The 134,923-nt window shown below is 34.3% G+C and overlaps 26 protein-coding genes, 5 non-coding genes and 2 pseudogenes across 51 annotated transcripts in view; 23 read left to right on the top strand and 10 right to left on the bottom strand.

Annotated features, from left to right (window-relative positions):
- SNX1 (sorting nexin 1) overlaps nt 1-1,317 on the top strand; it is a 5,147-nt gene extending 3,830 nt beyond the window's left edge. For both annotated transcript variants that reach the window (XM_088209525.1, XM_088209524.1), the window contains exons 9-11: nt 1-45; nt 609-669; nt 752-1,317. The exon at nt 1-45 is cut by the window's left edge and continues 35 nt beyond it. In XM_088209525.1, the coding sequence (XP_088065651.1) occupies nt 1-45; nt 609-669; nt 752-961 (316 nt within the window). In that variant the 3' untranslated portion in view covers nt 962-1,317. The remainder of the gene's footprint in view (nt 46-608; nt 670-751) is intronic.
- Nucleotides 1,318-1,545: 228 nt separating this feature from the next.
- Nucleotides 1,546-3,025, top strand: LOC110810592 (uncharacterized). Of its 2 annotated transcripts, XM_022036804.2 has the most exons (3): nt 1,549-1,956; nt 2,564-2,617; nt 2,709-3,025. In XM_022036804.2, exons 1-3 carry the CDS (start codon nt 1,654-1,656, stop codon nt 2,940-2,942), a joined length of 591 nt encoding a protein of 196 aa, XP_021892496.1. In that variant the 5' UTR covers nt 1,549-1,653; the 3' UTR covers nt 2,943-3,025. The 2 variants fall into 2 exon arrangements, with proteins under 2 accessions (XP_088065652.1, XP_021892496.1); XM_088209526.1 differs by lacking the exon at nt 2,564-2,617 and having other exon boundaries at nt 1,546-1,956.
- On the top strand, nt 1,993-2,066 carry TRNAN-GUU (transfer RNA asparagine (anticodon GUU)). Its single transcript has one exon. It is a non-coding gene; the product is annotated as a tRNA-Asn (tRNA).
- On the top strand, nt 2,270-2,343 carry TRNAN-GUU (transfer RNA asparagine (anticodon GUU)). Its single transcript has one exon. It is a non-coding gene; the product is annotated as a tRNA-Asn (tRNA).
- Nucleotides 3,026-4,098: 1,073 nt separating the features above from the next.
- Nucleotides 4,099-7,361, top strand: LOC110810531 (chaperone protein dnaJ-like protein). Its single transcript, XM_022036713.2, has 8 exons — nt 4,099-4,424; nt 4,781-4,898; nt 5,069-5,215; nt 5,418-5,504; nt 6,092-6,168; nt 6,284-6,411; nt 6,648-6,784; nt 7,017-7,361. Exons 1-8 carry the CDS (start codon nt 4,231-4,233, stop codon nt 7,092-7,094), a joined length of 966 nt encoding a protein of 321 aa, XP_021892405.1. The 5' UTR covers nt 4,099-4,230; the 3' UTR covers nt 7,095-7,361.
- Nucleotides 7,362-7,533: 172 nt separating this feature from the next.
- Nucleotides 7,534-7,613, top strand: TRNAL-UAG (transfer RNA leucine (anticodon UAG)). Its single transcript has one exon. It is a non-coding gene; the product is annotated as a tRNA-Leu (tRNA).
- A 76-nt stretch (nt 7,614-7,689) lies between these two features.
- LOC110810634 (alpha/beta-Hydrolases superfamily protein) lies at nt 7,690-11,076 on the top strand. Of its 2 annotated transcripts, none has more exons than XM_022036856.2 (5): nt 7,690-8,052; nt 8,179-8,417; nt 9,208-9,320; nt 10,161-10,301; nt 10,461-11,076. In XM_022036856.2, exons 1-5 carry the CDS (start codon nt 7,800-7,802, stop codon nt 10,708-10,710), a joined length of 996 nt encoding a protein of 331 aa, XP_021892548.1. In that variant the 5' UTR covers nt 7,690-7,799; the 3' UTR covers nt 10,711-11,076. The 2 variants fall into 2 exon arrangements, with proteins under 2 accessions (XP_021892548.1, XP_088065621.1); XM_088209495.1 differs by having other exon boundaries at nt 7,920-8,060.
- An 873-nt stretch (nt 11,077-11,949) lies between these two features.
- LOC110810529 (small ribosomal subunit protein uS11x) lies at nt 11,950-14,233 on the top strand. Of its 2 annotated transcripts, XM_022036711.2 has the most exons (6): nt 11,950-12,069; nt 13,042-13,161; nt 13,275-13,320; nt 13,437-13,522; nt 13,694-13,823; nt 13,947-14,233. In XM_022036711.2, exons 1-6 carry the CDS (start codon nt 12,067-12,069, stop codon nt 14,012-14,014), a joined length of 453 nt encoding a protein of 150 aa, XP_021892403.1. In that variant the 5' UTR covers nt 11,950-12,066; the 3' UTR covers nt 14,015-14,233. The 2 variants fall into 2 exon arrangements, with proteins under 2 accessions (XP_021892403.1, XP_088065012.1); XM_088208886.1 differs by lacking the exon at nt 11,950-12,069 and having other exon boundaries at nt 13,036-13,161.
- Nucleotides 14,234-14,751: 518 nt separating this feature from the next.
- On the top strand, nt 14,752-16,334 carry LOC110810573 (ubiquitin-ribosomal protein eL40 fusion protein). Its single transcript, XM_022036770.2, has 5 exons — nt 14,752-14,911; nt 15,003-15,089; nt 15,176-15,278; nt 15,899-15,965; nt 16,053-16,334. Exons 1-5 carry the CDS (start codon nt 14,809-14,811, stop codon nt 16,077-16,079), a joined length of 387 nt encoding a protein of 128 aa, XP_021892462.1. The 5' UTR covers nt 14,752-14,808; the 3' UTR covers nt 16,080-16,334.
- An 851-nt stretch (nt 16,335-17,185) lies between these two features.
- On the top strand, nt 17,186-17,282 carry LOC148252809 (small nucleolar RNA Z266). The gene has a single exon (XR_015815649.1). It is a non-coding gene; the product is annotated as a small nucleolar RNA Z266 (small nucleolar RNA).
- A 301-nt stretch (nt 17,283-17,583) lies between these two features.
- Nucleotides 17,584-19,111, bottom strand: LOC110810572 (1-aminocyclopropane-1-carboxylate oxidase homolog 4-like). Its single transcript, XM_022036769.2, has 2 exons — nt 18,241-19,111; nt 17,584-18,023 (listed from the first exon to the last, which is right to left on the bottom strand). Exons 1-2 carry the CDS (start codon nt 19,048-19,050, stop codon nt 17,766-17,768), a joined length of 1,068 nt encoding a protein of 355 aa, XP_021892461.1. The 5' UTR covers nt 19,051-19,111; the 3' UTR covers nt 17,584-17,765.
- A 2,417-nt stretch (nt 19,112-21,528) lies between these two features.
- Nucleotides 21,529-22,121, bottom strand: LOC148252808 (1-aminocyclopropane-1-carboxylate oxidase homolog 12 pseudogene; annotated as a pseudogene).
- Nucleotides 22,122-22,943: 822 nt separating this feature from the next.
- Nucleotides 22,944-28,203, top strand: LOC110810565 (inositol-pentakisphosphate 2-kinase-like). Of its 6 annotated transcripts, none has more exons than XM_088208949.1 (10): nt 22,944-23,289; nt 23,374-23,484; nt 23,567-23,735; nt 24,603-24,719; nt 24,876-25,079; nt 25,525-25,672; nt 25,928-25,968; nt 26,112-26,222; nt 26,733-27,332; nt 27,568-28,203. In XM_088208949.1, exons 4-10 carry the CDS (start codon nt 24,618-24,620, stop codon nt 27,754-27,756), a joined length of 1,395 nt encoding a protein of 464 aa, XP_088065075.1. In that variant the 5' UTR covers nt 22,944-23,289; nt 23,374-23,484; nt 23,567-23,735; nt 24,603-24,617; the 3' UTR covers nt 27,757-28,203. The 6 variants fall into 6 exon arrangements, with proteins under 6 accessions (XP_088065075.1, XP_088065076.1, XP_088065074.1 ...); XM_088208950.1 differs by having other exon boundaries at nt 22,944-23,304; nt 23,414-23,484; XM_088208948.1 differs by having other exon boundaries at nt 22,944-23,304.
- Nucleotides 28,204-28,943: 740 nt separating this feature from the next.
- LOC110810577 (beta-fructofuranosidase, insoluble isoenzyme 1) lies at nt 28,944-33,230 on the bottom strand. 2 transcript variants are annotated; one of them, XM_088208947.1, is made up of 6 exons: nt 32,925-33,230; nt 30,163-31,019; nt 29,917-30,075; nt 29,579-29,817; nt 29,375-29,468; nt 28,944-29,265 (listed from the first exon to the last, which is right to left on the bottom strand). In XM_088208947.1, exons 1-6 carry the CDS (start codon nt 33,127-33,129, stop codon nt 29,080-29,082), a joined length of 1,740 nt encoding a protein of 579 aa, XP_088065073.1. In that variant the 5' UTR covers nt 33,130-33,230; the 3' UTR covers nt 28,944-29,079. The 2 variants fall into 2 exon arrangements, with proteins under 2 accessions (XP_088065073.1, XP_088065072.1); XM_088208946.1 differs by lacking the exon at nt 32,925-33,230 and adding an exon at nt 31,108-31,259.
- A 4,181-nt stretch (nt 33,231-37,411) lies between these two features.
- Nucleotides 37,412-39,641, bottom strand: LOC148252807 (pentatricopeptide repeat-containing protein At3g26782, mitochondrial pseudogene; annotated as a pseudogene).
- Nucleotides 39,642-40,356: 715 nt separating this feature from the next.
- LOC110810629 (P-loop containing nucleoside triphosphate hydrolases superfamily protein) lies at nt 40,357-48,158 on the bottom strand. The gene is made up of 23 exons (XM_022036851.2): nt 47,932-48,158; nt 47,650-47,779; nt 46,730-46,888; nt 46,257-46,606; nt 46,043-46,181; nt 45,827-45,924; nt 45,584-45,740; nt 44,945-45,014; nt 44,745-44,821; nt 44,505-44,558; nt 44,333-44,413; nt 44,147-44,258; nt 43,986-44,072; nt 43,727-43,902; nt 43,447-43,608; nt 43,208-43,315; nt 42,863-43,021; nt 42,700-42,783; nt 42,420-42,625; nt 42,227-42,328; nt 41,854-41,963; nt 41,437-41,588; nt 40,357-40,847 (listed from the first exon to the last, which is right to left on the bottom strand). Exons 1-23 carry the CDS (start codon nt 47,988-47,990, stop codon nt 40,650-40,652), a joined length of 3,030 nt encoding a protein of 1,009 aa, XP_021892543.1. The 5' UTR covers nt 47,991-48,158; the 3' UTR covers nt 40,357-40,649.
- An 8,383-nt stretch (nt 48,159-56,541) lies between these two features.
- On the top strand, nt 56,542-58,797 carry LOC110810598 (uncharacterized). Its single transcript, XM_022036812.2, has 3 exons — nt 56,542-57,481; nt 57,827-58,007; nt 58,268-58,797. The coding sequence occupies exons 1-3, from the start codon at nt 56,684-56,686 to the stop codon at nt 58,720-58,722; spliced, it is 1,434 nt and encodes a 477-aa protein (XP_021892504.2). The 5' UTR covers nt 56,542-56,683; the 3' UTR covers nt 58,723-58,797.
- Nucleotides 58,798-59,760: 963 nt separating this feature from the next.
- LOC110810604 (uncharacterized) lies at nt 59,761-63,188 on the top strand. Its single transcript, XM_022036825.2, has 3 exons — nt 59,761-60,638; nt 62,196-62,364; nt 62,588-63,188. Exons 1-3 carry the CDS (start codon nt 59,844-59,846, stop codon nt 63,067-63,069), a joined length of 1,446 nt encoding a protein of 481 aa, XP_021892517.2. The 5' UTR covers nt 59,761-59,843; the 3' UTR covers nt 63,070-63,188.
- A 2-nt stretch (nt 63,189-63,190) lies between these two features.
- On the bottom strand, nt 63,191-64,150 carry LOC110810605 (SAUR-like auxin-responsive protein family). The gene has a single exon (XM_022036826.2). The coding sequence runs from the start codon at nt 63,735-63,737 to the stop codon at nt 63,354-63,356; it is 384 nt and encodes a 127-aa protein (XP_021892518.2). The 5' UTR covers nt 63,738-64,150; the 3' UTR covers nt 63,191-63,353.
- Nucleotides 64,151-76,664: 12,514 nt separating this feature from the next.
- Nucleotides 76,665-76,736, top strand: TRNAP-CGG (transfer RNA proline (anticodon CGG)). The gene has a single exon. It is a non-coding gene; the product is annotated as a tRNA-Pro (tRNA).
- Nucleotides 76,737-76,860: 124 nt separating this feature from the next.
- On the top strand, nt 76,861-79,125 carry LOC110822576 (putative small nuclear ribonucleoprotein G). The gene is made up of 4 exons (XM_022052706.2): nt 76,861-77,014; nt 77,142-77,164; nt 78,611-78,732; nt 78,925-79,125. Exons 1-4 carry the CDS (start codon nt 76,980-76,982, stop codon nt 78,985-78,987), a joined length of 243 nt encoding a protein of 80 aa, XP_021908398.1. The 5' UTR covers nt 76,861-76,979; the 3' UTR covers nt 78,988-79,125.
- A 3,091-nt stretch (nt 79,126-82,216) lies between these two features.
- On the top strand, nt 82,217-86,345 carry LOC110822852 (rac GTPase activating protein). Of its 2 annotated transcripts, XM_088210087.1 has the most exons (6): nt 82,217-83,011; nt 84,016-84,136; nt 84,406-84,525; nt 84,914-85,144; nt 85,429-85,642; nt 85,766-86,345. In XM_088210087.1, exons 1-6 carry the CDS (start codon nt 82,602-82,604, stop codon nt 86,050-86,052), a joined length of 1,383 nt encoding a protein of 460 aa, XP_088066213.1. In that variant the 5' UTR covers nt 82,217-82,601; the 3' UTR covers nt 86,053-86,345. The 2 variants fall into 2 exon arrangements, with proteins under 2 accessions (XP_088066213.1, XP_021908772.1); XM_022053080.2 differs by having other exon boundaries at nt 82,218-83,011; nt 85,429-86,345.
- A 315-nt stretch (nt 86,346-86,660) lies between these two features.
- Nucleotides 86,661-90,297, top strand: LOC110822767 (4'-phosphopantetheinyl transferase superfamily). Of its 7 annotated transcripts, none has more exons than XM_088210088.1 (10): nt 86,661-86,746; nt 86,950-87,149; nt 87,250-87,337; nt 87,525-87,700; nt 88,498-88,565; nt 88,707-88,808; nt 88,954-89,109; nt 89,220-89,339; nt 89,824-89,953; nt 90,031-90,297. In XM_088210088.1, the coding sequence occupies exons 2-10, from the start codon at nt 87,122-87,124 to the stop codon at nt 90,147-90,149; spliced, it is 987 nt and encodes a 328-aa protein (XP_088066214.1). In that variant the 5' UTR covers nt 86,661-86,746; nt 86,950-87,121; the 3' UTR covers nt 90,150-90,297. The 7 variants fall into 7 exon arrangements, 6 of the variants coding, with proteins under 6 accessions (XP_088066214.1, XP_088066215.1, XP_088066216.1 ...); XM_088210089.1 differs by having other exon boundaries at nt 86,729-86,746; nt 87,093-87,149; XR_015814161.1 differs by lacking the exon at nt 86,661-86,746 and adding an exon at nt 89,604-89,722 and having other exon boundaries at nt 86,755-87,149.
- A 43-nt stretch (nt 90,298-90,340) lies between these two features.
- LOC110822769 (Pentatricopeptide repeat (PPR) superfamily protein) lies at nt 90,341-92,897 on the bottom strand. 2 transcript variants are annotated; one of them, XM_088210085.1, is made up of 2 exons: nt 92,409-92,897; nt 90,341-92,323 (listed from the first exon to the last, which is right to left on the bottom strand). In XM_088210085.1, the coding sequence occupies exons 1-2, from the start codon at nt 92,678-92,680 to the stop codon at nt 90,742-90,744; spliced, it is 1,854 nt and encodes a 617-aa protein (XP_088066211.1). In that variant the 5' UTR covers nt 92,681-92,897; the 3' UTR covers nt 90,341-90,741. The 2 variants fall into 2 exon arrangements, with proteins under 2 accessions (XP_088066211.1, XP_088066210.1); XM_088210084.1 differs by having other exon boundaries at nt 90,341-92,870.
- An 84-nt stretch (nt 92,898-92,981) lies between these two features.
- On the top strand, nt 92,982-99,770 carry CPSRP54 (chloroplast signal recognition particle 54 kDa subunit). Its single transcript, XM_088210086.1, has 15 exons — nt 92,982-93,228; nt 93,347-93,479; nt 93,872-93,939; nt 94,013-94,114; nt 94,411-94,563; nt 94,649-94,726; nt 95,445-95,570; nt 95,681-95,783; nt 96,156-96,256; nt 97,411-97,548; nt 97,628-97,771; nt 98,077-98,152; nt 98,650-98,735; nt 98,813-98,938; nt 99,428-99,770. The coding sequence occupies exons 1-15, from the start codon at nt 93,043-93,045 to the stop codon at nt 99,533-99,535; spliced, it is 1,728 nt and encodes a 575-aa protein (XP_088066212.1). The 5' UTR covers nt 92,982-93,042; the 3' UTR covers nt 99,536-99,770.
- Nucleotides 99,771-100,239: 469 nt separating this feature from the next.
- LOC110822721 (uncharacterized) lies at nt 100,240-101,573 on the top strand. The gene is made up of 2 exons (XM_022052894.2): nt 100,240-100,606; nt 101,190-101,573. Exons 1-2 carry the CDS (start codon nt 100,484-100,486, stop codon nt 101,334-101,336), a joined length of 270 nt encoding a protein of 89 aa, XP_021908586.1. The 5' UTR covers nt 100,240-100,483; the 3' UTR covers nt 101,337-101,573.
- Nucleotides 101,574-103,574: 2,001 nt separating this feature from the next.
- On the top strand, nt 103,575-109,190 carry ABCB29 (ABC2 homolog 12). The gene is made up of 10 exons (XM_022052895.2): nt 103,575-104,210; nt 104,421-104,507; nt 104,650-104,757; nt 105,107-105,373; nt 105,488-105,571; nt 106,460-106,676; nt 106,768-106,853; nt 107,371-107,558; nt 107,672-107,801; nt 108,733-109,190. The coding sequence occupies exons 1-10, from the start codon at nt 103,620-103,622 to the stop codon at nt 108,877-108,879; spliced, it is 1,905 nt and encodes a 634-aa protein (XP_021908587.2). The 5' UTR covers nt 103,575-103,619; the 3' UTR covers nt 108,880-109,190.
- Nucleotides 109,191-109,817: 627 nt separating this feature from the next.
- Nucleotides 109,818-112,078, top strand: LOC110822723 (Nucleic acid-binding, OB-fold-like protein). The gene is made up of 3 exons (XM_022052896.2): nt 109,818-110,008; nt 110,653-110,911; nt 111,677-112,078. Exons 2-3 carry the CDS (start codon nt 110,656-110,658, stop codon nt 111,739-111,741), a joined length of 321 nt encoding a protein of 106 aa, XP_021908588.1. The 5' UTR covers nt 109,818-110,008; nt 110,653-110,655; the 3' UTR covers nt 111,742-112,078.
- Nucleotides 112,079-112,796: 718 nt separating this feature from the next.
- On the top strand, nt 112,797-117,595 carry LOC110822724 (RNA-binding (RRM/RBD/RNP motifs) family protein). Of its 3 annotated transcripts, none has more exons than XM_088209532.1 (9): nt 112,797-112,975; nt 114,050-114,512; nt 114,591-114,707; nt 114,926-115,066; nt 115,253-115,426; nt 115,940-116,147; nt 116,240-116,415; nt 116,810-116,895; nt 117,267-117,595. In XM_088209532.1, the coding sequence occupies exons 2-9, from the start codon at nt 114,084-114,086 to the stop codon at nt 117,403-117,405; spliced, it is 1,470 nt and encodes a 489-aa protein (XP_088065658.1). In that variant the 5' UTR covers nt 112,797-112,975; nt 114,050-114,083; the 3' UTR covers nt 117,406-117,595. The 3 variants fall into 3 exon arrangements, with proteins under 3 accessions (XP_088065658.1, XP_021908589.2, XP_088065657.1); XM_022052897.2 differs by having other exon boundaries at nt 114,030-114,512; XM_088209531.1 differs by having other exon boundaries at nt 113,714-114,512.
- A 1,004-nt stretch (nt 117,596-118,599) lies between these two features.
- On the bottom strand, nt 118,600-121,120 carry LOC110822725 (F-box family protein). Its single transcript, XM_022052899.2, has 2 exons — nt 120,979-121,120; nt 118,600-120,036 (listed from the first exon to the last, which is right to left on the bottom strand). The coding sequence occupies exons 1-2, from the start codon at nt 121,008-121,010 to the stop codon at nt 118,938-118,940; spliced, it is 1,131 nt and encodes a 376-aa protein (XP_021908591.2). The 5' UTR covers nt 121,011-121,120; the 3' UTR covers nt 118,600-118,937.
- Nucleotides 121,121-122,244: 1,124 nt separating this feature from the next.
- LOC110822795 (Glutaredoxin family protein) lies at nt 122,245-123,902 on the bottom strand. The gene is made up of 2 exons (XM_022053009.2): nt 122,540-123,902; nt 122,245-122,451 (listed from the first exon to the last, which is right to left on the bottom strand). The coding sequence occupies exon 1, from the start codon at nt 123,763-123,765 to the stop codon at nt 122,554-122,556; it is 1,212 nt and encodes a 403-aa protein (XP_021908701.1). The 5' UTR covers nt 123,766-123,902; the 3' UTR covers nt 122,245-122,451; nt 122,540-122,553.
- Nucleotides 123,903-126,539: 2,637 nt separating this feature from the next.
- LOC110822905 (uncharacterized) lies at nt 126,540-127,932 on the top strand. Its single transcript, XM_022053139.2, has one exon. The coding sequence runs from the start codon at nt 126,630-126,632 to the stop codon at nt 127,539-127,541; it is 912 nt and encodes a 303-aa protein (XP_021908831.1). The 5' UTR covers nt 126,540-126,629; the 3' UTR covers nt 127,542-127,932.
- Nucleotides 127,933-131,255: 3,323 nt separating this feature from the next.
- Nucleotides 131,256-134,333, bottom strand: LOC110822799 (alpha carbonic anhydrase 1). Its single transcript, XM_022053014.2, has 6 exons — nt 133,975-134,333; nt 133,276-133,487; nt 132,659-132,765; nt 132,010-132,112; nt 131,688-131,873; nt 131,256-131,585 (listed from the first exon to the last, which is right to left on the bottom strand). Exons 1-6 carry the CDS (start codon nt 134,066-134,068, stop codon nt 131,436-131,438), a joined length of 852 nt encoding a protein of 283 aa, XP_021908706.2. The 5' UTR covers nt 134,069-134,333; the 3' UTR covers nt 131,256-131,435.
- Between the last annotated feature and the right edge of the window lie 590 nt (nt 134,334-134,923).

Genomic DNA, 134,923 nt, shown 5'->3' with positions numbered 1-134,923 from the left:
ACAGTGTGAATTAGCTGAAACAATCAAGTTAAAGGAGATAAACCTGTATGGTTCTCTCTTCAACCATATTATCACATGCTATTGCTTATTTAGTATTTATAGCAACCACTTACATGGCTTGACTGCTGATGCATAAATTGACATATATATATTTTCTTTCATGCATTACTGCAGAAGGCCTAATTTCATATGTTGATCTCCTAGTTTCAAATTTGAATTGTTTGCTAAAATTCTAATTATTGAAAATCTGCTGCTCAAATTTAAACGATTTGTTCAATTCTGTATGTCATGTTTTCCTTTTCGTGAATTAAATTGGACGGTAGATACAACATGAAGAGGCCACAGATTCCATTTGTTGGGGTGTAAAATTCTATTGATCACTTCAAGTCTGAAACCGTCTTTAGGGAGAAAGAGGAAAATCTGATTAGTAAATTCCATATGTATGCATGAGACGTGGATGATCTTAGATTATCCATTTTTTGCTTTCAATTAATTGGTCAATCAAGATAGTTAAGGAGATGTTATCTTTTTAAGGTCACTAGCACATGAATTTAATTTTGACCAAGCTAATGGGTCTCCAAATGCATATATATGCATTTTGTTTCCAGTGACAAACTGATGCTAACACGATCTGATAAGGTTGGGGAAGCAGAAATTGAGTATAAGGAGGCAAGTCAACTTCTGAGCATTTTCTATTTTGTGTGCTCTTGGAAACATGGTTGTGTGACTTAAAATTGGCTTTTTGATTCAGTTGAAGGCAGAGACTGAAGAGGCTACAAGAAGGTTCGAGACAATCGTGAGACTGATGAATGACGAGATTGTGCGTTTCCAGGAGCAGAAAACACAAGACATGGGGGTTGCTTTTCACGAATTTGCAAGAGGGCAGGCACGCTTGGCAACTAACATTGCAGACGCCTGGCGAAGTCTTCTCCCTAAGCTTGAGGCTTGTTCCCCAGCATAATGAATTTATCTGAAGGCATTCATTCACATGGCATCTACCACTTGGGAATAGCAGAGGGTGCTCCTGTTCTGTAGAAACTTTTATCAAGAGCCAGTCCTGCTGTTCCGCCGTTATATGGATTATTCCATTTCTTCGTTCTTACTTACAAACTTGATGCTTGAGTAGGACGTAAAGCATAGACAGTAATTTAGTCTTGTATGGAGAATAGTTGAAACTTTGTCGTGGAGCTTGAATACGTACTCGTTCTTTTTTTCTTTGGAGTGAAAAATACCTACTCATTCTACTGTATTTTAACTTTGCACTCGGCATGAAATTCTAGTCATATTGCACTTCTACACTGAAGTTGATCATTCTAATTCGTGTTATCGGGTGCCATAATATCAGTATTAATGCATCGAATTTTATTAAAATTATGCAGTTAAATCGTATTTAATTAGAAATTTATAGTGTACGGTGTGAATTTTTATTTGTTATTTTAAAAAATAAAGATTTTTTTTTTTGTTTTTTTTTTTTTAATCTTAAAAAGATTATTACTGGCTTGTAAAAAGCAGTAAAAAGATTATAAAATTAATTGAAACCATCCGGGAAACTCACCCTTTACTTCCCACCTCAACAGACGCACCCAACCCCAAGAAATATCTAATCCTATCTAAACACAACATCGCAGCTTTACTTCTTCAACGAGGTCGAAAATGGCCTCTGCTACGAGACTGCTCCTCCAGCCCACGCGTGTCGCCTCCCACGCGCAACTCTTTAGCAACTCATTCTCGGTTTCCTTCCCCACCGCCACCATCAGTGGTGCCAACACGATGCGGTTCCGTGGATTGAGTCAAGGACACGGTCAACGAGTTTTGCTATCAGTTTGCAAGTTATCGGCGGGAAGTGACGGCACCGTGCCGGCTGGAGAAGACGACAATGAAGACGGAATCTCGCTCGGAACCATGAAGCTGCCTCTGGATACCGATCTTGACAGATTCGAGTCCCTACTCTTTCAGGTACTTTGTCTCTTCGTTGTTAAGTTTGGCAGCATTGCTGGAATAGCTCAGTTGGCTAGAGCGTGTGGCTGTTAACCACAAGGTCGGAGGTTCAAGCCCTCCTTCTAGCGAGCATATCTTTTATTTTTATTTTTTCCTTTCACCAATTTCTCCTTCATCGTGGTTTTCTTACCGTCCTTAATGACGATTTCTCTTTTCTCCACCAGTTCTGTGCTTTTCTTCTTCTTCTGTTTCTCCTCCACCATATTCTTCATTCTTTCATCCTTAACAGGTTGGATTTCCCCTAGAGGAAAAAAAATTTGTCATACCAACAGCTGGAATAGCTCAGTTGGTTAGAGCGTGTGGCTGTTAACCACAAGGTCGGAGGTTCAAGCCCTCCTTCTAGCGGTTTACTTTTTTGCTTGCTCACCCACAAATTCTCCTTCATCTTATTTTTCTTCCTTTTCCTGATAACATTTTTTTCTTTTTTGTCAACCAATTTCCATGCTGTTACCCTTTTCTATTCTCATTTCCTCTCCACCATTTTTTTTTACTGAAAATTCCCTATAATTATGATATTTTTTCTGAAAATTACTTTAACTTTTCTTTTACTTTGGCTTTGTTCCAGTGGGGAAACAGTTTGTGCCAAGGAGCTAATCTTCCTCTTCCTGTTCCTTTAAGGGTATTCTATCTGATTCGAAACAAATGCTTTGATTTCTTAAATTTATTATTTAAAATGAAATTTAACATTTATAAAGGTTTTGTCTGAACAGGTGGATAAAATTGCAGGAGGAGCAAGATTGGGTTTCATAACAATTGGAGAAGGGAAGACCGAGGTGTCGGTGTATATAGATTGTCTGGTTTTTCCGGCGGCTGGTGGGTCTCCGCCACTTTTCAGAGCCATAAGAAATGGACCACTCAGAGACATGGCTCCCCCTGGTGAGCCAAGAATCATGAGGAGTCTCTTGCAGGCTCTCCAGAAGTCGGTTGAAATTGCTAGGCTTTGAATATGTTTTATAAACTATAGATTTAATCTTTTCTTTCATGTATAAACAACAGATATGCAATGGATTTTGTTTATTGGACGTTACATATGTATATATATGTATATATACATATATGCATATGATCTATGGGATTTGGTGAACTATTGCTGATGGGTAGTAATTGGGTCTAAAGACAAATTTTGTGCTGGTTAACATAATTTCGAGAATAAAGTTATAAGCAAAGTAAATACTTTTAGGGGTGAGATTGAGTTTGACTCAAATTTTTAAATATAATTTTTTTTAATAAAATGTAAAAATGATAAATTTGAATAAACTAATTTTCTTAAAAAGTTAATTTTATATCTAACCAAATTAAATATTTTTATAATTTTTTTTTGAAATAAGTAAAAAGTTTATATTCTTCAAAGCCACAGAATAAAAATCATTTTAAAAGTTTTTAACAAAACGTACATATTATTCAAATTTTATTCTATTTTATTATATTTTATTCTAAAATTATTAAATTTAAATATAATTAAATATAAAAATTTATTATTATATTATAAATTAATAGTTATTAACACTTAATGTTTAATTTAATAAAATTATAATTTAATTTATTAATATATTAATAGAATTAAAAGACTAAATTAAACTTAATTTAATTAGTCATGATGTTTACAAACAAAAAAAATAAAAATAAATTAATCCGCATGTTATTCAATTTTTGTTATATTATTAAATATTCTAATCAATAACTATAAATAAAGTAGTGTAATAATTAAGATTACTGTGCTTTATTTGAAAATTACAAATTTAAATTTTATTAAATATCTAAAATTTATAATTTAATAAGTATATTATGAATTAATAATAAATAATTTATAATAATAAATTACGTAAAAATAAAAATTAAATTTATTAGTGTATTTATGAAATTATATTTACGAAATTAAATTAAATATAATGGATGTAAAAAAAAAAACATTCCCATCAATGCTAAATTATTTTTTCCTTTTTTTTAAAAAAAAAAAAGCAACACGCTCGAGTGGCATGATGTAGAAAAAGATAAGACACTAACCGGCGGGAGAATAACCGGTAACGACCCTGAAAGAGACGATCATGAACAGTGACACGTGGCAACAGCCCATTATATCTCTTTTATTATTATTAGTATTAAAAAATTACAACGTTGTCGAGCAAGACCTAAGATGCTCTCTCGAGATTCCCACTTGTTACAGTCTTGAAGATACACCAATTTTTCTGTCTCTCAGATTTTGGGTTTGTATGAGGAGATAATGTTGTAAAAATGGTTTCTCTATCCATCGTCTCTTGTCATCTTCTTCTTCCACCGACTCCCAAAATCTCAACCTTTGTCTCCTTTTTCAATGGCGAACCTACCCGTCTCTCTTTATCTAAATACTCGTCTCCTCCTCGAACTCTCTGCAACTGTTCCGTCAACAGCTCCCCCGGTCCTCTTCCTTCCGGCGATAACGCTTCGAGGTAAGTTCCTTGTCTAATTTCCTTTTTCCTCTTTGTTTTTTTAATTTTTTTTTGTATACTTTGTTTTCAGTTGCAGTCTTAATCAAGTTCTGGTTTTAATTGAATTTTCTGTAATTAGCTTATACATCTTGTGTAAGTTATAATTGAAGAGAGAGGTTATGTGTTGGTGTTCAATTTGATAATTGAGTGGAACTGTTGCACGAGAACTTTGTGTGTGTGTGGATTCTTCTGTTCTTGCTTGTTAAAGTAATTGGAGTTAAGTGACTGATTAAAGTAATTGGTGCTAATTTCTAAATAGCAAATTTAAGGGTTGATATTGTTAATGGAAATTTTATGTGTATGCTTTGATTTGGCAGTAACTTTTGCATCATTGAAGGACCAGAGACTGTTCAGGATTTTGTCCAGATGCAGCTCCAAGAAATTCAAGATAACATTAGGAGTAGACGCAATAAGATCTTTCTCCTCATGGAAGAGGTCAATTTTCTTAAAAAGACACTGTGAAATCTGATATGGGATTTTGATAGTCAAAAACCTATTTTTGTTGGAATTGTTAATTATAAGGGTTTAAAATTTGTTGGGTAGGAATTATTTTGTTATTTTAGGTGCTTCAATGCTCTGAATTTCTCTTGCGTATCTTTTGTTAGGTAAGGAGATTACGGGTACAGCAACGAATCAAGAGTGTGGAAGTTATTCAGCAACGAATGAAGAGTGCAGAAGTTATCAGTGAGAGTGGCGAGGAGGCAAATGAGATGCCTGACATGCCATCATCTATTCCTTTTTTTCCCCGTGTGGTGAGTTTCAAAATCATTTCGTATGGTTGCTGGATTTGGTCTAATGAAGATATTGATGGTTAGAAACTTGGTGAAGCGTGAGTGCTGCTGACATGTTTAACCAATAGGGGATAGTCCTCTTCCTGTTCCTCCATTTCAAACCTTCTCCTGAGACCTTTGGCTTCTGATTGAATAGCTCATGGAGCACAATTCTATTTTGTAGACACCAAAGACTCTGAAGCAGCTCTACTTGACAAGCTTATCACTCATATCTGGGATAATTATGTTTGGTGGACTTATTGCACCTACAGTAAGTTTGTAGAAAATTCATGTTTTTAGTTTTTCCGTGTCATTTCTTTATAATTGCTAAATATATTTTTACTTAGTAGAATTGAAGGAGTCTTAAGTACTTGAGTCTAAACCATTCATACATCTCTTGGAGGAAACAAAGAAAAGAAAAAAATGGAAAAGATGCTGGCCAAAATAACCTATTCATGACCTCGTTAGACATTCTTCGATCCATTTGTTGCTCGTTAGTTACTTTTAAATATTTTAAACATGAAACAGAGTTCATATTGGATGGCAGTCCTTGAAAGTGATTCTCTAAAAGCAATACTTTTCAGGATTTTTTTTTTCAATGGATGGCAATGTTTTTAATTTTGTACATCTCTTGTGGTTACATGATGACGATAGATCTGAATGCGGAGAGATTTAAAATATTGCCGTTTTTACTGATTCTACATCCCCTTGGTAACCTAATCGAATAAACAATTACGTCGATGTCAGTTAGATGCATTATCAATTCCTCCTTATGATGGATTCTTTACACTACTGCTTATTGTCTTTGAAAGCTCGGTCATGATCTTGTTAATGATTTAATTTTTTCTTCTTTGGCAGCTGGAATTAAAATTAGGCATAGGAGGCACCTCATACAAAGATTTCATAGTCAACATGCATTTACCACTGCAATTGAGGTAGTTATTGCCCTTTTAGAGCTTAAATCATTTGAAACTTAGTTGTTTTACGATTGTAGATTCATTTAATTGAAACTATGGATGATAATAGCAACCTCTGTATCTCTTAATTCAGCCAGGTCGATCCCATTGTAGCCTCCTTCTCAGGTGGTGCAGTTGGTGTCATTTCAGCTTTGATGTTGATTGAGGTTAACAACGTTGAACAACAAGAGAAGAAACGGTGCAGATACTGTCATGGGAGTGGTATATGTGATTTTCTTGTGGGGATGTAATCTTGTGTAAAACAAATGAGTTGGATAATCAATTATCTTCTAATAATTTCTGCATGTTTCAATTTCTACATTTTTTTTTCATTTTCAACTACTGTACTTGTTCTAAGTATAAACTATATACATCTAGGTATTGGAAATGAAGACTAGAAAATCTTCACCATTCTTCTCATCTGAAGTTATTAATATATTTTTTTGATCCTGTGGTAGGATACTTGTCGTGTGCCCGGTGTTCTGCAAGTGGCATGTGCTTGAGCATTGATCCCATCTCATTATCCAGTGTTTCTGAGAGCCCTTTACGAGTTCCCACAACTCGAAGGTGCCCAAACTGCTCAGGTGCAGGAAAGGTATGGAATTTTAGTTTGTAGAAGATATGGGAGTTTTCATGCTGTAATGCTGCTTAAAATCAAATTTATTTTTGGGGGATCGCGGCAATAATTTATGGCTTAACTTTAGCAGCTGACTTGGAATGTCTAGCACCAGGATTGCACAACTACAGCTAATTAGTATAAATTCAACCAGTTGACTCTTTATTTGGCTGATTTTTCTAGTTGGTAACTGTTTTCATTGCCAAATCAGGTAATGTGCCCGACATGCCTCTGTACGGGGATGGTGATGGCTAGCGAACATGACCCACGAATTGAGCCATTTGATTGATGAAGATCGATATCTTTCACCATATATATTGGGATGCTCTTGACTTTAAAGTTTGAGAAACAGTATGGGGAACCAATACTTACTTTGCCATTTGCACGGTTCTAATCAATCCAGTGGTTCTTGTCTGAGTTATCTATTTTTCGAGATTTTTATAGGGTAATTATAATAGGTCAAGATAGTAAATTATGGAAGATGAGGATGTTTGCAACATTTGTGAAAGTGAATAATTTTATGGGAAATACCCAGGACCTCCTGGTTTTGTCTTGATGTTTTTATTGTTGTTTCTCATACCTGAAAGCTATTTCCCTTACCTTTTGATCTAACTATTTACTGTTTGTTTATAAATTCTGGCTTTACACATTTTATGTTTCAGTGGTGGCGTGTATGTTTCATGCCGATAAACAAAACAAAAATAATTAGCTTTGCTGTACAACAACATGACAGTTTGGCCGAGTGGTCTAAGGCGCCAGATTTAGGCTCTGGTCCGAAAGGGCGTGGGTTCAAATCCCACAGCTGTCATAATATTTTGTTTTTTCCCCTCTCTTGTCACACCTACCCATTTATCTTTTAAAATACGGCGTCGTGCCTTCTTTTACCTCTCCTCTTTGCAATACGACATCGTTGCGCTATGAGGGAACTCGAAGTTCATGTTAGCTTCGCTTCGTCTCCGTGGATGGACCAAGACCTCCAGAAACAACGGCATCCATGGCGCGAACGCTGAGAAACAACAAAGCGGGGTTTCACTTCGCAACTCGTTTCCTCAACTCACCTAGTCGCTCTTCTTTTCCAAGCACAAGATCACTGCAGACTCTAGCCTATGAAGAGATCCAATCTTCCCCCGATCGACATTCAAATTCCACAGCTTTTGTCCTCCATGGCCTCCTGGGGTCCAGTCGCAATTGGCGATCTTTCTCTCGAAGCCTCGCTTCCTCCCTGTCTGAATCCTCTTCTCCTTCCGGTACCTTTGTATGCTAGATTCTCTGGAGATTCCCAATTTTCCTTCATTTTCCTCCACTTTCTCGGCGAGCAGATGGACTTATCCATATTTTATATTTTTACTTTTTTTTTTGTTCGTGCGGTGTAGAGTGGAAACTGACGCTGGTGGATCTGAGGAACCACGGGAAGTCGACCAATAGAGAGGGACTGAACCCGCCTCATGACATGGCGAGTGCTGCTAAGGATTTGGCCGATTTGGTGAAGTGTAAAAGCTGGAAGTGGCCTGATGTTGTGATTGGGCACTCCATGGGTGGCAAGGTTGCGTTGCAATATGCTCAGAGTTGTGCTCTCGGTCATTACGGTGAACATGCTGATCCTCCCAAACAGGTATCCTTTTAGGCAATAGCTCCATTGCCACTGTTTTTTCTTCTTATGATGAATCTTTTCAGAGTTGGCTAGATTGCATTGCAAAATGTCCAGTTCTCTTTGTTTGTTTGTATCCCATGATGATGGCACTGGGCAAATTTAGACCATTAAACAATGCTTTCTTTCTTAATTTATAATACATTTTTTAAACTTGCAGGATAGTAAGTCAGTTCTTTAGAATTTCTATATATAGTTTTAGCATTCTTTTTCTACCTATAATCAGTAGAGCAAGGTTATATTACTAAGCTATCACGTATGGTCAAAATTATGAACCTAATAAGTGGTTAAAACTTCAAACAAAATGGGGTAACAACCAAGCTAACTCCCTTAAACCCAAATTTAGTATCTTCCATATCTTGTGCTTGCACTCCATGCTGGGGTGCAGATTTCTGTTGCTCAAGTTGCTGTAACCTAGATATGAAGGGCAGAGTTCTTTGACATAGCAAAGCAAATGTGGAAAGCTCTTCTCATTTGGGAAGTGCAGTTACTATTTTTCCGCTTCTTAAATATAATATACTTTGCCCATTTATTTTATTTTGTTTTTGTTATTTCTTTTGAGAGTTATGATGATATAATCAGTAAGTGGTGTATATACTGCTTTTTCTACTGTTGCCACTTGTTCGACGGGTATTTTTCTTGATAGTTCTCTGGCACTTGAAAATTCGCATGGACCTGAAAGGATTGGCAATTGCCATTTTATTCTCAAATGAGAACAATGCTGTGCCTTACCGTGTTATTTGATGCAGAGCAGCTGTGGGTGCTGGATTCTGTTCCGGGAGAAGTGAGCCCAGAAAACAGTGATGGTGAGGTAGAGAAAGTCTTGCACACATTGCAAAGTTTACCTTCATCAGTCCCCTCACGCAAGTAAAGCATCTCTCTCTCCAACAAAGGTTATTATTCATGTGCAGAGTTTATTTTCAGTTAACTTTATTTCACTAGATTAGTAAATCCTGTTATTGGTGTCTGCCGTGGTTGTCTTTGCTTCATTATAACCTTTCTGTCATTAACTTATATTGGCATATGCACATTCTCAATCAACTGCATAGAATTCTTTACCTGAAACTTTTTTTAGGAGGAAGATCTGTATCTGAAACTTTGACTTATGCTATATACCATGACCTTTTTTATATAACACGAGGTGGCTGTTCAGCTACTAATTCTCACTTGGGTTTTTGTAGTCTTTTTTTATTTGAATACGAAATTTCAACTGTCATGTATAGGCTGTCTATTGTTTTGATTGTGAAGCATGATTGTCCGTGTAAAGCATCATCCAGCAAAATCTAAAAATAAGTGAATAATATGCAGCAAACAAACAGTAAGCTTGATTTCAACAAAAGTAAAGTGTTTTTGTCTTAACAATTTGGCAACTAATCACATAAGTCCAGGTCTCTTGTGCATTTGATGCGCTCATATATCCATTGTTTCATGGATCATTGATCTTGGCTCCAGTTGGAAACTTTACCCAGCTAGGTAACAAAAATAACCCGTACTTGTGCAGGTAAATGTATTCTTCATCTTGGCCCTAGCAGTAGCAATGTAATAATTTAGGTGTTACTCTTTATTTTATGATGTTACAAAGCAATTATAGTCGAAGATATTGGCCTATTTGGTCAGACTCTGTAGGGATCTATGTCATACTTTGCATATCGTTATAAGAAATGTCTAAGTACCATTCATAAGAGGAGTTTCTGGTCTGGGCTTTAGGTGGCTGGTGAACCACATGACTGAACTAGGGTTTTCAAGGTCCTTGTCAGAATGGATTGGCAGCAATCTTGAAAGCTCTGGAGAGCAGCAGACGTGGTCTTTCAATCTTGAAGGTGCCATTCAGATGTTCAATTCTTACAGGTAGTAGGTACTTTCCAGTAAAAGCTAGTTTGAAATGACTGACTTCACAAATATTTCATCGTATAGCCACCCTCTGATAACCACTTCTCCCACTGATGAGGTTCTGGATTGTTTTTCCTAATGACTTGGTCATAAACTGATGGATATAAAATAATCTAGGGAAACATCCTACTGGCCTTTGCTTGAACGCCCACCAAAAGGGATGGAGATAGCAATTGTTCGTGCAGAGAGGAGTGACCGGTGGGATCCCGATGTAATAGAGCGGCTCGAGAGGCTTGCCAATCAGAGAGCAGATTTGTCCCAAGGGAAAGTTTCGGTTCATATTCTTCCAAACTCTGGCCACTGGGTTCACGTGGATAATCCAAAGGGACTTCTTGATATCGTTACTTCCAATTTTATCACCTCGTGACCTGGTGGAACGAGCTGCAGATTGTCGAATTGATGATAATTTGATCTTCATATTATTTTTGTAAGTTGCTTTCATGTTGATGCATTCTACCTTGTTTGGGTTATTAGGGAGCTGTCCTCTCTATAAAAATAATCAGTTGTCTGTGCAGACACAAACAGAGAGTTGTATTAGTTGCATATGACTCTTATATATGAAGATCAATCCTTGCTTCTAATGTTTGATTAGCAATGGCTCAAAATTGAACATTCTACACCAAAGAAGTATTACAATGATAATGCCTGTAAAATTATTATGCTAGAAGTCCTTGGCTCCAATTTTTTCCTGTAAAAAAAATCTCATACTAATACAATAAAACCTATTTGTGAATCTCAGCCCTTCTGGTTAACTTGTTTGAATCAACCATGTAGATCATTTTATTATAAGTTGAAATTGTAGAGATGTCAGATGTTCTTATATCTATCTTCGATTTTCTAGCGATAAAACTCAGTAACGATATTTTTCTACAATACCACTGAATAGTTTGACACTTATTATAATTTATTAAATTGTATAATGAGACGGTTGTTGTGCTATAGTTTTTGAAATTTGTCTCTCAAACTTGACATTTGTTACGATTTGTCTTCTTCAAAATTTATTTTAAAGTTTGTCACTTATTATAATTTGATATTTAATGTTTCTTATTTATTTAAAATATAATTTAATTATTTTATTAAAAAATAATAAAAAATTAAATATTTAAAAGTAACAGAAAATATTATAAACCAATTTATAATAAAAAAAATTAAAAATTAAATTGTAACAAATATTAAAATTTTAAAATAATTTAATAATTTTATATCTATATGTAAATTTTAAGAAGACAAACAACATAACAACAAATTACAAAATTATAAAAGTGGTAAATCGTAATTATTTACAAATTTCACCATATTCTACTTTTAATGAACACAAACAACACAAAAATAAGTATAAATTTGTTTTAAATAATTATGTAAATATGCATAATTGATATTTAATTTCTAAGTTACTTCTTCATTATCATAATAATAAATCTAAATTTCATGCATATTTATTTAATTATCGAAAATTTATTTCAGCAAATTTATTTAAATATATTACATAGATTATTAAATTAATGGGCCATTCGGCCCATACATCGAAGATTCCGGCCATCTTACCGTACCATCAACAATTAGAGGGGTATATACGTCATTTCAATCTACAGAAACCCTACCTATAAAACTTATATCCCCCTCGCGTATGTCTGTCTCCTTATTACCAAGGCTGTTCAGGGTTTAGCGTCGACACAGAGCTTTCGAAACCCTAAGTCGCCGCTCCTCTCATCTGTTCAAAGCCATGGTAAGCTTCTATATGTCTTTCTTCACGGTGCACTCTCTTAGTTTGATTTCGAGTAAGGAGTGGGGATTTGATTTGTTGGAAGTAAGGGAATTGTAGGACGAAGGAAATTGTAAATCTTGTTTAGTGCAACTTGAGTCTATCTTAAAAGTAGGGATTTTTTCAACTCTCTGATGCAACTATGATTGTGCGTGTAGCGTAGACTTGTATGAGGATGTCAGCTTTGCACTGTGAATAATCCAGAATAAGATTCAATCCTTACATTGCTATTTTCAGATTTTATTAGGTCTACGCAGAATTAGATTTGCACAGAGAATATAATGTTTACTGGATGAAAGTGAACTTTGGCTACTGTGCTTAGGTTCGATTAGTTTGTATGAGGATGCGTAGACGATGTGGAGAAACAGTTGATATGTTTTCCGCCATTTTTATGTGAAATAGTTAAGTTTATAAGGTGATTTTATTGTAAGGTGATTTTATTAGTGTCTCTATATGTTTCGGAATGATATTACAGCAACATAGGGGCCTTTTGATATCCTCTGTTCTGTTTTCGTTTCTTTATAATTGTTAAATATCCGCATGAAGTGCCATAAAGTTGTTAATTTGTGCATGCGGGTTCATCTTTTTTATGCTGTTGCTACATTTGATGCCATTTCTGTGTTTGAATATACGTCGGTCTCAGTTTAAACATTATGTACCTTTTTGCTTCTAAGCCTTCATAGGCACTCTTTTAGGAAGAAGTTTATTGAAATTGAAACTCAAGTTAGTGAGGAACTGTAGCCCTTGCAATAAAAACATGGTGTGTTTTTCTGAGCCCATTTTAAGCCTGTAGATTAACAGGGGACATCAACTCTAGTGTAATGGGTTTCTGTTAATATGGATCTTTGGGTATATGACTTCCTTATTTGTCATCTTATATTCCATTGTTTTAATTATTTTCTGGTGTTGTATTCTTTTTGGTGACCTTTAATGTAGTCGAAGCGAAAAACCAGGGAGCCCAAGGAGGAGAATGTCACCCTCGGACCTGCTGTGCGTGAGGGCGAGCATGTTTTTGGGGTTGTTCACATCTATGCATCATTCAATGACACATTCATTGTGAGTAATCTTGTGATCATCTTTTCAAAAAGAAAAACAAAAGAAATTCCGTGTTCTGGCTTAATACTAGTGTATCCTAAATCAGGGAATTTAATGTGTTTTTTCAATTGCAGCATGTAACCGACTTGTCTGGAAGGGAAACACTTGTTCGCATTACTGGTATGCCCTTGGCCTTTCCTGTACTATTTATCTTAATTGCTTTTTCTTGTAAACAATTGTGAATAATATCCTGTGTTTTTAGCCTTGAGAAAATTTCTAATACCATTGAATTGCAGGTGGTATGAAGGTCAAAGCGGATAGAGATGAATCTTCACCTTATGCTGCTATGCTTGCGGCACAAGATGTTGCTCAAAGATGCAAGGTCTGCCTCTTTTGCTTCTTGTGAATGTGGATCCATATATTGCTAGGAATTTGTTTGAGATAATATGATCTGGTTTATTTCTTGCACAAGTGGTTAGAATTCACTTGCCTCTTGATACATAAGCTATCATGCTGCACAAGCTTATTGGCTTTTAGTCCTTTTGAACTGCAGGAACTCGGTATTACTGCTCTTCATGTTAAGCTCCGGGCCACTGGAGGTAACAAGACTAAGACACCTGGTCCAGGTGCCCAGTCAGCACTTCGAGCTCTTGCTCGTTCAGGCATGAGAATTGGTCGCATAGGTACTTTTTGATTCAATATTTCAATCTCAATTTGGGTTTAGCTTTAAGAGTTGATCTCTCTGGACTAAACGAGCGATTGCCATCTTTAATTTACTAATATTTATCTGATTTCTATTCTTACAGAGGATGTTACACCGATTCCGACTGACAGTACACGTAGGAAGGGTGGAAGACGGGGTAGAAGGTTGTAAGCTCATTATACATCACAAATGCCATTCCAGCCAGCTACCGCACCATTACCAGAACCTTATTTTGTTTGTTTTTGTCTTTCGATCGAGCCTGAGTAATTTCGTTTTCCAAAACTTGATTATCAGAACGTTATAGTTTTGAATTTTCTAGTTCAATGTCGGTATCACTGAGTTTAAAACATAAACGAATGACATTATTGGAATCCTCTTGATCTTTTGCAATGCTCTTTTTGTAATATTTTATCACAGCACCTGCAAAAACCTTCAAATATTTTTATCTAATTCGTCTACCAATAGATTTTGGAAATAAGTCTTGCAGTTAGTATATAACAATTTGCAATTATCACGAGACGAGTATATGTGTTCATATAATTGTGTAGGCACCAACCTGTTCAGCACGGGGGAAGAAGGAAAAATATCCTAAATCATAAAAAACGGGAAAGGAAAACGGTGCCGTTCTCTGTAAGTTATTTGGTGTTTTGACGATGTCCACAAAATCTTCAATTTAAGTTACCCACCAACAATAAAAAAATTTCTCATTTTACATAAAAATAAAAATATATACGTAATATAAGAAAAATAAAACACGTGGCGCACAGAACTTTCTAGAAACCCGTGGCTCTAGTGGGCTGCCGTGAATAGCTCATCCGACCCACTTTTTAAGACTATACGAGCCCGGCCCATTACTGCAAATGTCACCTTAAAGACGCCGCCACTCTCGGAAACCCTAGAAATGTACTATAAATACCTCATTATGCGAATCGATAACCTAAGTTAGAGTAAGGAGGAAGGCGAAGATGCAGATTTTCGTGAAAACCCTAACCGGGAAGACCATCACTCTCGAGGTCGAGAGTAGCGACACCATCGACAATGTCAAGGCTAAGATTCAGGACAAAGAAGGTAATCACATCAACCTTTGGGTTTTCATCTTCTTTGCTTGTTCAGTTTTAGCCACAAAATTAACTTGAATGATCTTCGACTTCGTTTGCAGGAATCCCTCCCGATCAGCAGCGGTTGATTTTTGCCGGGAAGCAGCTCGAAGATGGCCGTACCTTGGCTGATTATAATATCCAGAAAGGTCTTTATCTTCTATCTCTTCTACCTCGGTTTCTTTAATTTCTTTTTTCTCGTTTTAGGTAGTTAAATGTTTTGTTTTTGTTTCAGAATCTACGCTTCATCTGGTGTTGAGGCTTAGGGGAGGAATCATTGAGCCTTCTCTCATGGCTTTGGCTCGCAAGTACAACCAAGACAAGATGATTTGCCGAAAGTAAGCTGGCTGTTATAACAACATTTGCTATTTTATGTACTACATTTATGTGTACAGTCCTTTATGTTGTCAAATTTAATGAGGTTTTTTTTAGGGGGGTTTCTTCTGTATTTCCTTTCGTACGGTTGATTTGTTGGTTTGATCTTTTTATTTGAGATATTTGTGTATGGGGCTTCACTTAGCTTCTCATGCTACTGTAGTGCGAGAGAGGTCATACAGGCTCCCTAGATTGATTTTCCATTCTTAGAATTTTCAGCTGGGATCAGTTTCTTGCCGCTGAACTGGGATTGGTTGAACATTCGCAGATTTTGATTTGTTAACTTATATCAAATTCTTATGTTGGGACTATATGTTGAACCCACTTTTGCTGCAAAAATATGTAACAGCGGGCATCATAGTCCCTATATTGATTGCCATTCTTTACTTTGTCAGCTGTTATCTTCTACTTGCAGTTGATTTTCGTGGGTGGTACATTTTGTATAATGATTAAATATTGAGATTGTTGTGTGCATAGCAATATCCTAAAACTGTTATCTCGTATTAAATATTTAGATTTTAGTGTGCCTAGCAAGAAAGAAATCTGTTTTTCATCATTCTTACAAATTTTATTTGTTTGCCAGATGTTATGCCCGATTGCATCCAAGGGCCGTAAACTGTCGGAAGAAGAAGTGTGGTCACAGCAATCAGGTACTTTTACATGCATCTGGTTTTCTATTTTTGATTGTCTTTCTTTGTTTGAATATTTGCTTGTTCTAATAATTTTTCTCCCTGCAGTTGAGGCCTAAGAAGAAGATTAAGTGAGCTCTTATGAAGATCGTTTTCTATGCTGCAAGAGCTTGATCCATGGTTTCTGACTCATACATTTGCTTTTTTTTGTTGGAGTTATTAGTATTCTTCTATGTCCATTCTAGAACAGTGGTTGATCTACTTAAATGGGAACCAAATTTGTTGAAGGAATTGAAGATGAATTCCATAACTGGAAAACTAGAGGTGCAATCTTATGTTTTCATTCTTCAGTTATTTTATCTATGGATTCTCATATCATGCTTATAACTATCACTTTTCTTGAAAATGTTTGCTTCGACAAACCCGGTCTGTTGCCTGATGTTTTTGTTTCAAGCTTCATTTGTTTATTTGCTATTTAGATAAGTTAAATATTGTTCTTAAGGCGTTGCTCTTGTGATTTTTTTCATATTTGGTCCCTAGTCACTTCTGTACAACTGTGCTTATGAAGTGGAAACCGTGAGAAGATGGTCAATTCGATGTTCGTTCCTGAGCTCAACTTTTGAGGCTTATTGATATTCTCATTATTAGGGTTCTCAAGTATTCTTCTCTTTTTTCATTTAATTTTCCTTTGGGCTGGGTTTTTTAGTATTAGGGTTCTCAATTGTTCTGTTTTTTTTTTCCATCCATTTTGTGTAAAGCTTTTCTCTAATTCTTTCATTGCATGGCAACAATCAATCCCCCGTTGCAAAAGCGCAGCCCTTAAGATCGCCTTCCTTTGCAAAACATGGAAGCGTTTTGAGTCATAGCTGCGCGACATCAATGCTTTTCTACGGGGTTCCCCTCTAGGGTTTTCCTATTGGGTTCCTCTTGCATCTCACCTAATTTCTTGTGCTAGAAGCATCTCTGCATTCTTTATATTGGATTTGAATCATCCCATTTCCGAGCTCATTGGGTAATTAGTATCGTACTATTTACACGCCATTGAACTCAGATCATGGACATTTCAGAACCAGTAGGCACCGTAGATGTTTCTTTTGCAAGTGAGAGACATTTAAATTGATATTCGAAATCTTGTCTTGCCTTAATAGTTTTTTCAAGTTCCAAATATATTTTTAGTTGAAGTTGTTGGTCGTGGTTGGATTTCCATTTTGCTGATAAAAATTGATTTCTCTTTTTTTTTGTAATAGCGAGAATGATGAGTCGATTAGATGTGCGAATGGAAAAATTCCATTATGAGCTCAAACTCTCGAGGCTTATTGATATTCTGACTCGCAAATCTCGTCTTATAAATGCCAAAAGATTTTATGAATTTAAATCTATGTACTTGAAGAAAGATTACTTTTGAATTATGGGTTATAAATACTATGCTAATGGTTTTAATAATTGACTGTCCTCGTCCAATGGCAGCTGTGAAAAACGATGACTTAATTAGATGTACTGGTTAGAGATATTACTACAAGTTATTTTTAAAATTAATATATTTCTTACGTTTGATTTAATATTTAAGAAATGGCAATGATTAATAATATTAATACTAAAATTCATCCAAATCGACTCCGTTCCCAAAGAAGCATGAAGGTGGTGAAACGAGGATGAATCGAGAAATTACGTACAGATACATATACACACACACATATATATATCTATATATATATATATATCTATATATGTGGTTCTGTGTATGTTCGCATACACAGAGAGTGCAGGTAGTAAGAAGAAATAATATTCAAATACAAGTAGACTGATTAAACAATTTAATAATTATAAAATCCTTGTCTTATCAGGGAGAGTTTCCCCATCGAGTGCCTTCCCGTAAAAGGAGGTCATAAATTCTTGCTTGGTGAAGTCTCGGTACCTGGCTGGTTTCTCCGGCGACAGTAGCTCCGGTAAAGGTCCAAGATAACCCGAATCATTCCATTTGTTAGCATTGAAAAACATCACAGCTGAGATTCTTGCTTCCTCCGATGAGTTTGCCAACACTCGGTGCTTGACACTTTTGTATTCATCATTTGATACGATCTGCAAAATCTTATCTATATTCAATCACCTCCTATATATATATATATTATTGATATAGGATTAATTTTGTATTGAATAGTTTGACTTAGACACTATAGTGAACCAACCAAAATCTTAAAACCTTGTGATTTTTCATCTTTTTCTCTTGACTGAGAGATTATATTTTCATAAGATATATATATATGTATATAGTATACGTATATGTTGGATGGATTACCTGAAGAAAGTCACCGACGTTTACAGTCAACGCTCCATGAACAGGCTTCACGTCAACCCACTCATCTTCAAACTTAACCTGCAACCCTGGAACCCCGTTCTCAATCAAAATTGTTAAAACACACGGATCCGAATGTGGCTTCAATCCAAAAGTCAGCTCCGGCTGTGGACATGGCGGATAGTAAACGCCCACCAGAACTCTCTCCTCATAAAAAGTCAACTCCTTGAACTTCCCCTGCTCCAAACCCAACCCTTCACACAACATCTCCATCACCTTCTCACAGACTCCCGTCACCCACCCATCCCACTCACCCAACTCTCTCCGACACACCTCCGGCACCTCCTCCGGCCTCGCCCGCTCCTCCTCCGGCGACATCTTCACCTGAACATAATCATGCCAAGTCGCCGCACTCGACCGGTACAAGTCAATGTTGGTCGAGTACTGGACCGGGTTCCCCACCTGGCGCCCGTACAACTGGGCCTTGGCTTCGTTTGGCTGCTCGTGAAAAGCTTTGACAGAGTTGATCGTCTGGTCGATAACTGAAACGGGTATGCCGTGGTTGATGATTTGGAAGAAACCGTAGGTTCGTGCGGCGTCTGTGAGTTTCTGGACGGCGGTGGAGCGGCGGCCGGCGAGGTTGATGAGAGGAATGGTGATGGGTTTTGGAGAAGAAGGTGGGCGGAGTGTGGAGAGAATTTCAGGGGGTTGTATGAACATGGTGGGGAGGGAGGTCAGGGATGAATCGCAGAGGCCTTTTACTCCAGCCTTCGATTCATCAAATTCTTTTACTTGTTCCAAATGATTAACCATTTTCTTCCTCTCCTTTTTTCTAATTTTTTTCTTCTGATTTTCAAAGATCTCGTGGGTAATGCTGCTTATATAGCCTCATAATTTATATTATAATTAACATATTATACTACATAATTACGAAAAATATGTAATTTATTAAGAAAAATGTTGGGATTAATCTTTGATTACTACGTGTATGGTGGGAAAGTTTCGTATTGGCGAAAATTATTTGAAGAAAATGTGTCACATTTTTTTTGCCGTATCTGTTTAGGAGAAAAAGATTCTCCATCTTTGCAGTTAACCCAAAAGAGGCAAAGAGTCCCAAAATTGATATATGTACATGTATAGCTTCTTTAAGTAGTCTATGTACATGTATAGTTTATATATACATATATAGTTGCCGTCATGTTTACGGCTTTGATTAATTGATTTGAAAAAATATGCATAGATGGTAGATTAAGTTTGTAAACTTCTACATCTTAACCAATTTCGCTTAACTTAAACACAAAGATATCTACTTACCGGGTTAATTTAGTAGAATCAAATTGAAGTAAACTCTAAATTTATTACGTTTATAGATAAAAAAAAAAAAACCCATCAAGTAATAATAATCAATTGTATGTAATTTAAACGATATAACATTTTTTTTTACGAGTTTAAATTTTATTTTGCTCTATTTTTAAAAAAAAGTTTTAAAATCATAACCTAATTATATTACTGTGGCTAATGGTCTTCTAATTTTATTTTTTTTATATTCTATAACGTAGTTCTTGAAAAATTTTACAAGTAAATAACAAAATTGTCTTAAAGAAAAACTCAAATGCAATGGTTTTAAGCATTTAGAGATCCAAAATCATAATATAAATATTTTTATTAACAATTTTTGTAAACAATAATATAGCCAACAAATATGTTGATGATCTCTCGTATACGGAGAACGAGCCTACTATTTTATAATAAATATAATTTTTTATCTATAAATTTTATTAAAATAGTAGTAATTATATTTTGAACAAAACTTAGACTTTAAAATATTTTTTTAATTTAACTTAAAATACTTGTATTAACTTAAATTCAAAATTTAAATTAAATCACGAAATAATTTTTTTTAAAAAAATAATAAAAATTTGTAGATTCATCAAGAAACAATTTTAAAATACAATACATTATTCCTATGGGTAATTTGATTTGGTCGCGACACAAAAAATTTGATCATTATAACTTTGACTCTTTGAAATTTATGTAAAAGAGTATAATGGTTGCTAATATAACTATGTTAGCTAATTGTGAAGGTGTATGCAGTGCGTGTTAACTTTACAAGTTGTATAGGACTAGTTGTAAGGAAACATGAATTCATACATACCAATAAGTATGGTCCTATGAAAGTTAAATCTTTGAGTAAAAATAGTTATTTCATGTTATTTATTTACGATTATACACGTATGATAGATATATTTTTTGTCAAATAAAGCTCAAGTGTTATGCGTATTTAAAAAAAAAAAAATCAAAGTTTTAGTTTAAAAGTAAAGTGGAGTTGCGATTGTTTACTTAAGATAAGATGATGGAAGAAGATATGCCTACAGAATTGAAGAGAATAATATTTATAATCAATTTACTGTTAAGTACTCAATAAAACAGTGATGAAGATGGTGAGATGTATACTTCCCGGGAGGTTCTTTTACAAATATTTATGGGCTAAACTGTAATTTAGTTGATTAACAAACTTCTCACCAAATATATTAAAGATATGACTCTAATTAATATTGACATTGAACTTATTATTGATATTGACATTGAATTTCACTTAAGAATTTCACATTATATATATTTTCAAAGGTCATTATTTTATAATTATTATCGTCTTAAGAATGAAGATTAAATAAGTTCTCCATGAGAGATGTTACTCTCGTTGTTATGTTGAAGCGATAGTTTACTAGCTTGTCAATAAGGTGATACTTGAAAAATGTTGAACATAATGGTGTGACGAGAACTTTCTAATCTTTATTTATTTGGATTTGGCAAATTAGGATTCTCGTACTTACAGAATTTCTTGAATATGTTGAAAAAGAATACAATTTTCCATCGCTTTGCTCGGCAGAGTTGATTTTGTGCTTCTCTTAAATAATCATTCACTTTTCCTAATGGTAATCACCTTATATAATTGTATATTATTGTAAAATAATTATACTTTATATATTTCAAATAATTATGTGATACAATACATGTAAATAATATTGATTTATAATGATGATATAATCCAACATAAATATACATACTTTCATATAACATGACATTAACTATTCTGCTAACAATTGGTGAAAGCAATTATATAAATTTAAGGCATATAAAAAAACAAAATCTATACAGAAGCGAGAAGGTAGCGTAACGAGGATGAATCGATTTATTATGTACGTACACACAATTACATGTATATATGTGTGTGTGTGTGTATATATATGCACACACAAATATAAGTCAAGCGATTAAATAATTTTGTAATTATGAAATCCTGGTGTTATCAGGCAGAGTTTCCTCGTCGAGTGCCCTGCCGCAAAACGAGGCCGTAAATTCTTCTTTTGAGAATTCACGGTGCCCGGCTGGTTTCTCCGGCGACAGTGGCTCGGGCGAAGGTCCAAAATAACCAGAATCATTCCATTTGTTAACATTGAAGAACATTACAACTGAGATTCTTGCCTCCTCCCACGAGTTTGCCAACACGCGGTGCTTAACACTTTTGTATTCACCATTTGATATTATCTGCAGAATTTAGAAGAAAAACTAACACTTTTGTGTGTGTGTGTGTGTGTGTGTGTGTGTATATATATTCGATCACCGCTTGTGTATATATATGTAGAGAGAGAGAGAGAGAGTGTGTATGCGTCTGTTGGATAGATTTCCCGAAGAAAGTCACCGAGGTTTACAGTCAATGCTCCATGAACAGGCTTCACGTCAACCCACTCATCTTCAACCTTAACCTGCAAACCAGGAACTCCATTCTGAATCAAAATTGTTAAAACATACGGATCCGAACGTGGCTTCAATCCAAAAGTCAGCTCCGGCTGTGGACACGGCGGATAGTAAACTCCCACCATAATTCTCTCCTCACAAAAAGTCAGCCCAACGCTTCACACAACATCTCCATCACCTTCTCACACACCCCCGTCGCACACTCATCCCAGTCACCCAAATAATAATAGTATATATACACTTCACACACACAAAATCATTTAATTTAGTACACACACACACATATATATATACACACATGTTGACGTGCTACGTAATCCGAGTCACGTCGTCCATTATTTCTCTACTCATAAAGCTCGGATAACTGAGCCATGCATTTCATAAGCCTTTTACCGTATATAATTATATGTTATTTTATACCATTGCATAAAAATAACTCTTAAAAGATTACATATCTCTTTTAAAAATTCAAGATAAATAAATATCTGAATTAGATTATCACTTTATAAAAAATTCAAATATTATAATATTTCGTAACCTTATAAGTAATTTTTTTAAAATTTTTAGTGTAATATTTGAAAAATGATCGCGCAACATTTGTGATTTAAACGATATAATATACATTAATATACAAATGATCTTCTAATTTTTTTCCTCTTAATTTTAATATTTTTTTAAAAAAAATTTATCATATAAACAACAAATATGGTAATGATATATTTATTACCTATGATTTATATATTTTAAGTTTTTATTTAATATAATTAATGCATACATAAATTGTATTAAACTAATAATTATTATATTTTAATATCCTTTGAACAAAACACGTAGTTTAAAATATTTCTTTAATTTAACTTAAATTTCAAATTTAAATAAAATCATGAAGTAATTTATTTTTTAAACTTATAACTTTCCAATGTAAGCATTTAAGCATGCATGCACGTGCGGATTTAACAGAAGTCGAAGAATTGATTACGGCAGATCGATCGTTTCTTCTGGGAGGTGAACAAATCCTAGGAGATCCTGTCAATGGCAGATCTGCATTTTATTGTATTTTCATTTACGGACCTTCTGGAGTGTAAATAGGGTTTTTATTAGCTTCATTTCCTCTCTTCTTAAGCTCTGAGTTCGCGCATTACGCAAATTAACTGTTCGATGAATCGCCAGGCGTATTGAAGTATGAATATCGGTTGTTTGACGAATTGCAACCATATCCATCACCAGTTTTCATTAATATATCACAATAAATCTTAAGCCGGCAACATTAACTTTACCTCTTGGAATTTCCATGTGGGTTTCTTCTCGGTAAGAATACATACATTGTTCTGCTGAGATGAAAGTAGATTTAGATAACGTTTTTGGTTGATTTCGCAGAGGAAGAAGAAGGCTAATAGCTGCTTTTGAGCTTGTGCAGAGGCTACGCAATTAATATGATCTGTACCGTGCTACGAAAACTTTGTTGTAGAACTGGTTTTGCGCTAATTGGTATGTACAGTTGCCTTTCCTTTTTATTAGCAGAGTAGTCATTAGTGTAGATTATTGTGTCTTATTGCTGCTCATTCTGCAGCTTTTCATGATTGAGATTACCACTGCAAATTTCTTGTAAGTGACCATCGGAATGCTTATCAAACTTACATAGTATCAGCTTTATTGGGCTATACATATAACCGCTGTACTGGGAGATGAAGATGAAGTCAGAGCATAGATAATCGGCCACAATCTGTATAGTATTTCTTGTAAGTGACCATCGGAATGCTTATCAAACTTACATAGTATCAGCTTTATTGGGCTATACATATAACCGCTGTACTGGAAGATGAAGATGAAGTCAGAGCATAGATAATCGGCCACAATCTGTATAGTATTTAACAGAAGTATCACAATCTATATACTTCTTAAAGTCTTCACATCAAACCTAAGTGCCACTGTTTCATGTGATATTTAGCTTGTACTGGTTTGATTTCTCGCACTCAAGCCCCTTGATGTGATATTAATTATATTCTTGCGTTTCCTTTTTAAGTCTCCCCAGAAGAGTGATATATGGTTTCTGCAAATCTTTTATGCGTTATCCATCTTCTACTCGCTTGATAAGCTTTTGTGCTCTACCTATGTTTAGGGTTTAAAATCAATATGCTCACAGATGCATTCATTCAGTGATAATCTTTGACTAATTCCTAGATCCACTTGCTTGAGGAATGTCAGATATAACTGCAATAATTTTTGGTCATAAGATTTGGGATGTCATGCACTTGGATTGATTAAAATAAAACAGTTGCTGCTTTTTTCAAGACTGTTTGCCTGTTTGGATTTAGCTCCAGTAAATGCACAGGACAAGTTCCATTTCATTCTCTTTTCCAGTTGAAGAATTAAGAACTTTGATTGAGTAACTTTAGATGGAGTCACTCGATTGATCTCTTCTCTTATGCTCTTTTCCAAGACTATTGATTTTTAACGCAAAGTGTTCTTTTACCTTTTCTCACGTCTTAGATTCTCTCACTTTGATTTGACTTTTAATTGGTTGCAAATCTTAGGTTTTGTTCTTTTAGAATTCATCAAATTTATCTTTCTTGTTTCTTATTTGTGTATGTGTAATCTCAATGCAGGCACAAATTTACTAGATGGAGATGATTTTGAGGCAAAATGATGCAGCTGATTGGGTTTACAAAGGGGAAGGAGCAGCTAATCTTGTTCTCGCTTACATTGGGTCCTCTCCCACCTTTGTAAGTCCTTCCATGTTCTTTCTTTTCTTTTATAAAATGCTTAAAATATGGCAATTAATTTTCTGATTCAAAATGTATTATATCTTCTAAATTTCTTTTAGAGATCGTTTATATATTTTTAGCTAATCACCTTATCAACGGGTATTGTAAGTTAAGGCCGGAAAAGTGATCCGGATACAGAAGGCAGCGAACAATTGTGATTGGTGCTTGAATGGTAAATCCTTTTTAACAACTCATGAAATGCTTCTGTGGAGAGACGACAAAGAGCTCATATCATCCCCAAAGAAGGAATATTTGGAGCAGTTATATATCACACAAGTCATGAGCCCTTTGTTAGGTCCCAAACATGTTGATGCCGGGGTGTGTTTCTTTTCCTTTTTCTTTCTTTTTGATAATCAAAATTGTCTTGCTTTTCCTTCCCTTATTATGTTTTATTGTGTTTTATTTGGGAAATTACTGGATGGTGATAATTTAGTTGAAGCAGTTTCTTGTTAAGATATATGGACCAAATTATTTATTGAGTAGCCTTGATTGCTTCACCAGGAGGTATAAGTTGAGCTTATTGCTGATATTGACATTGGACTTCACTTGAGGATCTGATCTTATATGTACTTGTAAAGTGATCATATTATAAATGCTGTCGTCTAGAGAATTAAGATTCAATAGCTTCTCCATGACAGATGTTACTACCATTGATATGTTAAACCAATCGTTTATTATCTCCTCGGTAAGGTAATACTTGAAAATTTGTGAAAATAATGGTGTTATCAGAACTTCCTAATCTTTATTTCCTTGGATTTGGCAGATTCGTGTTCTCGTATCCAGGGAATTTCTTGAATGTGTTGAAAAGAATTTGATTTGCCAACGCCCTGCTTGGCGAGTTGATGCAGCCAAGGTTGATACTAGTCATGAATCTGTGCTTCTCCTAAATGATCATTCACTTTTTCCTGATGGTAAGCACCATATCTAAAATTTATTTAAAAGAGTGGGCGTGAGTTCATTTTCCTTTTTCAAATGGGGGAGACAATTCTCAGATGCAGGGAGGTCTTCCCTTTTCTTTTTTCCCACCCTGAGCCATTACCATGTGTGATGTCTTTAAGAAGCTACCACTTGGATCTTCAATTCAAGTGCTTTGACAGGTTCCATTTTATATAGTAGCATAATGTCGTCTAACATAATCGTGCTTTATTCTACGTCCTTCATCTCAGGAATTGGTAAAGGCAACGCATGCATATCTGTCGAAATAAAGGTGCTCTAGTTTATTGATCCCTTCGTTTCCTTCTGCTTCTTTATCATGTTTAACTTTAGTTCAATTCATTGGTATATTTTCTTCTAATTTCTGAAAATGTTGTTTTTTTTATGCTCATTTCCCTGTTTGTTTCCATAAAGTAGCCAAAGTGTGGATTCATCCCAACTTCAAGGTTCATAACAGAGAGGAATGCAATTAAAAGAAGAATAAGTCGTTTTAGAATGCATCAAGTCCTGAAGTTACGTCAAAAAGAGGTATATTCTTTTTCTGCCATTCGTAAGGACTAGCTATTGTATCAGTTTTCCTATATGATCCCACTATTATTGTCAGCCTGGAACTTTTCACCTTTATTCTGGCTTGTCCAAGCTGTTGAAGATTGAGTTTTCTATGGAATAGGGAGTTAATTTTTTTTTGTCATTTTAGCTCTGGCCTTTATATTTACTGTTTTCTTCTGATATTGATAGCTTTTGATAATAACTGTCAAATAGGAATGGAGCTCCATGTTTTTGTTCAGTTCTATATTTTTCTGCTTAAATTATTATATGTATTAGAATTGTTAGGATTAGTTGAAGTCTGTAAATTTTTTCTTCCATTTGGTATATATATGTGTATGAAATTAATGGAAAATGTAAGTCACAAAAATATTTTCCCTGCAGCAGAAGACTCCTATTTTTTTCTGCAATTTTTTCTCTTCACTTTCTTCCATATTCTTCCCTTTTCCAGAAATTTAACTAACTAATATCTTAAGACAAACAATATTGCAGATTTCAGAATTCAGTGAATATGATCCCCTTGATCTGTTCTCTGAATCAAAGGACAAAATTTGTAAAGCTATCAAAGCTCTCTATGCCACTCCTCAAAACAATTTACGTGTATTCTTGAACGGTTCCCTTGTATTCGGGGGCTTGGGAGGTGGCACTGACAGTACCAGCATCGCAACTGGACAAGCATTTGAAGAGGCACTCAAGGGTGTCATTCAGGCAGAGGATGGCCTGCGTACATCAAGTTTTATAAAGCTTGTTGCTGAGGCAATCTATAATTCACGAGTTCTAGATCGGGTTCTTGATGTTCAGAAGCTTGATAATCTTGATATTGAAGGAGCAATTCATGCATACTATAACATAATCTCTCAGTCTTGCACGGTCTGTAAAGAACTGGACAAAGAAAGAGTGTCACTTAGACGCACGTCATTGCATTCAATTTCTTTGGAGGAAAGTTTGAACATTGTCAAAGACTATTTGATAGCTGCAACAGCAAAGGACTGTAGTTTGATGATCAGTTTTATACCGAAGGAAGAAATAGATCTTGGATCTTCATATAATTATATAAGCCTAGAATCCACCAATCAAAGTTTTTATTACAAGGTAGAGAGCAATTTACATATCTTATTTGAGTTTAAATATTGCATTTGATGTCAGATTGCTGTGAGGTGTTGGTCTTAATGTAAGAGTTTCATCCAGTCATTAGATTTTCCACTGATATACTAACGCTGGAATCTTATGAAACCTCCCTTGTTGAAAACACAGATTCTTTAGAACCTTTAGCAAAGTCAATTTCCTCTATTGGCAATACATCTCGTGACAGTTGCAAATTTTGCAGGCCTATTTCCTTGACCTGGATTTGAAACCTTTGAAGAAAATGGAAGAGTATTATGAATTAGACAAGAAGATAGTAACCAGTTACTTGCAAGCCGTGAAAACGGAGCATGAAGAAGATAAATGTCTGGGCTGCCAATACTTATGCAAGCACATTCTGAAATACATCACCGTCCTTCGAAGATACTTCTAATTCTGAAGACTTCTAAGGTGGTAAGTTCTGATGTGTTGTTGACTCTAGTAGCAGGAGCATAGATCATGCCCGATACTCGTATGCATAATCAATCATCTGTCCATTTCAACTGGCAGTTGATCTCATCATTAGCTTTCAATACCACATAAGTTACCCTTTTGATTTTGCTACTGATCATAGGAAAACAAAGTGCCTACTCGACCAAAATTATCATATGAACAATTTGTTCTGCAAAATGACTTCTGGACATTTGATTGTTCTGAATGGGGCTGAGAGCTGAAAATCAAGGCCTGAACTCGCATTCTATTTGTTGATTCAATGTGGATACAGTGTTTCATGAAGGCTAAAATGTAATATATTTTTGAAAGTATCGTGTTACTACGAGTTGGAGCTTATATTATTAACTGTAAACACCATTTTAACCATTAGATTATGAATTTTGGAACCTGTTGATGTTTAAACATTAACATCTAATTGTTGAAAAGTTAAAGTATCATAACTGATATTATGAACTTAAAGCTCATTGAAAATTTTGATATTGTTAAAACAATTGAGATAGAGAATTGCGCCTGCTGCATCTCTCTATTATAACAATATATATTGCTCTATGCATTACCAGTCTCTCTATTACAAGAGTATATGTTGCTCTATACATTCCTGTGATCTATGTTTCATGGAATATATATATATCTTCACCTGCTATCTCGTTATTCATATAAACACACAATTTACCTGTTATGAATTCTAAGAAGTTACGAAGAAATATCTGCAATTTTTTTTACCAGTATGATAAATAACACTAATTGAACTTCAACATAATTTTAGCATGCATGAAACCACAATGAAGAAGAGAGGAATGAAGAGAATAAATTTATGGTTGTAACTCATGCTGTGTACATATATATGTATATGTATGTATGTATATATATATATATATATATATTTGAGGAAAGTATATTAAAATAGATTATTACATTAAATAGATAGATAACAGTTATTTATATATTATTATATTAATTTCTTTTAATATATTTAATAAATAGTTAATTAATTATTACAAATATTATGATATTAGATATAAAATAATTTTAAATTTCAGTTTTACTTTGATATATATATATATATGTACGTGTGTGTGTGTGTGTGTGTAGGGAGTGATTGATATTTAATTATAAATAGAAATTAAATTAAGTGAAATCTAAAGGAGCATTTAATTCATTAAAAACTACAGAAACTACAACGACAAACAAGATGATCAAACTACTGACGTACGAAGTACTAAAAATCTTAATTTCCTCCTCTTGATATTTCTCTTAATTATCTTCAGTTGTTCATCCTCAGTGGTCTGTTCATGCTCCAGGCACTGAGCTTCTCCACGTGGACAGCCTCAGTCCCATTGTTGAACACGAACAAGTGAGCTTCCCCATCCACTGCTTTTGTAGGGTAAACCCTAGAAGTTATGCAAGTTTTCCCTCCAGCTCCAAAGCTTTCAACGACTGAATGATCAATCTGCAATTTGTTTTTGTTCATAAGTTATTTAACTTAGAAATTTTTTAAAAAAATACTAATTAGAAAAATTTCATGTATGAGATAATTAGGGAAAGGCATGCATCCATACCAAACTCCTAAGAGAGATCCTTTTCTCTGCTTCTATATCTACATTTACAAACCCAGCAAATGATGGCTTGTAAAGACCTTCCTTCAAAGAGGAACTGTTGAAGAATAACATATGGGCAAAAAAAAAGTTAATTGAATATTAAATAAAACTATAAATTCAAATATAGTGTGTGTGTGTGTGTGCATATATATGTATAAAACAGACCTTGAAGCATCAGAGCACATGAGGACTACGTATTTGGTATCAGCTTTGAAGACTCTGAAGAAGACAGGAGTTGCTTCCTCCAAGTCTTCAGAGGCTAATGTCAAGAGCCCAAATGGTCCAACCCCACCCTGTTTCTTTGCACCCATTGGAGCACATAGGTCTTGTGCATTGACCCACTCTGGATCAAACGGCTCTGCTTTCTCCAAGCTTGGAATTGTGAAACTTACCTCCACATCACACTGTTTACATCATGCCCATATAAATTAAAACTACATAACAATTATTATACACACACACACACATATATATATACAAATCGCGGAGAAAGAAAAAGTCACCTGGGCAGCAGTTACTCCGGTGACCTCAACATGCTGACCCAGTTCAACAGCCGTGTTCTCCATCAAAACAGGATCCTTTCTCAGCTTCTCTACTTCTTCAACAGGCCACAGCCTGAGCTGCTTCCCACTTGGGTCAAGCCACACTTTCCTTGGAATTGTCTAATTAGTTTAAAAAGATAATTAGTTTAATTAAACATGAATTGGTTTTATAATAAACACTAATTAGTTACTAATTAATATAATAACCTGAATTCCAGCCCAACCCTTGTCGACATCATCTTGTCTTGAATCCGACTCATTGGCCCAACCCCAGAGTATCCTCCTATTCGTCTTGGGATCAAAAAACGACTTGGAAGCATAAAAATTTCCATAATCGGGTCGGAGCCCCGCCCACCCATCAACTAATGTATCATAAGGAATGTACCTATCAATCTCCGGATAATATCTACCGATGGTGTAGTACTCATATCTTGTTAAATCCAAGCTCACCTTCAACACATGTCGAACATCTCGACCCGTAATTCCCACATCCAATCCGTTTTCACCCGATTTCGGAACCGGGAAAAAATCTGGGCATTCCCACATACCCGTATCGGGTCTGGAATGGATCGGGTGTTTAGCCTTGACCCAGTTCATGAAATCCTTGCTCTTGTATAAATGCGCAATGCCCCTACGTTTATTTTTACTACCCACCAGCATTCTCCACCACCCGTCTGAGCCTAACCAGGCGGTTGTCGGGTCACGGAATGCGGTTCGGTTGACGGTATGGTCGGGTGCGACCAAGGGATTGTTGGCGGGTTTTATCCAATTTTCGAGATGCGGATCGGAAATGTTAGCCGGAACGGCGTAGTTTTGTAGTTGGGTTTCGTTGGAGTCGAGACCAGTGTAGAGGATGATGGGGATGTTGTTGGGTAGGACTGTAGCCGATCCGGACCAGCAGCCTTTGATATCGAACGGCTCAGATGGAACGATCGCTGGCTTGAGAGGTATCCAGTTGATCAAGTCCGTTGAAACTGAGTGGGCCCACACGATGTTGCCCCACACGGCACCCTTTGGGTTGTATTGGTAGAAGAGATGGTACACGCCATTGTAGTACATTGGAGCTGTTTAATTATATTTATCATTAATTAATATTCAATTTAATATTACTAAAAAAATTAGAGAGGGAAAGTTTGCAGGAGACTGACTTACCATTTGGGTCTGGAATTTGATTTAGAGAACGGAATGGCAGCCAACAAAAAAGAACAAAGAGAGAAAAAAGAGTTTAAGAATATTGATGATCAAAAAATTAACCAAATGAAACTAGTAATTAACCAAGCAAGAGTATAAAAATGAAAAGCATGTGTTTAAATTAGTTACTGGGTATGCATATATATCTATTTATATGTATATATATTTATATATTCGATCTACATTAGATATATCTTATTAGTCCATACTCTATAGGATGCCACATACATTTACTTTACTACAAGGAGATTAAAAAAAAAAAAGAGAATCAGAAAAAGCAGGATCTAAAAGAGATATTCGTGGGTCTCTAAAGTCAGAACTCGAAAACCAAAAGAGAGTCACATGAAGTAAATGTGGGTGCACGGAATAATCGTACACCCAACCCACACCAAAAGTTAAAAACACTCATTAACTATCACCCATCACCATAAAAGAGGTATATATAAATATCTATATATGTAAATATATATATATATATGTATATATGTAATTTAAAAATAGATGTGAGATTTATGAGGGACCAAAGTTTTAGATCACGACCAAAGAATTCATAGAGCTTGCTCTGAATCATAAATATAAACAAATTTTGTATTTATTAAGATAATAAAATTTAAATGTTTAATATTATAACAAAGATAATAAAAGGGATTAGACATTAACACCTTTCTACCAATCTCTCATTTCAGATTGGACACCAACACAAATCTAGTAGGGGTCATTTTTCTAACCCAATTTCAGTTTTTAGAGGGTATGTCTCTGTGTGTGTGTATGTATATGTCTATCTAAATATATATAGATCGATACACGTGTGTGTGTGTGTGTGTGTATCTATCCTTGACTTCTTGACTGTGACCGCCACTTCAACTTTATTCAACCCATGCGTAATCCCACAACGATTAGAACTCTAGGAAAGAAGAGAAAAAAACGAAATAAAAATATCCACTATTATCATCTAATTCATAAATATATATATATAAATAGTATATCAAATATTAAAAAAAAAAAACCTAAAAAAAAAGAATAGAAAAAAGGGATCTCATAAATTAAGATAAAGCTTATATGGAAAGTACTATTTAAAAATTATAGTAATTAATTGTGATTATTATTAATCAATTACTAAAATTTTGAAATCTTATCTTCACAGTTAAATTTCAGTCTGCACGTACCATAAACTTTGCCTTAAAGTATGGCCCTGATATTCTCTTACCAGATCAATTAGATTTACTAAAACTTCAAGACCCCTTCCAGCGTTCGCTGGATTATGAATTATGGAAAAACCTTATATTTTCGATATATGTTCTTCATATATATATATATATATGTATGTATATGTTTTGTGTGTAGTTTCTCATGAGACAAAGGGAGATGAAAACATGATGAACAAAGAATGTAATTGAATTCATCAGTAAATAATTTGATATTACTTCCAAAAAAGAAGTGAGAAAATCAAAGGTTTCATTTGCTGGATAATATCTGGGTAACATATATATGTACATATATATGTATATATATATTCACACTATGTGCAGAGTTTCAAAACCCCAGAATGTAAAAAGAAAATTAAGGGAAAAATAAAAGAAATTATCGAAAACCTGATGATTCAAGTACTGATGCATGCAACTTTCTTTTGGAGAAAAAAAAATAGACATTAAAACCCAAACAAATTGCAGAAGGTGTTTTTTTCACAAAAGGGTTTATATATCTATCTGACTTTAGTATACATACATATATATATATATATAAGCAAGCAATTTATATACGAAGAAATAAAAGCATACCGTTAATCCAGTGTTTAGGAGGCTGAAAATGGTAAGCAGTTCTGTGGATTTGGTCGACGATGTCGACAGACAGAGACTGAAACTGCGGATAAATCCTGTGAGAAGCTTCGACGCCATTAATGGCGGTTCCGATGAATGTTATCACAGCAAGATAACAAAACAACGTCGACGTCAAAACTGAATAAAACTTCGACGCAGTACTCATCTTTTTCCTTACCAAACAAAGCACTTAAAAGGAAAAGCACTTAAAAGATAAGCATTTATAAGAAATATACAGAGTTTAGTGGTTGAGAGAAAACGGAGAAACTAAAGGGGTATTTATAAGGACCAAAAGAAGAAGAAGAAGAAGAAGAAGACAACTCAAAGATCGTTTCTTTCTCAAACTTTTTGAATATCGATAATTAGGTTTTATTTTAATTAATTAATAAAAATTACCGTCGGTTTTTACTTTTACCTATGTTTGTTTTGTTTTTTACAGTTTTTTTTTTTTTTAATGCAAATCTCTTATTATCTACTAATTAAATGGTAATTAACACGGATAAAATTTCGATTTTCGCAAGATTAACTCAGTCTAAATAAATTACCCAGTTCAAATTAGGTGTATTTTTTCAGTCTTTAATTTCTTAAAAACCTCATTAAAATTAATTAATTAATAAATATCTAAGATAATTTAGTGCTAATTTTTAGGAAATTAGTTGATAACTATCAGCTAATTAGCGAGTCGTGACTTGACGTGGCATATACGGATACGATCAGTGTCGGAAAATTTATAAATTTTTTATTTTAAAAAAATTTTAAAATAGAGAAAATAATAATTTACCAAATTGGTAATTTTAAGATTTTGTTATTAACTAAAGAATAATAATTTACCAGTCTAAGTTAATTAACAATTACCCATAAGGTAAGTTTATTGGTAACTATTAATTTCTACCGTGGATTCTTACCGTGGATGGTTTATCTCAAATCAGATTATGAAAAATCTTAATCTTAATACATAAAAATTTGAATTTAAAATATTTTTAATCGTCAAATTAAGGAATGATTAATACGTTATTAATTAATAAAATAAATTAAACTTTAAGATTTCAATTAAATTAGTACATTATTCTCAATAATTATTAATTTAAAATTTTATCATCCCCGATTTCACTATACATACATACATACATACATATATATATATATATATTGCATGCGAGGAAGGTTTGGCGAGAGTTGATTTGGTTATGAAGATGATGATATGACATGTATCTTATCCTCCATAATCTATGAATTAACAAAGTCCATATCCAATCAGATGCCTTCCCTCCCTAATCTTTTCCATTTTTGTATATAATAAACAAATATAAAATTTACTTTTCTAATTGTATAAATAAAATATATTTGGATGATATATGAGATAGGTATAAAACGAGAAAATTACTTCGATAAATAACTAAAATTCTAATAATATAGTAAATATTTTTTAATATGTTTGCATGTGTATTTATTAAAAAAAAAAAATTATAATACTATTGATTACCTAAATCGTTATAATTTATGTAGAGATTGAATTGACAAGATTAAGTGTGAAAGAGATAATCATTCGATAAATTATTAAACTTGGAGTAATATACTTTTATACATTCCTATGTGGGTTCGAGTAGAATATATATGTTTTATCGTGTGTTCGTTCTTTTTTTTTTTTAAATATAATATTATCCGTTACGTTATTATTAACATATATTAAAAAAATACATATTAATTTTATCTTAAGAAAACAAATAAAGTGAAAATGACATATCACTGTTAAGTGGTAAGACAGAATGATGAAACTCAATTTATTTTCTGAGTTAAACTAACATATTCAAGTGGTGGCAGAGGGAGGCATGAATGTGGGGTTTATTCTCTTTTGCCGAGTGGCCAATATATTTTATGCATATGGAAACAATTAAAGGGGTAGGTGGCACTAAACTATTTCTAATTTAACCTAAGTTTTTAGCTTTTTTTTTTTTTTTTTTTCAAAATCAATATATATATATATATAGATGTGTTATATAACCTTATCGTATATTCTTTGTTACCCATCACACTATTGTCTATGTACATACATATATACATATATATATATATATAAGACATCACACTATTGTTGGCTTTTTTAACTTTTGTGTGTCTTCTTAAATAATTTGCTATATATAATCTTTTGGGTAAGTGGGTGATTTGCCATTCAACTTACTTCACGTTAAAGGGCTTGTTTGCTCACCCTCATAAAGAAAATAAAGGGCTTCTATGGTATAATGTTGTAGATCATGTTAAAAAATATATATATTGCTTTTGTGAGGGGTTAGGTTTTCTTTTTTTTTTTTCTGTTAATTGTTAAAAGAGTGTTTTTTGGTCCATGTGATCCCACCAATCACCTAGTGTCACTACTCATCGTCTACTATAAGAACATTATATATATATATATATACATAGATACAAATGTATATATATATATATAAGAGGATGATCTAGAATTCTAAACTGTATAAAAAATGCAACATGTTCTTCTTTAAGTCAGAAAGAATTCTCTTATTTAAAACGTGAGTTCACCTGCAACAAAAATTCAGATCAAACAATCTTTCTCCATCTTCACAAAAAATGAAGGTTGGAGATTTGATTAGTTGCTAATACAAAATTGAAGTGTAAAAATTCTATTTCATATGATATAAAGACAACTTTTTTATAACCAAAACAACTATTTATATCTTCTCAATTTCTTGACTACACAAACATACAAGTTTATGAACTAATAATCTGTGAAGATTAAGTTGGAGCCATGTTGAATTAACAATGTGACCCAATATTTTCTTCATAAATAAATATATATATATATATATATATGAACAGACAGCTAAAATTTTACTTTCAAGTACAGATCATGTTAGTTCATTAAATATATTTTAATATTTTCTGTTGTCTGAAAAAGAAAAAAGAAAAGAATTCAAGAGCAAAGCATCAACTCCATATATATTAATATCTATAACAGAGCAAGAAGCTACCTCATCAACAAAATTTATCATCACTAGTAAACATATCATCATATATATTAGTAAGTTACAATATCTCCAATCAAGTATAATTATTCTATAATTAAAATAAAGTGAAAAAATCGTTATTATTTAACATCTATGTCATTTTTTTAATCCTATCCTGATCAAGATTTTAAGACAAATCAAAATTCTTTTTATGACAAATTAACACAGTCTGGAAACCAGGGATTTTTGTTTTATTGTGTGAAGAGAATAATTAGTTTAGGCAATGGTCTACTTTTGGTCAGAATGAATATAAAATAAAATGTGTAAGACATGGTATAAATTAAGTAAAAGAGGATAATCATTGAAAAAACGAAAGAGATAAGTAAAACTGCTTTCTCATTTTCAGCCAAACAAAGGAATGAATGAATGATTAAGAATATATGCAATATAATACATGTATTATTGCTATACGGTAAGACAATCCACAGACAGGACATTATCAAGGAGAATAAGTATATAATTTTATATTAGGATACCATATTTCATACTATTGGATACCTAAAGTTAAAGCTATATATATAACCTATTATACAGGGTAAAAGAATGATGAATGGAGTAATCCATAAACAGTGAGAATATTGAAGCATCTAAAAAGATGCATGTCTCTTTAAGATGAAAGTGAATGACAACTAGAGAACAGTTCACAGGGCTACAAAGCTTCTACTCACCAAAATCCCAATTCCATCCCCATACATCCACAGGCCTGAACCCTACAATATATTTATACGGATGGTGACTTCAAATTTATAAGAAAGAAAAGAGTTGCTATGAATCAATTATTCATTTATTTACAGTGATTCTGATTTTTTTTCACCTAATTCAAAGACATGGAATTGTGAAGCTACCATGATCCAAAGCACCATAGTATTCCCCAGTAGATAAGGGCTAAAAATGTATCAATTTCGTTGAAATTCATATATTTCAATAATTAGATGACACTTCCATATTAATTACAATACAGTTATTTTTTTTAAGAAAAATATACACAGAACACACAATTTAACTCGAATTTACAATTTAAAGAAAAGAGTAAAAGTACTAATCATTCAACTAAAGAATGATTGGTAGAACTAGAATTTGAAAAAAAAAAAAAGAAAATCACTGTCAACATATAGTAAACTCCAAGTCCTTCCAGCATCAATAGAGAATTCAAATAGAGACATGTCCTACACTGGAATCTCTTAACTCTGACACATATAGGTACTCTGTTTTTGCTCAGAAAGTTGATTAGTGAAAGTGGCTCTAAACTTTCAAGTTGCATTTTCCTTGATCTATTCTTCAGGACTTTTTTTTATTTTTTATGAGGAATTAAAGAAGAAAAGCATGAACAACCAGCGTAGTTACTCCTTATGATCAAATTATTGAGATAAAGAATATTAAGTTTGAACTATAGTTCTTGTTCATAAGGCGCTTATACGAAACGCTATGTATAAAGCATAGTTGCTCTTTTGAATTGTGAGTAATCCAATCAACTTGTTAAACAAATTCTATTTAGAGTGGCAAAGCGTTACCTAAAATCTTAAACAAAAGTCTATGTATTACTCTCTCAGTTGTCAATCATAGAACCTACTTGAATTAGTGACACCACTCTATGCAAGTTTAAAATACTCTCTGCTATGCCACTAAAATGTGGAGGCAGTAACCCTAGAAATTCACGATTAACGGAACTTTATCGACCGTGCAATAGAATACTAACCTTATCAAAGCTGCATATATACAATCGGATCACCAATAGTCCCCACATGAACAAACTCCTTCATTGAAGTGATGAAAACGATTTGCATCGCGAACAACGATCAATCTCTCCGTGACTGCGGATGTAAACTTGCAAAATGTATGACAGTCACTACATACCCTGAGATTTTTTGTAATCCTGATAGTAGCTCCCTCAGGTGTGGCAATCAAACCAAATGCAATTGCCAACTTTTCACTATGTGTTGACAACATTCCAAGCTTAACCTCCTCATCAACATCATGTAACACACAATTTATATCAGGGACATAACCAGCCAACTCCAATTTCTTAATCAAATTGTTCAGCATCCCATGAATCTCCTTTGACCAAGGATGACTCATGTCACCAACACTAAACTGATGAATTTTGTTCTCCACTTCAATCCAAGTATACCCAGGAAGTTTCTTTAACTTTCTTTGAGTCATCAAATCTCTGATTTCTGCCATATCCTTCCACCTACCTGCATTTGCATAAATATTTGAAAGCAAGACATAGTGCCCAGGATTCTCCGACTGCAGTTCAAGAAGGGACTTTGCTGCCTTCTCTGCAAGCTCCATGTTTTTATGAATTCTACATGCTCCAAGCAATGCACCCCAAAGCCCGGCGTCTTTGTCAATTCTCATATCTTCAATCAACTTCTCAGCCTCAACTAGTCTGCCAGCTCGGCCCAAGAGATCAACCATACAAGTATAATGTTTCACATCAGGTTTTATAGCATAATCACTCCGCATTGAATTGAAAAGCTCGAGACCTTCTTCAACCAAACCAGTATGACTACAAGCATATAACAAAGACACAAAGGTGATCTTGTTAGGCAATATGCCACTACTCAACATCATAGGGAACAGATCAAGAGCCTTTCTTCCTTGCCCGTGATAGCCATAGGCAGCAATCATTGCACTCCAAGAAATCACATTTTTCTCTTGCATCCTATCAAAGATCTCTCTTGCTGATTTAAGATTCCCACACTTGGAGTACATATCAATTATCGCAGTCCCCAAGATCACGTCAAGAGAAAAGTTCATCATACTTATATAATCATGAACAATGGCAGCCTTGTGCGTAGCTCCCAGTTTTGCACAGGCATAAACAACAGTAACCATAGCAATCTTGTCCGGGATAATCCCTTCCCTCCTCATCTGATCAAACAAGTCCAAAGATGCACTAGCATTCCCACACTCAGCATAGGCACCTATCATCACAGTCCAAGTCACAAGATCCTTCTTAGGCATTTCATCGAACAGTACATGAGCAGCCTCAGTGGCCTTACATTTTGCATACATATCCACAAGAGATGCACATATATAATGATCGAAGATCAACCCAAACTTCAAAACAACGCCATGAATCAAGCTACCCACCACCATATCCATCCTATCTCTACAAGCCCTTATCACTATAGGCAAAGTATAGTTATCAGGAGTCAACCCCCGACAAATGAGCTCCCTAAAAGTTCCAAAGCAATTCATAAAATCACCAATTTTAGCAAACCCACCAACCATTACACTCCAAGAAACCGAGTCTCTCACAGTCATTCCATCAAACAACTCGTAGGCATCATTTATGGCCTTATAATGCACATACATATACATAACCTTGTTTGCAACAATTAAATTACTGAGCGCACCATTAACAACCGCTCGCGCATGAACTTGTCGTACTTGAAAGATGTTTCTGCACCGGAGTAGTGCAGAAATATAAGATTTGGGGTGTAAAGAGAGAGAAGATTGAGAATCTGAAGTTTTTTGCATCTGGGAAATAGGAATTAAGGTGGTTTGCTCATTGAACTGGGGTTGAGATAAAGAATCTGCAGCGACAGCAGTAGCTGTTGAAGTTGATAGGAAGCGTAATGTTCCATTGTAGGTGACAAGGGAAGCTTGGTGTTCGAGGTTCTTGAACATTGAAACATTAATATAATGTTTTGAGGCTGCTTTATAACGCAAAAAAAAAAAAAAAAAAGTTTGAATTGTTGTTAATTTTTATTAATACAATTTTTTTATTTCTGAAATATTATAAAAGTAAACTAAAAAAATAATAATAATCTCTTTTTGTATTTTTTTTATTTTCTTTTCTTGACAAAGTATAAATCTGAATAAATATTAAAAAAAAAATAGAATTACTTTAAATGATGCCAGAAACTTAAATATTATATAAATTATGTGGTATAAAATCAATAATATTTTTAAATGAGTGAGTTAATTTGATTTACTAGGTTCATATTTTAAAATAAAATACAATAATAACTTCATATTTATTTTAAACAAATTAAATAATTTTATTTTAAAAATTAAACAATAAAAAATTAATATTAATATTTATATTGACAATATAAAGTAAATTAAAATATAACAAACTCAAATAAATTTAATTATTAGAATAATTTTGCAAGAAAAATATGTAATATTATTTTACTCACAATAACAATTATTTATTTGTTGTCATACAAAACTTTATTATTTCAAATACTTGTGGCTAATTCTATAACATAATTAATTAAAAAATATATCACATATCATATTTTATACTAATATTACTCTTTACAATAAGTTTGTCAAATATTATTATGTCTTACATTTTTAAAACTATTTTTTACTGAAATTCATATTCATAACAGCTTACAAAATCAGTACCAGGCAAGTTCAAGAAAATCTAAATCATTGGTATAGGTCTCAATACAGAGTATGTTTCAAATAATGATTGTGAACGTTTGCCCCAATTTACATTCTTCAGTTTAAAGCTACACATTTCAAAATCCCAAGAAGGGATTATTCATATTACTGAGAAGAAAACACCACCCCCTCCCTGACAACATTCTTCATCTTCTCCTATCCCTGTGACCATTTTGAACTGCAAATAATAACAGTATTACACTAATTATACAGATACAATACCTCAATTGTTCAGTGGATTAAACAAGACAAGGCTGGTAGTTTAATTGATTTGGGCGAGTGGTGAGCGTGGTGTTAGAGAAGGTTTTAGCTCCTTTGAATCAAATGATTCGTATGAATTGTTTTCGCGAAATTCTTCGAGAAGATCTTCCATTGGCATGGCTCGGAGTGACTCGATAGTACTCTTACTCGGTACCTCAGGTTCACTTCTTATGGGTGTTGTGCCACTTGGTTCATAGTCCTGCAAAGCAGATTAAGTTAAAAGATGAAATATATTAGCAAATAAATAAATGACGCACCAAATGATGGTAGCTTTTGTTTTCCTGGGAACCAAGATTCCTGCGGTGACCTAGTTGACATGGGTTGTTGTAATTTCATTTGAAATTTCTTAATAAACTCATTTATTATCATTTTTCAATAAATTTTTAAATAAATACTATAAAAATTCTGAATTTATTTCCAACATAGATTAGTAGATTTCTGAAGAATGGAGACTCCACGAAATGCAAACATGACTGAGATATGAGAATTAAAGCTCTCCACATATGTAAATTGCCTAACTCAACCTTACGGGCGTACACATGGAATTCTAATGCCTATCAATTTCCTATGCCCAACCATCACAATACTACCAACCCCGCCAACTAACCATGTATAAACAATAGACTATAACACGTTCCATACTGTCAAGAATCTTCAATAAGCGATCTTGATTTGACATGCAAACCACAGTTTCTCCTAAATTAGAATGGCAGTAACCCAGAAATATGATTTACTTGTACTAAAATTATAATAGTTTTGATTAGTAATAACAAGATAAATTAGCATACCATAAATCTCTGTTGGAATGTTTCCTGTGCCTTCTCCTTAATGGATGCAGCTTGGCATGAATGGTCCTCTTGGAAAGCCTCCATTGTTTTGCCGTGAGCTTTAACCGTATCAATGACTTCATGTATAGATCCTCTTTCCTGTTCGGACATGCCTACAGTAGGTTCCCGAAAGAATAAAATAAAATGCACATTTAAACCTTATAAACCTCAATAGTAATAAAACAATTGAAAGCCAACTTAAAAAAGCACATATTTCTGAATAATTGGTGTTGCAGTTGCCTTAAAATTTATCTATATTACCCTGCAGCTCAAGGTACTTTGATTTGTCTACTAGAAGCATATAAAGACTTGTGAATCAGGAAAAAAAAGACCCTTAACAATACAAGGAATTGCAAGCTAGATTTACATAGAACTCACCATCTATGCGATGAATAATATTTTCGCTATTCTTTGTTACATCATGCTCCACTGCAAGTCTTGCAGCATCAATTTCAGCATTGTGCTGTTGATTAGCATCGGAAGCATTTCTACAAGCAAGGTTAAAGAAAAGATTTACTGACTAAGTTAAAATCCAAAATAAATCATGATTATAACGTTCTCATCTTTTCTTGTATCTTTAATTCCGTCTTTTTAGAGATGTCTACGAACACACGTACTAGGACACTAAAATGCCAGACAGACAGGACAGTCCAACACTGAATTTCAAGCACTCATCGTTCAAAATTAACCATTTGGCAAAAGCACTTTCCGTCCACAAGAGGAAGACAACAAAACCATTCAAACCACTCACCTGATAGCTGATGTCACGGCCAAGACGTGCTTATTACCCATCTCAGTCACAGACTCGTTCGTTTTTTCACAGTGCTTGAGTGCCGATTCTGAAGTGCTCACACTGAAGCAAACACAATAAGGGAAGGGCTACTTATCGGAGGGGATAGAAGAAAAGAATTCATGCATACAAAGTGATAAAACTTAGGACTTACCACTTCTGCAGCAGTATCTCCATACGACAATGTTTGGCAGCAGAATAATCAGCACCATCTTTAGCATTATTCTCGACTTGCATAGAGAATGCCTCCCATTTCCTTTTTGCGTCTGTAGCAATACCGTTCATCATTGAAACATGCCCATCTAAAAATTTCTTGTTTACAACAGCCCTTTCTCTTAGATCAATAAGCCTTGCATCCACCTGTCAATAAAAATGTAGCGTCATCCTAAAATAGAACAGAAGTAGAAAGAAAAGATGACAGAGAGCAGACAAACCAGCTCATTTTGCCGACGAATATGATGGGAGACCAGATTAGTTACATCAGCAATAAGTTTCTCTGCGTCGGATTTTGATTGAGCCTGAAAAGGAAATGCATGAAAAAAATTGCCGACAAAACACCTGCACCATGCACACCTGAGCTTAGACAAGGACGCCAACCTCGTAAGACTTCTGAAAATCAGCAAGGCTCTGCATTTGAATTTCATTGGCTTGAGCTGCATGATTCTCCAGCTTCTTCGACTCCTCCAAAAGCTTGTGGAGATACCCGTTAGTATACTCAGACATGCACCTCGTTTGCTCAATGCTTGCGTGGAACCTCTGTTGCAAGAGCACGAAATAGAAATCATTAAGAAAATAAAAACCAAATGATAGAAAGCATTGATTTATATCTGAAAATAAAAGGTTGCTATTTGGTAAATAAGCTTTGAATATATTAATTATAAGCACGATAAGATGATACGTAAGACATCACAGCACGAACAAACAGAACATTGAAGCACACACCTGGCGCAGTTCCCTTGCAAAAAGAGACATTTCAACCTGATGAGATGAAAGAGAACCGTGAAGCTCATCAAATATTGATGCTGCCGCAGCATTCTCCGATGCCAGAAACTAAAATACATAAACTCATTCACGTCAGATTTTAAACGACAAACAATAAATGATTGTACTACAGCTAAAAGACATTATGTAGAGATTCAAGCTTCTGTCAAAAGTGAACCTAAATTAGAGCCGATACCTACTTCTTCAATAGATTGTGCATTTGAAGATGCCAAGGTTGAAATCTCCTCTAGACAAGCATCTGAGCTTGCCTTATGCAAGCGCACAACATTTTGCACTGCCTCAATGTGGGAAATATACAAAGCCCTTGAAGCTGTCACCTTTTTTTTTATATCCATAACCGCCTAGGGGAAAGATTCACAAAAGAAACCAAAACAAGGAGTTTGTCAAATATACTTATGATTTCATGCAAAACCATAAAGTGAGACATCAATATATCGGAGGCTGGAATTAATTGAAAACCTTATCATGGATACTTAAAAAGGAGGCACAGAGTTTTTCAACACATTGAAGGTGTTCTTCTTGCCGAGCAATAGATGAAGAAACAATGTTGCACAGATTACCAATTTGTTCAGTGAGCTCTACTTGGTAACTGTTAACAACCGATCTATTGTCAGCATTTAGTTTATCTTCTCTTCCTGCATGATACCGTCTCAAAAACTCAGAAATCAAGGAACTGTATGAAGAAGTAGCCACCCTTCGAAAAAGCTTAACTACATACCAATTTTTAGGAACAACGAAGCATTATCCTTAAGAGCTTTCTCAAGGTCAGACCGCAGAACACATGCTTGATTTGCCAGAGCATTTTCTATTATGAAGATTCAGAAACAGTGTTAAACCACAATAGCATCAAGATACCAAAAGAAAACGGAAGAAACATACCTGCTTTCCTCTGCTCAGATACGATAAAATCCCTCTCCTTGAGAGCATACTGACACTTCTTCAATTCTTCTTCAGTGTTGGCAAGCAATTTACCGGTTTGGTTTAAATTTTTCTGGTAGTTTCACTATATAACTTAAGAAACTATACACGGACCTAAAATAGAAATCACCAGTAAAGATGACTAACCTCAGTGGCGTCAAGTTTGCTGCTCAAGTCAGAGCATTCTCGAACTTGGGCAACATACTTATCTTGCAAATCCTCAAGTTGCTGTGTTTTTACATTACATGTAGAATAAGTAAGTTCATATTTCCATGAAAGATTAACAAATAATCTGTGAATAACTACTTCATTAACCAACCTTTTGATAGCTTTCTATCTGAACCCCCATTTGTTCAATCTGATCAGTCATGGCCTAAACACAAGGAAATTAATGCCATGAGCAAAATAGGTCCAAGAGCTACCATAACCACCACTCACTGAACGAAAATGCATAAGACAGTGGAGGCAGAGTTCATTCTACTTTGAAGCATCATTGGGATAAAGATATGACATACCAATTGTGAAAAGCTCATAGAGGAACAAAGCACAAAAACAATACCTTCCTTTCACTCTCCTCTTGATAGTATCGCTCCTTGGGGATATAGACACCATTTTTCTCACGTGCGGCATAAACCTCTGGAGAAGAAAAAAAAAAGAGATTGCTAAATAACTGTTAACTCAGGAACCTGAGATTGAATATAAATTGGAATCTCTTCGTAGAATTTTCTCAGCAGCCACAGCAATGTCTACATATCTCACCTGCCTTAAGTCGTTCAATCTCGCCATAAAGATCCTTTATGAGAGTTGATTTCATCATTTTTTGGTTAACCTGCAAGTAATTCACAACATAAGATGGACTCTCTAAAAAACGCATCTAAAAGCATTATCTATCGCCATCCAAGGGAAGCAACAAATGGCAAATGTAGATGAGAGTTGAAAAAGGCGATTCATGGAGCAAGAGATTACAAATCCAAATGGAAAATTTGAATCGGAAGGACATTTCAAAAAATAATACCAGAAAAAAAAACAATATACTTTCTTATAACAGCATTGTTAAAGGCAATTCTATGCTAATATTTACCAAGATGAATTTACTAAGGCAATAATACTTCTTCCACTGTTTTGTTTTAAAAAAGGTGAGAGCACAAAACCATGCAAGCAGTACTTCAGTTAACAAAGGTCACACTCCAGTTCAAATTTCAAAGATGCAATAAATAGGTTGGGTGAATTATACACAGTTTTATAAGCTGAAACTCTCGTAGTTTTCCAAACCAAACCTGGGATTTCACTGACTCTTACAACAACTAGGTCGACAAAAAATTATTCCAGCAGCTACTACTAATGGAGAGAACTTTAAATTAAACTACCTCAAATAACTTGTCCAGAATAATAACAAACCTCTGGCTTATTTTTAATGTGTTTAGCCCTGTGTGCATAATCAAGAGTACTCAAAGTCTCCTCCAAACAATGGACAGCTGGTGAAACTGTGGCTATAATACAAGTCTTGGTTCTTCCACCAAGGGAATCACGAAGCAACCTAGTAAGCTTGCTATCCCTAGATTCCAGTTTCATACAAAATTAGCTCTCCACAGCAAACAAAATATTGTTATCAGATAAGTAACCAAAAACGGCAGTTCAAACCTGTAGGGAATATGTCCAAGGTGCTCTACAAGTGCATTAATAACTCTTCCCAGAGTAAGTAAACTTTTGTTGATTTCACCGGCTTCTCTTGCACGACCCTATTTAAGTAACAACGTTTGTTCTGTAATTACTACCTAAAATTTTACTGAGCACTTTTTGTGAAGGAACAAATTAAAAATAAGAAGTTGAAGGAGGGAAGGAGAGATAGAGAGCAACCTCTCTAGCACCAGAACGAGATATATTCTCTGACCCTGCCAAATCAACCAAGTTCAGCTTTCCACATTTGATTAGCTCTTCACCTTCTGGTGTTGCCTCCTTGATATGTATAGTGATGGAGAAGAGAGAATGTGACCGACTGAAATGCAGCACAACTATTCAAGAAACAAACTAATTTAGCTTAAAAACAAAAACAAAACTGAATACCAGTTACCTTGATTGCTTATTCAATAAGGTTTCCGCTGTTCGGCGTTTTGCAGATCCTCTTTCAAGTAGAGTAAAAATCTCATTTGCACTGGTCACAATTTCCTCCTCCAGACCCCTTACAAGAACTCCACCTTTCCCATCCTCCATAAGAGGTAATTGCTTCTTTTGCTTCTCATCCAATGCAACTTTCGAAATTTCCTCTGGTGCAAGCAGATCAGTTATCTCTTCGTTATACAATTCCAAGAAAGTAACTTTGACACTGTACTCAGCATTTTGACTTTCAAGTGTATCAAAAATCTGCTTGACAGCTCTAGGTATTACACCCGCTTCCTGTGGCAATTCTCCATTGGGTCCACTCTGTTCAATTCCAACAGTACATAAAGGAACTATCAGCTAAAGATGAACAGAAAACGCATACAAGATCTGAAAAGAAAAGTGGAAAACACGAACGGGATCAACGATCAGATGCATACGCCATACCTTTGATCTTTTACATTCACCTTCCATTGTGTAGGTCTTTCCAGTACCAGTTTGACCATAAGCGAAAATAGTACAGTTAAAGCCTTCTAAAACCTCATTCACAATTGGAACCACCGCTTGTTCGTAGAGATCCTTTTGCTGGGCTGACGGGCCAAAAACCTATGTGCATCATGAACAAAAGGCTAAGATCTAACACAAGATAAAATATCAGAATCAAACATAAAATCCTTCATCACTTCAAGAAACTCGCTGCGTCTTAGCCCAGGATAGCAAATGCAGGGTTTCCTTTGAAAATAAAAACCACAGCTTCTAGACTATAGCCTGAGACATCCGGGATGGGAACACGTTAAAGGCAAACATTTAACATACAGTCTTACATAGCTAATTAATGAGCAAACTATTAAGTCTGACGCTTATAACACAAAAATTGGGAAAAGAATAAAAAACAAATCCCTTAATGAGCATAATGAAAAGAAAATGCTACTTCTGTTTTTAGAAGTTTTACTCGAGCACAGCTCCAGTAAACTTCAAAAACCAAGAAAAGAAGACAGACCAAAAAGGAAATAGAAACCCAATTGGGTAAAAAAAATGTTTCACACAAATTGAAACCTACTATGAGAAGCTCGAATAAAATTAAACAATTAGCTAAACTAAAAAAACTAGGACATACAATTGTTTGCAAACTCGGAGCAGCAACACTACCCAAGTCTAGCGGTAAACTCCCCCCTGGGCGGGAATGACATTAAAGCCCCATAACGTTGGAACTTCATAAGTTCACTATTCATCTTGTACATTACTTTCCAGAAAACGCTATTATCAACTTAAAACGAGCAAAACTTAATATTACCAAAGGCAATATGATAGGAAAACAATGAAATCAACCAGAAACTTAAAATAAATTTCAAAAGTTACACATTTACCTTATCAAATGTAAAAACCCTATCGATATGCTTCCCAGCAATGTTCTGCGATACCGCAACTTCTCGTTGGTACTCATTGCAGGTAACAACTTGTGGCGCATTGTTCCTCAACTCATCGTCGCTAAACGGCCTAATACACCACCCAAAAAGATTGTCTCATATCACACACAGAACCTAGAAATCACCATTCCATTCCCGCATTTCTAACCAAAACCCTAACCTCTAACAAGCATGTAGATACATATAGCCGACGAGAGAAAGGAAAAATAGATTAAGAAGTACCTGCAACGGAGAAGAACTTGAACGTTGACGCCTTTCTCTTTCTCGTGGCGACTAGACATTTTAGATCGGCGAAGAGAGGGAGAGTCGCACGAACCTATACTGCTACTCCTTACCGTTAGATCCACTTTTTGAAAATGGTCTCTCTCTCTTCTCTTTCTCTCACTCTCTCTCGTCGCCTACTGCAACTGGAATCGAAGGAAGAGCGGGTTTCAAATGTGATTTGAATTTTGGGAGCCGCTCGCGTGGTTGTATTTATCGAACGGCTCACTTTTCGTTGCAAGGATCGGACGGTGGACATGACTGCCGGATTCAAGTTTTATGCAATTCCCGTATTACCCCTAGTGAATTGCTCATATTACGGACCTATCCAGATCATGCTGATGGGCTTTACCAGTAACCCAGTTTGGTAAATGGGCTAATTAAGCAGCCCAATCAGAAGTCGGATCCAAAATTATATGGGAATGACATAATACTCACTCATCATTTGTTTGGCCCCCCACGTTATATTCTATTAATTACTCTTCAATTTAAAGGTTATAAGTTTGAATATTACTGAGAATATATATATATATATATATATATACTTTATTATACTTTATTATTTTGTGAACGTAATAAATAGTCATTGAGTCATAATACTTAATTCAATTCACCATAACAGAATGTAGTTCGTTGGTGTATTATTAAAGTTGTGATGAATAAGTTGGATTCAATCCGTCGGTGTATCATGACACAAGAAATTTATTGAAAAAATTATAGAATAATAAAAAAATAAAAAAAAAATTATTTAACGTAATTTATCTTTTTATTCTTTTAAAAAAAAATCTTATGTTCGAGGTGTTTAATTTCTTTTAATAATATTATTTAATTATTTAAATATGTTTGACATTATTAAAATATATCGCTTAACATTATAAATAATTAAAAGTAGTTTAAATCTAACATATTTAGTGATATTTCTTTTAGCTAGAGAAAAAATAAATAAATAACAAATCTAACAAAGTGATTAGTTATACAACTTTATAAACTGTCACAATAATCGAGATAAAATAACTGATTAAATTTTTCGGAACTATATAGAATAATAATAGTGCCTTTAGAAATGTGATAGCCCCAACGAATAAGATGGTCAATATAAATATTATCATTTATGTAAATATATGTGAGTTTTACATTTCAATCACGAGTCAATACATCTATAAACTTTGTATCATGACGAATAGTCGAGCCCCTACTTTGAAGCACACGAACAATAACAAGTTAGTTGACTTCTATGATAATATTTACGAAGACTTGGGTTCAAATAACCCTCAATTTCTCGAGAGCATCATAGGATTTCACAATAAATAGTAAATGTATTTCAAGTTGCAGATGAAACTAATAATCGAATTGTCCTGACTATGACAAACAACACCCTAGACAATCGCAGTGTCATGATCACCTGTATGTATTTACCTTAAACTACCTTTTTAATGCTATTTTGAAATTCTTTTTTCTTTTATATATCTCTCAACTCTGATTATCTAAAATTATTCATTTAATTTTTGTTAAACATCATTTCTATATTTAAATTTAATACATTTATATAGTTATTATATTGTGATAATCTATAATCAATAACTAATTTATGAAAAGCTAACTTAATTTTTGTAGACTAAACAAAGACTCTATGTTGAATAATATATTTTATAATTTTAATATTGTTCGTCATTATATACTTATTAACATAAACAATAAGTTACACGTCATGTATATTTTTGTTACGAAATATTATAAAATATTATCTAATATATTAATATAATAATATACTTTGTAAATTTATTTAAAATATTATTAAAATAGTTTTTTATAGTATTTTAACTAATGAGAGTTGTTATACATTTAGTGAAGTCAAATATATAAAATATTATAACTTTTAAAAATAAAATGTTTTCTATTTGTATGAGTAATAATTATTGTTATACTAAACTAATATAATTTATCAATAATTTTTTCTAATAATTAAGTAAAATACATAAGGGTGGTAAGCGCCAAAAAACGAGAGTTTGGAAATGCAACATCGATGGGACAATTATGGGTTCGAACCCCAAGGGTGGCTTTGGAGCAGTTATACGAGATTCTTATGGTCAAGTATTATCTGTCTTATTTGATCCGATTATAGGAGGTAGATTACCGTATTTAATCAAATTACTAGAATGTTACTGGACTCTGCATTACATAGAGGAAAACGTTAAAAAATAAAGAATTATGGAGGTCCAGAGAGTATCGACAACATGGGAGGATGATTACTCATAATTCGACTTTATTGTTGTAGATTATCGTACGTTATTACAACAGATATCAGATGTATCGATTAAATAAATAAAATAACAATATAATACAATGATTCATTAAATAGCGAAAACTGTTCATCTCTATCTGTATTTTCATATACAATATACACTAATCCTCGACGTTCCTATTTTGATTCATAAATAATTAATACAAGCGATTCATATTTTCAAAAATAAAATATACCCAACAAATCATACAAACCGAACACAATTATACAAATATTATATATATGTTACCAAATATATATTTAATTCTTATTATATAAAACGTGCGTGTTATATATTTTAAACGTAACATGTAAAACATACATAATAGATATAAATATTTGTATTATATAACAAGAAGCACAATATTTCTATAAATATTTAGTTTTGGGTAACATTAAAATCATAACTAGTTTTTCTAATATGTATTTTTTTCAATTTATACATTTAAAGGAGGTCCTTAAAATGCAGCTCTGAAATGTCACCATAGCATGCACTAACAACATACTTATTTAATAATTAAAATATTTATATTTTATTTAAAATTTACGAATTTAAACTTTATTCGTAATTTATAATATATAATTTTAACTATTTAAAATAATATAATATTATGTATCACTTAGATTTTATTATTTAAAATATATACAACTTCGTATTTATAATAATGAAGCTTCATAAATACTTCGGGGAATTAAATTTTATCAATGGTTATGGGGGCAATCGCCGTCTCATTAATGCAGTGCATTACATTAATTAATTACTTCTTAACTAACTCATTTAATAAAATTAAATTAGATTTTTGGTATAGTTTATTAACTTCTCCTTTCTCACATTTTATTTTTAAGAAAATACTGAAATTGAAATTAATTGTGTTATAATTAGGGTACTTAATAACAATGCATCGTTTAGTTTCGTTTATTTAACTAAGAGTTAGACAAAAAGTATAATGATTATTACAAGAATCACGAGCCGAGTGCATTCTATTGATTAAATTCGTAATATTTTACGAAATATATTAAATTAATACGGAAGAATAGACATTTTTTCATAGGCTTTGAATAATTCGGAGCTAACTTGGAATCTGGGTATGTGCAATGTTATATTGGAAATAGATTAGTGCACATTTCGATTCAAATTTTGAATAAAATTCTCAACAAATAATCGATTCATACCAATAACAACTCCAATATGATTTTAGCTATCGCGAGAAAAACTATCATGTTAATTTTTTGACGAATCTGGCATTCTCTTGGCCCCTTGATTCCTATTACTTGCAATAATTTTATGCAGAGATAATCTTATTAGGGTCTCGTGTCCTAAAATATATAATCTCTAGACTTTTTTCTTACTCTTTGTGTGCCTTTGCGTTTGTCTTTTTTTTTTTGTATTAAAAAAAAAAAGAGAACTAAGTCATAAACAATTATAATATATATAAGTCGACATAAAATATTATTATGACTTGAAAGATAAACAAATATATAATCGGTTATGTTATAAGTATTGTATTATGATAATTACTATGTTTTTAATAAAAATTTAATGTATTATTTTAATCTTTATCAAAAAAAACAAGTGTAATAAAAATAAGATTATAATTAATAAATATTAAAAAGAAATATGTAACTTAGCAAACAAATGAAACTAAATGATTCAATAAAATTCGATTTTTGTTTTAACTAAACAAAATAGTTATATATTATTTGACAATTAATTATAATTTGAACTGACTAATTCAATCTATTTTATATATTCATATGACAATCCATAATTAAATTATATATATATATACAATATGATCTTTTAATAATAAGATAAAGGATAAAATTAATTCAAACTTAACTAAAAATTTATGAAATAAGAGAAGTACCGACTATCTTATATTATTTATATGCCATCTACCATTTATCCGCCAACTTGATTTAATATATATACACACACACACACATGGGGAAAGATGCAATGTCCCTTTTTTTTTTTTGTTTCAGCAGTGTTATCTTAATTATATTAGCATACAGAACCTCCGTATGATGCAAACAAGTTTAAAAATACATAAGGTATTCAAAGAGTATCAAAATGTGACTTGTAGCAAATTTCAAATGACGTAAACACAAATAGAATTTCAATTCTGGAAAGTTTTAGCGGACCAGTAACAAAATCAAAGTTAAAAAAACTTAAATAGTTGCTCCAAATTTTCACTCAAAAATATGTGGTTGATGGGCTGGCCAATTGTGAAAAGTTCAAATATGAGTTTTTTGAACAGCACAAATTCGTAATTTTAATTGGGTTTAAATGATTTGGGATAATTTGAGCTTGTTTGAGTCTTATTGGTAATGGGTGAATAAGCTTTGTGTATGGGCTGGATTAGTTTAGTTGTTTTAAGTATTTTGGATTGTTTTATTTTAGTTTGAGTTAATTAATCCCATATACTCAAGTGTAACTCATTTGGGTTTAAGTTTTGTCTTAATGTTATTACAAAAATGAGTTAATAATTATATGGTGTCACAAACAATTAGTGGTGTTGGTTAAGAAGATTAGAGTTACAAATATTTACATAACAATTATATGCTTAGAATCAGCTTAGTTATTAACTTCTACCATTTTTGTGATTGAACAAATTTGATTCATTTTTACTTGTGATCTAAATTATGTTATAAATCGATTGAAGAGTTATAAGGTTCAAGCAATGGTATTGGGGTTCCACATCACCGTATCTCATCCAAATCAATCATACACATAAAGAAAATACTGAAAACTAATTACTCAATTTCTAAAAATTTATCAATTATAGATGCATCAATATAGTAGCTTACGAATTTTACAAATCTCTGTTTTTACACATGAATTACATTGTTACTAAATACGTAATTATCCCATTTTACTAATTGTAAAGTCTGCTCAATTTTCTCTATATACTATGTTCGGAAACTCACAACTCCAATTCAGACTCTGGTCCTACTTCATCTGTAATTAATAGAGAATGAGTACATATAACTCAGTGCAGTAAATTTAAATCACAAATATAGTATGAAAACTCAATTAAAAGCTCATTATTCTATGTTTTTCCCTCCCATTACATTGGTCATGCCTTATTTTCTACCAACAACCCCCCACTACTACTCATCTAACTCTACTATAACTACCACATCTCCTTAATGATAAATTGTCAATTATACTAGGTGTAGTCATTCCATACACTATCCCCTCAGCCTTGACCCGACCACTCACCCACACTGTTATCCCCCTCATCCGTCACCAATATCGACGATCGCTTTTCTTTTCTACAACTCGACCCCTAGCTGGCCACCTATACACACACCATTACTGATTTCTTTCGTCACCAACATCGGCAATTCATCTCGTTACCAATATGGCAACTCATAAACATCACCAATATTCGCGATCAACTTACCATTTTTAAGTGACGACAACCAATATCGACGTCCCAACCTTGACCACCACTAATGCAACCTCACCCCGTCCATACTTAATATGCCACCCATACATGCATACTTAATCCACATGTCAGTCATTCCAACTTCAGTTATTGCCAAACAATCAACATTTTCATGCAGTTTTTAAATTACAAGCATATTTGCATAGCATACACCAATACACCCACACACAAATACACACATAAAAATCCGTACATGCACACGCTCACTGTTCCCTAACATTTTTCCCAATCCCCTTTCTCTTCCACTCACTTCACCCCTCACCACACCTGCCACTATAACTCTTTCCAACCACTCTCGCTCTCAGTCCCTCTCTTCCCTCTTCTCCGTGTTCCTCAACTCACAACACTTTTTTCTCTATCATTATTACCCACTATGTGCCTTACTCGACCATTTGTCGCCGTTCTCCCTTCCGGTCTCCCTCTTTATTTCGGCATTCCACTTCCCATTCTCCCGTACGTACTCTATTTATCCTGACTCAATCTTCCCGTACCAGTTCACCTCTCCTCCCCACAGATTCCTTTACACCTATTCCCGCAACCGAAATTCTTCATTCACTCTCATGTTTCTTCCGTTATTTACTTCTTTTTTCTAGTTCCTTACACTGTCTCGATAACACATTTCTGTACCTATTGACCTCTCCTCCCACGACTTCCTCTACCTCTCTTCACTCACAATCCTAATCACACCGTTCCGCCACCTACCGTATCTCTCCGTTCTCCTGTTCCATCAATCACCTATTTCCTATTTCCATTTCCTTCACTATCTATACATTATTTCAAAATTTACAAAATTAAATTCTCATTTCACCATCATCTTATGTTTGAAATTTAAAATCACCATATATTCGATCTTTATCGTTTTTTGTACCTCCGTACTTCACACTGTCACCTTACTCGTCTCCTCCTTCTCCTGTTCTCTCTTTTCGTCCCTTTCCTCTTCGACTTCTCTCTCTCTCTCTCTCTCGAATATTCTATCACCAACCTCCTTCTATCCTTTCCCGTTCTCCCTTTTCTTTCCTCCTCCCTTTTTTCTTTTCTTTTTTTTTTCTTCCTCCTATTTGTACTGCACTTACTACTCATTCTAAGTGTCCATCCCATCCCACCATCTACACTCATCCGAACCGTCCATTCTCTCTCACAAACCACACTTATCCTAACTGTCCATCCCATCTCCCAAACGACACCGCCCACTCCTCTCCCTCTCTCATATATATTATTATTATTATTATTTTTTTTCCAACCCAAATCTCAGTTACTAGAAAAGAAAAAGCTCATAAGAAAGTTAATATGTAACTATGGGTTGGAAATTTTAGTCAACATGACAGGCATGTGACACGAGCAGTTATTAATTAAGATGCATCATGTACATGTAAGTAGTATTTATGGTGTCCTAACTTCTAACATGGCTGAGTAGCATTAAAGACTGTCCTAACTTCCAACATGCCAGAGCACCCTCTAATTTTGACAAGTTCTAGTAATGTGGACATTCCACATTCAGCTATGTGTAAGTATATATACATATATATGTTGTATGCATATTCTTGCGTGTATGAAATAATTAGGCTATATAATGTTGTACGAAATTATGGTACATGGTTTAATGTAATTATTTTAAAGTGCTTGTGGTCCCATATACTAAATTAGTTTTTGTAACTTTTTTTAAAATATTTGAATTAATTATTATATTATTTTTTCTTACTTTAATTTTAAATAATATATATTAATCATTATTTATTAAACATTATTAATAAATTTGTTATATATTAATATATTTTTGATAAACTTGTATATTAGATTATATGTAACATCTAACGTATAAAAAAATATAAATTTTTAATATAAAAATAATTATTTTAACTTATACAAAAAAATACTAAGATAATTGATATTGTACGATAAAATTTTCTTCTTTAAAATTGATAGCATTTTTAAAATTTTAAATTAAATTTATATATTAAGTATTATATGTTAAAATCTATTCAATAAAAAATAATCATGTGTTTGAATTAATCTCTCGTGTTCAATTCAATTATAATGTCAATGACTATCAATTATTGTCACCTTTTATAGTTTAGATACATGTATACTTTTTATTTTTATTTTCCTAATTATAATGTTAATATATTTTGACTTAAACTTTAACATATTTGTGTTTTAAAAGTGTCACACACACGTGTATATATATATATATATATAACTATCCTCTAAAATTTTAAACTATCTTATATGAAATGATAAAAAGAAATGATACTCAATTATCACAATATTGAAATTAATTACAATAATATAAAACCAACAATAATGAAATCTATAATTTGTCATATTTCTTAATTGTATAGTCAGTGTTTCCGACCAATACAATGATAACTGAGATAATTTATATTAAAATATTAAAAAATTATATTTTGTAATAAATACATAATATTATATTTTTTATTAATAATATGATAGAATATTTAATTTACCAATAAATTTTAATATATTATATTTTTTAAACTATCAAATAAAGACTGGCACCGTCCATTTTCCTTGGACAAATAATATATTTTTCAGATTAAACAATCTAATTCCATTTAAAAAAAAAAAAGAAATTTTGGAAGTTTATTGAATAACAAAATTTTTTTATTTATAAATAAAAAATTAAATCGAATATTTAATTTATTATTATTATTTTAATTTCAAAATATAAAAAATACAATTAATAAATAAATTAAGTAAGAGGTCAGATTGACGTAATAACTACTGGGGAAGATAAATAAATGTCACATTTATTAACGTACCAAACATGAATAGATAATAAAAATAAATAATTAAATATTTTGTCCTCGGCAACTGAACCTTAAAATTTTATTTTACTTCCAGCAAGCAAAATACCAACTATGCCCCTCAAACGTCTATATAAACTACCAACTTTCTGCAGTTGCACCTCACAAAATCATTTATAGTTTCAAGTTTCTCGTTGGCTACTACCATTTTGATGTTCCCCAGTAAGCTTAATCCCCAAATGGCCGAGGCCACGGGTGGTCGATCGGTGGGCGGCACCGAGCACAGCTGGTGTAAAGCCGTGCTCGGTGGCACCGGAATCGTTGTCCTTGCAATTTTATCGTCGAAAAAACCCGATGTATCAAATCTCGAAAATGCCCTTAAGAAACTTCAAAGTTCTCATCCAATTCTCATGTCCGAGATATATTCAAGCACATCGAACACATTTTTCCTCGCAAAATCTCCCACTCCTTACATTAAAGTAAAATCCTTCGACATCTCGTCAACCACTAAAATTCTCAAAACACATTCCAATCAAATCAATGAAAAATTATTCCGCCTGGAGATAATTATCGAACACGAACTCAACGAGAATACGTGGTACGACGGTGATCAGTCACTGAACACGAACAGTGATGTTTTATTTGCGAGCATTTACACATTATCGGAAAAGAAGTGGGTGTTTGTTATTCGAGCTCATACCGTTGCGTGCGATCGAACTACGGGAGTGTCATTGTTGAGGGAGTTATTGGCACTGATGGGAGATGAAGGTAGCGGAGGAGGGTTAGAGATGGAAATAGGGAATAAGGGGGAGGTTAATTTGGGAATTGAAGATCTTATTCCTAATGGAAAAGCTAAGAAGGGATTATGGGAACGTGGAGTGGACATGCTTGGATACTCTGTAAATTCATTGAGATTAACTAATTTGAAATTCAAAGACTCCAAATCAAATAGATCAAGCCAGGTTGTGAGATTTCAAATCAACAAGGATGATACTGAGAGAATATTTACCGTAAGTATGACTTAAATCTAATTTCGTTTTTTTATAATTACTTTATAGTACTTTCGTATAATTTTTTAATTTTTTTTAATAATTACAGTGCATTTAATAGCCATAGCCATAGCCATAGCCAGTTTTGAATAACCAGAGAATAAGCATTTAAAGCCATCAGATTTAAGAAGTAGTGCATACCTACGCCGTTGAGAGTCACAACTCGAGTCTTTCTTGTTGATTGTCTATGGCCGGCGTTGCTGACATGAATTAAATTCTGCAGGGATTGAAACAATGAGATTTTATTATTTTAATTTAATTATTTTATATGCATTGTCAATTATATAAATGATAATGAATTTGTAGGGTTGCAAGAGGAGAGGGATTAAGCTATGCGGAGTGTTGGCGGCGGCGGGGTTGATGGCGGCACATGGGCCTGGCTCCTCCGTCAAGTCCCTTTCCGATCATCACCGGAAGAAGTACGGCGTCGTTACGCTCCTCGATTGTCGTTCCATTCTCGACCCGTCTCTGTCTACACATCACTTTGGTAATTATAGTTCTTCTCTACGTACATCTAATCTACACATCAATCATTAAATTATACATACGTAGGATTTAATATACTTCAGAATTAAATCGGAGTTATATTAAAATTCAATAGAAAATAAAGGCCTAAATTGTCAATGAAATTTTTAAATTTTTTAATCATATTATTTATGTAATTAATATTTTATTTAATTATCTGGTCGTAATAATGTTAATCCTATTCATGTGCAAATTAAAATATGAAATTACCGTATTGCCCAGGATTTTACCACTCGGCCATTCTGAACACTCACGTTATGAAAGGAGGAGAAACTGTGTGGGAACTGGCGAAGAAAATGTACGCGGCATTCGAGAACTCCAAAAATTCAAACAAGCATTTGACAGACATGGCGGATCTCAACTTCCTCATGTGCAAGGCCATCGATAATCCTGGATTGACTCAGTCCTCGTCCTTACGGACATCCTTCATGTCGGTCTTCGAGGACACAGTCATCGACAATTCCGACGAGATGTATTCCAAGGTCGGGATCGATGACTGCATCGGTTGCGCTTCGGTTCATGGAATCGGCCCGTCGATAGGCATTTTCGACACCGTGCGCGACGGCCGGCTGGACTGCATCTGCGTGTATCCGGCGCCGCTCCACTCCAGGGAGCAAATGCAGGGGTTAGTCGATGAGATGAAGGGAATTCTTATCGACGGTTCACAAATTAGATGAGTATTATGTAAATTCACAAACTCTCAAGCATGCATTATCTGATAAATAAAATATATTTATTTTTACTAATAAAAATTAATATTTATATAATATATCTATAAAATTAATTAATTAACCTAGTTAAGTATTATTAGTCAAATAAACGAGGAATTAGGCCCTAACAAAGAATCACGCTTAATGTTAAGGCCCAACCGAATATGTGCAACGGCAGATTCAGTTTAGTTAGAATATTCGAATATTCTGTTTTAGTGTATCCCGATAATACAAATATTATTTTTAATTAGTAAAATATTAAAAAGAAAAAGGCGTAAATGAGAAAGAAAGCACTTTCAATTTCAATAAATATTTTAAATTCAATTAAATCGTAAAATTTAATGTAAATTATTCAAAAGATTAATTATGTTAATTTAATTTCATTTTATAACTAATTAAGTATATATCCAACTCGTAATAGAAAATTCAGTAAAAGCAAAACTATTAACGTTAACTTCACGTCTTATCCAAAGGACTGAGGCCCATGCCGCGATCTCATCTTCAATCTTCCTCGAGAGGCGACAGGCAGCTGAATTCATATCAGAATTGAAAAAGATTTTGGATTTTTATTTAATTAGTTAATTTTGGATTATGATAAAATAAATTTCATTAATTTAAATTAATTAAAATTTAATTAATTATGTGAATTAAGTAAATTTATAATTTCTGAATAATTATCAGAATAAGGGTAAAAATTTGTCCTTTTCTTTTTCTTTGCTAGCCTGTACTCCTATAATTCATTAGTTTTTGTTATTATTGGATTATTTATTTTGGATTTCGTATTTATTTTGGATTTTTGTGCTATATAAAATGTGAGATTTTTTTTTGAGTTATTTTCAGTTATTTACTACATACAATATTCATTGTAGATTTTCTTAAAAAATATTTTTATTGATAAAAAATTAAATTGAATAATAATAATTTATTAAAAATAATATATAAATAATAAATTATCTCATTTCCTAAAATTAGTTAGTCGATTATTATTATTATTTAACAATTTTTTTTTTCTTTTTCTCCTTGCTATTTTACTTCATTTCCTACCGGGCATCAACAGAGAGTCAAACGCCAAACCATTGTCCGGTCAAATGGGCGACCACGCCTCGAACTCACCACCCGAACCACTCGAACCCAGGGCTCGGCCAGCGGGCGGCACCGAGTACAGTTGGTGCAAAGCAGTGCCGACTGGCACAGGCATCACAGTCCTAACCCTCATCCTCTCTAAACCCCCAGACCTCTCACTTCTCCAAAATACCTTCAACAAATTCCGAAGTTCCCACCCTCTCCTCCGATCCAAGCTCCGCTTCGACCCCACCAGCAGCACCTTCTCCTTCATCACGCCGCCGTCTCCTCAAACTCAAATCCAGCCGTTCGATCTCCCATCAACGTCTCGGATCCTCCAAGCCCATCCCAATGCCCATTCCATCGATCCTCACCATCTTATCCTCGAGCACGAGTTAAATCAAAATACGTGGCGCGATAACGACAAACCGTTAGACGCGGACGCTGACATGTTCTTCGCGAGCGTTTACGCGCTGAGCGACGCGCGGTGGGTGGTGGCGCTCCGGTTTCACACGTCTGTTTGTGACCGCGCGTCCGCGGTGGCGCTGTTGAGGGAATTACTGGAGGAAATGTGCGGAGGCGGGAGTGGGGGGACAGAGGGGGAATTTGAGGAGAAGACGGAGGTTAGTTTGGGAATTGAAGATTATATACCGAGCGGAAAAGATAGGAAGGCGTTTTGGGCGCGTGGGGTGGACGTGCTTGGGTATTCGTTGAACTCGTTCAGGTTGTCTCAGTTGGATTTTTTGGACGTTGAATCGCCGAGGTTTTCTCAGGTGGTCCGTCTGCAAATGAGCGCTGATGAAACCTCGAAGCTCGTTGATGTAAGTAGCGTCTGCTCCTTTCTTTCTCTTTTCTTAACCTACGTGCATCTTCAATGTTACTGGCTTTCCAAATAGGATTCCAATAACTTTTATAACCTTTGTAACGTAGGTGTCATCTCTTTTTCTCTCCTCTCTTCGCTTTCAAAAATTACCGTGAAGGAGATGCCAAAAACTGAGTTCTGTAGCGTTAAATTATGTTTCTTATTCTCTCTTGGTTCTAACTTGTGTTTATCATGTGGCATCTACATCATTAAACGAACTATATGACTGTTAAATCAAATGCATTTAAATACTCCCAATGTGTTCTTCAGAATCAATTCTCTAATCAATAAATTTTGACTTTTAGGTTCAGACTGTATTTTCTTATAAAGAGATAGATTGGAATTAATTTTTTTTTCTAAATTTCTTAATTTTAGTCTATCGGTTTTGGTGATGTACTACATTCTGATGTGTGAGAGCACACAAAATTTAAAGAATTTTATATGAATCTCATGTTTATGATGCCTAAAAAATTCCAAAGTTTGGTCAAAATGGTTTTTTTTTTTTATTAGAATAGATTCAAATGACACTTAATTTGCTCTATATTGAAATGGGATTTTTCTTAGAAAAAAACATGGGGGTGTCTTTTGATTTATTGCAGAAAAACATGAGGGTATTATGGCATCACATTATTATCATTTTGCATTGTGGTGGTCCTGTTAATGGTCAGACAAGGTAAGAAGGTATCATATCTTTATCGTGAAGGAGATCTATGGCCTTCTTGGTATTTTGTCTTCAACTCTACAAACAAAAATACTCTATTGTAGGTTAGATCAATTACTTTTTTCAAGAAAAATGTGGTTTATTTTGATTGAATTCATCTGGGTCTTTTTTTGTTTTTATAAAAGGAGTTTGAGTAAATAGTAAAACTTTTAATTGTTTGAGTTAAAACTTGAATTGGAATCCAACAAACAAGTTCAAATAATTTCATAGATTCTACCTAATATGGTGTTAGGAAGAGTTTTAGCTAAGTCGAAAGGGCAGATTTTCCATTGCTTCTGTCTGATCTGTCGAAAATAATATGCGTGCTGCCCGCTTTTCTGATACCAGGCTTACTCATTTTGGCCCGTTTGACTCCTATCATCTGAGATATGATGCCAAGTTTCTTACGTTCAAGGGCGTCCTGCTCAATAAGGAAACGTGAAGTTTGCAATTCAATTTCTCTGTCATTATAAAATTTTCTCAGAGTTTGATTCTTTTGTTTTGCTTGTTGCGTATGTAAATGATATTTTGGTTTTTCATCTCCTAGATATTTGATTATTCGCATACGATCAGTTATTAGCTCCTCGTAAATTTATTTTGACATTGAAGTGGTCTGTTCTAATTCAAAATCATCGAGTAATAGAATAACTTATTAAATAGGAAACCGAATTGACTCTAATATCCGGATATAGAGATATACCAAACGCTAAAATATTTGATATAAAAATTTAGTATTACTTCTTGAAATTAGATATTAAGAATCTATAAACCAGATTGGTTAATTAATTTTAGCATTCAATGTCTCAAATTTTGCAGGGTTGCAAGACAAGAGGCATTAAGCTCTGTTCAGCCATAGCAGCTGCTGGTGTGCTTGCAGCACATGCCTCCAAGCATCTTACCGATAGCCAAAAGGAGAAATATGCCGTGGTGACCCTCATGGATTGCCGGCCGATCCTTGAGCCAATTCTCAGTAACAATCATATTGGTAAAAACATCTGTTGAATTTTGAAACAAAAATTAGTTCTTCCAACAGGTTATTTGTTTAAAAAATTGTATTATCTTATACATCATTGAAGAACTTATATACTCTAAGCTCTGACATATTAACAAAAGCTAAACACCCTTCTTATTAATATTTTGAATGCTTTTTTGTCCAGATTTGATTTTTTCCGAGTAGGGTTAATGCCACGTTTCCTTGATTCTTCCAGGTTTTTATCATTCTGCAATACTCAATACACACGATGTAACGGGAGACGAACAACTATGGGAGCTAGCAATAAGATGTTACACCTCCTTCAACAATGCCAAGAAATATAACAAGCATTTTACTGACATGTCTGACCTCAACTTCCTCATGTGCAAGGCCATTGATAACCCGGGTCTAACTCCATCGTCATCCTTGAGAACTGCCTTCATCTCCGTGTTTGAGGAGCCCGTTACTGATGAATCCAGCGAAAAGCATCGAGAGGTCGGCCTAGAGGACTATGTTGGTTGCTCGTCTGTCCACGGAGTTGGCCCCTCCATTGCTGTCTTTGACACAATTCGCGATGGGAAGTTGGATTGCGCATGTGTGTATCCATCTCCGTTGCATTCAAGAGAACAGATGCTGGGACTGATTGATAGTATGAAGAAAGTTCTTGTGGGTGCTGGTAACCTCGTGGAAAATGGGAAGAATTTCACAACTACTTAATTGTACTTCTTAAGGAAAAAAAAAAAAAAATGGAACGGTGAATAAGTGAGAGTATAATTTGGTTCACATAAAACCAGAGTAATTTATCTTGAAGAAAATAAATGAAGTATTTCTATCAATCTGCAAATCTAAATCTTTTACCAGTTTATTGACTTCAAATTTTTGTTGAGACACAGAGAATAATTTAATAAGTTCTGAAAAAAATATATACACTAATTTTTATGGGCTAAAACTATTCCTCACCAACAAATGAAAATAAAAGATTCTCTAGTTCTATCATCTAATCAAACAAACTCTTCGACTAAATCGCCAAAATCAAACTTGGCATTACATTCAACAGCATTTACAACCTCTTGAAAAGTAGGGACAGTACAGGGAACCACAAGCCCATTCCTCTGCTGAAATCCAAACTCATTGCAAGACTTTTCAAGCAAAATCTTGAACAATGGGTGTGACAAAAAGCTTGTCGGCACAACAAATCTCTCCCTTTCTTCCCCCACATACACCGCAAAAAACCCTACTGGGGTATTACAACTACTTCTTTCCACCTCATCAAACTTCCCAAGCAAACATTCATTCACTTGAGATTTCTCTTCTCCTCCTCCTCCTCCAATAACCTTCACCTTCTTCGCTAATTTCTTCAACGACACCATCTTCTTCCCCAACATTCGCCAATTGTTTCCCCGAGCTCCGATCAACCCAATTCGAAAACGAATCCTACCCACTCCTAATAACTTCAAGTTTGAGTCTCCAGAATTCTACACTCTTTTCATAGGAAGAAAGGGACGAGAGAAAGTGATCGAAAGAGAAAATTGGTTTGTGGGTTGGGGAAGAATTTGCGTGTTATATATGTACGTGGATGGATGCATATAAGGTGTTGAGAAATTGGGTAGAGGAGGAGAGAATGTCAAAAGAGATGTTGGTCGTAGTTGGACTTGTGGAGATCGTAATAATAATTCTATGAACGGAGAGTGAGTTTCATTTGTCATCACATTCATCGTCTTAATTATTTTGTCTTGTTTGTTTTCTGGATTCCTATTTTTCAAAGGCGTAGAATAATATCAGTTGTGGGGGTGCACTTACTTCGACCGATGGACTTGATCTCCACCTTTTCTTGGTCAATAACACATTAAAAAAATATTTCAAGTAATTAATTATTTCTTGCTTTATTAGTAATAAATTATAATTATCGTGATTGTCTGTAAATTAATACAACCTTAAAATTTTATACATGACTTCAAATTTAAAGTGATTATTTAATGTGCTGTGTGTAATAAAATTCAGTGCATAAAAAAGTCCACCGAAACTGTTTCCAAATCATACCTTTAATAATAAACACTAAGATAATTGTTTAGTGATTAAATTTTTTTATATTTTATTTAAAATTATAATAATCACTTTAAATTTAGTTTTAAATAAAATAAATATTTTATGACATCAAATGTAGTTTTGGGATTTAATTAATTAATTATTTGACTTAATTAATTGGAAAAAGTGTTATAACTTCCTAACATTATACTAAATTTAAGTTAAACAATATACGCTAATCGAAATAGTCAACGCATCTCATCATCGTCCGAAGACACAACGTGTGGTGATGAAAGAGTAAGATAAACACAAACCGAATACATAACGTACAAAAAATTAAAACCAAAAATAAAAAAGAAGCCGGCACTCTATTTATAACAAATTAAAAGATGTATATACAAAATTTTATATTTTTCCAAAACCTTGATTAAATTATTTTCATGAATAACATTGAAATTATTATTTATATGTATTTTATAATATACGATTTTAAAGTGAAATTAAAATTAATATTTTTATATATTTTATTAAAATAAATAAACAAAATTGAAGATCAATTAAAGGGTAGAGCTCTAAATCGAATACTAAATAATTTTAATTTATTAATTAAAAAAAATAAAGGAAATGCGAAATTTTCATTTAGTTATTTATTTTTTTTTTTTTTTGGTACAATTAATATACTTTTGGTCCGCATAAATTATGAATTATTATTTTTTTTAACTTGATATGTAGATTAGATTTATCCACACCCATCATGGTTTTTATACCAAATTTTATTAAAAGTGTGTGTATATATGTGTGCGTGTGCGTGTGCGCGCGTGTGATGATGACGTCATCAATTGTAAGATTAAAAATGAGAGGAAGAATAATTGGTTTTAAATGGAGTATGAGAATGGAATGGTTGACCAACTGGAGTGCTTCTTATTCCACAACCAAACAAGCCATTTGCCCTTCTTCGGCCGGAACGAAATGCATTGAGGAAAAGTTGACCGTTGACTTTAAGAGTCGTAGCCTCAAATTTCTACCCAAATCAAGAAAGACTTGGACTATTTTTTATTTCAAATTTTTTTAGTTAAAGATCTTTTCAATCTAATTTTTTTATATTTTAATATTATTTTTTAATAATATTATTAATTTACTTACAATAATTAAACTTATATTATTGACGTGTCTCGTACCCAATTTTCTCTCTCGAACGATCTTCTCGTATTGCATATATATATATATCTTGCATATATGCATATATCTTAGCTTTGATTTTCGGAGACTAAAAGTAGGAAAATTATGATATTTTCATGTAAACTTACTCACTTATATATTAAGACATCATGTTTAATAGAAAAATCAACTCTTATTCACAAAACCTTGGTGCAAACTTAACATGGTATCAGAGCATTTGTAAACACTTTATCCGTCAACAGCTCTCCGTGTTCCCAAAATCTTGTCCACTATTTTTTTTCTGTATAAATTTCTAAGCAAACAACATTAGTTCCCATGTCATCCGGCAGCAAAATTTCCAACAAAAGGTATGTTGTTACTGATCTAACTTCACCATATTACTCACCACATTTGGCTCTTCCAGGTACCTCTCTCATGTCAGTAAAATTAAAAGGAAAAAATTATGCCACTTGGGAACAGGCAAAACTTATGGCATTAAAATCACAAAATAAACTCTGCTTTATTGATGGATCAATCGCAAAACCGGATTTTTCGTCTCCAGACCATAAAGCCTGGGAAGTTGTCAAGTTAATGCTCTATTCGTGGATTTCGAACTCTCTTGATGCTGCTATCCTTGCAACGGTCTCTCGCATCACATAAGTTAACTTAATGTGAGATTTGCTGAAGGCTCGATATTCCATTGAAAATGGACCCCGTATTTATCAACTTTGTCCGATGTATCAATGAGCAAACAATCTGGCTGCTCTGTTATGACTTACTACACAACCATGCTGGCTAAATAGAATGAATTATCCAATCTTTCCCCCATAACTATGTGTTTATGCATGCAAGGAACAAAGATCGTTACTTGGTTTGAAAATCTAAAAATTTACCAACTCCTAATGGGATTGGACGGTACCTATGCCACTATCAGGACGCAGATCATCAACATGGATCATCTTCCATCCATAGACTGAGTGTTTACTATGATTACATGGGAAGAATCCCATCAGCGAGTTACTAGTGCCCGTAATGACATACCTGCACTACACTTTGCCATCCAAGCCGACAAGTCACATCTGGGCACGTCTCAACCTTTACCCGTGTCTGGCTTTGCAGACTACACTCCAAGTGGTCGTCCCTTCTGCACCTATTGTCCTACTGTCACCGGCTAGGCCACACGTTTGATCGTTGTTTAACCCAATTAGGTGTTTTCCCACAGGGACGCAGACGTAACCGAGGCAAACCTCGCCACCTAAATCTTAATCCACCGACTTGTTGTCAACAGCAGCAGATATGGTCTCCACTTGCTTTAGCAGCTGCAGCTCGGACTGGCCTGACACCCAAACAAATACAACGCTTATTTGCACTTATTAAACTGCCACCATCTACCTCTAAGTCACTAAGTGGTAAGGCTGATCTTTTTACCATATCTTGGCTCATTGATAGTGGAGCCTCTCATCATATGACTGATAATATAGCTTTACTTTTTGCCATTCATGACATAGCTCCAACTCCAGTAGGACTTCCTGATTGTATGCAGACATCAGCGGTAAAAGAGGGAATGGTGTTGCTTCACTCGAGTTTCCTCATTCGCAATGTTTTATTTGTTACGTACCTCTCGGTTAATTTACTCTTTATTAGGCAATTGATAAATGATTCAAATTGTATTATAGCCTTTGCTCCTCATATGTGTGCTATATAGGACCGTTCTACGAATAACCTGATTAGTCTGGGTAAACCACACAAGGGTATTTTCCTGTTCCATCCTTTAGCGATGGTTACCACTACTACTGTAATTACTATGGATTTTTATTCTCTCTGGCATCAACGATCGGGTCATCTCTCCCGCCGAAAGCTACTTAATCTTCCTGGTGTTCAAGTTAATTTTCTAAAATATAACAATTTATGTGATGTATGTTGTCATGCCAAACAAATACGTTTTAAATTTTTGATTAGTTGTACTCATACAAACAAATGCTTTGAATTAATTCATTATGACATTTGGGGACCGTACCATGTTTATACACTTTCTGAAGCTCGCTATTTTCTGACCATTATTGATGATTTTAGTCAAGTAGTATGGGTTTACTTGCTAACTGATAAAAGCCAGGCCAGTAGTTTACTTCGCAATTTCTGCTCAATGATTTAACGACAGTTTGAAAAAAATTTCAAGATCATTTGGAATGATAATAGGACCGAATTTGAGTCTCATGCGATGCAGTCATTTTACGTTTCACCTAGTATTCTCCATCAACCATCGCTGGTAGACACTCCTCAGTAAAATGGTCAGGTGGAATGAAAACATCGACACATCTTTGAAGTCGCACGGGCTCTACGCTTTCAAGCCAATCTTCTTCTCGAGCTATGGGGAGAATGTAGCCTCATAGCCGCTCATCTTATTAATTGCATTCCTAGGATTGCTCTCAATGAAAAAACTCCACATGAATTTCTATTTTCTGCCTCCCCTGCATATAACCATCTACGGGTTTTTGCATATCTCCATTATGTTGTTGCCAATTCTGGGGAAACTAATAAGTTTCCTCCTCACGGCTGTCGTTGTGTCTTGCTCAGATATCTATACAGTAATAAGGGTTTGAAGGTACTGGACCTGAAAACCTCTATAGTTTTCATCTCTTGCAATCTCCTATTCAAAGAAAATGTCTTCCCCTTTGCTCATATTCACTCCGACAAAGAGTCAGGGCTGTAGTCATTGTCTCCCTCTCATTTGCCTTATGTAACTTAGTGGGATTGGCATTATCAGAGTTTAATTTCCTCAACAACGGGACTTCCTATCAGTACTGCCTCTCCTCCATATTTGTCTGAGTCACAACCCCTATATCCACATGCAGTCGATGTTTTCGGGACAGATTTGGGTCGTGGTAAGACAACCAAGTGCCTCCCGGTCGCAGTTCAGGATTTTGTCTGTCACTGGCTCATCTTTTGGCACCCAATGGAAATTATTCAATAGACACCCGGTACCCACTAGCCAACTATGCCTCCTGTGATCAGTTCTCTACTGCGCGCACTCATTTTTTAGCTATTGTTTCCACTGATATTGAGCTTTGACACTATTCAGAGGATGCCCGCAACCCTAATAAGTGGCACGCTACCATGCAAGATGAAATTATTGCTCTGGAGAGAATTGACAGCTGGACCATCGAAGATCTTCCTCCTATAAAGAAACCCATTAGCTCCAAATGGGTCTTTCAGATTAAGTACCACTCAGACAGCTCCGTCGAAAGATACAAAGCCCATGTCGTGGTCCGCGATGACACTCAAATAAAGTGTCACACCCTATTTTTTTTTCCTTAATGGCATAAGATAAAGCTGTAACGGCCCCGGAAATATTAAAATGAAATGAGTATTTAAATATATCAAATGCGGAAGCGAGATCAAAATTTCAGTTAACATCCCTTACACGAAAAAACCAAAAACGTACTTAAAATACAAAGATTAAACTAACTAAGAGAGAAACTCGAAAATAAAACTATGAGTATGACTACAGAGTCTCTAGGCATCCCCTTCGTCGTCCTCCTGCGGAACGGGCTCGGGAACCATGTCTTCCTGATCTGAAATGGTTAAATAAGGAGTGAGCTACACTAGCCCAGTAAGAACATCACGATATCTCACCGTCACGGAGGTAAAGGTGGGTAGAAAAACACAAAAGACCAATGGAGCATAATTTACAACAAACTCGTTTATTAACATGAAAACCTTTACCCTCCACTTATCTCGGTGGAATTTATGAAAACAATATAAGAAAAATAATAACATTATCATAATCATTGAATAATATAAGCTGTAAAACATAACACTTATCACGCCCCTTGAAATTTTAATCATTGTACAACATATCTTTTTCTCATTTACCAGCCTACTAGTATCCGTGGGGGTCCATAGGGGTTCCGCTACCCGTTAACCTTTAACATTCATAATCAGTTTCCAGGGCCGTCCCCATACCCCGTCCGGTATGGGCGCCAAAACCATGAACCTCAATACCCCGTCCGGTATGAGGGTGAAACGGGCCGTCCCCATACCCCGTCCGGTATGGGCGCCAAAACCATAAACCTCAATACCCCGTCCGGTATGAGGGTGAAACGGGCCGTCCCCATACCCCGTCCAGTATGGGCGCCAAAACCATAAACCTCAATACCCCGTCCGGTATGAGGGTGAAACGGGCCGTCCCCATACCCCGTCCGGTATGGGCGCCAAAACCATAAGATCTCCATACCCCGTCCGGCATGTGAGACCACAATCCCGGTAGGGTTCCCTACGGACCCGGTCCGTCCACCATCTCCCAGGATATCTAGTCAGGCTGACTCCCATAATACAATTATCAGTCTACACAATCTTTCACTGTAACGGCCCCGGAAATATTAAAATGAAATGAGTATTTAAATATATCAAATGTGGAAGCGAGATCAAAATTTCAGTTAACATCCCTTACACGAAAAAACCAAAAACGTACTTAAAATACAAAGATTAAACTAACTAAGAGAGAGAAACTCGAAAATAAAACTATGAGTATGACTACAGAGTCTCTAGGCATCCCCTTCGTCGTCCTCCTGCGGAACGGGCTCGGGAACCATGTCTTCCTGATCTGAAATGGTTAAATAAGGAGTGAGCTACACTAGCCCAGTAAGAACATCACGATATCTCACCGTCACGGAGGTAAAGGTGGGTAGAAAAACACAAAAGACCAATGGAGCATAATTTACAACAAACTCGTTTATTAACATGAAAACCTTTACCCTCCACTTACCTCGGTGGAATTTATGAAAACAATATAAGAAAAACAATAATATTATCATAATCATTGAATAATATAAGCTGTAAAACATAACACTTATCACGCCCCTTGAAATTTCAATCATTGTACAATATATATTTTTCTCATTTACCAGCCTACTAGTATCCGTGGGGGTCCATAGGGGTTCCGCTACCAGTTAACCTTTAACATTCATAATCAGTTTCCAGGGCCGTCCCCATACCCCGTCCGGTATGGGCGCCAAAACCATGAACCTCAATACCCCGTCCGGTATGAGGGTGAAACGGGCCGTCCCCATACCCCGTCCGGTATGGGCGCCAAAACCATAAACCTCAATACCCCGTCCGGTATGAGGGTGAAACGAGCCGTCCCCATACCCCGTCCGGTATGGGCGCCAAAACCATAAGATCTCCATACCCCGTCCGGCATGTGAGACCACAATCCCGGTAGGGTTCCCTACGGACCCGGTCCGTCCACCATCTCCCAGGATATCTAGTCAGGCTGACCCCCATAATACAATTAGCAGTCTACACAATCTTTCATTTTCCTTTTCCTCAGTCAGCATCATCAATTCACATACAAGCAAGCAAAACAGTAATTCATGCCAAACAGACAACATACAGTATCAGTTTTTCAGTCATTCAACCCATGATTAATAAAAACGTAGTATATGCACACAAATCTGTAAAATGAACACATCAAACCTCATTTTGCATTTAAAGCTGTAAACAGGCCAAATAACAGTAAATCACCAATCACACTAGACTCGGGCTCCATTAGCCACCTTAAGCAATTTCACACATTTGTTAATTCAAGAAATACCGTTTTATCATTTTGAACTTTAATACCGTGATAGGAAATAGGGTGAGGGGTCCTTACTTGTTTTCGGGATCCGAATACGATTCACAGTGCGCCTGCAAGCCGTCCCTAATTTTCCCTGAATTTTTTCCGGGGAACTGAAACACACTAACAATACCTGCACGTGTTCCAAAAAAAATCCAAATTAGGCCCAGGGCCTCTTTCGGCCCAAATCGCAACTCCGGCACGGCGGCCCCGCCGTGCTCCGTCGACGGCGAGTCGCCTCGGGTTGGCTGTTTTCGGCCGAATTCGGCCACACTCGCATTGGTCCTTGTCAGAAAACAACCCTAGGGCCCTCGGGGGGCCAAAAAATCACGGAAAAGCGGAGCTTACCGGCGGCGGCGCTCTCGGGTACAGCGGCTCTCTGGCAAGGTTCGTGTTTTGGTGATTCGGCTTCGGTCAACCTGTAGACAAAAGAATGGTGATCACGGTGATATAAAAATTGCATCGGACGGAGGCCGGGAAGGACCTCGTCGGAGGCAAAAACCGAGAGGGGGCGCGGCGGCGCCGCTGGATTTCGGCCGCGTATTCCGGCCGTTTGGCCGGGATTTCGGCCTCAATTTGGCCATAGGAGGAATCAGCGGGGAAAAACGAGTCGGGGGTATGAAATTTACCTCGATCGGCGGTCGGAAATTTCCCCGGTGCGGCGGCTGGTGGCGGCGGTCGGCCTCTGGTTCGTCTTCTCCGGCGAGCGGCGGGCGGCTAGGGTTTGTGGTCTGGTGTGGGGGTTCTATTTATAACCCCTTGCCTTTTGATCACAGCCGTTCATTTCGTTTTAATCTGGGCCGTTCGTTTTTTATTGAATCTGGGCCGTCCGTGTGATTGAATCTGGGCCGTCCGATCGCGCGATTGATCTGGGCCGTCGGATCGCACACACGCGGATCGCCAACGTGGCTCCTTTCGGAGTGACACGGTCTTGCCACGTGGCAGGCCCCGGTTGGCCGGGACTGCTGACCGGGCCTGCTGACGTGGCCCCTTTTTTTTTTTTTTCTCCCTCCTTTCCGGGTGCTACAAAAGCACTCCTACGACTCGACACGCAAATCCCATGTCATTCCAATTATGCATAAGAGAAACTTGTCCACAGCTCATTATTCCAAACCAAATGTACATACAATTCTACCTCTACATCACATGGCAACACAATATCATACATTTCTAGAAATCAATATCCATACTAAGACACCTTTTACAAACTACTTTACGCCACAAATAAAACTTGTGCCCTATGGCAATACAGATTTGGCTCCGTTACTAGCAGCTCAAATCCTGGCTCCGTTCCTACTCCATCTGTAAATGATGAGAAGTGAGTTCACAAAACTCAATACGATAAAAATCAAGTTGCAGGTGTAGTATGCAGTGACAAGAAATTCAGAAATGTCTATATACAATTATCCTACCCAACCCAAAACAAATTATAGAACTCCCCTACAACTAGCCATCAAGATCCTACCCCAAAAGAACAATTCGGGCAATCAATAGCACACACAACAACAATCCAACACCTCACATCATCAACATCGACTACCCTCACTCACCATGCTACTTCACAACCTTACTAGGCCACCCATACACACAAGTATCATTAGCTCACGTCACTAACATCAGCGACTCATACTCTCTCCTCCGCTGCTCGACCTCATGAAGCCACGCACGCACATAAGTACCTTCATTTCACGTCATCAATATCGGCGACCCATATTCTCTCCTCCACCTCTAGACCTAAGTAGGCCATGCACACACACAAGTACCATCATCTCACGTCCCCAACATCGGCGACTCATACTCACTCCTCCACTTCTCGACCTCATTAGGCCACGCACACACACAAGTATCATCATCTCACGTCACCAACATCGGCGACTCATACTCACTCCTCCACCTCTCGACCTCATTAGGCCACGCACACGCACAAGTATCATCATCTTACGTTACCAACACCGGCGACTCATACTCTCTCCTCTACCTATCGACCTTATTAGGCCACGCATACACACAAGTACCATCATCTCACGTCACCAACAACGACGACTCATACTCTTTCCTCCACCTCTCGACCTCATTAGGCCACACACACACACAAGTGCCATCATCTCACGTCACCAACATCGGCGACTCATACTCTCTCCTCCACCTCTCGACCTCATCAGGCCACGCACTCACAGAAGTACCACCATCTCACGTCACCAACATCGGCGACTCACACTAAACCTCACCAACATGCCCCTACTCTCCCATCCTAAACCACACGCTACCATATACTCTTGCACCATTCTAATCCAAAGTAACTACACTCTCCACCCCCCTCCAACTTACCTCCCCCTACTGTTATGTTACACCTCATCCCTCATCCGAACCTCATCACTCCCCAATTCCTATATCCTAGTCCTTTCCACCGCACAATCCAATACTCTTCTCTCACCCACTGCCCTCACGCTCCACTTCCCCTATCCTTCTGCCTCCTCCCGCTTCCTTTATATTTTTGCCTCCCTATGGCGGTTAGAAACCTCTCGACTCACTCCGTCTCAATCCGTACACTCACCCCTTCCACTGTACGCTCATTGAATACGTCGCCTTCCGCTCGCGACTCCCTCCGCGCCTCCACCCACGCACACACCTATTTCTGTCATCTCAGATTCCCCCCCGGCACTCACTAGATTTCTCACTCACTCTTCCTCCCATTGGTCCTCCCTCTGTGCTACTCGCACAACCTCCATTTTCCCCCACGGTTCCCCGTACGCCCCAAACATCGCCATCCTCTTGCTTCCCCCGGCTTCCTCCGCGAACGTGCGGAATAATCCCACACTCTACCGCCTACTTCCACCTCTCAACTCCGTCACACCACCTACGGACTCCGCAACCTGCAAAAAGTTCAGAACTCACACCACACTAAAGCAACTGAAATTTTCACTGTACCTCCCGTTTCCATCTTCCTTCCTTTTGTCGGTATCGTCGTCCGTCCACGGCCTTCTTCCCTCTCCCTTCTCACTCCCCTCTGCTCTGACTCTCTTCTCTCTCCTTCTAGAACCTTCATTCCCTTATTCTTTTCCTCCTTCCCACTCTCTTCCTTCTCTCCTTTTTTTTTCTTCCCTCTTCTCCCTTTCCCGACCTCTCTTTATACCCTACCCGCTTACTCAAAACGATGCGTTTTGCTCCATCCCAAAACGACGTCATTTTTTCCCCTTTCAAAACGACGTCGTTTTTTTCCCTCTTTAAAATGGCGTCGTTTCCTACTTATATTTTTTTATTATTTTATGTTATTTTTTTGTTATTATTATTTTTTTTTTGTTTTTAGTCACTACATACAGAGCCTCGATTACACTAAGTCCTTTACCCCAGTCGCCAAGCTAGTCAGTGTCCGCACCCTACTTGTTGTTGTTGTGGTCAAAGGTGGAAGTTACACCAGCTCAACGTACACAATGCATTCTTACATGGTGATGTTGAGGAAGAAATATACATGCGTTTAACCCCGAGTTACCTCGCTTCTGGTCCAAATAAGGTTTGTCGTTTGCGAAAATCATTATATGGCCTCCAACAGTCTCCCAGAAATTAGTTTGCAAAATTAGCCTCCACTTTACGCACCTATGGCATTTTCCAGTCACATGTTGATCATACCTTGTTTACTTATCATCGCCAGGGTATCTTCCTATTTGTCCTTGTCTATGTTGATGATTTGATCTTCATCAGGAATAATCCCGAAGCTTGTGAATCTTTCAAGCGATACCTAAATAGGTGTTTCCACATTAAGGATATTGACAAGTTATATTTTCTTAGCATCGAAGTTGCACGTGGATCCTCTCGTATGTTTTTGTTACAACACAAATATGCACTTGACATCTTGTCTGAAGTCAGTTTAATAGCTTTCAAACCAACAGACTTTCCCATCGAACAAATTCACATTTTGGCAACCCTCGACAGTCCTCCTTTAACTGATCATTCTAAGTTTTACCGCTTAGTTGGTCATCTTATTTTTTTCTCTATCATTCAACCCGACATCTGTTATGTCGTTCACATTTTATCTCAATTTCTTCATAAACCCCTTCAAAAGCATTTGGATGTTGTCCTTTGCGTCCTGCGCTATCTTAAAGGCAGTCCTGGTAACAACATCTTCTTGCCTGCAGACAACTCCCTTCAGCTATCCGCCTTCTGTGACTCTGATTGGGCCGATTGCCTGCTCACTTGTCGATCGACTACAGGCTACTTCATCAAGTTAGGAAATTCTCTGATCTCTTGGAAGGCCAATAAACAACTTACCGTTTCTCGTTCCTCCACCGAGGCCGAATACCGTGTTATGGTCGTAGCTGCATGCAAATTGTCCTGGTTAAAATCCTTTTTGGCTTCATTGGGAGTTTTTATGACTCAACTTATGCGTCTATTATGCGATAACCAAGCTGCATTACACATTGCTTCCAACTCGGTCTTCCACAAACGCACAAAACCTATTGAAATCGACTCCCACTTTGTTCGCGAATAACTCCTGGTTGGTCGTCTCACTACAGCACATGTACGTTCCTCCGATCAGGTTGTTGATATATTCATAAAGGCCTTCGGACGATCCCAATTCCAGTACCTATCTCACAAGTAACCTTCATGCGCCAATTTGAGAGGGAGTAATGACTTGTCTCAGATGCGATCTTCTCTATCGGGTGATCTCCTCATATCTCATGTATATATCCTTTATATATATTGTATATATCTTAGTCTTGATTTCCAAAGACTGAGTAAAAAAATTCTGATCCTTTGATGTAAACTTACTCGTCTATATATTAGGCAATCACGTTTAATAAAAAACTCAACTCTCTTTCACTAAATCTTGCTGCAAACTTAACGCATATAATGAGACATTTTTTTTTTTGTAATGCTACATACATAATTTTCTATATGTCATGGTTCTTTTTTTATTGTTCTCAACATTTTTTATGAGATTTTTAAATTTATTATACTCGAATTTGAAAGGAAAAAAATATGCTCTATAAATTTTAGTAGTCAATATAAATTAATTTATTATATTAAATAATCATTTTAACCAAATTATTTTAAATTTATATACGTTTTTTACTGCTGTTTCACATGTTTTATTATAATTTCAAATATGATAATTAATTAGTCTTTAAATATTTTTTCTTTTCTTGAATATATTTCTGCTTATAATTACTTCATATATATATATATACATCATAATTCTCTAAATTTAGAATGTAAAAATTAAAAAAAAATAATAATAAATAAGACTTTGAATTTAAGAATTTAATATTTTTATTTATGAGCTATCAATTATACGAAGAGTATACCTCAAAGTTATTCCAATCCTTAACAGTTGAAGAAGAGAATAAAGAAATACATCACTCCAGTCAAAATCCAACTTTAGAATTTAAACATTTTAATCAATTTGGTCGAAAGAGATGTTTTAAGAATTTTAGTCAATAAATAAGGCTGTGAATTTGGGAACTTGCGTACTTAATTTATACTATATTTAGTTTGCGAGTTCCCAGTAAACAAAACAGGGTGTTTGGTCTAGTGGTATGATTCTCGCTTCGGGTGCGAGAGGTCGCGAGTTCGATTCTCGCAACACCCCGATCTTTTATTTCTTTTTTAATTTTCGGGTGGGTTGGACCGATTTTAACGGAATTACTTCGACCCATCACGGACCGCATCTTGGGCCCAGCTTCCCTTCCTCTCACCTCAACTCACGATTCACGAGTTCTTAACCCCTCCTGCTCCAACCTTTGGCGTTTAGGGTTTTCAGTTTGAAGACGACGTCCTCCCTCCTCTTTATTATCCTCTCTGTCTCAGCGGTAATCAACCAAATTCTGCAACTATGAGTCGTTCGGGTCAGCCTCCAGATCTCAAGAAGTAAGTTTTCCTCACTTTCTGTTCCCCTTGTATGTTCATTTTCTTCTTTGTTCTCTTTTAGTATTTTCGATTTCATACATTTGACTTTGCTTTCCTCCTTTTTTTTTTTTTTTGTTATGTAATGCAGATACATGGATAAGAAGCTTCAAAGTAAGTGCCTTCCAATTCTGTGTTCTGACTCAAGTCTTCTCTCTTCCTTTTTTGCTCGCATCTTATTCTCTTTCCCCTCACACGTGCTTAAAATTGGCTTCGCACTGTTTTAGTTTAATGAACTGAGCTTACCATGAAATATGAACTAATTACCTTGTATACTATCGTTCGTATTTTGCAAGCAACGGGAAACCTATTTTTTTCTTTCTTCCTCTGTGTGTGTGTATTATCAGAGTTGGAGAAAGGATTAGGTACATGCAGTCTGTTGATAGGTCTTTAGAATTTAACAAATATAAGTACTTCGTCCTTCCAAGTAGCTGTCGCTGAATGATACAGACCTGAAAATGGAAGTTTGGACTAGTGTTGGAAACTGTAAGAGAAGAACCTGTGAATGTAGGGTTTTAGTTAGCGTCTCAGTTTGATGCTGTTGAAGTCTTTCATAATTCCTTTTTATTGGTTTGAAGTTATCTGCTTAGACTTATTGATGCTTTCAATTTCTTGTTTTAAGAAAACCAGTTACTCTGGAACATTGTTTCAGTTCTCCTCTTCATTTTTATAAGGCTGAAATTCATCGAATCTCAGAGTAGCTTAGTCATGTTCTTTGCTCATATCACCCTTTGGAGTGGAAAAGGAAAGAACATTGACTGATTGATTTCCTCAGTTAATTACTTCGTTAGCTGGAAAGAAAAACATAAACTCCTTTATAAATAGGTCTGGAAAGTAATCATGAGAGGCTGTTTGGATTGTTTTTCTTTATAAGCTAGTTTTGGGAGAAACAAATTACCAAGTGATTTAGATTTTTTTCTTTAATAACATGAGGCTTGTGACCCGAAAGTGCAGAAAAGGAGACTGTTTACTTCAGTTTTTTCAAAGTTTATCAGCTCGAAAGTGAGCTAATCATCAAAGATTTTACCACACAATTCGTTCACAATCGAATAAACATTGTTTAGAATAGCTAATGTGCTTTTAAAAAGAAGCCGATCCAAATTGCTTAATTCACACTTTCTTTTTGCTTTTTGGGGTCTTATTATCTCTTGTGCTCTGGTTTCACTGTATTTATTGTCCCTTCTTACATTGTTTATAAATGCAATTGGTTCAAGTCATAATTCATACTGAGTTGATTTGATTCGGATTTGAAACTCATTAGTTCGGTTTCTCTTCAATTCTTACCTTACTCCTTAAAGTTGCATCAATTTTTTTTGATGTCTCCTTCATCTTAAGGGATTTGATATGGCAATTGAGTATGTAAATTATAATATAATTGTACATATCAAGAATGAGAATTGAATCAGACCTTCATATACTGTTGGAGGTGAACACATAATGCAGAATCAACATAGGCAAAACAGCCCTTCCAGCTCATATTTTCTGTTGAAATCATAACTTTTGGTAGTTATTTAACTTATTTGATCAGATCGATAGCATTCTTATATTTTGTTGTTGCAGTCAAGCTGAATGCAAATAGGATGATTGTTGGAACACTTCGTGGATTTGATCAATTTATGAATCTGGTGGTTGACAACACTGTTGAGGTGAATGGCAACGAGAAAACTGACATAGGCATGGTGGTGAGTTCCATTTTCCATTTGTACTCTTTGCATAATAGTCTGAAACTGATCAAATGATCCTGCAGTTGCTTTTGAAGTGCTGGTGTATAAGCTCTATATAATACCATACCTTTACAAATTAAATCAAAAACAGCAGATTTGATGACCCGATAATTATTATCTTGTAAGTGATAATGCCTTTGTTCCCTACAGGTTATCAGAGGAAATAGCGTTGTCACGGTTGAAGCTCTTGAACCTGTTAGCAGAGCACAGTGATTCTTGTTGGGTGGATTTGTGTTTTGTGTTTTTCTTCTATTAGATTTCAGGTGTGATATGGTTGATACTCTCGGAAAGTAATTAAATGTATAATTCTGGTGATTCTGATGGAATGTTAAATTACATGCTTTAGACCTAGTAGTTATGCCACATAGCTCATGTTATTCCAGCTGCTTGCTTCTTCGATCAAAATTAAAGGATAAAACTTGGGCTATCGAGACACGCGGAAACGCCTGTTTCGATATTGACAATTTATATAATGCTAAAATATAAATTTATTTTTTTACGTATTGATTTTTGTGTTAATCTAATCATTATACTTTCGAACAATATTCGAGTTCATCCGTAAATTTACATTAAATGTTATACCTTTTTAGATAATGTATAATATAACTCATTACTAAATTGTAAGATACTGACATGGTGTGATGTATCTGAACTTTACTTTAATACACTATTCATCGATATAAATAATAATTAGTCATGGTGAACTGCATCATTGGAGTGTAATGGGAGACAGTAGGAATAATTTTCAATGTAGTCTGAAGATAACTACTTTTTAATTCATCGACATTAATACATATGTGAAATTTGTGAATTACTACTAATCTTCAATTAAATATTAAAATGTATCACCCATAAAACTATATACTATAATAAGTCCATGTTAAGAGCAAACTATATATTATACACTACATTTACAATTGTCCCCTGTTTTGTGGGACTGGTGGGGTTACGTTGACCTGAAAAGCTGCTCCACCACCTTTCTTGTATATAGACATAGAAGCCCAAAAGCCAGAGCCGGCCACTTTAATGGGTTTGAATTTGAAGGACATGGCAACGGATATGTACCCTAAAGTTTCCTTTTCCAATTACTACACAGCAACAGCTCGATTCTATATATATATACATACATATGTATACGTATATACCCTTAATCCTCCCATAACGGGTCTAGGATCTTTTAAAGGACCCGGATCCGGAAAAAGTGAAGGAAGTATAAATTCCATACAACGGCAACAGTTAAAAAGAAAGACGTGGAAGTGGGTGTGGACCATTTCAAGTAATCTCTCTCTCAAAAAGCTAACATCAATCGAATTAATGTCGTTTTATTAATTGCCATACGCGTTTGGTGCCAACAATTAAGCTTTGGACTCATCGTGCTTTTGTTCGCTCCTGCAATACTTTCAATATTAAATCCACTCCCTTTTTCTTATATTATATTATATATATATATATTTGCCATGATTTTTATACAATTCTTATAAATGGGTAATTCTAGTTTTATTAAATTTTATTTAAATATTATTTTAATTTTTCAAAATTGTACACAGGGTAAAAATCTTATTGGCTTTTATAACCAGCATAGCGTATAATTATTTTGCCATTTTCATATGCATGTTGAAAATAATTACTTGATTCAACCATAAATTAATAATTAATACAACTACTTTTATTTATTTATTTATTTATTTTGTAATTATGTATAAAAACTGTGCCTTTTTCCCAAACAAACAAAATGAAGTACGCAACAAACTCTTTTTCCACAAATAAAACGCATTCAATCAATCATGGGATTAGAATAGTTACTTTTTAAAAAAAAGTTGTATTAAATTTTTAATAAAATATAATTATATAATCCACGTACAATGTTTTTTTTTCTATAAAAATATAATATATTTATTAAGTTTTAACATAATTTAATTATTATTTAATACGCTAATAAATTAAATAATTAAATTTATATAATTATATATTATAACCTAATTATTCTTTTTTTTTTATATAAAAAAAAACTTTATTATCATTAATTTCGTTAAAATAATACAATATAAAGCTTATCCGTACATGAAAATATTGATAGAAATGAGTTCTTTTTGCAATTATGCGAATGCTCCATTAGTTATTCTCCCGATTCAGGCGACTGTTGTGCCTAATCTCTTAGCCAGCAGTATCTGCCGGTCATTTACGATAAATACGTATTCGAATTCGTTGAGATATTTAGTTATGTTAAGATCTAAATATTATGTGCATTCATTTTCATAATATTAAATTTGATAAAATTTATACTACCATATTGCAAAACGTTTCTACATTCCAATAATTTTATTGCGTATTTCGAACATATTTTAATAATTTTAATTTATAATAAATTATACCTTTTTTCTTTATCTCTTTTTTTAAAAAAGAAAATACTCATAAGAGTTTTATGTTGTACAACATCTTTTTTTTTTTTTTTTTTTTTCCTAACTAAAGCTATTTAATTATTATTGACATTTTCTTTCTTCTCATATTACCTAACTAACATTAATACTATAAATATATTAGTTTGACATTTAAGACTATGCTTAATCCATCATGCTCGTGCTTAATTGAGTCAAATAAAAGTATCCCCTCACATTTATAACTTAGAAAGTGAAAATTTAAATGTACAAATATAATTATTGACACACAAATTTTACTAATATTATCATTAAAATTTGACCAACATTAATTTCAAACTTCGTAATTAAATAATAAATCCATTAAATTAAAATACATACGTAGTTTATATTAAGATATAATATGTTATTTAATTATGATTTGTAAATTAAGACTAATTGTTATGTAAGCGGCAAAAAAAGAGAAAAGAAAAAAGAGCCCCACAAGTTTTTTTTTTTTTAATTTTTCGTATATAAAAAGTTGTACATGTTTTTTTCACATATTGGTTTTATTAATATTTTAAACGTTAGTTTTCTTTTTATGATAATAATTTAACTTAAAATTTAAATATTTTACGATAATAATTATGGTGTGGTTTCAAAATTAATTTTGTATTAATATTTTTTATTTATATAAAAAATGAAGAGAAATTATTGCAATATTTTATATTTATTTTAAATTATTTTACAAATTTATAATAAATAATATGAAAATTTTTATGATATATCCAAACACATCAAGATGGTAAGATTCATTGATTTAAGAACACGAGATCCAATCACAACAAAATCCATTTAATTAATTTGACTATTTATTTATTTATTTATTAATTAAAGCATGAGCATGCTTAATGATTAATTAAAGCCAGATAAATAAAGTAAAAAAGGAAAAAAAAAAAGGGGTAAAAGAATAATTAAAACGATAACTTTATTTTTATCTATTTAATTATGACGTGGCAATCATCCATTGGTTACTCAGAGCACAGCAGAGAATAAGATTAGTAACTGTAGAGAAATAGGAAGCATTCGAAAAAAAAAAAGGTTGTCCTACTGGCTACCTCTCCTCTCTTTTTCTTCTCCAGGGGACCTCTTTCTTCTCGTTCTCCTTCTCTACCCACCTCCACCATCACCGCCATTAGTATTACCATCACTGTTGCTTATTGAGCCATATACGCCATAGCCAGAAAGGAAAATAATATTTTCTCGAGAAAGTGATGATTGGTACTTCCTACCATCCGAAATCCTTCCTTCAATCCAACTCTACGTGCACCCAAAATAAGAGAAAAAAAAAAGCCCAAAAAAACCCATAAAAAATAAATAGAGAACCCAAACAGACCGCTCATTGTAGTCCAATTCTTGTTACAGAAGACTTATTTTTTTTGGGTTTTTTTTTTATATATATATAAAATTAATATGACTGAAGTACTCCAATCATCCCCTTCTCACTTCCCTTCACCTTCAAGCTCCTCTCCTACATCATGTGCGGCAAATGATGGCACACACCCACATGGGTTTATTAACAACAGGGTCGTCAACAGAGGTCGAGAAGCTGACGAAGAAGATATTGAGGAAAGAGACGGAGAGAGGAAGGAGAGAGACAGGGAAGGGGATCAGTTATCTTTTGTGACAGTTTTGGTGGCTGCTTTTAGGAGGTCTTTATCTGGGTGTAGTGTTCCCAGTGCCAAAGATTTATGTTCAATGGAGATTGGATTGCCTACTAATGTCCGGCATGTTGCTCATGTCACCTTCGATAGGTTCAATGGATTCCTTGGCTTGCCGGTTGAGTTTGAGCCTGAAGTTCCCAGGAGAGCTCCTAGTGCTAGGTCAGTTTTTCTGGCTGGTTCTGTTGTGGGTTTGGGGAATGATGAGTTTCCTTTTATATACGTCGAAATTTTATTCTGGTTTGATGATTTTTTGCTGGGATTTGTTCTCTTTTGTATTTGAAACTCTTGTTCAGTGAAGAATTCGTTCGATTTGACAATTTGAGTGATTTGTTTTGGCTTTTAGATAACTGGGCAAATTTGAGTTTTGGCCGTCTTTTTTTTTTTTTTTTTGGGGATTCTTGTTTCAAGTCGGAGATTATTAAAGACCTTTCTGTCATTTCAGGCATGTTTTGGCTTGATTAGCTGGTTTCAGTCTTTAGCAAATTAGCATTTTAAGATATCCTGATATAGATATTGCAATACATAATTACTCACCCTTAACATTCTATGAACATTTATGACCCAATTCCCTCACTGATGCATACGAAGTAAACCCTGCTTTTGATGACTTACGGCTATGTTTGGAACAGATGAACTCCATTTGTGGGCTCCAATTTCAAACCCACACTTATTGTAATGATGAAAATCAACCTTCTAGTTATTACCAACTAGAATTAAGATTATTTGTTTTAAATTTCATGAAATTTGGAGTTTGTTGTGTCAATTCTAATTGGAATTGATTAGAAGCTGAATTTCTCTTATATCTAAGATAATCGTTTTTTTTTTCATATGAATTTCGCAAATGAAGTGCGTTTGTTCCAAACATCGGTTAACTAGAATTTTTAAGTTTTCTTCTTTGGTAACTATAGAGCAACTCTATTACAAGATTTCAGTTAATCTTGAATAGTTTCTGTAAGATCTCTAATATGCTTTTTTTTTTTGTCTTGTATATGTTTTTTTCATAATATGGCTAAGAATAAAAGAGACTTGTAATGTTAACTCAACTTGATTTTCCGGCTTTCCTAATAATTTCTGACTTTGTTTCTTTCTCCACCCTCCCATGCTGTGAATGATAACACTGTCTTTGCTTCTCTCTCTATTCATTAAGATATCTTTGTTTGCAGTGCAAATGTCTTTGGAGTTTCAACGGAGTCTATGCAGCTTTCCTATGACTCGAGAGGGAACTGTGTGCCCACAATACTGTTGATGATGCAAAGACACTTGTATGCCCAAAGTGGTCTGCAGGTTCGTAATTATTTCATCTTTCTTTTCCTTTGTTTCGCATATGAGAAGTAAATTCGGCAAGCCAGGTATTTTGCATCATTTAAATGGCATGGAAATTTGTTTCTTCAATGCATATACTATTCTTGGCAATGGATAAGTAGCCTAGATATTTTTCTTACTTCTTTTTTTTCTCTACAATTGGAAAAGATGTAGTTACTCCATTAATCCTTTGCTTATAAAACAAGTAAACAAGATGTGTTGGAATTCAATTGTTCTACCTAATTCTGTAGGCAGAAGGAATTTTTAGGATTAATGGTGGGAACAGCCAGGAAGAGTATGTCAGGGAGCAATTAAATCGGGGAGTCATACCTGATGGTGTGGATGTCCACTGCTTGGCAGGTCTTATAAAGGTATCAGTTAGCTTTTTTGCAGCCATTAATTGTTAGATAATCGATTATAAGTAGTTATGGACAAATATGTTTACTTGAAAACATGGATCAGGCACGCATTATTTAGTTATCCCAAAAGCTTGAAGTGATATAAGAAGACATATGAGAAAGTTAATTATGACTAGTCAATCTAATACACGTGCAAATTGATGTTAATTTTCTCATCAACTTCTTGAAGCCGGGTTCATCCATGATATAGGTGCCAATATTTATTGGTTTCTCAGATATTGATTGTGGATCTCACCTTCAAATATCTTTCTCATATTCCTTCCAGAATATTAGGCATTCAAAATGTTTCTAATCGCATAGCTGTTTTTAATGTTGTATAGTCCTTTTTATTTTACTGCAGGCTTGGTTTAGAGAACTCCCAACTGGTGTATTAGATTCTCTTTCACCCGAGCAGGTAATGCAATCCCAAACCGAAGAGGAATGTGCTCAGCTTGTTAGGCTTCTTCCTCCAACAGAAGCTGCTCTTCTAGACTGGGCAATAAATTTAATGGCTGATGTTGCTCAGCTGGAACATATGAACAAGATGAATGCACGAAATATTGCGATGGTGTTTGCGCCAAACATGACTCAAGTTAGTATTCATAGTTCTATATCTTTTAATGTGCCTATGTTAATTTTCATGTGTAATTTTTGCTATTAATAACTGATATAAATGTCAATATAGGAGCAAACATCATTCTTTTGTGTTACATTTTGATGATATCTGTATTTATCCACTCTAAATTTAATTAGAAAATGGGGGAAATTTTTCCTAAAATGATGAAAAGTTAACTCATATGTACTGGCAGATATTGAACAAAATTATCTACGAGTACCAATGGCATTGACATCCTCTATTACTTCTGTTTCTTGCAGATGTCAGATCCTTTGACCGCCTTGATGTATGCCGTGCAAGTGATGAATTTTCTCAAGACACTTATCATTAAGACACTTAAAGAAAGACAAGATTCTTCGGTAGAAACAATTTCTGCTTCTTGCCCGGAGCCTTCTGATGGGAATGGTCATGAAAGCTCATCACAACTATATATCCATGAGAAGAATGAAGACGAAGTTGAAGATGACGAACAAGGTAAATCTTTCGTTGCCAAAGACCCTGCTCTGAAGAGTCCCCTTCACCCTACCCAGAATAATTCTAATACAGAACAAGAATCTAAGAATTTCCTAGCTTCCATTGAAAACATCTTACGAACAGGAAATCAATCTCTGGCTGACAACTGCCCTTGCCAAGTTGTATCTCAAGTTAATGCCTTGATTAATGGACTCCAAGAGACCAGTTTTAGAAGTCCGAATTCTGGGGGTCATACATACTCGTGCAAGATCAGATCTTGTCAATCTACTGATTCAAGCGTCAAGAATGGATCCAAAAAGTCAAATGATTGGCGAATAGGTAGTACTACAGAATCTACAGAGAAGAGGAAAGGAGCTGCACTTGTTGGCCGAATAAATTCAAGGGCAGAATTATTTGAAGCTTGGCGATGAAGTGTGCTACTCCAGATGATTTGATTTGGAGGGAATTTGCCAGCCGGCAAAAGATAAATCGGGCTTACCGTCCATCTGGAAATATCGAGTGTGGTTTCATGTGTGTGTTGTTTTAATTCTTGAGTGATGTTTGCTTAATCTTTGTTCCTGTTAACAATGTAAGGTCTCTGTAACTCAATTCTAACATGTTCTCTTTTTTTCTGAGTAAAGCTTCTGACTTTAAAGAGTTTTCTCTCATGGCTGACATGAACATTGCTGGACTTCTCTGTTATGAGGAAAGTCTTTTGTTTGTCTGTTCTGTTTCAAGAAGTTTTCATGGTTTTTCTCAAATATAAAAAGATAGAAACTGAATTAAGGTGAAATGATGATATAATAGGACTTATAATTTATTCTAAATAATATATTTTAATAAAATGTAAAGAATGATAAAAATCTTAATTTTTTTTGGTTAAATTGAATTAAAAAATTATAATATTATTTAAACTAAAAGATGCTTAAAACAAACAGAATATGACTTAACGGGGTAGAAATCGGGTGAAGCCCAGGCCCAAGTCTTGGCGGGTCGGCCCACGTAAATCCTAATCGTTAGCCAGTTTGTATGTGAAATGCCTCTCGCCAATTTGTATGTGAAATGCGACGTCGTAATGAGCAGCTAAATTACTGTCTGCAAATTCAAGCTCCATTAATTTCTCCGGTATCATTTTCTCTCTTCCACGAAGCTTTTTTCTTTTTCTTTTTTGGTTATCTTGTTAATTTTATCTATGTAGTTTCTTCAATCTCTCTCTGGTGTTAAATGTTTTCTGATTGATAAATGATCTTGTTTTTTTGTTTGAATTTTCTGAATTTTTTTGCGGGGTTTGTTTACAAATAAGAGAATTCTGTAACTTCTGTTTTCAGCCAAATTGGTGAAAGAAAACCCAAATTTCAAATGTGGGGAGCTCATAAAGCCTGATATCTCTGTATAGTTCTATAGCTGCTACGGTATTCAAGCTAGTTCCTTCAATGGTTACGTTTACAAGAGCTTGTTTCTGTAATCCCAGGAGCTTCTTCTACTGTGGATTTTTCTTCAATGGTTGCGGTGACAAGAGATTGTTTCTGTGAGAATTTCCATTTATAAATCTTTCATTGAAGTGGGTAATTAAAAATTTCTGTGTCTCTACCATTCCCGAGCATGAATGTTCTCATTTCTGCACAAAGGGAACTTGATGATGAATCCATGTTGTTCTCAGAGGAACTTCTTCTCTGCTCTGCCTCCTTTGGTTCCTGTACAACTCCCATCTCGAATGTATGAAGCTGTTTGTAAATTTGTTGATGGGTTTTTTTGTTATTTTAGTTTCTATATACCTATAACCTAGTTTATATGTGTTTTATGTACAATTCATTTGGGAAGTTATTGTCAGTGTTTTGTATTTGTTATTGAGTTGGAAACTTTATTTTTTTTTTTTTGAGGGCTTTTAAATGGTTTATTTTAGGGAGTCCCACTTCTGGTACGTTTTGCCTCATGAAGTGAAGAGTGCATCTCTTTTAGATCTGTATTTAGAACTTCTATCACCTGGTGAGAAAGAAAATGTCTTCCGAATGCGTGATAATGAGCTCAAGAAAAGAGCTGTGCTAGCCCGGGCCTTGGTTCGAACTACCATTGCAAGATGTAGGTCTTCCTGTTCATCTTCTTGATTATTTTTATATTTCTTTTCATTTGCTGACAAAAAAGCTGAATGATCAGTATAGTTTTAGTAATTGCTTCTGGATTACATTTGGTTCGTTTATTGATGGATAATAGGTTAACATTAGATTTTCTAGATAAATTAAAAATTGCAAATATATTAAATATAAAATAAATATACCGTTTAGGAGTCTGTTAGTATATTATTTAGAAGTATTATTATAGTTTTAGTAATTTATGCTTTCTGTTCTTATTAGCATTCCTAATACCATTAGCATTAGTTTCTTATTCTTATTAGTTAGTATTTCTAGTTCTATTATTTTCTATTTTCGTAGTCTAATTGTAGTTAAGAAAAGTTAATTAGATTATTATAAATAATTTTATAATTTCACTCATTGGTCATTCAATTATTCAAGAATACCTTGACAGTTTCGTAGTTTTTGGAGGTGTGATGCGATCAAAGTCTTAGGTGTGACGGTTAATATCTCTTAGATGGTTTAAGAAATTCTAAGTTTGATGTCTAAGTTTCTTTTTATCTCTAAATCCCTAATTAGACAAATCAATCCTATTTGTCCGATGTCATTTATTTAGTAGACTCAAATTTGAAGGTTTTACTGGTAAATCAATGTCTCTATTGTACACCTATTTAGTTCATGGACCATTCTATTTTTTTCTGAGATAAAGTTCCTGGGCCATTCATCCAATAAATCTAATACTTTTGTTCTTCTGTTCCTCTTTTTCGATGTATGGCATGACACATATTATGTAACTCGATTTATTAGATCTGACAAATTATCAAGTGTGTCCAAGGTCTTTAAAGTTTCGGAAAAACATCTATGGAAAGCCTGAGGTGAGATTACTTCTGATTTTTTTTTTGGATTTGCAGTCTTCCATTGTGAATAACCTCTTTTCCTTCCTTTGAACACATTATTTGAAGCTGGATTTCTTTTCTTGCATATCATTAGTTTTTGTGTATTTCATATATGAATAGGTAGACTGGCAAATTGATGATGACTCCCACCGACCACCAATGCATTTTAATATTTCACACACTTCTTCTTTGATAGCCTGTGGCGTGACTATGGATGTACGTGTAAGTAGTCTAGTTTTAGTTACCACATTATTGGTCTGCTTTTTTTATGACTAGGATGGCTTATTTCTCCTAAGAAGATAATATTGCTGTTTTCTATGAGTGGACACTGAATTTGAACTGCTGCAGCTTTCCTTCATATGTGCAGATTGGAATTGATGTGGAAGAGAAGCAACGGAAGATAAAGCATAATATACTAGCTTTTGCCAAACGCTACTTTTCTCCTTATGAAGTTGAGATTTTGGCAGCTATAACAGACCATGAAGTTCAGCGTCAGGAGTTTATTAAGTTATGGACTCTTAAAGTAAGTTCTGCAGATGATATATGAATATATAAATATATATTAATGTATAAAGATAATCTCTTTTGGGTTGTGAACTTGGAATGCACTGTGAAGTTGAATCTTGGATTTAGGAGGCATATGTAAAAGCACTAGGAAGGGGCTTCTCAGCTGCACCTTTCAAGACCTTTACAATCCGGCCTAAGGCTATCACTATAAGAGGATTTGATCTTCATGAGAAGTTATATTCTGAGGTTTGTTCTTAACTTTCAGCCGGAATAAAAAAAATTCTAGAATGTAGTTGCTTGGTGCTTATGGCATACAACTTGTTTGCTGGGACAAGAGCCAAAAGTCTGGGATGAAAGTTGTTTAATCAACCTTCATTTTGGGTTTAATCAAAGTTGATATTTGACCGAGCTTGGAAAAATTAAACAAGCAAATCATAATTGTGTTTTGGAAACTTGTAAAAGCAATTGCTGAATGCATGCCTCAAAGTTTGAACATTTACACCTTTACAGGAGTTGGATGTTTTTAGGTTACCAATGAAGGTTAGATTTTTAAGTGAGATTTTTGCTTATCCATCACCAGGCAGCTACAAGATTTTATTGTGTGATCTCGTTTTTCTTCTTCTTATGCTGTATGGTAGACCTCCTTTTTTCTTTATTAGCCTTTTATTTTGCCTCTCTCCCTCTTCTTGTGCATTTTACATATGCCATCTTGTTCTAACCATGTTATCAGGCCTCGGAAATAATTGTTGAATCTTCTGATGACCCAAAGAATATTGCTAGCAAATGGTGCTTTGAACTCTTGGAACTGGATGGTTCTCATTATGCTGCAATCTGTACTGAAAAACATCAAACCATCCAAGGTGAGTTCTAATTCTCCTTAAGATGCAATCTAAATTGGAAAATGAATAGCTGCTAAAATAGAGTTCATTGTTTGCAGGAGAAGAGAGCGTTCCCATGAAATCGTATGTGTGGAAAACAGTCCCATTGGTTGAAGATGAACGTGTTTCTGATACAGTTGCAGTCAGATCCATTAGAGACTCCATTAAACAATTGTGATGATATAATGATTAATCATTTTATTATTTCTGATACTCGATTTTCCATGTTCTCTAATATAAGGCATGGATTTTCCAAGGTTTTGTAGCTCCATAGCCTCTTGTCTTAGAGAACTTCAATATATATTTGAGAAGTTCTAATATGGAAATATGTATTTCTGCAGTAATAGAATGCAAATCATAGCAAGAGAATTGAAAAAACAGGAATCAAGTTAAACTAAACTGTCTATATATACAACGATGCTAGCTAGCATCATACCCTTAGGCAACAACTAATGAAGTGTAATGCTGCAAAAAATGAGTTAAATGATGAAAGGTGTAGATTTTCTAACACAATGGCATTATAAGTTCTGTGGCTTGTACTTCGATTTTGGCCTCGATATTGGCTTCTTTTCTGCAACATGATTTGAAATCCGAAGTTGATCATGAAAAAATGTTGTGTATCCGTACCTACATCTTAGAACCAATCAATAAATACATTTAAACTTAAATCGTCCTCTTTGATTCCAGGAGGGCAGAAACCTTCTTTGGCCAGCCCTGGGAATCATTGATCCATGAAGGAATTTCTGCAATGTGGAAACCTGAAATTTACTTTACCAGTAATCTTTGCAAGAACAGATTCCATCCTGGAAGTGATGGAAACGAGTTGCATCTCTAACAACAAACCGGCGATTGACAATCTTGCTAATTGACTTAATGAATAAGTGACAATCTTCACATATTCTCAGATTTTTTATTACAATAATCTCTGTTCCCGGACTAGTATTCAGAAGTCCAAATGAGATGGCTAACTTCTCACTGTGCACTCCCAGAGCAATTAAAAGTTCTTCATTTCTTTTTTCCTGATAATGGTTCTTATATTCATCACTTTCCGCTACTAAATTTTCTAAAACATTCAACATTCTATATATTTCCTCAGCCTGCACATGACCTTTATCCCCAGCCAAAAAGAGGTGAAGCCTACCTTTATATTCAAGATAACTACACCCTGGCTCCTTCTTTAGTTTCCTCTCTCTCATCATGATCCGAACTCTTAATACACCCTGCAAATTGTTTGTATCAGAATATAAATTTGACAACAGAACATAGTACCCAATATTTGTCGGCTCAAGGTCAGTGACTTTTTCAAAAGCTATCTCGGCTAGTTCTACGTTTTGGTGAATTTTACAGGCACCCAGAAGTGCCCCCCAAACTGCACCATCAGGCTCCACCTTCATTGATTCAATGAGCTTCCAAGCTCTGTCAAGCTGACCTGCACGGCCTAAAAGATCCACCATGCAAGAATAATGCTCTGGACCTGGCTGCAGATCATAGTTCCTCTTCATTGCAGCAAACAAATCTAAGCCCTTTTCTGTCAAACCAGAATGGCTACAAGCAGATAAGATGCTCACAAATGCTGGACCATCAGGTTTAATGCCTGTCCTAATCATTTCATTGAAGAGCTCTGCCGCAAATTCTCCCAGTCCATGCATTCCATAACCCCCTATCATTGCCGTCCATGAAACTACATTTTTCGCTGGCATGGCATCGAAAACTGCACGAGCTTTTTCCAAGGTCCCACACCTTACATACATATTAATCAGAGCATTATTCAAAAATGGATTCAGACCAAATCCATAGGCTTCTATTAGCCGTTCAATCTCATGACCAACACTCTGAGCACCAAGGTGTGCACAAGATGACAGAACCCCAACAAGTGTAACAGGATCAGGAGACACCCCAGAGGCCTCCATCTCCCGGAAGAGGTCCAAGACCTGAGTAGCAAGACCATTCTGAGCATACCCAGAAATCACGGCGTTCCAAGTAATCAAAGCCTTTTCAGGCATCCTATCAAACAAGCTCCTCCCGCGCTCAACGGACCCGCATTTCATATACATTGTAAGCAAGCAATTTGCGACTGACAAGTAACGATCCAGTCCAAGCTTAACACAATTGCCATGAAGACACATCCCAAGCCACAAATGCTGAGGAACCGTGCACACCGGTACCAGACCCAGCATTGTAATGGAGCTAGCCGACAAACCCATTTTCTTCATTCTACAAAACAACGCAACCGCATCAAAAACTCTCGAATTCACTACGTACCCAGATATAAGAGAATTGTAACAAACATCTAGCTGTCTCGCTCGAGGATTTTCATCGAACACCTTACCTGCATCGTTAACCAAGCTGCACCTACAGTACATAGAGATCAAGGAAGTGAGCACAAAGGGTTCTGGCTCGCACCCAGCTTTAATAACATGACAATGAAGCTGCTGACCCGCGAAACGAAGCGAAAGGGAAGCACAGGACTTGAGAACGAAAGGGAAAGTGAAGCCATTTGGGGCGGAACCAGAACGGAGCATTTGACGGAAAAGAGACAGTGCTTGAGTGAAAAGACACTGATTTGCTAGTTCTCTCAAGCGAGTGTTCCATGGCGGCGTCTTTGATCGGATTGTCGTCGTGGTTTTCGTCGCCGAGGCTCTTAGTCTCTGCTTTTGGCTGGTCATAGCAGGGTGGCGGAACGGTGGCACCTTTGAGAATTCGAAGCATTTCTGACCAGATAAAACGACCAAAGAAATGTCGTTTTGATGAATGTGGAACGGAGACGGTTGATACAGGTAATTATGGCGGGGGGAACGTTGTGAAGGGTATTAAACGTGCGACGTGGCATTTCGAAACGGAGCGTTTCATTAAAGTATCACAACGGTTGATATTATAGTTTGCAGAGTTTGACCATTTACTGATGGTAATCAGTTTCAGGGCATCTGATTGGATATAACATGACAATATGATAGTTGACGCTATATCTGATCGAAACCTCCGACAAGATAGAGCAGCGAATATTATCTGTTAGCAGATAAAATCCGCAAAACACTTACAGAGAGAGTGTGAGACTTGAAATCGACTCGACTATGGCAATGGAGGCGATGCAATATTCAGCCATTGCTTCCCGCCATTTCTCTGCGATTTCTCATTCTATTTCTAGAGACAAAATTCCGTGTGCTTCGAACAAATACGCAAGAAATTCAACGAAATTTTGCTCTTCTCTTACTGGTTCGAGCAACTTGGCTTCTTTCTCCTCGAGAAATGTGTTCGCCGTAAGTACACAACCCACCTAACATCACAGTTTTACAAATTGCTGAATTTCAGGTTTAATTTATTTTCTCAAGTACATGATGGAGCTATGGCCTTTTTTCTTTTCTTTCTTTTTGTTAGAAAAGGATATGGGGATGGGTAAATTCGAAGAGCGTTTCTGTTAGAAGAGATAAGCCTGGCATAGTAAGAGCAGAAATGTTTGGGCAGTTGAGTAGCGGCCTTGAGTCAGCTTGGAGCAAGCTCAAAGGAGAAGGTGTTATCTGATTCCTCTTCTTTCAAACTTGTCTTACTGTTCTTTTCGATTTATTTAGCAAACTTCTTTCTAAAAGTAAGTATTACAAAATTTAGTAAATCCTTATTGTTCCAAATAAAGGAGCGAACAACGAATATGTTCTCATAACATGGCTACTTCATCCTGTAATATGTCGAAAAATACTTAAAGATTTCTTCCTGTACCAATTGAATAAATGGGTTTTTCATGATACGCATGGCTCTTAACCCCTCTACTGGGACTAGGATTGGGATCCAAGTAAAGATGTTGTAGAACTGCTTTTTCTGCCAAATAAGTTAGAAGAAACCAATGTTTTTGTCTGTATCATCTTTATTGGTTCTTCTAGTTTATGAGTGGTTTTATTGTACTTCCAGAGGTTTTGACTAAGGAGAATATTGTGGAGCCCATGCGAGACATAAGGCGAGCTCTTCTGGAAGCAGATGTAAGTGAGTTTGTATAGGCTATTAAAATTTTAGTCCCATATCAGAATAATATTGTTCTTTTCTTTTTGCTAGGTGAGCCTTCCTGTTGTTAGAAGGTTTGTCCAAGCTGTCAGTGACCAGGCAGTTGGTGTTGACCTTATTCGAGGAGTGAGACCAGACCAACAATTGGTCAAGGTATGAGATGAATTTCCATTAAACCGACATGCTTTGGAAGGAAAACTTATACACTATGATGAATTTTTCTTTGTGATATGAACTTCTAAGGACACATATAGCAAGTTAAATACTTCTGTTGATCCACTATCTTACTTTTTCTTTTACTCTATGATGCTAACAACAAACTGGTTTTTGGCAGAATATATAATATGGTAATTGGAAGTTACTGGTAGAAGAGCAGATTGTGGAGTTTGAATCTTTATTTTAGTAATAATAAAATAATGATTATCAAATACAATTTATTTTTCCCACAGATTGTTCATGACGAGCTTGTAAAATTGATGGGTGGAGAAGTGTCAGAACTGGTTTTTGCAAAATCTGGCCCCACTGTAATTCTGTTGGCTGGTCTACAAGGAGTTGGGAAGACTACTGTTTGTGCAAAGTTAGCTAATTATCTTAAGAAACAGGTGCACGCTTGTATCTAGTTGTTTTGAGATGAATGTTACCATCTATATAATCCTGTTGACATTAGTGCAATACCATTAACTGCAGGGAAAGACTAGCACGCTTATTGCTGGAGATGTCTACAGACCTGCTGCAATTGACCAACTTGTTATTTTGGGTGAACAGGTACCTGATTTTCTTTGTTCGTAGTCTGTTCCGGTACCAGATTGATAACAACAAATTTATTTCATTAGGTGTTTTTCTTTCCAATATATTTTGTGTCTACAAAAGTGAACTATTTCATCAAATGTTTAGGTATTTGTTACTTAGAGAAGCTCTCTCTCTCTCTACGAAAATTATGGAAGTACTCTTACTGGTGAGATGTTGTAGATAACTGTGCTAGGTTTTTGTTTTTCTTCAATTTAGTATGAAGATGACAGAACAATACTGAATTTTCTATTAGTTGATGTGAAACCACAATGAAACTCAGAAGGTGACTGCAGAAGTAGTTTCTTGCAATTTGTTAATTTTTACTCTGGCGTCTAGAGAACTTGAACTCTTTAAATTTAATAAATATGAAGCACCAGAGACAAGGAGTAAGACACCTTGATTCTGGCTGTTTAATTTGAATAACTATATAAAAGTTTTAATCATAATCTTTTTTCGCTAGATGTGATTAGTATACTAATGTTTTTCTTCTTTGAAGAAACCATATAATCATCCTTTTCTTCTTTTGGGTAAGCCATATCATTATATTGCATTACCTGATAGGTAGGTGATAAAAGAATAACGAAGTACAATAAGTTTAATTATAGGTCATTGAGCTATTTTTCGCCCTTAGCATTTTTTTTGGGTCTAATTATGATTTAATGTATTCTCTTAATTCAGCTATAGCTTGTGACAGGTGGATGTGCCTGTTTATGCAGCAGGGACTGATGTTAAACCTTCAGAAATAGCTAAGCAAGGTTTAGCTGAGGCTAAAAAGAAAAATGTTGATGTAGTTATAATGGATACTGCTGGAAGGCTTCAGGTAATACTTACCGAATCCAGGATAACTCTCCATGCCTAAATAATCAGATATAGACTCTTTTATTTGAGCCTTTTTGTTTTATGTATCTTTGTTTGTTGGATGTCCGACAGATAGACAAATCAATGATGGATGAATTGAAAGAGGTCAAGAAGGTATTAAATCCCACAGAAGTTTTGCTTGTTGTGGATGCAATGACTGGTCAAGAAGCGGCAGGTATTTAAATTCCAGTTTCAGCTGTGAGGTTTAAAATGCTTCTAGAATCAAAATTTATTAGTAAATAATAATTTTTAGTCTTATCAAATGGCTTTTCTTTGGTAGGTAATCTGACATCCATGGGTAATTTTCATTAGTGGGAAAGGTCTTACAGTTAGGCAATTGGTTCTCTGTCTGTCTGTCTTATGCTAAAGAGTAATCAAGATTTACTGAGGAATTGACTGACCGGTGTAGGAATGACCTGCTTAGATGCATTACTGTTCATTTTAAGGTTTTCATGCCTCTGGAATTTTATGCTTAACTTTGGTTATGATGCATCTATGGATCTGACTGCTACTAGAATATTGTCTTACCGTCCTTTATCGTTTTCAGCTCTGGTGACAACGTTCAATGTTGAGATCGGAATAACTGGCGCCATTTTGACGAAGCTAGACGGGGATTCAAGGGGTGGTGCAGCTTTGAGTGTTAAGGAGGTATGAGCTGCTATTTTCGTAAGTTTTCTTTTATGTTGAGATGAAATCAAAGGCATTATCTAATTTCACTGGAGGTTCTCATTCGAAATAAACTTAGTGTCTTCATCATCTCTCAGTTTCTTAAACTCCATGTGTCTCCGATATTCATCTTCATCATTTGCTATGAAGTATTTGTTGGTGACGACAGCTCATGGAATTTTCTATGGAATTGACATCTCATAGCAACATTCTAGGAACTCTTATGTGTTATCGGAGCTTCTTGAAAAGTTAGAAATCCTGGTGAATTGAAGAATCCAATCCATTTTGTTCAGTAAAGTAAATGCACGCTAGCAGACAGGTTTTCACATGTAATATTGCATATGTTCAGGGTTCATACTAAAAGGATAAAAGTTGACATGTATTTCAATTTGAATGTATCACTGACATTAAAATTTCTTTACCATTAGGATTATACAACTTTAGTCTTGTTAGACTAGAAATATATATACTCATTAGAGTATCAGTCTACTCTGTTTATTATAAATAGCACATACTCTTGATGAATAAAATTATCTTCAATATTCTTATATTTCACATACATTTCCAGAAAAGAGTTTCAAATTTGTTGCCGTCACTATTGAGCAGCCACATTGCATGTGAAGCCCTTCAACAATAGACATGGAATGAGATCAGGCTTTACATGCACATAAAAAATCAATTCGTTCATCACTATAGCTTTATGATATACTATAATATACTTCAATTAGGTAATGAACATGAAAGTTATCCAAGTCTCACAAAAATGTCAGTATAAGTTTCTTTATTTACATCCTTTCAGCATTTGAAGTTACAATTACTAGGGCCTTTTGTGATACCATCCATAAATTACCTTGAAGGAGGTGGTTTGCAAATATGTGCATGTATTGAGGTTTCAGAAGTTACAATTACTAGGGTCTTTTTGTAATACCATCAATAAATTACCTTGAAGGAGGTGGTTTACGAATATGTGGTTGTATTGAGGTTACATGCGTTAGTATTTGAGTGGCTGGTGCAACTTCTGATGGAAGTTATTAAATGTTTCCTCATAGCACATTGGTCATTGCTGGATTCTATGTATGTCAATTCCATGAAGAACTTCATTTTTGTATTTTTAAGAAATCAATGAATATCTCCAGGTGTCAGGAAAGCCAATCAAACTTGTAGGACGAGGAGAGCGGATGGAGGACCTTGAACCTTTCTACCCAGACCGCATGGCCGGACGAATATTAGGAATGGGAGATGTCCTGTCATTTGTAGAGAAGGCACAAGAAGTTGTAAGTTTGAGTAATTGCATTTTTCTTTTCTTGGGAACTAATATATCTTGATGTGATTCTTATAGAACTGTCTATCTAGATGCGCCAAGAAGATGCCGAAGAATTGCAAAAGAAGATTATGAGTGCAAACTTTGACTTCAATGATTTCCTAAAGCAGACCCGTGCTGTTGCACGTATGGGTTCCATGACTCGTGTCATTGGAATGATTCCAGGAATGTCGAAGGTGTATGTCTACCTGATTCATTTTTCTCAAACAGAAAATTCTTTATTTGTGATCCTTTTCTGTTATTATTCCATTTACTCTTAAATTCAGCTTATATGGGGGAACTTTCTTCCACTCCCAGTGACATACTAGGTTAGAAATTTTGTTGTTGCATTTCCTTGCTCCATACTACTACATGGTGGGCCATTTTCCTGTGGAACCTTTTTCTTTTTGGCTTTCCTTTTGTTTTTCCAAATCTGAAATAAAATCTGTCAACTCTTTAGTGTCTTTCTTAAGTGATTAACTTTCCATGTGTACACAAATAGGTAACTCCAGCACAAGTCCGAGAAGCAGAGAAGAGTCTGAAGATAATGGAAGCAATGATTGAAGCGATGACACCTGGTCCTTTTCACACCTTTTGCTTTTTATTGATGTCATTCATCAGAATAGCTTAATCTAGCCTTGTTTGGTCCTTCCTAAAGATATACTCCACAAACAAAGCTTGGCTATGTTTGAAACAAATTAATTATTTTTGTGGAATTTATTTGAAATTTGACACTTGGATTAACTAGGAGAGAATGGAATTCTATTAGAAAATGGTACAAATTAACTTCATATGAAATTTTAAGAAGAGTTGAGAAAAAATATTTTATCAATTTTAGTGGAATTCGAAATGCACTGTTATATTCCTAATTTGATTATAAGAAATCAATTTTCACTATGTTTATGAGATTTCCATCTTCTCTAGTTAAACTAGTGTGAATTCTATGAGTGAAGTTTGTTTGTTTTTTTTCTAAACATAATCTTAATCTTCTGTCATCTTTAGTCAAACCTGTGATTAGTTACTGTTTGGCCTTTTTCGATTCTGATCGTCTTCCTTTTCCCTTTCTCTTCGGCAGAGGAAAGGGAGAAGCCAGAATTGTTGGCAGAATCTCCTGCTAGGAGGAAACGAGTTGCTCAGGATTCTGGGAAAACAGAACAGCAGGTATTCATTGTTGCTACATGTGTTTAATGTGCTAGTTGCTTTTGGATCTCTGCATTAACATGCGGTTGTAATATCAGGTGAGCCAAGTTGTGGCCCAACTCTTTCAAATGCGGGTTCGGATGAAGAACCTAATGGGCGTCATGGAAGGTGGATCTATTCCTGCATTAAGCAATCTTGAGGATGCAATGAAAGCTGAACAAAAGGTTCCTTTTCCGTTCACGCTCGCTCATTATGCTATGTGACTTTCAACCTAACATCATATATGTGTTTTGCTTTTCATTTATACATTTAGGTGTTAGCTCTGTTTGCAACACAAAACTTTTCCTTTTTTTTTATTTTTATTTTCCAATATATATGAATTTATATACAAAAAAACATGTTAGTTAGTTAAATTTTTTTAAAAAATAGATAAAGTAAGAATGATGTTTGAAAATATTAAAAATATTACTCTTAGTAGTTTCTAAAAAGTAATTTTCATCAACAAGCCACATGCATATTTTCATGAATAAGTACATATATAAACACATGCATCTAGGAAATGAAAGTTGAGGAATTTTTTTGATGTACGGAAAAAGATTGTATTTCTTAGTATGTATAATTGAAGTCTAATTGGATTGAGTTATGGACAAAGAAGAATGCTATTATTTAGGTAAGGCTAATCGGACAACGTTTCTATTCTTGCCGCTCCTTAGGCTCCGCCTGGAACTGCAAGGAGGAAAAGAAGATCAGAGTCAAGGAGACAATTTGCAGACTCGGCTTCAAGCCGGCCAGGTCCTCGGGGTTTTGGGGCTGGGAACTGAGAGCTATAGATATTTGGACCTATTACAGAAATTTCTGGGTGAGCAGAAATATGCCTGCAGCTAGAGGATTCAAATCAGTTACACGGACAACTCCAACCACTGCCAGTGAAATGTGTTTTCATGATTTATGATTCTTCAGCTTTTAACATGTCCAAGTATGAAATGTGTTACTATGTTGACATGCTGGCTGTTTATATGTCTGCTAATGTGGAATGCGGGAAGAGCAATTCATCAATGCTGCAGAGTGTACAAAAGAGCAATGGGTATGCCAAATACAATTGGCATATGAAAATATTTCTGTTTTATTTAAAAAAAAAGATTAAATTGAATAATAAAAATTATTCTAACACCAGGAACAAATTTAAAATTTATTCATAACATAATTACTTTAATTAAAAAATGATAAATATTATATATATATATATGTATATATATTTTGCTTCAGATTATAAAAATATTGGGCTCATGTGAAATTACTTGCACACAATTGGAGGTTCATTATAGTATATAATAAAAATGACTTTTGAAATAAATAAATAGTTTTTTTAGTTTGTGTTTTTGCTATATGTAAACTTCTTATATCACTTGTTGACACTTGTCACGGTATATATATATATATATATATATAGGAAATTATGTATACTGAGAAATTATATATATATATATATATATATAATATTTGTTGATGCCGACAGATTTCTCGGACAACTGAGGGAGAGAAAGAAAAAGTTGTTCAGACCATAAAAACGTAACCACTTTTCCAGCTTTCTCAGGATCTCATTTCTCACACTTGTCACGCACCCCTTCTCTGCTAATCCCCCTCAAGAAGCCTGCCTCTCCGGCCTCTCCTCTTTTCGCTTTTCCTCTTCTCTTAGCAAACACAGAGCAACAACAAACAACAGCGACTTCATTAGTGCCTTGAAAGAGCAGAGTTTCAGGTGAGAAGAAATGGCGAGCTCGGATGAATCTTTTCCCGAAGCTGCTGTTCGCGAAGAATTGAATCCCGGCGACAACAAGGACTTCAAAGTCGATCCTGTTTCATCTGAAATTTCCACATCAATGGAGATCAAGGTACTACGCTTCTTTGTCATTTCTCTTTTCAAATTTTTATCGGTCAATTTTCACTTTGATCTTAATATTTTGAAATCCGATTATATAATACTTCACTCTCATTTACTTTGACGAACATATTTTTCACTCACTTAAAGCCTTTCAGTAAATATGTTCTACACGAAAGAAAAATGATCTACGTAATTAACTTCGTAAAACCAATACATATCATAGCATTTTTATATTTGTATCTTGACATTCGTTTGTATATGCAGAAAAATTTACGGTAATTCCATTTACATTCAAAACAGAACATTACGAGGTGCTGGATATCGTCAGACTTCATTAATATAGTTTAAATTTTAATTACGTTAGCTTTTTTAATAAAAATTTAAAATGAACTAATCACAATTATAATTCATCTACATTTCTAACCGTAATTTCTGTTTAATTCTTAAAAATTTTGTTAAAATAATTAATAATTAAAAATTATTTAATATTTAATAATAAAAAAACTAATATAAGGTCTTATCAAGATATTCTCGAACATCTTCGTAATATAACATATATTTATTTTTGTTTTTTGCTCTGTTTGCCATTGAAGGAGCAAACTGAAGCTGCAGAAATTAAAAAAGCAAAGGAAAAGAAGGATGCAATGCAAACACTAAAAAGAACCATTTTAATTTCGGCAGTGGTTGTGGCTGTAGCAGGGGCAGCCTTCGCCATAACCAAGAAATTGAGAGAGAAGTGATTGAATCTTAACACCTCCCATTTTTTCCTTTCTACTTCTTTTTTTTTTTTAATTTCTTATTTTATTACTTATTATAATTTTGTTTTTGTTATAAATTTTCAAGACCTATATGCCTATGTAGACCCAAAAAAAAAAAAAAGAGACATAAATATAGAGGTTACTTCTTTATCGGATGTAATAAGGAAAATTCTAGACTGTGTTTGATTTTAAGTTTATTATATTATATTTTTATTTTTATTTTTAGTCATTTAATATATATATATATATACATATAAATTAAGTTCAATATAATCTATTATATTTCCTATAAATGCAATGGAAATTACCTTTTTAGTTTCGTAATTATTCGCCACTGGTTTTGTTTTCAATATGTTTTTTTTCTTTGTTAATATAAAATTAACTAATAAACTAATTATACTTTTTAAGTCATTTTTATGTTATGTAAGCAATACACAAATAATTTTTATAAAAAAAAAATATTAAAACAAATTTTATCATGAGTTAGAAAATTAAATTGTAAGGGACAAAATTTTACAATTGAATCGCAGTATTTTTCAAATATTAAATATTGATAATTTTATTAAATTAAATATTATAAGTAAATGATAAATTATATATGCAATAGTGTACAAATGGAATGAAAATAAAGTTAATAATTACATTTAATATTATAATAATAATGAATATTAGTGCTAATTGTTATTAGAAAATCATTTAATAATTTAATATTAATTCCCAGATGAACACTATAACCTAAATTTTAAAATTTTTTCAAAATATGTAAATCACCTATGTATAATACAAGGTGTTATATATATTAAAGTAACGTGAATGTTAAACTGGGATTAACAAATATTTAAGCTCGTAAATAAATTGCTTTTTATGTTGAGTAAGAAGTTTATTAACAAAAATATTTTTTTTTATGTTGAACATTTTTTAAATTAATACATCATTAGTCACAAAATAAGAGATTAAACTTGGCATGAAGTTGTTCGTATATACACACACACACACACACGTAAATGTGTTGTTGATGTAAATTTTTAACGGAACATAATACCGATTAAAATTTTAAAAATTATCAGTTATTAAGTTAAAAATTCAATATAATATGATGACATTAGTTTAAATTTTGATGATATTTATTTATATTGTATAAATGATTTAAGTTTATCTTAATGAATATTTTATGTATATTTTAAAGGTATATTGTGATAAATATTTGATGTATATTTTAGAAAAAAATTTATTTTAAATTTATTTTATTAATTTTTCTATAAATAAATTTGTTAATTTATTTGTTATGTACTTTTATTTGATCATAATAAAATACATTATTATCGGTCTTACTTGTAAATATAGACACATTGCTAACCCACATAAAAAATTTTGTATTTTTTTTTTTATGCTTTTACTTCAGTATGCTTGTACATAGTTCAAGAATTTATTTTTCTAACATAATCTTTACTTTAAAATAATAAAAAATATGTTATGATCCAAGTACATAGTTCTGAGTTAATAAAATGTATTTTCAAGTTTGAGAGAAAGAATTGGAGAATGAGATGAGAAATAAAATGATTTGAGAAATATATAGTAAGAATATCAAGATAAAGAAATAGAAAATAAGATAGAAAAAATAAATATTGAGGTAGAGATAGATATAAATTTGAAGGACATAGTGATAATGTATTCAAAATATTTCATTTATAGATTGATTACGTATACGAAGGTATGTAATTTGTATAGAAATAAAAGATACACGAACAAGTAAATAAACAGTCAATTTTCAATAAAAGTTTAAAGAATTATAAAAAAAATTCATAAATTAATTGAATGGAGATAGAAGAGGAAGTGACTAGTTAGACTAAAAATTTGAGATGATTAAAGACTTATTTAGTTTGAATTTCTTGCAAACATTTCAATAGTTCTTTTCGTGCACCCCTATAAATCTTGTACTTCATAATTTATTATTCTTTATTTACACTCAGATCCTTATAAAATATTATCAACATTATTTCTATTAACATCTATAATCAAATCGACATATATAAAATTATGATAGTCGAATTCGAAGCGAATTCATATGACCCGTCAAATTCAAATGGATCGACATAGACCGAATGGATCGGCCCATCCACTCAAACCCAATCCTCCGTTCCTCTCAACCTGGGCCGGTCTATTTGACCGGTCCGGTCCGCTCGCACCAAAGGGCCAAACTATATAAACCAAAGCTTTCCTCTTTCCCTCCTCCCAGCCATTACCATAGACCATTCAAACTCAGAAATGCTCCCCCTCCTTCCCACTCAGCTCCGTCACTCTCCTCCCCCTTTCTTTCTTCACCTCAAACCCAGACCCCTTCGCTTCATCACTTCATCTCCCCTGCAAATCCCCATTTTGTCCTCATTCAAACCCATTAATTCCACCAGACTCTCCTCTTTTCTTTCATCATCATCCCAAACCCTTAATTCCTTCTCCAAAATCAAACCCTACCTCCTATCCGAACGCACCTCCATCCTATCCGGATGGCTCTGCAGCCTCGTCTCGGTTCTCTCCCTCTCTCAAATCGTCCCCAGAATCGGATCTTTCACGTCGGATGTAAACAGCCAGACGAATTTAGTCAAACTCCGCGCCGATGGGTTCTTGTTGGGAATCCTGGTTCTGGTCAGGATCCTCGCCGGTTACTGGCAGCAGGCATTCTTGTGGGAGGTGGCGCTCAATGCGGGTTATAATATCAGGCTGCACGTTTTTGGAAAGGTTTTGGAGAGAGAGATTGGGTTCTTTGAAGGTCGAAGTGGGCTTTCTCCCGGCGATATTGCACATCGGATCACTGCTGAGGCATCTCATGTTTCTGACACTATATATGCTCTTCTAAATGTGAGTTATTCCGTATGTTCATGTTCAAATGCATAATGCGTGTTTTTCTGTTTATAAATTTATATTGCCAGATGTCAAAGAAATGTTCAATTGTGGAATTTTTTCATTTCTACTTGAATTTTTATTTTCAGTTTTGTGGTTATGGTAGCTAAATCTGAGAAATGCATGTGTTCTTTCTCGCATAATGTTAATTATGAGCTTTTGTGACAGACCATTGTGCCTGGTATACTTCAGTTATCAGCAATAGCTTCACAAATGTTGGTTATCAGTCCTCTCCTCTCATTGGTTTCAGCTATGGTGAGAAAAGCAGATCATGAATTCTATATTTCTTTCCTCAATTCGAACTTTTATGGTACTAGAAAATCCAGACAGTCATTCTGGATTTCTAGGATACCTATGATGTGTGCTGCAAAATTCCATTTTATGATTCCCGTAATAGGTGATTCCATGTATGGCTCTTCTTGTAGCATATCTCGGTGAAAGGCTACGTAAGATATCCAAGAAGGCACATCTTTGCGTTGCTGATCTCTCCTCCTACCTGAATGAGGTTTACTTCTGTATTCTCATGAAGCTTGTACAAATTTTTTTTAATGGTTCCAAGCTTGTTTGAAGTGTTTCTGTAAATTTTGATTATTTGTTCCTTATCACACGCATGTGTTCCTTGTGCATTCAAGCACATCCACGCACTTATGTCTTCTCTCTCTCTTTCTATATATATATATATATATATATATATCTGCGTATATAGTTCTCTTTCCTCCCTCTTTCTTATGCTACATTCATTGGAAGCGTGTATAGTGATGCATATGTTCATGTGCTTTACTAGATGCGTTTTTGGAGTCTCCTTTGGCTTCTTAACAGATGTACACTACTCATTACCTGTTGATATTTTCCAGGTCCTTCCAGCCATTCTTTTGGTTAAAGCTAACAATGTAGAGTTATCTGAGAGTAAAAGGTTTGAAAGGCTTGCCCATGCTGTCCTATCTGAGCAACTGAAGAAGAAGAAAATGAAGGCACTTATCCCCCAGATCATACAAACAATCTATTTTGGAGCATTGTTTATATTTTGTGCTGGATCATTGATTTTATCCGGTGGTTCTTTCAGTGCCTCTAGCATGGTTTCCTTTGTGACATCATTGATCTTTTTGATTGAGCCAATCCAGGTAAATATTGTAACTTGACAAGCTTTTCATATACTTCTGTTTCCTCTTAGAACTAGAAAAAATATTGAGGTGAAAAATGTCTTGGTTTAGCAATCTGAATACCGTATCTTGCAGGATATTGGGAAAGCATACAATGAATTGAAACAAGGGGAGCCAGCTATTGAACGCTTGTTTGATTTGACCAGGTCTAAATTGAAGGTATTCTGTAGTTATTTGAATTGATTTTATTGTTTTAATCTTATTCGTAGAAGCGAAAGTGTTAAATGTTGTATGGTCAAATTTCATGTAGTGTGTAAACATGAACTTGTTGGACTTTACATTTTTTTTCTACATTGGTTCGTTATATCAAAGCATGACTAATGAGAAATGTCTGTGTAGAGAGATGCTTTTTATTCTTCTGATCGGTAAGTTTACTTCAGCGTTTAAGTATGTTGATGTATTACCACGTTAATGTGAACTATGAAGAATAATGTGGCTATCATGATGACATGATCGAAGTACAGTGTTAATGCATGATGACATGATCAAAATACAGTGTTAATGCATGATGACCATCTTCATTCCTTGTTTGTTTGCAATTTTCATGATGGTTGGTGATTTTCTATTTCATAATGCACTTTTGATTTGTCTTTGGGCTTTCTAAGGGAATCTGACCATTTTGTATGATCTTTTTTAGAAGATGTTGCCATTTTTGCAGTCATTGTATGCTATATTCATGTGAATTATGAAGAATGATGCAATTGTCATGATGACATGATCCAAATAAGATGTAATTCATGATGACAATCTCCTTATTTGCAGTTTTCTTGATGGTTAGTGATTTTCTCTTTCATACTACACTTTGACTTTGTTTTTGTGCTTTTCAGTGGAATCTGAAAATTTTGCATGATCTTTTTTAGAAGATGTTGCCATTTTGCAGTTGCTGTTCTTCTGTAAAATGTGCACATGTTTTGCCAAAATTCCTACCGAAGTAATTGTTTTGACTGCTTAAAACTAGGACCACCTTTTTGGGCCAATAATCCTATGTAGGTTCTTAATTTTGTTGATCTCTTAATCTAACTATAACTTCTTTTCCTCAAAACCAAGGTGGTTGATAATCCTTATGCCACTGACTTGGAAAGTATAATAGGTGAGGTGAAATTTTGTGATATTTCATTTGGATATGGAGAGAATATGCCTCTAGTTTTGGATGGGTTGAACCTCCATATCAAAGCTGGAGAGACAGTTTCTCTAGTTGGGCCATCTGGGGGAGGAAAAACAACTCTTATCAAATTGTTTCTTCGCCTTTATGATCCTTTATCTGGTGAGTCATTTGAATTATTGGTCGAATTGTAATATAGTCTCTAAAGCTACCTTCTATTGTTTACTTATCCACCTCTTTTCCATGATCGCAGGCTCTATATTTGTAGATAACCACAATATCAGGGACATCCGACTGGGAAGTTTGAGAAGGCATGTTGGTTTGGTTTCACAGGATATAGTGAGTGATGGCAACTTTTCCTGTCAATTTTATGTTCTTTTATTTAGATATTTTGCGAAGTGATTCCAATAAAAAACCATGAATTAATGGTACGATGCTACTCCACTTTAGCAGAAGCTGTTTGTTTCCTTAGTTGCTCATGTGAGGCTTAGGAAGTGTTAGGTCTGGTTTATTTTACTGGGTAAAAAAGGGGAGGAAAAAAGGAACATTTCTGTTTGTCAACTGAAAAAAAAGGAAAGATTGGTGCTGAAAATCGGTGACTGATCTGATCAGTCAATGTCGTTTATCAGTTAAATTTCAAGCTCGGTTGGTGCTGCTGATGGTAGTTTCTTGTCAGCAAGTGGTTAAAAGTTTTTTGCTCTTTGACAAAGGATTTATCTCTATAAAATTTAATTCTCCGTTAAAAATTCGTTTTTAGTGGGATTACTGGTCTGGCTGGTTAATTATTGAAAATAGGCATCATTATCAATAATTTTCTCTTTTTATTATTTTGTGTTAACTTTTCGTCCTGTATCAGACACTTTTTTCAGGGACCGTTGCTGAGAACATTGGGTACAGGGATCTGATGACAAAAGTTGACATGGAAAAGGTTGAGCTTGCAGCACAAGCTGCAAATGCTGATGAATTCATTAGAACACTTCCAGAAGGGTATGAAACTAAAGTTGGACCAAGGGGCTCAAGTTTAAGTGGAGGACAGAAGCAAAGGTGGAGCTACTATTTTCAGTGCAACCTGCAATTCTAATGTTGAAGATATTGTTTTTTTTTTTTCCTAATATTAGTACTTTGTTTTTAATATATTTATCTGTTTGAACATGCAGACTCGCTATTGCAAGGGCACTTTACCAGAATTCCTCTATATTGATTTTGGATGAAGCAACTTCAGCACTGGATAGCAAGTCTGAGTTACTGGTCAGGCAAGCTGTGGAGCGCTTGATGGAAAATCATACTGTAAGACTACAAGTTTCTCCTGGACTTATCATATAGTTAAATCTGCTTTATCTTTCCAAGGAAGCATATGGTAAAGTTAACAACAATGCTCTGACCCAGAATCCAGTTTTTCAAATGCTGGTTGTAAGAAACATTAGCATTATATTAAAATAAGAAGTGCCATCGGAGAAGAGAGCATATGATTAATTGGATGTAGAACTATTGGAATACATGAGAATATTTTAATGAAAGATAGCAAAACTCTGTCTTTGCATATCGTGGAATTAATCAGATAGCAGTTTTCTGGGTTATCTAGCTTTTTTGTTGTCCTTTTTACTCTTATGGAGGACACCACCCCTCTAAAGAATATTGGTGCGATCGTTGATTGCTTTTCAGTAAGATTGGATTTTGTCTAAAGCTTTGTTGGAGAAAAGAACTACTTATTGCAGGATCTATTTAGAAATTCAAATTTAGTTTGATTATTAGATGATAGAAAATTTATTATAAAGGAACAGAGATTGACTTCTAAAAAAGTTTTAAGTAGAATTGCAATAATCAATCTTAAAAATTTTAAATCCGTTCGAAACTTTTCACAATTGAATTCAGTATGAACTTCGAATTGACCTCTAGAAAAATAGTTTGTTTGTTCTAAATATAATCTAAAACTAAGTCTAGGTCTGATCTTACATTAAAGAAATATGAATATAATAAAAATGAAAATGTTAAATTCATTATCGTAGAATTTAATGTAGGAGAATCTAAATCTGTTCAGTATTGAACCAAATATGAAACTACTACCAATCCTACCTATCAAGTAGTTAGAGTGAAGGAATAGAATGGAAAATAAAAAATCAAAACTGACTGAACATGCTATTAGAAGATTCATTTGGTGCTGTCTTGTTGTTGCAATTTTAACTTTTTCTTTTTGTTGGCTTGGTTTGTCTGTCGATAGGTGCTGGTTATTGCCCACCGTTTGGAAACAGTTCTAATGGCGCAGCGAGTGTTGCTTTTGGATAAAGGAAAACTGGTGGAATTGACTCACACAAAGCTCTTGGACAGCTCCAATGATTTGCTTCTATCATCCGGCCTTGTGATTTGAGATCATCGCATATCTTTCCAACCTTCACAAAGAACCGGAGAAGGAGGTACTTGTGCATTTTCTATTTCTTATCTGGTAACCTGCCCATATTATCTTCAGCTAACCCCAAAGTTTGTCCTGCATCAATGACACTTTCGAGGACAATGGAGAAGTCTGATGCATTGGCATCGATTCTGAGAGGAAATCATTTTTATCTAACAGATACACACTGGTGTAGAATCACATTTTCATTAATTACCAATATAAGCCGAACTTACATTATTGTATATCAAAGAATAAGATAAATGGCAGGATTTTGAGGAGTCCTTATATTTTCTGAGTTTACTTACCTCAGGTATCATTTCTTGAGCATTTACTTATTGTGGTTTGTTTTTATTATTAATAAATTTGTATAAATAATAAAAAATAAATGATAATATACTCCGATTATTAGAAAATTTAATATAATGAAATTATATTACGGAAGAATATAATTTGCTCTATTTTTTTAAAGATTTAAATCATGGATTGCACAATTCCATTCGCACGTGTAATTAGTAAAATAAAATGCATAGATTTATTTTGGTGGGAAATAATAAGTGTAACTTTAGTATAAAGTTTAAATGAGTACGTTAATATTTCTTATAGGAAAACATTAATAATAAAAAAACAGAAGTTAAAGTTTTATTAACCATATGTTTATAAAATTGATATATAATTAATAAAAGTTATATTATGCTGAGTTATAAATAATTATATTATAAATGCATTTATATATTTTATTCTATAAATAATCGAGTTTATATATGTAAATATAATAAAGTTCTGAAATTTGAAAAATAAAGTACGTTTTCTTTTTAAATAAAACGTAATTAAAAAAAAAACAGCAAGAAAATGGAAAGTCAACAAAATAGGCCGCGCACAGTGACCCACTTACCCAAATATAAAAACCATCCCTGGCTTTCCCTAATTTCATTTTGCCGCCATCGAAATACCGCCCTCTCTCCATCTCTCAACTCTTTTTTCGGTTTCAAAACTTAATTCTCTTGGTGATCTATCTGCAGATTTCTCGATCAGGTGTCTCTTATACACCCTGTTTGTTTTCTCTGGAAGTTTAGGAAAATTTTAAGTTCCGTCGGCTGAATCAGGAGTAAGATATACTCTTTAACTACGAATTTTTTTTGTTGATATCGGGTTCTCGTTCTTCTTGTTTTTTTTTTTTTTTTTTTCTGGATTTATGTTAAATGTATATATATATATCATGCTTTGATTTCCTAGCTTTTAGAATGCTAGGCATGAAAATCAAACCTCTGGAAAGATCATTCCTCTCAGTATATAACTAAAACTACACTTCGACCATGGATTTGTTTAGTTTTTGATTCTTGTAATTTAGGTCTTTGTGATTCATACAGTGCATAGTTATTGCTCAACTTGTACTCACAGATTTAATAGTTCGGCAGTGACCTTGTTGCTCAAGAAGGATCACGTTGATTGATTTGTTATTTACCTGTCTCTTGTTGGTTATGACGGTTGATTTGAGTTCGGACTGGAAATTTTGCATAACCTCCATTTTCCTCATGTTTACACCAAGATATACTTCAAAGTTCTAGTAGATTCATGCCTCCTATTAGTAATTATTTTCAGCTATTAGAAAATTACGTGGGATATGCATCTATAAATCACTAAGGTTGATTTATCTTTGTAGCTGAGCTGGTAGTGCAGTGCACCGTGTCTTTCTGATATGCAATCCTCAAGAAACTCTTGGATGTTGCTTAGTTTATTTGTTCTTTGCAGGATATGGATACGTCAAACCCTGCAGTTTTTGTCAATGGAGGGCTGCTACGCATGTACGTGGGACAGAAGGTTCGTGCAGTGGTTCAGGTGTTGCATTCTGATGGTGGATCTGTGATTGGAAAATCTACAGATGACCATCAGCTAACTGTGAGGGGTTCGGCGCCTGGCTCTCTTACAAAGTTTGTTGAAGTTATTGGCATTGCTGATGGTGAAAAATCTATTCGGGCTGAAATATGGACCAACTTTGGGGATACATTTGGTAAGATAATCTTATTGTCTTTAGACCTTTTTCCTTACTGTGGTTTGGGCCCTCTCAATGATGTAATTCGATTATATTTAGGTTGCTACCTTAATGGGTTTGTAGACAATTCAAATCTAATGTAATACATAACTTTATTTATTGGGAGTCCGTGTCACATTGTCTGTATTGACTACTGACTGCTGCTTTTGATACTACTTAAAGCATCAACATGATGATTAATAATCTTGTTCCACAAACTTCTAGGATGCTGATCATATGGTTGTGTTTGTCCTTGAATACTTTTTAATGGACAAGGCATATGTGTTTTGGGTAACCTTCAATGTGCTAGTTTAGTCTCAAGACTTACTAATTGGTTCTTGTTTTCTAAATATTTGTTTATAGGAAATCAATACAGACCTCATTTTAGGTTTTTCTCGGGCAAAACAAAGATTTATGCACTTCTTGTCAAGTTAATGACCTTTTTACCTCCTAGCTTGGTTGCATCTTTTTGTGTATCATGCTTGTGCATTCTAATAGTTGCTATCTCGATATATGCATACAATTAATTATTCACTTGCCTGGAGCCATTTTATCTGGCAACAGCATTTAGACCTTGCTTAGGGAACATGTAAATTTGTGATTAATTTCTGTTTTTTTAATTATACACAATTTATTTCACATGGTATAGCAACAAAAATAACCCTTTGTGAACCCAAGTACATCTCAAAATTCTAGTCATTTTCCAGTTTCTAACATGCCTGCTTTTACTTTAAATGGTGGCAGATACAAATAACTACAACCAGCTCTGTCAGCTTGCAAATGGGGAGTTCAAACACTTGTTCCTATGAGATGTAAGAGATGAATCTGAGATGCAAGAAGGTGTCTCTTTTAACCTCTGGTCCGTAAATAAGTGGCTATCCTTTGGATTTTTATCCAATATCAAAGCTTTGTACTTTATGTGACTATCTATTGGTTCGTCGGTCGATTTGTGTAATCTGACCCTGAATTCAGAATTATGAGGTTGAGTAGTAGCGATATATCATAGTTTACTGTTTGAAAGTTTTGAAGTGTTCTGGATGCTTTTAGTTATGCCATGTGAACATGTAAATTTCTTATTACGTAGTCCATTAAGATTATTCCACCTGTGGACCTGTTGCTCATTTGAGAATCGGCTTTCCAAGTGAATCCTCGTTGATGTACTTTCTTTCATTAGATGGATTTTCGGGTTGATTTTTCGAGTTGCCTAAAATGTCCTGAAACCTCGCTTTACGGGCACCGGAATCTCATTTTTGTCATGCTTGTTGACTAAATAAATTACATTTGGTATGTTACATTATTTGTTTTTTTTAATTTTTTTTAAATTTTATATGTTTGTGAAAACATATAAAATAGAGCTAAGACAAGGCGTAATTTGACTAACACATTTTTATTTATTATAATCACAAAATGTATATTTTATTAGTAAACTATAAAAATCTTATTACTAAATAATAAAAATTAAATTCAGATTCAATTGATGTTAGATTAACATAATATATCCTTTTTCAACTGAAAAAAAAAAATATATATATTTTTAGATTTATATGAATTTATTGTTTATTTTTATTTAATTAAAATTAATAAATAAAATTTTATGAAAATTATTTTTTAAAATGGGACACGGGCCCTACATATTTTTAGATTTATATGAATTTATTGTTTATTTTTATTTAATTAAAATAAATATAAAATTAATAAATAAAATTTTATGAAAATTATTTTTTAAAATGGGACACGGGCCCTACCCATTTTAGGCACAAAGGCCCAGGGAGCGGCTTAGTGGTCCCTGTTCAATCAAGACGAGCCACACAATGTACAACCAGCCGTACCCAATAAAGCCCCCATCTCATAAATCATACTACTAAAATATCAAGCTAGGGCACAAAAAGAGCTCGTACATCTCACACCCGCGAAAACCAGAGCGCCACTGCTTTCCTTCTAAATATCTGACTAGGGTTTTCTCAAGGAATTGCCTCTTCTAATTTCTATCTCTACTTCTCATCGAGATTACTTCGTCATTTATTTCCGAATTTCTCTGAACAGGTACTTTCTCCTTCTTCACATGTATGTTTTTGTTAACTTGTAGGTTTTGTATTTGATATTTCTTTGCTTGCTTCTTTAATCTCGTCGAAGATTGGTATCTTTTCCTCTGAAATTCCTAGTAAATTTGAACTTACTCGGTGTTTCGTTTTCAAATTTGCCTTATCTCGCTGGGAGTGGCGTCTTTGCCTCTGAAATTTCTAGTAAGTTTGATTTAGTCGGTATTTTAATCTTTAAATGTGCTTAGAGAAGTGAAAATGGGGTTTCTTTTGTTGTGTCGGTTAAAAATAACCAAGAACAGAGGTAAGCTAGTATCCGGTTTGTTGGTTAGATTATGCAGCTTTTTCGGTTGGTGACCTTCAGCGTATCTTGGCAATGAGCTAATCTATGGTGTTTTTATGTCAATTGGGATGTTTAAGAATAGAGTAAGAATCTAATTTCGAAGGTCTAAATTGTGAACCTGAAAGATGGTTTTTGTGGGTTTTTACAGAAACCATGTCATTGCGATTGGACCTGTCAGCTATCAGTGTCGTGTTTTCTTTCCATAATGCTAAGTTTGGCTGATTATTACAGATTATGAACCTTATATATTGTTCTCTCTTCTTTTCTATTGCCTTGAATTCTCTTACTGCATTGCAATTATGTCTTAACTTGCACTATTTCAATCACTCATGTCTTATTTGTTTTTCCTTTTTTTCCTTTTCTTGTTCTTCCTTTCGGTGAATATATTTTTCCAAATAGATAGTTAAACATTAACCTGGCCATTGTTTTTAAGCAATTGTCCATATCTGTATCTAAATTTCACGGTCATTGCTTCATTGTTTTTTCACCTTTTGAGCATCATCATCCTCTTGGTTTCGATCATTCTCTCTTGGCTGTCGCTTTTACTGTTATTGCTTTATTGGGATCCTTAATTGAGAATCATTCACATAACTACTCCTTGAAGCCATATCATGGCAAAGATTCAGTCAAACTTCTTATTCTGCAACTCCATTTGGCCTCTCATTTTGGTTCCAACTTTCCCTACATGTATTCTTTCTTCTACAAATGCTTCTAGCTTCTGTGCTTCTTTCACAGTCGCCTTGCAAGCATTCTTTATTAGATACATCAAATGCCAAGGACAAGGTCTGCAGCTCGTGACTCAGAGTTTTCTGAAAAGTCTACTGAGCCAGAAAAGCCAATGGAATCTGAAGAGCGGGTTGATCTTGATGAAGACAATGATCCTGAGGAGACTTTGGAGGAAGAAGTGGAATATGAAGAAGTGGAGGAAGAAATAGAAGAAGAGGTGGAAGAGGTGGAGGAGGAAGCAGAATCTGAGGAAGACAATGAGGAGGCAACTAATAGGTCCGATTCACAGAAAGGCTCAGATGGCGATGAAGAGATGCATACTGCTGCGACAGATGAAAATGAGAAGAAAAAACATGCCGAACTCCTTGCACTACCTCCTCATGGATCAGAGGTGTACCTTGGTGGTATTCCGCAGGATGCTTCTGAAGAGGATTTGAAGGGCTTCTGTGAGTCTATTGGAGAAGTCACAGAGGTATATTACACTGTTTTTTATCAAATGGCCCTTTGTTCTGATGTTTAGACTTACTGGATATTTTTATGCTGACAACAGGTAAGGATAATGAAGGGGAAAGATTCTGGTGAAGGCAAGGGTTATGCCTTTGTGACTTTTAGAACTAAAGATCTGGCGAGTAAGGCCATTGAGAAGCTGAATAATTCTGATTTGAAGGTAATTTCCACTATCCCATGTGCTCTTTAATGCTTTCTCACTTTCATTTGATTCCTGTCAATGCTTGTAAATTTTCTATTATTTTTGCTGCTTATATGTGTATGGCTGTCCAAGCATCTGATCTGTTCTGTTCATTTTGGTACTGTTACTTTAACGTCTATTGTTTCCAAAGCCTATTTGGCATCAATATCTCTATTTTCTTCATTTTTTTTTCGCAGGGAAAAAAGATAAAGTGTTCAACATCTCAAGCAAAACATCGTTTGTTTATTGGTAATGTTCCCCGAAATTGGACGGAGGCAGATATGAGGAGGGTAGTAAGTGAAGTTGGCCCTGGAGTTGAATCTGTTGAACTGTTGAAGGTTGTTCCTTGTCAAACTTTCTAGTCCAGAAATAACACTTTCTCTATTTCCTTATAAGTTGCCTTTTTTGTGTTGTCATCAAATGTTATAAATCTTATTCCAAAATAGAAAACAAATAGTATTTTTTTAATAGCATTTCTTAGTCTGTTTCCTGATCTTTGTTAATATTAATTGTTGACATCACAGGACCCACAGAACTCCAGCAGGAACCGCGGATTTGCTTTTATCGAGTATTATAATCATGCATGTGCAGAATACTCAAGACAAAAGATGTCAGACCCAAAATTTAAGCTTGACAGTAATGCTCCAACTGTGAGCTGGGCTGACCCTAAGAATGCAGAATCTTCTGCTGCTTCCCAGGTTTTCTGCTCTATACTCACGTTCTGCCTTTTTTTAGATAAAAATGACAGAATGTTGTGTTAAATTGCTTAGACTCGCTGGTTCCTATTTATTTATTTTTTTGGCTGCCTCTCAAAAGCTTGTGGAATACTTGTGCTCACGTAATTCTGTGATTGTACCTGTCCCCGCTCTTCTTTTGGATATTCACTTGTACTGTAATATCTACTTGTATATGTCTGTCTTGAGCACTTGTTTTCTCAACAGTGTGAATTGCCACGCAATACGGTGTAAGGAGTTACATGTATCCTAATTTATTAACTCAACAGCTCAATACTAGGTGAATCTGTTTGCTTAGTTGGAGTCCTGCATTTCTTTTTTCCTCCATACTTGAGACAAATCATTTGATGGCCTATCAATAGGAGTTTGGCAGATCATGACTTCTCTTTATCGCAGATTAAAGCATTTATGTTAAGAACTTTTGCCTAATTTAACCCCGAAAGATTGACATGTTGTGATATGACACTTCTGTTGTAGGTTAAAGCATTGTATGTAAAAAATTTACCAAAGGATATCACTCAGGATCGCTTGAAAGCATTGTTTGAGCATCACGGAAAGATCATAAAGATAGTCCTTCCACCAGCAAAAGCTGGGCAAGAGAAGAGCAGATATGGTTTTGTGCACTTTGCAGAGAGATCGAGTGCCATGAAGGCTTTGAAGAATACTGAAAAATATGAACTTGATGGTGAGTTGTACTCCCATTCTTGCAGCTGGTTGTTGTTTATTATTTCCATACCTTCTAAGCTCTGGATTCTTTGACATGAATTGCATTGACAGGTCAAGTTCTGGAGTGTTCTCTGGCTAAGCCACAGGCAGATCAGAAGTCTCCTGGGGGTCCAAACTCACATAAATCATCCATAAATCCAAGCTTTCCACCTCGCCTTGGATATGGTATGGTTGGAGGTGCATATGGTGCTGTAGGTGCAGGATTTGGCGCTGCAGGCTTTCCCCAGGTTCGATAGCTTGTAACCTACAGACACCCTTTTTCCATTTCTGCTTATTTGCTGAGAAGATGGTTGTGCAAATGAGATTCTTAAAAGGTTTTCAAGGAAGATTTTCAAATCAGCTTGCACTACTTATATTCTTGTCATGTCTGCTTATTGCTCAGTGTTTTCTTCATTTCTGCTTATTTCCTGAAGATGGTTATGCAAATGAGATTCTCAGACAATTTGTGAACGAACCACCTCAAAGGCTGTAAATTTTTTTCTTCATAGCATAGAAACTAATGAATGGTGAACAAAAGTACCATTTGAGGCAGTGCATGAAATTTACTTCTTCATTTATTATTCTGATCTGTTGACTATTGCATAATTGTCTGTTGACTATTTCATGGCCTCAATTTTGCAGCCATTGATCTATGGTAGGGGGCCGACGCCTTCAGGAATGGCAATGATGCCAATGCTTTTACCTGATGGAAGGATTGGATATGTACTGTAAGTTGTTCCCACTTCAGCTAGTTAGCTGTTTTATTCTACCATGGTTGGTATGGGAGGGACATAATGTCCTGCTGTACTTTTCTAACATCTAATCTTTAGTAATAACATTCGTCATATCCTGCTATACATTTCTAACATCTCATTTATAATGATAACATTTTGTAGCTGTCAGGTCAAAATATAAGGTGATTAATATAAAAAGTTATTGAACTATTATAACATTTAGAAAATTATAAGAGGCAATGATGCCCCCGAGCACCTTATAGACTTTCCTGCTTGATGCACCATAAGTGCTTAATCTGCTTGCACATTTGTCGGGATATCTTGCTGGGTTGTTGGCAGCCAAAATTGACATTGTTTGTCTGCAGGCAACAGCCTGGAGTACAACAACCACAGAGCCGTCCGCCACAGCCCAGGAGTGGTAGGACCGGGGCTGGGAGCAGTTCAAGTGGAGCAAGGCGTAGTAACGATAGTACCCGAGGTCGCAGCCGTTATAACCCATATTAATAATCTAATTTCTTTCGGAAGGAATTGGGAACGAAGGGGAGGGGAATCTGCACCCATGTTTTTCAGGCTTGTATTTATGATTTAGCATTTGGAGGAGTTCAATTGAAAATTATTTGCAAACCCGTGACTTTTTTCACTAGTTTGGATCTGTCAACCCAATGAAGTTTTTAAGTAGGTTCAGTTGTTTGCATTTCTTGTCATTGTTTGGAATCTTTTCATCAAGTGGTTATCTACCCAATCTATAGCCTTGTTACTTTTGGAGCAAATGAGTTTTTGTCTTTATAAAATTTATTTTTTTAAAAAAAAAAAATCTTAAATTTTGTGATGGTCAGTTGTGTATTATATTAAATGGAAGTAAGTTTATAAAATTAAGATTCACAAACTAATTTTATAAATACAACTTGTTGGCTCCAAACGTTATCTAATTTTTCTGATACAGATGAACAAGAGAGGATTTGATTATTTGAATAGAAAGCCTTAAAGGTCATGTATGAAGTGCGGCTCCGAGAGAATTGATATGTTCTGATTATATTCACAGTTTATTCTTTGAAACTGTCGAAAATACCACTTAAAATTGGAAGTTCTGTAAAGATTTTGGAAGAAGAAAACGTCTTATTGACACCAGACAGTACAAATCTACATAAACTGATAGGTTTGAAGCAAGCGGATCTTTTTTATCCAACTTATTTAAAAATTTACATCTACTTTAATTAAATAATAAGAGCTGGACTTAATAAGAAAAATTCAAATTTTATGTTAGAAATCAGTTTTTACCATTTTAGTAAAAAATTATACCATTCTCCTAATCAACAGTGTATATTTTTAAAATAAATTTTACAATGTAAGTTCATCTATTCAATAAAGGACTTCTTTTTCAAATATATATATATATATATATATATATATATATATATATACGGGACACACGGATATACATAGATATAGAGAGAGAGAAGAGAGAGACTCCCAAGTTTAGTGCATAGCTCCCCATGGGTGAGTTTCCGACTTTCTGAGCAGAATAAATATTGGTAACTCCAATCCAAAGACAATAAGAGAAAGAACTGGTATACAGTGGCTAACAATCTCACATGCATATTATTACATGCACCGTCTAAAAACCCTACTTAAACAAAGGCCCGCGAAACGCGAAGTATCAACCATTCCTACTGCTTCTAATATTTGAGTTCATAAGAATTTGAAACACAACGATTTTCTTCTTGGCATCATTCAATATCAGAGTCTATCTATATTAAACCAACATATGAAAAAAGAACCCTAATTACAAAGTTTCTCCCAGGAGTATCACAATTTCTTCCCCAAGCGTCAACTGATACAGAAAAAGCTACAGAAAGAGCATCAATGTAGTTGAAAGTTATAGCAGAACATGATCAAGTGTGAGCGCATATGCAACTCTACTTATACAGAATGCATCAAATGGCATTCCATCTGCTGCAGTTAGAATATAAAACCGTAACAACTACAGTATTAATGTGCTCTGTCAGAAAGCAAGCTCACTTTCTCACCACAATCCTTCAAATGAAGTTTGAAACATCCTGGGGCGGTTCAATCCAAATGTTCTCGAAAGGGTCCTGCTCTCCCCAGTCGTGGCACTGCTTACGCGGATAGTATCTACAGTCATCTAGCGAGTAAGATATGCAGCGCTTTCCAAAGAAACGAACTTTTGAAAAGTAGACACTATTCCTCATTATTCCAGGGAGGTCGGTTCTTGATTGAGATGATAAGAAGCTTGCAAAAAGTGTCACACCATCTAGGGATGTCATCTCTTCCCATACCATGTTTGCCCTGTCAAGTTTAAATATAATGGGATTCTCACTACAGCATGTATAAATGACTAAGATATCCCCTTTGTACTCGGCCATGAATTTTCCTTTCCACCAGTTTTTGGCGAAAAAATTCTCAGGACATCTGGGTGGAGGTACAGAAAGAACATTCCACGTTTGTTCTGAAGGATCAAAAACACCTAGCCAGCCCGTGAGACTTAGACAGTAAAATTGACCATTGCAGAAAACAAGCTTATTCCAAATGCTACTAACAAAAGGCAAGCGATTTTGGAAGTTAACAGTAGTCCAATCTGTTGCACCAGGACTGCAGGTGCTGATAGCAACCACAGTGGGGCTGACATGCTTAACAGTAAATACCACACAGCTTGCAGATGTTGGAGCAGAAGAGAAAGCAACTATCTGGTATGTCAACTCAAATCTAGGCAACTTGATCAGCTCCCTAGTAAATGGATTAAAGAAGAACACGCGGTATGTTCTAGGTCTGTATAGCAGCAACCAACCATCTTTTGTATAACAGACCCTCGACCCATACAACTCTGGTAATTCAAATGAGTATGTGTTGCGCTGCGATGGATCGTAGAATTCATACAAATTACCATATTTTGGGAAATACATAAGCCATGGTGATTGGTTAACTATCCGGACTGAAATTGCAACAGTATGCCATCTCTTGCAAACAACAGAGGCTCGAACATTATCGATTAATGATAGTTGGGACAAGATTAATTCCAAAAGTTCTGCAGGAAGGTCTGCCCAATTTTGTAGCTCCATTTTTTCCTTCTTAACCCCAATCTCCACTCGTTCAACCTCCTTCACTGTGTCAGCCAACCTATAAGAATCAGATTGAACCAGTTAATGAGCTCAAATGAGCTACAAGTGACTTCAAAAAAGCAATACAAAGATGTCCAGATGAAAGAGATAGAACTTCAAAATGGTCCTAGATTGAAAGCAATGCACTTCGCTAAAATATTTACTATTATATCCACATTAAATGTTGAGGCCAAGAGATGCTAACACGATGTACATCTGGCGAAAGCATTAAATGTATTGAATTGGAGTTAAAAAGATAAACAGCCAGAACCAATAACAAATAATTACACCATAAATAGTTGCTTTCGATCATCTGTCGATCACAAACGTAACAAGAGAAACAAAATGATTATATTAAAAGATTAAAATGATTAAGATCTTATAATAAAATACATTGTAGACTGACAATCAACAACCATAGATTCTAGTTCATGTTAAAAACAAATTGAATGGTTCAACTTAGGGTCCTAATTCCTCACTCGTCACTAATTGGAAAATCACTGTTTTTCATTGTAGTAATCCCTAAAATCCTACACTCATTTCCAAACACCAGATAGACTAAGACCCAATTCACATAACCACCGAAATAAAGAATCAGGTACCAATTCCGAGAAATAATAGTTGTACCCATCACCAACTAGAAAATCCTGAATACATCTTCAAAAATCTGATTTGACCAAATGACTAAAACCCTAGTATTATCTAGGGCATAGTAAAAACATGAACCTCAACACTTCAAATTCCACAACAAATTTGAAAAATCAAGCCCCATTAATCGTGTAAAACACATTTCCAGCTAAAAAAAACCCAGATTAATCTAATTCCTAAAACCCCAAAATCATTTCCGAGAAACTCTTAACTATAAGGACCCAAAACCAAAATTAAAAAAGGTAAATCTAAATAAACATTCCAAATTTCGTAAATATTTGAAGAGAAAAAGAAATGGAGAAACGAAACTCACGATTTCAGCTTTCTTCTCCTTTTCCCAGCCATAGTGAGAGCAGCCAAAAGAAGCTAAAGCCTCTCTCTCTGTCTTCGGTGCAGCGAACGATATGAGTGAAAGAAAGAAAGAGAAAGGGAAGTTAAAATTATACAACGTACTTACCATAAGTGGAGATATATAGACACGTGGAAGATAATGCAGGTACCGTGGGCCATCCAATCATTGATGGTAACGTGTACAAAATACTTTGACCGTCTACGTGGCAGGTTTCTACTGGATGGTTTCAATAGCATTTGTATGGATGCTCCTGCATGGAATGAAAACTCCGATAGTTACTCTTTTTAGTATAACAGCAATAAATTTTGACTTTATAGGAGAAAGTCCACGATGCTCATTTTCTTCCTCGTAAATTTGGATTTAATAGATAATATTTTTAAATTATTACTTATTATTTATTTAGAGGAGAAAATGTAACTTAATTTAAATAATTTTAATCATTTTGTTGAAATCTTAAAAAATATAAAAATTCTCATATATTCTTGAACTGTTTCAATAAAAAATAAAAATTTTCATGTACTATTTCATGTCTATATATATATATATATATATATTAATTATAAATTCAAACTAATTTTTTAAATTATCTTAAAATTATTTCAATTTTAATATTTTTTTTTAAATTATGGACCGATAAATCATATATTAAAATCATATCCCGAACACTTTTGAATATATAATTATAATATAAAATCAATATTAATGCATTTGATGATTATCGTAAATTAATAAAAAAAACAATCATTGGATAAACATATAATTTAGAAATTAATCTTTTAAAATAAAATCAATTCTATGAATTTTTCTTTTTTTTTTTTTGTAAATTTTACCACATGGATAAAGAAATGTTTAGCCTTACATTTTTGCAAATTAAAATTACTAGTAAATGCATTTATTATATTTAACATATAAAAAATTATACCATTTGATGGCAGCTTTTGTTGGTTCTTGACGTGTTCATTAAATTCGAAATAAATTTCATTATAAATTTTTTTAAAAATGAAATAAAATTTATTATATCGAAAGATAAGACAAAACAATTTTAGAATATTTTGGACCCATAACAAAATAATTGATGTGATGGAACAATATAAGGTTAAAATGGAATGGTGATAAGATAATTTTTTTTTTATATTTTTTTAGTACAATGTAATATGATATATATTTATTTTAAATTCACTTACATAATACCATATATATATGAGTAATAGTGGAAAACGGGGAAGATGAACGTAGAAGTTAGATGTGAAATTCTTAAAGCACATTCTGGCAAATACAAAAGTCAAGAAAATTACAGTACCAATTAGATCGGTACATTGAAAAATTAAGGTTCAAAACACAATCAATCAAACAACACCTTAGAGTTTGGGGCCTAAAACCCACTTTAGAAACCCACTTCTGCTTCTTCTTCTTCTTCTTCTTCTTCTTTTTCATCTTCTCGTATCAATAAAAACAATCTTTCAGCCATCAGATCAAATGAAAAAACCAAACCCAATGAACAAAACAATCCAAATTCACATACCCAATTTCCAAAAATCAACAGCAGATCGGGCACTGAATCAATCCATTCTCATTACACTCACCACATTTCACCATCTTCTTCTGTTGTTCATCCATAACTTTACAACTCCCATTGCACTCCACGCACATCAGAAATCTTACTCCCCCACATCCCTCGCAGCAGCTGCCGATTCCTCTCGGCATTTCCTCCAACAAGATACCTAACTTGCCTTCTTCTTCCAACTTCACCACTTCGTCTGCTCCCCCGATCAGCCTTCCTTTTACAAAAACCAGTGGGATTTTCACTTCTTTTTTCCCCATTAACGCTCTTAAATCCTCCTTAAACCCCGAGTCCATTGATATATCTCGCTCTAACATCTGCACGTTGTGTGACCCGATTATGGATCGAACAGTGTTGCAGTCCTCAAATGTCTTTCTGATTCCCCGCAGCGTGGTGGTGTAAATGACGACAGCGTTTTCGCCTCTCGGCGGGCAGATTTTCTCGAAAGATTGGAGGATTTTCTCGGAATATTCTTGGGATTTGGTTAATTTTCGGGTTTGAGGTGCGGGTGAAATTATCATCTTGATTTGTTCTCCTTCTTCACAGAGCTCTTTCTCGTATGAAGCTACGAGGTCTGGATCGAAAAGTGGGCTGAAACTTTGTCTCCTCTGCGACAAAAACCCAGAGTCGCTCAACTCTGATTTCACCGGAAAACTCAACCTCAACACGGCCCTGCTCGGAGTCTCTAAAGAATTTATCGTCTTCAAGGTCTGTTTAGGGCTAAATCCTGACCTTCCTGGAACAGAACCCATGACATTCGACTGTCCCCTGTTCTCTTTCCCTCCAAAACGCTTCACCTTCTTCGGCGACCCAATCTGGCTCAAGAACTTCAACGGACTCCGGCCGTCCTTATCTGCCAATCCCCGGAGAAAAACATGCGTTCTCGGGCTTTTCTTGGCCGAAACCGACATGGGTACTCCCTCCTCGAGACCCTCCATCAACTCCCACGCGTTAATAACCTCCGGCTCGTCTCGAGGCGGCGATCTCTTCACCCCCGCCGCCGTCTCTACAACAATCTCTTTAACGGGTTGTTCTTGGTGTTTCCTTCGTCGTTCATTGTCGATATCAAGCACGCCGTAAGTACTGGAAGTGAGAGAAACGACGTGGTTGATGTAGTCGCCGCCATTATTGAGAATAATATCTCGAGTGAGTTCCTTCTTGAAGTGTTTTGAAGAAACGCAGCCCATTGTTTCTGGTTCAGTCCTACAGTTATCAGGACAGTTTTTGTTCGAAATTAAGGAAAAAAAAATCCGAGGAAGAAGATGAGGAGACTTAATTTCCTTTTTGAAACATGACCGTTACTTGTCCGGAACGGGCCCCAACGGTCAAATTTTTCGAATGTTATATCGTGGGAGCTTTGTCGGAAGCCCCTGGATTTGTCTTTTATTACTTTTTTGCCTCCTAAATTTCCCAATTATTAGAATTTTCTTTTATCCATCATATCCCCATTACAGTTTTATTTTTTAAGATCTGATTAGATCATGATTTTTTAATAATTTAATATTATGAAGCGTACGCTTTTTAATTACTTAACATGAATTATTAATTATCGTCTCTACAGCTTTTTCATCAATTTTAATAGTTTAATCACAAAATTTTAAAGAAAACTAAAAATTTTTTTTACAAAAATGACATGTAATTTTTACCAATTAAATTATTTATTAATTTTAAATGTTTTTTTTTTAAAACTATTTTTAGCAAATTAAATTTGATTAAATGTCCTGTTTGAGGATAAACAGTTCAGTTCGAGTGAAAGGCCCAAATTTCTGACAGCTTGAAACTTGCAAGCCCAACCTTTTGTGAAAATTGGCCTTTCTTCCCATTGATATAATTTTTAAAATTAAAAGATAATTAATTAGCTTATTAATTATTAATTTTAGTTTAATCCAATACTTAAGTTTAACCCATTTGGTTGGCACTAATCAGTTGGACGCTTTACGAAGAAAACCAAAACCCTTTTTTTTTTTTTTTTTGGGTACCTCGAATATTATTATAAATCATTTTTTACATATGTATATACATATACATATAATAAAGGGATGGGATAGAGAAGACATATTTAACATTTATATATGAGGCGTCTATGGCAGGATTTGGCTGGAATGATCTCATTTTTGTCTACACAATTATGTCAAGACACTGTGCTGTGTGTGCAAGACACATCACGTGCCTCGTGATCCTAAATTGCCGCAATCAAATTTCAACACAGCCCATTGTTTCTTGCCTCTTGGGTTATATCTATTATAATGTTTATATATATATATATATATAGAGTATGGGTGTCTTAGAAAATTATGGCACGTTTCTTGTACCATTAAAAATATCATAATCATAATCATACTCATAGTATGTAATTACTCTTTGTTCTACACTAGTCAAGGTAAAAGTTTTGAACTTTGAAAACATAATGACAATCGTACCAATTCATAGTTTAATTCAACATCAAAATAGAAAAAAAAAAAAAAAAAGAAGAAGGTTCCTCTTGTTTTGTCGTTATTATTTTATTTTTCCAATTAAAAAAAATATATTATAAATATCGATATTTTTTAAAAAAATTATAAATTTTGAATATATTTACTGACAATATAATATTTTATAAATAAAATATAATTTAAATAAATAAATCCTTACAAACTCCAAACTTTAGATATATTGTATATGAGATATTTGGACGCATTAGGGCATAACCTTAATGATTGCTTTTACTATAGCCACGTGGCATTATGTGATTCCCCCCAATTCGGCTGTTCCCAATTTTATTAAAAAGTCAAGAATAACCTTGTTTGTATTTTTCTTATATTCCATAAATAATTCTAATTCCGGAGGACAAATTTGACTCGGTATGTTACTTTTTCTTGCTGACGTCATACCATTCTAGAACTTTTAAAAACGCTGTGTTTAGTTATTATAATTAATTAGAAATATTGGCTTTAATTATTTGATAATTAATTCAACTGCTCGATCATTTTCGATATTGAAATCCAGTTGTTGGCTTCAAAGGGGTCACCAAATTATTATTATTATTATTATTTTATAAATGGTATTTTTTAATTTATTTTGGTATCAAATTAATTGTAATGTATAAATATATATACATACATATATTATTTTATCAATTGACCACGTGTACAATTTGGCTGATGTGGAAAAAAAACTGCCAGACCAATGAATAATTGTATGAATCAAGACCATGGGTAGCATTTTGCATTCTGAGTATCTTTAATTCAATTAAATTCTAATTCGATACGATAATATTTTTATATTTAATAATGAATTCGGATTCAATATAGTTTAAGTTGACAATAAAAAACGAGTGGGTTTGTACTGATTTAAACTTGGTATTTTGAAAAATAAATCAAAATAATTTATATGCACCAAAAAACTAATACGTATATATATTATATATATATATAACAGAAACCAAAGAATCATCATATGTTCACATGAGTTATATACAGCTTAATTATAATATTTTCACCTTTCTATCTTTAGGTAAGTCAAGGGTAAGTCAACTAATCCTCGAATAGAATTTGTCTTGGTAATCCCCAAACCAAATCTCTCTCTAATCTCATAAATCCTCACATTAGATTTATCTTTTCTCAATCCCATTCTGGAGCCGAGCCGAGCCGAGCCAGTTGGATCGGCTAACCAATAAAATTGCGATCAGCGTTTTTCCCATTTTGGCTTTCGCTTTCAGTGGATTTTCTTTTTTTTTTTTTTTTTTTTCTTCAACTATCTACTATTTTCGTTGTCAAAATATTAAAATTTAAATAGAAAAAAATACAAAAAAGGAAAAGAATGCTTTCACGAAATTAAAGATCGCCGAATAGCACAGGGTCAACAAAGTTGAAAAATTAAAACTCTTACCTCCAAAAATTAAATAATTAAATAAATAAAATTAGTTTTTTTTTTCTTTTATTTTATATATATATAAACCTGCCATGGCGACCACACTTCTCTCTCAGACTTTTTATTCCCCTTCTGCAAAAAGCCTCTCTTTCTGTTTTTCTTTTTCATCTTCTGCACGAACTTTTGTGGCTTTATACGTACCATGCCACAAGTGGATCTTGAGACGCTCGTGTCAGCCTGTGCCGGCGGCTCATGCGATAGGAAAATCGCCTGCGAAACCCTTGCCACCACCGACGCTCAGACGGATCATCCGCCGGGTCAACCCGATTCTATTCCGCCGGATTTCCCGCCCGATTCGTTTTATCTCTCCAAGGACGACGAGTTTGACTGGTTCGACCGAAATGCCTTCTACGAGCGCAAGGATTCTCAGAAAGGGAACTCCAACTCCACCAATTTAAACCCGAATGTGAACCCGACTTGTGTCTCCACGTCTCAGCGGTTTGCTTTGAAAACCAAGGCCTCTATCATCGGCTTGCCTAAGCCTCAAAAGGCTTGTTATGCTGATGCGAAGAACAGGAGGAACTCTAAGCCTGCTATCACTCAACTGTTCCCTAAACGGTCGGGATCAGCAGGAAAATGTGATTCTTCCGTACTAGTCGAGCCTTCTTCACCGAAGGTTTCTTGTATGGGAAGAGTGAGATCCAAGAGAGACCGGAACCGGCGGCTGAAGAACCGCCAAAAACCGGAAAGATCCGAAGAATCCAGAAAAGGAAAAGACAAATCCATCTCGAGAAGGAAACCTGGCCTCTTGGCAAGTTTACGATCAATTTTCCGGTCAGGCAGCAAGGATCAGACGGCGCGTGATAGAAACTCGCGGCAATTAGATTATCCGTCGGCGAGGAAGATCGACACAATCACGACGCCCGATATCCGTAGGAGGCTGCCGCCGGGAGATGCGCAGTCAATTTCGGCTGAGTCAATTTCCCCGCCGAGGAAGAGCGGCAACGCGAGGAAATCGTTCGAATCTGAACCGGCCGGTCTGGGCGGAATGAAACGGTTCGTGTCGGGTAGGAGATCCGACTCGTGGGCGGATATCGACGCGGTGGGATCGTGATTGACATTTCGTCTCTAGCGAGGCGCGTGGGGCCCCTAACACAGTAGGAGTTTGGTGGCGGTCTTGATTGGGTAGCTTGTGCGGGGCCCGCTTCCGTTTAACATGTCGTTGGTATGACGTGGCACGCTGAATAACGGTCTCTCCTCCACGGTAAAAAAGTAAAAAACCACAGTTAATTCCCATCTCGTTTGCGTTTACTTTTGCTTTTTTTTTTTTTTTTTCTACTCTACTCTTTCTGGCAATTGTTTGTAAATATTATTGAGTGTTTTTTTTTTTTTTCTTCTTTTTGGGAGTGAAACGGTTGTAAATTTTTGTTGTAATAGTCACATTATTATTAAAAAAATTTAAAATTATGTTGATTGATAAATAATCAATCGTAAATTTACATGGACGTGAACCAGAATATAAAATTAGGATATATTTTAAATTTTTAATAATAAATTAGGATATTAAATTTGGTCATAATTATTTTTCTGTGCCAATTAATTATATAGAATATTAAGTAATTTAGGAAAAAAAATCATGACCCATCATTATTCGAATTCTAATTTAAAATAAAAATAATATAAAATAAAATTAGTATATATCATACTGTACTAAAAAATCATTAAAAATATATATTTTTTTAAAAAAATTTCCGTGAAGGTAATTGCTATTTTACTTTACCAGTACAGCGTATATGAGATGTCATAATCCAAATATAATTTTAAAATTACGAATAAATTAGACTAAAAATGTTTAAATTTTTCATTGGAACTAACAGATAAGTAAATACATAGCACACGTTAATCAGGTGGATATAAAATAATAAAAAATAACAATAAAAAATCACAACTTAATAATATGTCTAAAAGATATTAACATTTTTAATTTTTTAGATTTTTATTATTATCTAAATTAATTTACTTTTGATTATTTTCTAAATATTTTTTAAAAAAATATATGATATACAACTAATAATTATTTATAACGTATATTTTATTCAAACAATTTTATCTGTTCTGCTCGTAATATGTCTTATATATATATATATATATATATTTTAAAATTTTATATATTTGTTTTATATATATTTTGGTTGTGAAGGGTGAGAATGGGACAGTTGAGTCATACACGATAGGTGAGGGGTCCGCGTAAAGCAGCTGGCATTGTGAATTGCCTTCTAACCCAAATGCCGTTGATTATAACACTTCTGCTGCTCTCTCCTTTTCATTTTGACAATGACATCATGCTTACCACAGCCATCTGTACGGATCATTTTTTAAATTAATGCTACATGATTAACCCCGGAAATTCTGCCTAAATATCTTTTATTTTTAATACTAAAAAAGTTAATCAGATTTTTAATCAGTTAATCTTGTTAATAAATTTATCAGTTTAGTATAATTTTACCTAAAGTTTTTTTTTTTTCTAATTAAAAATTATTATTTATATCTCTAATACTAATTTTTTTTTTTTTCGCTTTTTGTTTTAAATTTTATTTTGCGAAATAAGAATAGTAATACTATAGAATACAAGTATGATAAAAATATAAGTAATGTACCAATAATGAATATATAATAAATTTCTCATTGTATAATTAAAAATGTAAATGAAATACTTAATTAAATATTAAATAAATAAAATCATGACTGTATCTTAAATTAAAAATAATCCAAGTTTAAATGAAAACATAATACATTTAATTTAAAAATAATATAAAGTATAAATTTTCTAGCATTAGATACGAATAACCAACTTCAAGAAATTTAAAGAGAATAGCACCCAAAAAAAAATTATTTATTCGAATTGAATAAAATAATAGTTTAAAAAAAAAAAAATTTCAGACTGTATTCTCGAAAGACCTTAATTTTTATTTTTATTTTAAAAATATATGCATATATTATTATTATTTGGATACAAAGAGAAACAAACTAAGACAATTAAAAAATAATAATCAGACATGAAACCTGAATAAGAAAACACCAATGATGTTCTCACGAAAAATGTGTATTTATTATTTACCCACACATAAATAAAACTAAATCTAAACTTTAAATGTAAATAATGTCGTTTGCATTAATACATGTGCGTGTACACGCACGACGACACGTATTAACACGTGTCACGATCATCGACGTAAATGCATTTTAAATCAATTTCAACGTATTAAAACTAAAGGGTATTTGATGATTCATCAATATAATAAAACACCAATAATAAAATTGATGAAATTATAATAATTACATTTGCACTGTTTAATTTGTAAGTAAATAATTTATTATACAATCTCATGAAACACATCATTGCAAGTACGTGGTAAAAACAAATTATTTGTTGGTTAAAAAGTTAGTACTTTTACTTTTTACTGTACATTCACTGTCATAAAAAAATGGTTTCTTGCAGAGCAAAATACGAAAGCAGTCACCAACTTTGACTCACTTGTACACACGGCTTCCAGAAGCTTTCTTAGTATCTTATCATCACAGTCAGCTTAATCAAGTAATTGAATTGTGTGTGTGTGTGTGTGTGTATATACACACATGTATATATATATATATGTGTGTGTGTGTGTGTAAGTAGTTAATGCAGATTTCTCTACGTAGAAAAGACAAAAATTAAGTATGGATATACATAAACATAAGTAACTAAAGTCAAGAAACAAACAAAAAAACTGAAAGAATTATTAGGTGTTGGGGATGAGTCAACACAATATGAATATGAATACTCCACTTTAAGTTTTAATTTTTTACTCTTTTGATTTAAATTTAATATAAATCAGTCATGTTTTATAAAATATATGAACTTTATATATACTTGTGAAATACATAATAATTATTTTTGTTCATACGTATTAAACTAGATTATTCGTAGTATAAGATAGAACAATGAACCAATTTAAAAGTCTATGTATGGAAAAAATTAATTTTACTTCTCTGAGTAGCCAATATAGACTGGGTTAGGTCATAGCAGAAAAGTTATAAGTACATTTTTATATTTTATAGGTGAAGTATTTTGTTACTTTGATAGTATTTATCATATAATTTTACAATCTGTTTTTTTTTTTTTTTGTTTATGTATAAAAAAATAAAAATAAGAAGATCAGAATTTTGGGTATTTACTTAATTTAGTTAGATATACGTGTTTTTTTTTATAGTATTTAACATTCTTTATTTTGGAGTATATGATACTTAGGCTATCGGAAGAAAAAATATAAGAAAAATTACCAACTTGTCTCTTAACTCAACTTTTTAAGTTGCTTAGTTACTAAAACTGTTATTTCGGGGAAGAATAATGAATTATTAGTCTGAATGATTTGGAAGACATAATTGAATATGTATTGTTAGGTTCCGTTTGTACATTTGGTAGAATTTGACGTATTTTAACTAGATATTTTGCATGAACTCATTGTATGTTTTTTAGAATTTTTTTTTTGTGATTTAAATAATTTTTTCAGCTGATAAACACTAACGATAATATAAACAGAATATAAGTTTTATCACAACAAAATATCCTATATTTAAAAATATTAGTTGATAAATGAATGAATTATCATCAAAATTTTGACCTTTAATGATTAGTTTAAATACTGATATTCTTACTTGAAGTTATATGAGTAAGTTTCACTACTATTTTTCAATATAAAAATAATAAGTTTCGGTACTATTTTTTTTCGACTAGTTTAATTTTTGTTAACTTTTTTTTTTAAAAAAAAGATAATACTAATAAAGAGAGTAAATAAAGGGTTAAATTTTTCCAAACCCTTATTTTCTATCCTCTCCAAAACCTAATTACACTAAAGAAAAGAAAAGAAAAAAAAAAAAAAAAAAAACAAAGTAATCTTCTACTCCCTCTTACCCATTTCTCAACATCCAAACATGCCCTTAATAAAAATAACTTGTATAAAAGACACATCTACTCGTTGCCGAGTGGATTAGTAATTTGATCATAATACGCTTGAATTTTTCTGCCATTCAGCACCTGCACCGGCCTCGCATTCTTCTTATACGGTTTATCCAGAGGAGCTCTCAACATCTCTACCTGTGAATTCGATATGGTTCTCACCTGTACGTATACAATTTTTTTTGTAAATTATAACTATAGTATAAAATTAAAAATATAATAAAAATTAAACCCCAAATGCAAACTTTATATTATATATGTTACCCTGGCAAGGACGGTCCAGACGACGTACTCGGTGCACGGAGGAGTTGTGAGGGAGCCAAGATATCTATAATATTTTCGTGGTTTAATTTTAATCAATTTGCTGTCGAATTTCCCAAGTGGAATTTCGGCTCTTTCCTCTTTCTTGCACTTGTCGTCATCTGCGAGTTCTTCCAACTTGTTTTTCAGCTGCAATATTCAATATATATAAAATATAATATATTTTAGAAAAATAAAAAATATTTTCAAGTAATTACAAAATACTTTTATAAAATAAAATAAAATATTTTGTGTAATGTGAATTAAGAAGTCAAATAAATCATACCGCAGAAACGAGTGGGTCGTCTCTGCCCAACTGATAAAGAATTGCCACGACCGCTATGCCATCGTCGTATGCCTGGTGGACTAAGTGGAGCTCGGCATCGTATCTGCATTTTTTTTTTTTGTAATTTAATAGTATAAATTTCTAAATTGTAAATAAATTATATCATAGATTGTAAATTTTATAATTATTTTTAAATATTAATATCTAATAATTAAAATACACCCGTCAATTAGTTTAATCTTTTTTTTTATTTTTTATTTTTTTAAAAAAGTTCTGGAAATTTTTGAAAATTCTGGATGGAGGGTTCCCGAATTTTCTTGTACATATGGGCCCAAGCCCATAAAAAGAAATCACACACCAAAATTTAGGCCCAAGCCCACACCCAAGCCCATAAAAAGAAACCCGTAGCACAAAATTTAAGCCCAAGCCCAAACCCAAGCCCAAACCATAAAAAGAAAAACCTAGCCCAAAATTTAGGCCAAAGCCCAAACCCAAGCCCACGACCAAGCCCAAGCCCATAAAAGAAAACCATAGCCCAAAATTTAGGCCCAAGGCCGAGCCCATAATTCGAAACAATGTGTTTTTAAAAAAATTAAATTTTATATATATATATAAAAAAAAAGGTTATCTTGGAAGAGAGAAAACTCACCGGACTCCATTGATTTGGTGTTCTGAAGGAGTGTGCCAGTGCATTTGCTTCAAGGTGTAGATTCTGCCGTCTATCACAAGTTCCCCAAAGTCCTCTTCAAATAACACCTGTGTATATATATATATATATATATATACATATATAATTTAATTTTCATGTATTTAATGTTTGATAATTTTAATTTAGCACTTAATTAATTTCAAATGAGTTTCCAATACAAATTAATTAACAATTAAATCCGGACAGAAACTTCACTGCCATTTCAGTCACAAACGGGTGTCAACCGTTAAAAAACTCTCTGTATATTTTGTCATATTTATTATTTTTTTGTTTAATTTTTTTAATATCTGATTAAGAAAATTAATTAATTAGCATGACACAGAGATCCAGCAAGTTATAACCTCACACGTGAATCTGGTATGACCATTAATATATAATTATAATTTTAGGAAGAGATCAGGTAGCTAATTAATTAGCATTACTTAAATAAATAATTATTAAAAAAATTGTGCAGCGGTTGTGTAAAATGAAGAAAAATATTTATAAATTTATATTTTTATTAAAATAATAATTAATTAATAAATTCAATAACTAATAATATAATGACAGTAAATTACCCCAACACTGTAAATATGGTTAACGAGAGTGGCGTTTGCGGAGGTGTATTTTCTGATCAGAGAGCCTAATGTCTCGTTCAAAACGGCATCGTTTTTGTCAATATCGATAGGAGACTGCATTTTCCCAGATAAGCACGTTTCGTAGTGTTGGTGTAGATTTCCCCATTTATTAGGACCCAGATTGCTTCCATAATTGTACTCAATTTCCATCTCTGTAAAGTCATAATATTATTTTGTTAATTACAATAATCCATCAACTAAAAATAAAAATCACAATATTAATCCTCTGTTTGGTAGATAATATACATACTTTTATTTATTTATTCTTTTAAAAAATATATATATACATATATTGTATGTGGTGTGGCAGTATTTCAAGTACTATAAATGAAAATAATTTTGTAAAATTAAAAAAAATATATATTTTCTTAAAAATTCTTTGAAATTCATCCTATTTTTTATAATTATATCTTTTAACCTAACCCTATCTTAAATTTTGATTTAGTTTACAATCAAAGATCTTATTTGAAGGGTGTCAGTGTATTTTACGATTGATTGATTAATATATGTATATCACTTAATTAAAGAACAAAGAACTTCAAACTGATCAGAAGGAAAAAAAAAGCATTACAACATGAAATATTAAACAAGAAAATTAAAGAAGAGAGATGAGATATATAATTTTGTATAATTACATACCCTCCTCAGGACCAGGATGAGCAGAAGCAAGACCAATCAAAACTGCAGCAAGAACGATAAGGAGAACCAACAAGGAGAATCTACAGCCATCCATGGCGACGTAGATGATGTATATGTAACACTACTGTATGTATAGTTCAAATCCTAACCTATCTTCCTACTACCTGCTTCTAAATTTCATCTTTGTAGACTACCAATAACGAGCAAGGCAATTATGCTGATTCATACATATATATATATATATATATATGGTGTTTGGGTGTACGTATATGCGTCTAAATAAATCTCAGGTGCAGGGTGGAATGAAGTATTTTGGAACTTGAGGATATATGTGGCTACACTTGCTAAACATGGATCTATACTCAGCTATATATAGATTATAGAATGGTGTTTGTGTCAAATTTAGTGTGAGTTCTCAACTTACTTTAGTTACTATTACCCTGTGTTTTTCTTAAGTTAACTAGTATTTATATATTATATATATATATGTTTGTGTGTATATATATATATATATATACTATTTTAGTTAATTGATGTTATGTATTACTAGATATTATTTGTATGTAAAATCTGTTGTCACTTAACTAAATAGTTGATACATATTTTTTTTATATAAAAGATTGTAGATTCAAGTCAGGTTGTATATATAAAAATTATTCACGTTGTATTATAATTGATATATATAATATCTAATTAATGAATGCATACATTATCTACTAAAACAATTATACCTAATATTTATTTACATAATATAATAATTTTATATAATCAGCGTATCTCACAGATATTTAAATAGTACGAGATATACTATATAACAACATAATTTAAGTAAGTAATACATATAACTACATGAAACATACTATTATATTACTTTTATAACTAAAATTTACATGTAGCATTGTTCTGAAAAAAAATAAATTAGACATTTTTAATTTCATATTCCCCAAGA

Source organism: Carica papaya, chromosome 8 (assembly GCF_054855325.1).
Source record: "Carica papaya isolate Zhongbai chromosome 8, ASM5485532v1, whole genome shotgun sequence".
In the NCBI taxonomy this organism is placed as follows: Eukaryota; Viridiplantae; Streptophyta; class Magnoliopsida; order Brassicales; family Caricaceae; genus Carica; species Carica papaya.
Note: the sequence above shows the minus strand (reverse complement) of the source record. Positions and strands in the feature narration are given on the sequence as shown.

Bases quoted from the DNA above. Each gene is read 5' to 3' on its own strand.
- LOC110822724 (XM_088209532.1), top strand. From the start codon at position 114,084: ATGCCAAGGACAAGGTCTGCAGCTCGTGACTCAGAGTTTTCTGAAAAG. The intron at 115,067-115,252 runs GTTGTTCCTTGT...TTGACATCACAG, and splicing joins AATCTGTTGAACTGTTGAAG to GACCCACAGAACTCCAGCAG. The intron at 116,896-117,266 runs GTAAGTTGTTCC...GTTTGTCTGCAG, and splicing joins GGAAGGATTGGATATGTACT to GCAACAGCCTGGAGTACAAC.
- LOC110810592 (XM_022036804.2), top strand. From the start codon at position 1,654: ATGGCCTCTGCTACGAGACTGCTCCTCCAGCCCACGCGTGTCGCCTCC. The intron at 1,957-2,563 runs GTACTTTGTCTC...GCTTTGTTCCAG, and splicing joins TCGAGTCCCTACTCTTTCAG to TGGGGAAACAGTTTGTGCCA. The intron at 2,618-2,708 runs GTATTCTATCTG...TTGTCTGAACAG, and splicing joins CTCTTCCTGTTCCTTTAAGG to GTGGATAAAATTGCAGGAGG.
- LOC110822576 (XM_022052706.2), top strand. From the start codon at position 76,980: ATGAGTCGTTCGGGTCAGCCTCCAGATCTCAAGAA. The intron at 77,015-77,141 runs GTAAGTTTTCCT...TATGTAATGCAG, and splicing joins CAGCCTCCAGATCTCAAGAA to ATACATGGATAAGAAGCTTC. The intron at 77,165-78,610 runs GTAAGTGCCTTC...TTGTTGTTGCAG, and splicing joins CATGGATAAGAAGCTTCAAA to TCAAGCTGAATGCAAATAGG.
- CPSRP54 (XM_088210086.1), top strand. From the start codon at position 93,043: ATGGCAATGGAGGCGATGCAATATTCAGCCATTGCTTCCCGCCATTTC. The intron at 94,727-95,444 runs GTACCTGATTTT...AGCTTGTGACAG, and splicing joins TTGTTATTTTGGGTGAACAG to GTGGATGTGCCTGTTTATGC. The intron at 98,939-99,427 runs GTTCCTTTTCCG...GCCGCTCCTTAG, and splicing joins CAATGAAAGCTGAACAAAAG to GCTCCGCCTGGAACTGCAAG.
- LOC110822769 (XM_088210084.1), bottom strand. From the start codon at position 92,637: ATGACCAGCCAAAAGCAGAGACTAAGAGCCTCGGCGACGAAAACCACG.
- LOC110822723 (XM_022052896.2), top strand. From the start codon at position 110,656: ATGGATACGTCAAACCCTGCAGTTTTTGTCAATGGAGGGCTGCTACGC. The intron at 110,912-111,676 runs GTAAGATAATCT...AAATGGTGGCAG, and splicing joins CAACTTTGGGGATACATTTG to ATACAAATAACTACAACCAG.
- LOC110810577 (XM_088208947.1), bottom strand. From the start codon at position 33,129: ATGAGTACTGCGTCGAAGTTTTATTCAGTTTTGACGTCGACGTTGTTT. The intron at 31,020-32,924 runs GTATGCTTTTAT...ATAATTAAACAG, and splicing joins TCCTAAACACTGGATTAACG to CTCCAATGTACTACAATGGC. The intron at 29,818-29,916 runs GTGACTTTTTCT...TGATGTAAACAG, and splicing joins CCGGAGTAACTGCTGCCCAG to TGTGATGTGGAGGTAAGTTT.
- LOC110822725 (XM_022052899.2), bottom strand. From the start codon at position 121,010: ATGGCTGGGAAAAGGAGAAGAAAGCTGAAATC. The intron at 120,037-120,978 runs GTGAGTTTCGTT...TGATTCTTATAG, and splicing joins AGGAGAAGAAAGCTGAAATC to GTTGGCTGACACAGTGAAGG.
- LOC110810572 (XM_022036769.2), bottom strand. From the start codon at position 19,050: ATGGTTAATCATTTGGAACAAGTAAAAGAATTTGATGAATCGAAGGCT. The intron at 18,024-18,240 runs GTAATCCATCCA...AAGATTTTGCAG, and splicing joins ACGTCGGTGACTTTCTTCAG to ATCGTATCAAATGATGAATA.
- LOC110810565 (XM_088208951.1), top strand. From the start codon at position 24,618: ATGGAGATGATTTTGAGGCAAAATGATGCAGCTGATTGGGTTTACAAA. The intron at 24,720-24,875 runs GTAAGTCCTTCC...TTGTAAGTTAAG, and splicing joins TTGGGTCCTCTCCCACCTTT to GCCGGAAAAGTGATCCGGAT. The intron at 27,333-27,567 runs GTAGAGAGCAAT...CAAATTTTGCAG, and splicing joins ATCAAAGTTTTTATTACAAG to GCCTATTTCCTTGACCTGGA.
- LOC110810634 (XM_022036856.2), top strand. From the start codon at position 7,800: ATGGCGCGAACGCTGAGAAACAACAAAGCGGGGTTTCACTTCGCAACT. The intron at 8,053-8,178 runs GTACCTTTGTAT...CGTGCGGTGTAG, and splicing joins TGAATCCTCTTCTCCTTCCG to AGTGGAAACTGACGCTGGTG. The intron at 9,321-10,160 runs GTAAAGCATCTC...TCTGGGCTTTAG, and splicing joins TCATCAGTCCCCTCACGCAA to GTGGCTGGTGAACCACATGA.
- LOC110822767 (XM_088210088.1), top strand. From the start codon at position 87,122: ATGGTTGCGGTGACAAGAGATTGTTTCT. The intron at 89,110-89,219 runs GTAAGTTCTGCA...TCTTGGATTTAG, and splicing joins TTAAGTTATGGACTCTTAAA to GAGGCATATGTAAAAGCACT. The intron at 89,340-89,823 runs GTTTGTTCTTAA...CCATGTTATCAG, and splicing joins ATGAGAAGTTATATTCTGAG to GCCTCGGAAATAATTGTTGA.
- LOC110810529 (XM_022036711.2), top strand. The intron at 13,321-13,436 runs GTATGCCCTTGG...ATTGAATTGCAG, and splicing joins AACACTTGTTCGCATTACTG to GTGGTATGAAGGTCAAAGCG. The intron at 13,824-13,946 runs GTACTTTTTGAT...CTATTCTTACAG, and splicing joins CATGAGAATTGGTCGCATAG to AGGATGTTACACCGATTCCG.
- ABCB29 (XM_022052895.2), top strand. From the start codon at position 103,620: ATGCTCCCCCTCCTTCCCACTCAGCTCCGTCACTCTCCTCCCCCTTTC. The intron at 105,572-106,459 runs GTATTCTGTAGT...CTCAAAACCAAG, and splicing joins TGACCAGGTCTAAATTGAAG to GTGGTTGATAATCCTTATGC. The intron at 106,677-106,767 runs GTGAGTCATTTG...CCATGATCGCAG, and splicing joins CCTTTATGATCCTTTATCTG to GCTCTATATTTGTAGATAAC.
- LOC110822852 (XM_022053080.2), top strand. From the start codon at position 82,602: ATGACTGAAGTACTCCAATCATCCCCTTCTCACTTCCCTTCACCTTCA. The intron at 83,012-84,015 runs GTCAGTTTTTCT...CTTTGTTTGCAG, and splicing joins AGGAGAGCTCCTAGTGCTAG to TGCAAATGTCTTTGGAGTTT. The intron at 84,526-84,913 runs GTATCAGTTAGC...ATTTTACTGCAG, and splicing joins GCTTGGCAGGTCTTATAAAG to GCTTGGTTTAGAGAACTCCC.
- LOC110810531 (XM_022036713.2), top strand. From the start codon at position 4,231: ATGGTTTCTCTATCCATCGTCTCTTGTCATCTTCTTCTTCCACCGACT. The intron at 4,899-5,068 runs GTCAATTTTCTT...ATCTTTTGTTAG, and splicing joins TCTTTCTCCTCATGGAAGAG to GTAAGGAGATTACGGGTACA. The intron at 6,412-6,647 runs GTATATGTGATT...ATCCTGTGGTAG, and splicing joins CAGATACTGTCATGGGAGTG to GATACTTGTCGTGTGCCCGG.
- LOC110810605 (XM_022036826.2), bottom strand. From the start codon at position 63,737: ATGTTGGGGAAGAAGATGGTGTCGTTGAAGAAATTAGCGAAGAAGGTG.
- LOC110810573 (XM_022036770.2), top strand. From the start codon at position 14,809: ATGCAGATTTTCGTGAAAACCCTAACCGGGAAGACCATCACTCTCGAG. The intron at 15,279-15,898 runs GTAAGCTGGCTG...TTTGTTTGCCAG, and splicing joins GACAAGATGATTTGCCGAAA to ATGTTATGCCCGATTGCATC. The intron at 15,966-16,052 runs GTACTTTTACAT...TTCTCCCTGCAG, and splicing joins AGTGTGGTCACAGCAATCAG to TTGAGGCCTAAGAAGAAGAT.
- LOC110810598 (XM_022036812.2), top strand. From the start codon at position 56,684: ATGTTCCCCAGTAAGCTTAATCCCCAAATGGCCGAGGCCACGGGTGGT. The intron at 57,482-57,826 runs GTAAGTATGACT...ATGAATTTGTAG, and splicing joins ATACTGAGAGAATATTTACC to GGTTGCAAGAGGAGAGGGAT. The intron at 58,008-58,267 runs GTAATTATAGTT...CGTATTGCCCAG, and splicing joins TCTGTCTACACATCACTTTG to GATTTTACCACTCGGCCATT.
- LOC110810629 (XM_022036851.2), bottom strand. From the start codon at position 47,990: ATGTCTAGTCGCCACGAGAAAGAGAAAGGCGTCAACGTTCAAGTTCTT. The intron at 44,559-44,744 runs GTATTGTTTTTG...CCTTGTGTTTAG, and splicing joins AAGAGGAGAGTGAAAGGAAG to GCCATGACTGATCAGATTGA. The intron at 44,414-44,504 runs GTTGGTTAATGA...GTAAAAACACAG, and splicing joins AGATAGAAAGCTATCAAAAG to CAACTTGAGGATTTGCAAGA.
- LOC110810604 (XM_022036825.2), top strand. From the start codon at position 59,844: ATGGGCGACCACGCCTCGAACTCACCACCCGAACCACTCGAACCCAGG. The intron at 60,639-62,195 runs GTAAGTAGCGTC...CAAATTTTGCAG, and splicing joins AAACCTCGAAGCTCGTTGAT to GGTTGCAAGACAAGAGGCAT. The intron at 62,365-62,587 runs GTAAAAACATCT...TGATTCTTCCAG, and splicing joins TCTCAGTAACAATCATATTG to GTTTTTATCATTCTGCAATA.
- LOC110822905 (XM_022053139.2), top strand. From the start codon at position 126,630: ATGCCACAAGTGGATCTTGAGACGCTCGTGTCAGCCTGTGCCGGCGGC.
- LOC110822795 (XM_022053009.2), bottom strand. From the start codon at position 123,765: ATGGGCTGCGTTTCTTCAAAACACTTCAAGAAGGAACTCACTCGAGAT.
- LOC110822799 (XM_022053014.2), bottom strand. From the start codon at position 134,068: ATGGATGGCTGTAGATTCTCCTTGTTGGTTCTCCTTATCGTTCTTGCT. The intron at 132,113-132,658 runs GTGAGTTTTCTC...AAAAAAATGCAG, and splicing joins CACCAAATCAATGGAGTCCG to ATACGATGCCGAGCTCCACT. The intron at 131,874-132,009 runs GTATGATTTATT...TGAATATTGCAG, and splicing joins ACGACCCACTCGTTTCTGCG to CTGAAAAACAAGTTGGAAGA.
- LOC110822721 (XM_022052894.2), top strand. From the start codon at position 100,484: ATGGCGAGCTCGGATGAATCTTTTCCCGAAGCTGCTGTTCGCGAAGAA. The intron at 100,607-101,189 runs GTACTACGCTTC...TTGCCATTGAAG, and splicing joins CCACATCAATGGAGATCAAG to GAGCAAACTGAAGCTGCAGA.